Source organism: Bos grunniens, chromosome 12 (genome assembly GCF_055505025.1).
Source record: "Bos grunniens cultivar Pamir isolate PY7600 chromosome 12, Bosgru_T2T1.0, whole genome shotgun sequence".
NCBI lineage: Eukaryota > Metazoa > Chordata > Mammalia > Artiodactyla > Bovidae > Bos > Bos grunniens.
The window spans coordinates 76,043,861-76,188,039 of NC_141176.1; the positions used below are offsets into that span (position 1 = coordinate 76,043,861).

The 144,179-nt window shown below is 40.7% G+C and overlaps 1 long non-coding RNA gene and 1 pseudogene across 3 annotated transcripts; both read right to left on the minus strand.

Moving 5' to 3' along the window:
* Nucleotides 1-1,002: 1,002 nt before the first annotated feature.
* LOC147361927 (ATP-binding cassette sub-family C member 4-like) lies at nt 1,003-68,543 on the minus strand (annotated as a pseudogene).
* Nucleotides 68,544-87,781: 19,238 nt separating this feature from the next.
* LOC147361928 (uncharacterized) lies at nt 87,782-121,205 on the minus strand. Of its 3 annotated transcripts, XR_015137699.1 has the most exons (7): nt 111,433-111,590; nt 110,141-110,246; nt 107,368-107,477; nt 103,735-103,907; nt 103,199-103,304; nt 93,945-94,079; nt 87,782-87,985 (listed from the first exon to the last, which is right to left on the minus strand). It is a non-coding gene; the product is annotated as an uncharacterized LOC147361928 (long non-coding RNA). The 3 variants fall into 3 exon arrangements; XR_015137700.1 differs by lacking the exon at nt 93,945-94,079; XR_015137701.1 differs by lacking the exons at nt 107,368-107,477; nt 110,141-110,246; nt 111,433-111,590 and adding an exon at nt 121,044-121,205.
* Nucleotides 121,206-144,179: the final 22,974 nt, after the last annotated feature.

Consider the following 144,179-nt stretch of genomic DNA (forward strand, 5'->3'; position numbering starts at 1 on the left):
CTTAACTATTTTTAAGTGATTATATTATTAAGTATATTCACACTGTTGTATAACCAAACCTCAGAATATATTTTCCCGTGTAAAACTGAAATTATGTACCCATTAAATAGCCCATTCTCCTCCCTCTGTCCCTGGGGACCACCATTCTCCTTTCTGTCTTTGAATTTCACTACTCCAGGAACCCTATAAAAAATGGAATCATATGGTAATGGATCCGTTTGTTTCTGGTTTATTTCATTTATCACGATAACCTCAAGATTCATAGATGGTCAGTATTTTTCCTTTTTTAAAGCTATATATTATTTCACTGTAGGGTTATACCAAATTTGTTTTTCCATTCATTTGTCACTTTCATCATGGATACTTGGGTTGCTTCCAAATTTTGTATGCTATGAACATGAGTATACCACATACCCTATCTTAAAAGAATATATAAGATGCTGTGGAAGCAGAGAGGCGCCTGAAGGGGCAGATGCATTAGAGTTGACTATGAAAATGAGGAGACTTTCTCCAGCCAGATGATAGAAGGAAAGTGTCTCTGAAGTTGAGGAGGGGTCAGTATGTGCACACTGGAAGCAGGCAGGACATGGTACTTTGGGAGAATCAACACATGACCTGGGTATAGAAGTTGCATGTAAGTTAGGACTTGGTGCTGGACAGGTAGGTGGGGAAGAGCTTCCTACCACCTTGTGTGTTATGGTTTATTCTCTTCTTCAAGATGCTGCCATGATCCCAGCCAAGGGCCCCAACATGAGTGTAAAGGAACATTACCTGCAGACATGGACACTGATAGGACCAGATCACAAACCTCTCTGCCGTCTCCCAAGCACGTCTTCCTCTGCTCGCTTCAATTTGCTTTCATCCACTCTGAGTGCGTCTCTGGCCTCTGCCTCTACCTGGGGGCTCTGGCTCCTCACCCTTGACTGAGTCATGATTCTGGGCCCCTCTCTTTTCACTACAAGCTCATCCCATGGCCCCTGCTGATGTGGACTTAGGGCTGCACTATGGTTCTAGCAGCAGCTCATTTAGGCCAGTAGGGATCAGATCTGAGCTAAAGAAAGAAGCAGTCTGTGGGAGGGAGGGCAGGGAGATGGCAGCTTAGTAAGGTTGAGAGGAGGAAGCTGCAACCAGAGAGTACCATGGGAATAAGAGAAGATTTCAGAAATACAAAGAAGAAAAAGATGGAAAGGAGGAAAGGGGAGAGATATTGGAGAGTTGGTGACAGGGATCCAGGGCTCACTTCCTAGACTGTGTAGGAATAATCAGGTGACATATATAGTGTCCTGGGTCATGTTAAGCTCCAGCTCCAGGGCCCAGGGCCACCAACCACCATGAGTGAGCTTACCACACAGGTAAAGAAATGCTGGGATCCCCATTCCATGGTCAGTCTTCAAGAAGGATTCCTGTACAATGTCATTGATCTAATCTGCATCCAAGAGAATCCTCTGGAATCACTGACAAGGAACTCAATAGCAGATATGGCACTAAATCTTTAGCTAAATTTTAAAGAGGCAAATGGCTTAAACAAACCTTTTCTCTTGAGAATATGGATGGTTGCAGGTCCTTCAATACCAAAGGGCCATCTAAGCTGTACCTGAAGTTCACACTGGAAAAGTCAATCTCTCCTCTGTGGGGCCAGGCTGGTGGTGGTCGATATTCATACTCCCAGGGTGCTTCTTTCTCACATTCTGTATATTCAATCCCCCTTCCTACTGAAATCATCTGAAACACATAAGACATCATGGGAATTAGGAAAGAGGGTCTTGCTTATGGATGTTCAGAGACTGGAAATGAAAACTTCTGCTTTTGTATCTTTACATTGGCTTTTCTGTGATTCAGAAGATCTCAGGTCTTAGCATCACAAGGGACAGAGGTAGGAGTTTTACAAGGCCTTTGGTGATTTGTAGACTTCTAACACTGTCATTTACAGCTACTTCCTGCAACATTACCTTAAAACTAAAATAATTAGAGAAATGAATGCAAAGATTTTATTGATCCACGTTTCACACCTGAACAAAAAATAATAATAATAAGAGAATTTTGTTTTAGAAAAGAATATTTATGGACATCAATTAGTAATGTGTGGCTACAGAAGGGCCATCTGCTATACTGATGGTCATCAAACCACATTTTAATAATTAGCCACTCTCTGCTTTATTAGGAGAGAGAAGTGGAAAGTTTTCATTTTTATTTGTTTTTCTCCCTTTAGGAGAAGGTACAAATATTCAAAAGAGATTTAAATTTACGATCTTGTAAAGTGCTATAACTCCACACCTCTGATAGCATAGTCTGAGCAGGATCTTATGCTACCAGAAAGAAGAGACACTAGCAAATTCAGGTGTTCAACATGCACAAGAATAGATGGTCAAATGGGGAGTGGAGGAAGCTACTAATTAAATTAAAAGTCTTAAAATACTGAATTCTTTAGTTGAGCCAACAATGAGGATTTATTTGTTAAGAAACAAAGATAAACAAACCACTAAGAAATTAGCTTGTATTCTCCCCAGGGTTTCAGAACCTTTCTCTTGCAGAGATATTTATTATATTTGAAGACAGTTTGTGATGAATATAAAAACCTGCTGACATGGCATATATAAGACTGAAAAAAACACATATATATTTTATTTTACATTTATTTTAAACAGATGGAATAGGATGTAAAAAACTCTGTTAATCATGATATTTTGCCTAAAAATTGCTTTTTTGCCAGTTATTGGCAAGGAGATTTGAAAAGTCTAAGAACGATAAGATAAACATCACCATATTCTCAGCTTCAATGCTTTGCCTGACCCAACACTGGAACATCCCCGTGAGCGTGAGGGTGAGAGATAGCACCAGGCCAACCTTTCCAGGATTCAAGGCTAAACAAGGAAGAAGAGAAGGAATCAAGTCAGTATGGTTCTTAAACCCTTGTCCAGCTCCTTCTATAACTTTACAAAGAAGACTTCTTTATCATATTTAAATCATTCATATATAATGATAGTATTATTCATACTTTTACTATGTTGATTTAGCTCATAACACATTGGGAGAAAATGACTATGCATTCAGAAAGACTGTTACATGTGTTTATTAATCCCATCAGGATTGACATATACTTGGCCCCATTATATAGGTGAAGAATCATGTCATTATTCAGACTTTCATCATTATGGCTACAAGAACCATTAGGTAATTTAACTTTCTACATGTCCAATGCAGTTGCAGCTTAAACCACAAAAACAAGGCAATAGGTTTTAAGAGCAAGTGATTTTAAATCTAAAATACTACTTTCATTGTTCCATATTAAAGATTCAATGCTGTTAGAATGGAATCATAAGAGATGGTGAATTCATGCCACACACACCAACACCTGCTATCCACACAGCAGTGAGGACACTGTTCTTTGCTACAGAGATTCTTTCTCATCGCAGGGCACCAGGCACCTACACAAGAGATTTGAGTAGCCATAAAGCTAAAACCTAAACTTTAAGTTGAAGTTAAAGCTTTATGGTAAATTTGATCCTCTCCTCCCAACTATGGTATACTAACTAGAATGCTCAGAAGGTCAGCTTCCTACAGTTGTATAGACTGCTACCCATTCAACAAAAGATAAAAGGTCTCATATTAAGACACAAATGACTTCATACAGACCACACTGTGGAATCACATGCTGCAAACAGTTTAATACAATTCATTAGAACCAAACAGTATATGATATTAGATGAGGTGGCAATAACTTAATAACTGTAAACAAAGCTATAAACTGTAAGCATACCACAAACAGTTATTCACATCTATACTTACTTTCTACCAGAATCAGGGCCCCAAAGGCAACAACAGTGATGAAGATGGCACAGATGACATCTAGATACATAGCAAGCCATTGGGACATCGTCAAAAGCAGGAACCAAGCCTCTGGATTTGTGAACAATAATAAACATATTACATAAATAGAAAAACCATGTTAGCTGCTTGTAATGAGGGAGAACATTTTGCTCAGTTGAGCCACAAAAGATTTTTACATAAGGTAGAACAGCAAAGATACACACCCAAGGAACCCGAAGATTCTAGAAAGCTAGGTTTTGACACAAGACTATGTATAGGACACATAGGAATCAGTCCAGGGGCTTTATGGGGAGTATGCGCCAAAAAATTCAACCCACAGGTTATAAACAGAAACATGATGCTAATAAAGAAAACAGGAAATGGTCTCATCGGTGCATTTCCTGCAGTGCTGGGATTCAATGTGAAGACCATCCTCTCACCGGGTCGATTGTTTCCAGCACTCAGACAGCAAATAGCACAACTCTGCTGTTTCTCGCACTTTCTATATTTATTACAGAGCCCTGCACAGTGTTTATTTTCAGGTGTCAGTGTCTACATAACCATGAGCTAACCAGATTGGCATGTGGCTTTTGAAATGCCATTTTACCTCCAAAATTCAATAAAGATTAGAAAGATAGGCCAAACTTTATAGACTTAGAGGAAAATCTGAAATTTCTACCTAGAAAAAATATTTCAGAGATATAAATAATAATACATATCAAGTGGGCAGCAATCTGATGATCAGGAAATGATTTTCCTCAATCATGTCAGCCACACTGCATGCTCTGAAAAGAGAGCTGGCAAACTATAGTTTGGAGGCCAAGAACAGCCACTACTGGGTTCTGAACACAGCCACAGCTATTTGCTGGTGTATTATCTTTGCCTGTCTTTGTGGTGAGTAGTTGCAGCAGAGATGATAACGTACACAAAGCCTACAATATTTTCTATCTAGCTTTTTGCCAAAAAAAAATTTGCTGACTCCTCTACTAAAAGGGACAGAAAGCCTTAGGACACAGTGATGCAAGGACAATGCAAGGCTGTCAGGGGAGAAAAGCAGGGGTGTGAGAGGGGAAGAAGGGAACACAGAGGGGATGCTGAGGGAAAGGGGTAGGGGAGGCAGGTGTGTAGAAAGGGACAAGGGGGCACACAGAGAGAAGGGCTGGCCAGCAAGACCACCTGAGAGGGAGGTCAGGCCTCAGAAGGCAGCACATCCCATCTTTTAAAATCATTTCCAGAAATGTACAGACCTGAGTGCAAGTCCTGGCATGTGTCGAACACTTCCTGAAACCTCTGTTCAGCTTTGTACGCCCGGATGGTCCAGAGTCCCCAGAGAGAAGGCGCTAAGTGGGACAGTACCTGGCTCCATGCTGGGGAAAAAGAGATAGACACACAACAGTGAAAGTCACAGAGGATGGATAGGAGGAAACCACTGCCTCCTGGGCTCTGTGGTCATAAGTCCCACCAAAGGGCACACCTGGGGCTTCCTGATGGGCGGACTAGGGGAGGAGGGACAATACCCCTTCTAGGGAGGATCCTCCACATGACTCACAAACTGCTCACACCAAACTTCACTTTAACAACCTGGAAATGAAAAATAATCTTTGAAACTTTCTTTGACCAAATTCAGATCACAGCTAGAATTCTTTACTACTTCTTTCATCAAGGTCCTCCTCAAACATGCCTCCCTTCAAATTCTTCTGGCATCTCTCCAGGTAGAAATTGCTCACATTTTAAAGATATATTGAAGTACAGTTTATTCACAATATTATGTTAGTCTCAGGCATATAACATAGAGATTCAGTTATTTTTTTTTATTATATTCCACTACAGATTATTACGGAGAAGGCAATGGCACCCCACTCCAGTACTCTTGCCTGGAAAATCCTACGGACGGAGGAGCCTGGTAGGCTGCAGTCCATGGGGTCGCTAAGAGTCAGATATGACTGAGTGACTTCACTTTCACTTATCACTTTCATGCATTGGAGGAAATGGCAACCCACTCCAGTGTTCTTGCCTGGAGAATCCCAGGGACAGGGGAGCCTGGTGAGCTGCCATCTATGGGGTCGCACAGAGTCGGACATGACTGAAGCGACTTAGCAGCAGCAGCAACAGATTATTATAAGATACTGAAAAAAATTCCTTGTTCAGTTCAGTCACAGTCATGTCTGACTCTTTGCGACCCCATAAACCACAGCATGCCAGGCCTCCCTGTCCATCACCAACTCCTGGAGTCCACTCAAACCCATGTCCATCAAGTCCATGATGCCATCCAACCATCTCATCCTCTGTCGTCCCCTTCTCCTCCTGCCCTCAATCTTTCCCAGCATCAGGGTCTTTTCCAATGAGTCGGATCTTTGCATCAGGTGGCCAAAGTATTGGAGTTTCAACTTCAACCTTAGTCCTTCCAATGAACACCTAAAGGACTGATATCCTTTAGGATGGACTGCTCTGATCTCCTTGCAGTCCAAGGGACTCTCAAGAGTCTTTTCCAACACCACAGTTCAAAAGCATCAATTCTTCGGCGCTCAGCTTTCTCTATAGTCCAACTCTCACATCCATACATGACCACTGGAAAAACCATAGCCTTCACTAGAAGGACCTTTGTTGGCAAAGTAATGTCTCTGCTTTTTAATATGCTGTCTAGGTTGGTCATAACTTTCCTTCCAAGGAGTGTCTTTTAATTTCATGGCTTTGTTACTTACCTATTTTACATGCTAGTGTGTATTAATCCCATACTCCTAATATGTTCCTCCCTCTCAGTCCCCTTTGGTAACTGTAAGTTTGCTTTCTATGTCTCTGAGTCATATTATCTTTTAGATCACATGGATGCTGCTGCTGCTAAGTCACTTCAGTCGTGTCCAACTCTGTGCAACCCCATAGACAGCAGCCCACCAGGCTCCCCCGTCCCTGGGATTCTCCAGGCAAGAACACTGGAGTGGGTTGCCATTTCCTTCTCTAAAGCATGAAAGTGAAAAGTGAAAGTGAAGTCACTCAGTTGTGTCTGACTCTTAGCGACCCCAGGGACTGCAGCCCACCAGGCTCCTCTGTCCATTGGATTCTCCAGGCAAGAGTACTGGAGTGGAGTGCCATTGCCTTCTCCGAGATTACATGAATAAGTGATGTCATATCATATTTGTTTTTCTGTGACTTACTTTACTAAGAATAATATTCTCTAGGTCCAAACATGTTGCTGCAAATGGAAGTATTACATTCTTTTTCATGACTATTATTCACTCTTTTTGAGTCAGTAGCATTCCAAAATTTCATTCCTCATTAGAATCCTCATCAAGCTGAAGTTTGATGAGCTACCTATGTGCCATCTCCACTTTAGATGAGTAGCCTAAGATCTGGGATAGAGTCAGTACATACCCTACAATGGACCAGAGTCAAACACAGGATGGGGTGAAATGAGTAAGGGGAGCAGTCTGCAATCTCCCCCATCCTGGGACTTTCTCTGTGCCTGTGCCAGGAGCCTCTGTGTGGGTCATGGACCACCTAGTACTGCACTGCCCTTGTGCCCTCAGGACCCGGCAGACAAGAAGTCTTTGAACAGTCTTGACTTCTGCTCTGGGAACCTGATGCTTGTTTTTATATCTCCCTGCTGGATAGCGCTGTCCTGGTATTTGGAAATCACTGGGATATGTGACACATCATCCTTTTAGAATCTGACAGTGGCCTTAGTGTCCATTCTCTTTTGAGTGACTTCATGTGGGTTTGGGGTCTGGTGTCACATCACTGACCATTTGTTTCCTGCCATCTTCTCTAAGAGCACACTGACGACGAGCACCAGGGTCAGGCTCCTGCCCATCAGAGAACAGGTGGGCTGCAGGGCAGGGAGGACCCCTTACAGTTCTTATTCCCCACCATGAACAAGACTGTAACTTGCTGTTGTCAGGAACAGATAGTGAGCCTGTGACCTCTGTCTGGGATGAGTGATAACTTGTGCTTTATCAGCAGGAAATACTGACATCACTTTGTTAACTGTGATCTCCTAGAGAAGCATGAATGCTAAGTCGCTTGTCGTTTCCAACTTTTTGAGACCTTATGGACCACAGCCTTCCAGGCTCCTCTGTCCATGGGATTCTCCAGGCAAGAATACTGCATTGGGTAGCCATTTCCTCCTCCAGGGGATCTTGCTGACCCAGGGATTGAACCCATGTCTCTTATGCCTCCTGCATTGGCAGTTGGGTTCTTTACCACTACTGCCAGATGGGAAGCTCCTCCTAGAGAAGATGTGTTAGTAAAACCCAGGTGATAATATACATGTTCCAATGCTATTCTCTCAGATCATCCCACCCTCGCTTTCTCCCACAGAGTCCAAGAGCCTGTTCTTTACATCTGTGTCTCTTTTGCTGTCTCGCATATAGGGTCATCATTACCATCTTTCTAAATTCCATATATATGTGTTAGTATACTGTATTAGAGTTTTTCTTTCTGACTTACTTCACTCTGTATAATAGGCTCCAGTTTCATCTACCTCATTAGAACTGATTCAAATGCATTCTTTTTAATGGCTGAGTAATATTCCATTGTGTATATAAACCTGGGTATTTAAAGGAAGTTACAATCACTTATCTTGCAGGAGGCTACAGAGACTTTATAAAATGATGGGGAAAAGAATCAAGGGGGTAAACTCCAAACTGTTTTCAAATCCTAACTCCTTAGCTTGGCATCCAAATGCCTGACTAGGTGACAGTTTAGTCAGTACCAACATGTACACAGGCACATCAGGTGTGTGTGGGGGGCAGGGTTGGGGTAAAAACAGGCAAAGACACAAAACCTCCTCCTGTGCTTAGCGTGCCTGGTTCTATAAGGAAGGAAGGAACAAGTTTGCCTCCTGGGGCTTAAAGAGGGTGGGAAGTCCTCGGGAAGGACAGCCTGGGCTGGGGGCCAGCTGACCATCTGCTCAGCACTAGGGCTCTTTCCACCTGGGACATCTGACAAGGAACCTTAACTGTTAGAGACTTCACCTGTGATACTAACATAGGGAAAACACTTTCTCTGAACAGGGACATTTTCTAACATTTCCCCTTGTACTTAATTCAGGCACAGAGCCTAAAGTGATTCAGTGGTGCTTTTGATAATCCAGTTGTGTACCCGTGTTTTCATTTTAGCATCCACACTGTTCTCTCTTCATTTAGTTAAGTAACTATTTTATTTTCCTATAACTTTGCACTTATAAAAGCAACACGAAAACAGACTGAGCTCCTACTTCAAATTAGAAAGGACTTTTCTGCACCCCCAGTAGGTGTCCTAACTCACCCCCAGGACCCAGTCCTGGTTTGGAAGCAGGGTGCTCACAGGGATGATACAGGTGAATTCCAGGCCCATCACCCTGTCAGGAGGATGCCACAAGTCCAGCTCCAGAGAACACAGAAAACTCACTAGAACCAGACTCTCATTTCCACAGTAAATGTGGTGACATCAACACTGTTCATCACAGACAAGGCTTCTGAGGAGGAAGCAGACGTGGCTGTTCCCCCAGGCAGAGTCCTGGAGTGAACTCTTCAGGGTAGCCTCCCTCACCTGCTTCCCCATCAGGAGATCAAAGCTGCAGCTGATTCTCTCCAGCAGGGATGGAGGAGGGGTCAACTTTAGAAACCAGGTGTCATCTCAGCCTTGAAAACCAGGGAACCCAAACACCCCATCACCTACCTCACATCATGCCCAAGAGTTACAGCAAGCCGGTAGGAATGCAGACCTGTGGAAAGCTATCCTGCTTCTTTAAAACCCCACTTAGGACTGAGCAGGATGCCAGGATGAGTGAATTGGAGGGTATGCAAAGAAAATTAACTAGTACAGGGGGAGAGGGGATGTCAATACTCTGATCTTACCTTGCTCAATGTAACATCCTTTTTCCCACAAATACTGACCTCACTGTTCTGAAGCAGACTACATTATAGCCATGGCATCAGTTTGCAGTCACAGAGAGGTGTAACCCTACAGATCACATCACTGACAACTGTGTTTTCCACAACCTTCAGGACACTTGGAGACACACCCCACAAGGACTGCAGATCTTCCTAGGCATGGGGACACCAAGATGACAGCCCAGCTGGCAGGTTATCATTCAAGCTATGTGAGACCTGCTGAATTCAGTCACTCAGTCGTGTCCGACTTTTTGTGACCCCATAGACTGCAGCATGTCAGGCTCCTTGTTCATCACCAATTCTCGGAGCTTGTGCAAATTCATGTCCATTGAGTCAGTGATACCATCCAATCATCTCATCCTCTGTTGTCACCTTCTCCTCCTGTCTTCAGTCTTTCACAGCATCAGGGTCTTTTTCAATGAGTCATTTCTTCACATCAGGTAGCCAAAGTATTGAAGTTTTAGCTACAGCATCAGTCCTTCCACTGAATATTCAGGACTGAATTCCTTTAGGAATGACAGGTTGGATCTCCTTGCAGTCCAAGGGACTATCAGGAGTCTTCTCCAGCACCACAATTCAAAAGCATCAATTCTTCAGCACTAAGCTTTCTTTATAGTCCAACTCTCACATCCATATATGACTACTGGAAAAAAACCAAAGCTTTCACCAGACAGACATTTGTTGGCAAAATAATGTCTCTGCTTTTTAATATGCTATTTAGGTTGGTCATAACTTTTCTTCCCAGGAGCAAGAGTCTTCTAAATTCATGGATGCAGTGACCATCTGCAGAGCTTTTGGAGCCAAAGAAAATAAAGTCTGTCACTGTTTCCATTGTTTCCACATCTATTTGCCATGAAGTGATGGGACCAAATTCCATGATCTTAGTTTTCTGAATGTTGAGTTTTAAGTCAACTTTTCCACTCTCCTCTTTCACTTTCATCAAGAGGCTCCTTAGTACTTCTTCACTTTCTGCCATAAGGGTGGTGTCACCTGCCTATGTGAGGTTATTGATATTTCTCCTGGCAATTTTGATTCCAACTTGTGCTTCAGCTAGCCTGGCATTTCACATAATATTTTCTGCATATACATTAAATAAGCTGGGTGACAATATACAGCCTTGACATACTCCTTTCCTGATTTGGAACCAGCCTGTTGTCCCATGTCCAGCTCTAACTGTTGCTTCTTGACCTGCATGTAGATTTCTCAGGAGGCAGGTCAGGTGGACTGGTATTACCATCTCTTGAAGAATTTTCCACAGTTTGTTGTGATTCACAAGTCAAAGGCTTTGGTGTAGTCAGTAAAGCAGAAGTAGATGTTTTTCTGGAACTTTTTTGCTTTTTCAATGATCCAATGGATGTTGGCAATTTGATCTCTGGTTCCTATGCCTTTTCTAAAACCAGCTTAAACATCAGGAAGTTCACAGTTCATGTACTGTTGAAGCCTGGCTTGAAGAATTTTGAACATTACTTTGCTAGTGTGTGAGATGAGTACAATTTTCCCATGGTTTGAACATTCTTTGGCATTGCCTTTCTTTGGGATTGGAATGAAAACTGACCTTTTCCAGTCCTGTGGCCACTGCTGAGTTTTCCAAATTTTCTGGCATATTGAGTGCAGCAATTTCACAGCATCATCTTTTAGGATTTGAAATAGCTCAACTGGAATTCCATCACCTCCACTAGCTTTGTTCATAGTGACGCTTCCTAAGGCCCACTTGACTTCACATTCCAGGATGTCTGGCTCTGGGTCAGTGATCACACCATTATAATTATCTGGGTCATGAAGATCTTTTTTATACAGTTCTGTGTATTCTTGCTACCTCTTCTTAAAATCTTCTGCTTCTGTTAGGTCCATACCATTTTTGTCCTTTATTGAGCACATCTTTGCAGGAAACGTTCCCTTGGTATCTCTAATTTTCTTGAAGAAATCTCTAGTCTTTCCCATTCTTTTGCTTTCCTCTATTTATTTGCATTGGTCACTAAGGAAGGCTTTCTTATCTCTCTGTGCTATTCTTTGGAACTGTCCATTTAAATGGGTATATACTTCCTTTTCTCCTTTACCTTTCGCTTCTCTTCTTTCCTCAGTTATTTGTAAGGTTTCCTCAGACAACCATTTTGCCTTTTTGCATTTCTTTTTCCTTGGGATGGTCTTGATCACTGCCTACTGTACAATGTCACAAACCTCTGTTCATAGTTCTTCAGGCTCTCTATCTATGGGATCTAGTTCCTTGAATCTATTTGTCACTTCCACTGTATAATCGTAAAGGATTTGATTTAGGTCATACCTGAATGGTCTAGTGGCTTTCCCTAGTTCCTGTGTCTGACTGAATAGAGCTTCTCCATCTTTGGCTGCAAATAATATAATCAATCTGATTTTGATTTGACCATCTGGTGATGTCCATGTATAGAGTCTTCTCTTGGGCTGTTGGAAGAGGGTGTTTACTATGACCAGCGTGCTCTCTTGGCAAAACTCTGTTAGTCTTTGCCCTGCTTCATTCTGTACTCTGAGACCAAATTTGCCTATTACTCCAGGTATCTCTTGATCTCCTACTTTTGCATTCCAGACCCCTATAATGAAAAAGACAGCTTTTTTGGGTGTTAGTTCTAGAAGGTCTTGTAGGTCTTCATAGAACTGTTCAACTTCAACTTCTTAGGTATTACTGGTTGGGACACAGACTTGGATTACTTGATATTGAATGGTTTGCCTTAGAAACGAACAGAGATCTTTGTGTTGCTTTTGAGATTGCACCCAAGAACTGCTTTTTGGACTCCTTTTTTGACTAAGAGGGATACTCCATTTCTTCTAAGGGATTCTTGCCCATAGTAGTAGATATCATGGTCATCTGAGTTAAATTCGCCCATCCAGTCCATTTTAGTTCACTGATTCCTAAAATGTCGATGTTCACTCTTGCCATCTCCTGTTTGACCACTCCCAATTTACACTGATTCATGGACCTAAAATTTCAGGTTACTATGCAATATTGTGGAGAAGGCAAAGGCACCCCACTCCAGTACTCTTGCCTGGAAAATCCCATGGATGGAGGAGCCTGGTAGGCTGCAGTCCATGGGTTCGCTAAGAGTCGGACACGACTGAGCAACTTCCCTTTCACTTTTCACTTTCATGCATTGGAGAAGGAAATGACAACCCACTCCAGTGTTCTTGCCTGGAGAGTCCCAGGGACGGGGTAGCCTGGTGGGCTGCCGTCTATGGGGGTCACACAGGGTCGGACACGACTGAAGCGATTTAGCATACAATACTGTTCTTCACAGCATCATATTTTACTTCCATCCCCAGTCACATCCACAACTGGGTATTGTTTTTGCTTTGGCTCCATCTCTTCATTCTTTCTGGAGTTATTTCTTCATTCTTCTCCAGTAGCATATTGGGCACCCACCAACCTGGGGAGTTCATCGTTCAGTGTCCTATCTATCTGCGTTTTCATACTGTTCATGGGGTTCTCCAGGCAAGAATACTGAAGTGGTTTGCCATGCCCTTCTCCAGTGGACCACATTTTGTCAGAACTCTCCACCAGGACCCGTCCATCTTGGGTGGCCCTACATGGGATGGTTCATACATTTCATTGAGTTAGACAAGGCTATGGTCCAAAGCAACCTATTTCTCAGCTCCTGGTTTAGCAGTGGTGCTGCCTCTCTTTCCTGTGAGAATTGAAGTGCTTGATAATACATCCTTTCTGGCTCTTACTCCCTTTCTTTCTCACTTCCATACTCCATTACCTGTGTTTTCTGGGACCATCTCCCAAATAACCTGTTGCATTCAAATTCTTGTCCTAGAGTTAAGCTTCAGGGAACCCAAAATAAGAACAGAAAATATTCATGTAATGACATTAAATCATTATACCAATTTTGCAGAAGAATTCATGAAACAAGAAACATTGAAAGAAAATATGCCAAAATGTAACACAACTATTTTTCTCTTGTGTTATACAAGGCTGTCGTCTATGTGATCAGTTTGGTTAGCTTTCTGTGATTGTGGTTTTCATTCTGTCTGCCCTCTGATGGATAAGGATAAGAAGCTTATGGAAGCCTCCTTAAGTGAGAGACAGACTGTGGGGGAAATTGGGTCTTGTCCTTCTCAATAAATCTTTAATCCAATTTTTTGATGATGGGCAGGGCTGTGTCCCTTCCCTGCTGTTTGACCTGAGACCAACCTATGGTGCAGGTAATGAAGATAACAGTAACCTCCTTCAAAAGGTCCTGTGCATGCACTGCCATACTCAGTGCCCCCAACCCTGCAGCAGGCCACCGGTGACCCAGGCCTTCACAGGCAACTCCTGGACACTCACAGGCAAGTCTGGGTCAGTCTCCTGTGTGGTCACTGCTCCTTTCTCCTGGGTCCTGGTGCACACAAGGTTTTGTTTGTGCCCTCCCAGAGTCTGTTTCCCCAGTCCTGTGTAAATTCTGGTGGCTGTGTTGTGGGGTTAATGGTGACCTCCTCCAAGAGGGCTTATGCCACACACAGATCTGCTGCACCCAGAGCCCCTGCCCCTGCAGCAGGCCACTGCTGACCCATACCTCTGCAGGAGACACTCAAACACTCAAAGGCAGGTCTGGCTCAGCCTCTATGGGGTCTCCTGGTGCACACAATGTTTTGTTTGAGCCCCCTGAGCATCTCTGGTGGGTATGGGATTTGATTCTAAACATTATTTCATTTTAGTGAGACCTTCTAGTAGGCAGCTGCGACTGGCACACTAAGCACAGGCGGCTGCAACCGGAGCACTAAGCTCGGCCGAGAGGAGCGACCCCACGTCCGGGGTCAGGGGCAGCGGCTGAGAGGAGCTATCCTGCATCTGAGGTCAGGGGTGGCGGTTGGGAGGAGCTACCCCACGCCCCCACGTGCGAGGCCAGGGGCAGCGGCCGGAAGGACCAACCCCATGTCCAAGGAGCCATGGCTGAGCGGGCGCAGGAGGGCCTAGAGGAGCTATCCCACGTTGAAGGTCAGGAAGGGCAGCAGTGAGGAGATACCCCTCGTCCAAGATAAGGAGCAGCAGCTGCGCTTGCTGGAGCACCCGTGAAGAGATACCCCACGCCCAAGGTAAGAGAAACCCAACTAAAACAGTAGGTGTTGCAAGAGGACATCAGAGGGCAGACACACTGAAACCATACTCACAGAAAACTAGTCAATCTAATCACACTAGGACCACAGCCTTGTCTAACTCAATGAAACTAAGCCATGCTTGTGGGGCAACCCATGATGGGTGGGTCATGGTGGAGAGATCTGACAGAATGTGGTCCACTGGAGAAGGGAATGGCAAACTACTTCAGTATTCTTGCCCTGAGAACCCCACAAACAGTATGAAAAGGCAAAATGATAGGATACTGAAAGAAGAAATCCCAGGTCAGTAGGTGCCCAATATGCTACTGGAGATCAGTGGAGAACTAACTCCTGAAAGAATGAAGGGATGGAGCCAAAGCAAACACAATACCCAGTTGTGGATGTGACTGGTGATATAGGCAAGGTCCAATGCTGTAAAGAGCAATATTGCATAGGAACCTGGAATGTCAGGTCCATGAATCAAGGCAAATTGGAAGTGGTCAAACAAGAGATGACAAGAGTGAATGTCGACATTCTAGAAATCAGCAAACTGAAATGGATTGGAATGGGTGAATTTAACTCAGATGACCATTATATTTACTACTGTGGACAGGAATCCCTAAGAAGAAATGGAGTAGCCATCATGGTCAACAAAAGAGTCCGAAATGCAGTACTTGGATGCAATCTCAAAAACGACAGAATGATCTCTGTTCATTTCCAAGGCAAAATATTCAATATCACAGTAATCCAAGTCTATGCCCCAACCAGTAATGCTGAAGAAGCTGAAGTTGAACGGTTCTATGAAGACCTGCAAGACCTTTTAGAACTAACAGCCCCAAAAGATGTCATTTTCCTTATAGGGGACTGTAATGCAAAAGTAGTAAGTCAAGAAACACCTGGAGTAACAGGCAAATTTGGCTTTGGAATATGCAATGAAGCAGGGCAAAGACTAATAGAGTTTTGCCAAGACAATGCACTGGTCATAACACCCTCTTCCAACAACAGAAGAGAAGATTCTATACATGGACATCACCAGATGGTCAACACCGAAATCAGACTGATTATATTCTTTGCAGCCAAAGACGGAGAAGCTCTATACAGTCAGCAAAAACAAGACCAGGAGCTGACTGTGGCTCAGACCATGAACTCCTTATTGCCAAATTCAGACTGAAATTAAAGAAAGTAGGGAAAACCACTAACCATTTAGGTATGACCTAAATCAAATTCCTAATGATTATACAGTGGAAGTGAGAAATAGATTTAAGGGACTAGATCTTATGGATAAGAGTGCCTGAAGAACTATGGAATGAGGTTCATGGCATTGTACAGGAGACAGGGATTAAGACCATCCCCATGGAAAAGAAATGCACAAAAGCAAAATGGCTGGGGAGGCCTTACAAATAGCTGTGAAAGGAAGAGAAGTGAAAAGCAAGGGAAAAAAGGAAAGATATAAGCATCTGAAAGCAGAGTTCCAAAGAATAGCAAAAAGAGACAAAGCCTTCCTCAGCGATCAATGCAAAGAAATAGAGGAAAACAACAGAATGGGAAAGACTAGAGATCTCTTCAAGAAAATTAGAGATACCAAGGGAACATTTCATGCAAAGATGGGCTCGATAAAAGACAGAAATGGTAAGGACCTAACAGAAGCAGAAGATATTAAGAAGAGATGGCAAGAATACACAGAAGAACTATACAAAAAAGATCTTCATGCCCCAGATAATCACTATGGTGTGATCACTGACCTAGAGCCAGACATCCTGGAATGTGAAGTCAAGTGGGCCTTAGGAAGCATCACTACGAACAAAACTAGTGGAGGTGATGGAATTCCAGTGGAGCTATTTCAAATCCTGAAAGATGATGCTGTGAAAGTGCTGCTCTCAATATGCCAGTAAATCTGGAAAACTCAGCAGTGGCCACAGGACTGGAAAAGGTCAGTTTTCATCCCAATCCCAAAGAAAAGCAATGCCAAAGAATGCTCAAACTACCGCACAATTGCACTCATCTCAAATGCTAGTAAAGTAATGCTCAAAATTCTGCAAGTCAGGCTTCAGCAATACGTGAACCGTGAACTTCCAGATGTTCAAGCTGGTTTTAGAAAAGGCAGAGGAACCGGAGATCAAATTGTCAACATCCAATGGATCATGGAAAAAGCAAGAGAGTTCCAGAAAAACATCTATTTCTGCTTTTTTGACTATGCCAAAGCCTTTGACTGTGTGGATCACAATAAACTATGGAAAATTCTGAAAGCGATGGGAATACCAGACCACCTGACCTGCCTCTTGAGAAACCTATATGCAGGTCAGGAAGCAACATTTAGAACTGGACATGGAGCAACAGACTGGTTCCAAATAGGAAAAGGAGTACGTCAAGGCTGTATATTGTCACCCTGCTTATTTAACGTCTATGCAGAGTATATCATGAGAAATGCTGGACTGGAAGAAGCACAAGCTGGAATCAAGATTGCTGGGAGACATATCAATAACCTCAGATATGCAGATGACACCACCCTTATGGCAGAAAGTGAAGAGGAACTACAAAGTCTCTTGATGCAGGTGAATGAGGAGAGTGAAAAAGTTGGCTTAAAGCTCAACATTCAGAAAACAAAGATCATGGCATCTGATTCCATCACTTCATGGGAAATAGATGGGGAAACAGTGGAAACAGTGTCAGACTTTATTTTTGGGGGCTCCAAAATCACTGCAGATGGTGACTGCAGCCATGAAATTAAAAGACACTTACTCCTTGGAAGGAAAGTTATGACCAACCTAGATAGCATATACAAAAGCAGAGACATTACTTTGCCAACAAAGGTCCGTCTACTCAAGGCTATGGTTTTTCCAGTAGTCATGTATGGATGTGAGAGTTGGACTGTGAAGAAAGCTGAGCACTGAAGAATTGATGCTTTTGAACTGTGGTGTTGGAGAAGACTCTTGAGAGTCCCTTGGACTGCAAGGAGATCCAACCAGTCCATTCTGAAGGAGATCAGCCCTGGGGTTTCTTTGGAAGGACTGATGCTAAAGCTGAAACTCCAGTACTTTGGCCACCTCATGGGAAGAGCTGATTCATTGGAAAAGACTCTGATGCTGGGAGGGATTGGGGGCAGGAGGAGAAGGGGACTACAGAGGATGAGATAGCTGGATGGCATCACTGACTCGATGGACGTGAGTCTGCGTGAATTCTGGGTATTGGTGATGGACAGGGAGGCCTGGTATGCTGGGATTCTTGAGGTCGCAAAGAGTTGGACACGACTCAGAGACTGAACTCAGAACTCTAGTTGTGAATAAGTTCTTAATCCCTTCATGTTCAGTGTCCCAGTGCCTTTACTAGTGGCCATGAAGAACTCTAAAAGCATTCAAAAATCGTCCCAAGAACTCCAGAGACTGAGGCATTAAGAGCACTCTCTGCCTAGGATTAAGTACAATTTACTCACCACCTGGGTGTGAGAGTCAAATATGCCTTACTTCCAAGGTTGTGCTTAATCACAATACTAGTGTCTCAGAGAAAGAATAACCAGCATTAAGCATGCCCATGTGTGACGATGCATATTTTTCTCCAGAAAAATTATAATTATATTATTATTGCATTATTAATAGATTATTAATTTATTAATGTTATATATTATTATTATTATTATTTATGTTTAGAAAACTCTCAAATCTTACTCAGCTAATATCAATACTCTTAGCCATTACTGTACATCTGAGAATTCGGCATGAGGAACCCTTAAAACAGCAGACTTGAGGATCCATGGTCCTAATACACCTATATACATGCTACCCCTGCCCTAAAAATGCCCGTGGCAGACATTCTAGTTGATCACTGTACATTTCTGCCAGAATTTGGATATGGCCTCATCATTCAGGCAGTGCCAAAAGCAAAAAGCTGGCTAGCGAAAGGCAACCAAATGCCATCCTGGTTTTACGTACTTGTCCATGACTTACTCCTGTTATGCTCACTTTTGCAAAAATGTGCCTCCCCTCCCCGACCCCCACCACAAACCTCATTATAATCAGCTGTGAATATGTCATTAAGAAAAAAAATGTCAGCCTAAACTTCCAGGGGCATTTAGGCAGTAAGATCTGAAACTAAACCTCACAACATCAGTAGTCCTTCAGAGCACAAGGATGAAGCAGGTTTGTGCCTTATGGTCACAGAACTCAGGTATCCTTTTTGCTGGTGGCTCCAGCAGGGACCTTAAGATATACTATGTTACTATTTAGAAAAAAACAGCAATGTCATCATTTATGGCACAGACCCACCACTTAGAGAGAGAACATAAACAGATCTATCAACTGGCCACCATATGTGGTTATCTGGGGTGTGGAGGAATAGGCTTCTAGATTGAATTTATTGTTTAACTTGTTGCAATGACAGGGTGCAAAAAGTCCCAATATTCCATAGGGATGATACCAAAGTTTTCAGACTCCCTATAACCAATAGTGAGAAAATCCTGTACTGCTTCTTGAAAAAAGACACAGGAGGTACCCTTCCCTCCACTTCCATATGATGGGAAATGGCTCTTTCCCCAAGCAAAAATCTCTGTAAAGTGTTCCTTCTGGAACAACCCCTCTTTGAATGTACCAGAGACCTGCTTCACAACAAGACTATTGAATGAGTCCACATCATGGGTGGCCTCAAATCATAAAACATCTGAAGCCTTGCCTACAAAAAGACTGGATGGAGCTCATCACTTCTTCTTTTGCCTCCCCAGGTCATATCAGCACAAAGTCACACACATCTGGACTCTACTGCTCCCCATCCATCCAAACATCTCACACAACTGAACCTTCCAAAAGTTTAGCTGGTTCTCTTGATGACGGAATTTGTTTTTCTATAGCTTTTGTGAAACTGATGATCACTATCCTTTTCACAAATAATTAGAATAAATACCTCTTAAGTGTTTATTATAAAACAAAACATGCAAATGCCACAATGAAAAAAAAAAAAAAAAACTTGTTTGGATGATTTGAGATTTGTTTCCATTAGTAGATATAAAGAACTATGGGACTCAATATGCTTCTCTACTTGGCTTGGTTTCTAGAAGGTTCAGTTCAGTTCAGTTGCTCAGTCGTGTCCAACTCTTTACGACCCCATGAAACACAGCACACCAGGCCTCCCTGTCCATTACCAACTCCCGGAGTTCACCCAGACTCACGTCCATCAAGTCAGTGATGCCATCCAGCTATCTCATCCTCTGTCGTCCCCTTCTCCTCCTGCCCCCAATCCCTCCCAGCATCAGAGTCTTTTCCAATGAATCAGCTCTTCCCATGAGGTGGCCAAAGTACTGGAGTTTCAGCTTTAGCATCAGTCCTTCCAAAGAAACCCCAGGGCTGATCTCCTTCAGAATGGACTGGCTGGATCTCCTTGCAGTCCAAGGGACTCTCAAGAGTCTTCTCCAACACCACAGTTCAAAAGCATCAATTCTTCAGTGCTCAGCTTTCTTCACAGTCCAACTCTCACATCCATACATGACTACTGGAAAAACCATAGCCTTGAGTAGACGGACCTTTGTTGGCAAAGTAATGTCTCTGCTTTTGTATATGCTATCTAGGTTGGTCATAACTTTCCTTCCAAGGAGTAAGCGTCTTTTAATTTGATGGCTGCAGTCACCATCTGCAGTGATTTTGGAGCCCCAAAAAATAAAGTCTGACACTGTTTCCCCATCTATTTCCTGTGAAGTGATGGGACCAGTTGCCATGATCTTAGTTTTCTGAATGTTGAGCTTTAAGCCAACTTTTCTACTCTCCACTTTCACTTTCATCAAGAGGCTCTTTAGTTCCTCTTCACTTTCTGCCATAAGGGTGGTGTGATCTGTATACCTCAGGTTATTGATATTTCTCCTGGCAATCTTGATTCCAACTTGTGCTTCTTCCAGCCCAGTGCTTCTCGTGATGTACTCTGCATAGAAGTTAAATAAGCAGGGTGACAATATACAGCCTTGACGTACTTTTTTTCCTATTTGGAACCAGTCTGTTGTTAAGTCGGTATTAATTTACAATAATTATTCATGGTTGAGGTCTCTGATACAAACATCTTCCATCCTTACTTTTCCCTTTTTGGCTATAGTTCTTGTAACTTTTTAAGAAATATATAACAATTCTACTTTCCCTACTATTTTTGTTTTAATATTGATGAGATAAATTCAATTATTTCATAATTGGTAATTACCTACAGAATGATTAATCATAAAATGTGTTCTAGAGTATTCTATTTTTTTTGGCCACACCATGCAAGATCTTAGTTCCTAGACTAGGGACTGAAGCTGTGCCCCTTATAGTGGAAGCACAGACTCTTAATGACAGGACCATCAGGGAAGTCCCTGTTCCACATTATTCTTAAACTAGGAAGTCAAATGGAGTAATAAACCAAATGCATTCTGAACATATTCCCCTCCTGTGTTCTCCTAGGGGATGATTTTCACTATTATTTATATGAGTAATTTAAAAAAGGAGGGGCCACAGTGGGGTATCACTCCAAATACTGGTGATGATAATGTGCAAAGCTGAAAAAAACAGGACTTATCTTTTCAATACATTTAACAACTGCAACTTACTTGAACATTGGAAAGAATGTATTTTTCAAATATATCAGTTCTGACATATATTTCCTGATGTCTCCTTTCCTTTTCCTAATTGTTTCCTTTCCTTGTCATTTCTGGTAACTTCAAGAGAAGCAAAATTCTCTATTTTCCTCCTGCATTAGTTCCAACATGATGAAATAGTTTATTTTTAAGAAATTTGTAGGCTGGATACTCTGCTTTAGGAAGTATATCATGAACAAGACAGAAACAGTCCCTGTCCTCATGGTGCTCATATTCCCTGTCCTAAGATTCAAACTGGAGTTGACCCAGCAACAGGTCCATTTGCCTTAAGGGCCACACTGCCTCAGTGGCTACATATTCAATTACCTAATGTTAACTTAGTGAGAAATTCCAGAAGATATAATCTGTGGAATTTCAGTGGTGTGGTTAATTACAGCATAAACGGAAAGCCAGCCTGAATGACCATCCCAATCTAAGAGCCCCGGTACTCACTTGTGGATTCCAGGTGTTTCACATCTCTCGACATCTCTAAGAAATATCGCTGGAGAACAAAGTGAATAATGTCAAGGGGAATCACAGGTATAGCGATCCAAGGAATTGTAGCCACCATCACTCCCACCACACCATTCACAAGTAGAAATGTCTGAAATAACGAAAATACAGAGGCCTCCATGTCAAGGATACTTTCAAAGATAAATTTTAATGGTTTGTGTTGTTAGGATTAAACTCCTTTCCTTGAAATCCTTGTTGCAACAGCAAGGAATGCGCACTCATCCAAAGAAATAAAACTATAGGTGGCTCTCATGATGTTTATCGCATGAGCCAAACACTCTGATAAGAACTTTCTGGGTATCATCTCTTGTGATACACTCAGTACCCTATGAAGCAGGCATTAGTATCTTTAACAGATGAGAATATTTGAGGTTTAGAGAGTAGGAGCTGAATCGCAAACTATCAGGAGTAAGCAGCTGTTACTAGAGGGATGAATAAGCAGGCATCATAGGTGAGGAATCCAGAAGCCTCATCTATACATGCAGGGATAAAAAAGTGGTTAATTACAAATTCAGGGTCCAGAAACGTAGGGAAAAAATTAAAATGTTGATCTTTTGAAGTGGGAATTCCTTTTTCTTGGTTTTCTATCCATAGTTAACATTTACTGAGTGCTGACTGTGTTCAAGGCTGAACACTCAATATTTCACATGTATTGACTCACTTATCCTCACAAGAGTTCTACCTAGTAACAGTATTATCTCATTTTACAGATGGAGACACTGAGGCCCAGGGAGGGGAAAAACAACCTGATGGACACTGAAAAGTATCCATACATGGAGCCAGAAAGCCCATGTCATGAACCTTTATGACATATTTAAGCTTGCCCTCAACATACAGCCAACTTTCTATCATTATGTTAAGTATATACAATGTCAACAGCAGACACCATTTACCAGGCGTTTACTATATGCAAGGGATTGTGCTAAGAGTTCCATGAATATTCACTTAATTATCATGTCATCTGTGAGATGATTTTATCTTGGAGAATGGTCTTGTTCTAAAAAGACAACAGGGTGAATTCAAAACTAAATCATTTTTTTCTCTTATTTTAATATGAGGCAAACTAAATCATTTGTTGATGCTGATTTAAGCATTCATCTTTATCAGGAAAAGTATGATACCGTGGTAGGCAGCTTCAGGCAATAGGAATGTAATCAACACTTAGCATCTGCTTGTTATGAGAGCAAGGTGGCGTGGTGGGGACATGCATATTCACGTGGTCTGGGTCAAGGCCTCTGAAGATTATGATCTCAGATGGACACAAATCCATGGAGATCTGCACATGGTACTGAGTCCTAGGGAAACACAGGGAAGAATATCTGAACATTCTTAGACAATTCTAAGAAGACTTATGACTGAATTTTACAGGCTGGTTTAACAAATAGAAAGAGTGGCATGAATATTTTGCAGGTTGTAATCACAGTTGATGGAGATTTTGACCAAAAAGGATTTGGGATTAGGTTAAGATGCTTGTCCAAGTTAACACCAGTTGTTCTGTGTCCTCTCAGCACCACTATCACCTACATACCACACTTGCCACCCCAGAGCCTCCCCACCTTGTCATCCAGGGCAGCTGGCCCTGGCATGTCTCTGAGGGATGGATTAGGGGGGTAATGTCTGCATCACAGAGACTCAGGTTATCATTTCACAGCTCTTTCTGATCAGTTTTCTCAGAGGATCTTCACAAATGAGAAAAGCAAAAACTTCATTTTCATTTACAGATAATACATGAAGCTAGGAGGGTAAGTGGTTGTCCTAAGTTTTCCAGGGAAGGACTGCAGGTCATGGAGAAAGACAGGAGTGGTTTGTACTCAGGGAATCCTAGAGCCACAGCTGCAAGCAAGGGGAACCTGAGAGGAGGAGGAAATGTCTATAACTGTGAGCCCTTGTGAACCAAACTGCATTATCTGGATGGAGACCCATGTTCTTTTCCTGTTTCTCCCCATCTCTGCCATGGTATCAATATAAAACTCAGAGTGAAGAGGAAGGGATTATGAAGGAATAAATTCCAATCATAAGTGAAGAAAAATAGGGCTGTCTGACCTTTCTATTAGACCTACAGATGAATAATTTCTTACAGTCACTGCTTTAACTGTGTATCCCACCCTGCTGGATCCTTCATGCTCATGGGGAAGGGTCCTTCCAGCTCCTGCTATGTCTGGTCTTTAGGCACTTGGCTTGACATTGTTGGTTGTCAAAAAAACCAGCTAAAATATCAACCAGGGAAAAATCCAAATTACAGTTGTTTAGCAGATATGCATCATTTGGACAACATCCACCAGTTTTAATAATCTGGCTCTCCCCGGGTGAGGGCCTTTTATGACTAATCCAGCCTGGCAGGTAACCTAGAAAGCAGAGATAAGATCAAAATGAAGGGTTCCACAGGAGCCTGTGCCAATGGTTTTGCTTTAGGTACCCATTGAAGACCCATTACTAATGCTTTCACATGCTTCCTAGTTAGGTTAGGTCCTTCAGATTTCATGCTCCTATATTCTGAAGCAATTCAAAGAGGATGTCTCTAACAGGTTTATTTATACTTGTAGGTAATATTATAACCACCCTCATTGTGGATTGGATATTACACACACACACACACACACACAGTGTATGAGTTTACATTTATACATAAATAGATTTGTGAGTCTTTTTTTTTTTTTCCCTCAATTACAGTCCTTCCTTTTATTCGAGTTCCAAATTTTAAAAACTCCAAGTAAAGCAATCATTCAGTGGTTCAGATAAAAGAAAAACATCTTTACCTGAGTTACCCATCAGGCCTACTCTGACCTGCCCTAGCTCTTCCCAGAACACGTTTCTGGGAATCTAAACAAAACGGTTTGCATGTCAACTCCATTAAAAGTCATCTCTACTACAGGGGTCAACTAACTATGAGAACAGTTCTTCTCATACTTATTAAATGTACACAGTCCATTTAGACCTCTATAGAGGTCTACAAAATGCTCTCCAGAGTAGTTTCTTTGGGGCCCAATAAGGTAGAGATTTCCTGCAAGGATTTTTTCCCCCCAGACTTAGGGTTATTTATAGGGTCTTTCACTTATACAAGTTCCCTGGTGTACAAGAACTGATCATTGACAGAAGTTTTTCTCATTCTGAGAATTCATAAGGTCCTTCATCAGATTTTTTTTTTGGCGGGGGTGGGGGGTGGGGTGGCATGGGTTGCAAACCCAAGAAATCTCTCCACTTAATGCTTTTGCCACATTCAAGGCAAATACACAAATTTTCACCCGTATGGCTTCTCTGATAGGTAATAAAGTCGCAGTTATGTTAAGAGGCTTTTTTCACAACTGTTGGGGTTTCTTTCCAGTGGGGCTTTCTGACGTCCAATGAGGCGTACATACTGTCTGAAGCACTGTTTCACAGGGCATTAAAAAAATATCATCCTCTGAATTCTCTTGGAATGATGAGAGGTGAGCATTGCTAAACAGCTTTCTCACATTCACTGAACTTGTAAGTTTCCCACCTGTATAAATCCTCTTGTGGGTGATCAGACATGAGCTTGGACTGAGGTTTTCCAAAAACTCAGGGCATTTGTAAGGTTTCTCACTGGAGTGATTGATACGGTTCTGTAAAGACAGCTCTCTGGTCAAACCATTTCTCAAGTTCCTACAACTGCAGATTTTCTGGTCCCCAATAAAGTCTGAGCTTTGAGGAAAGTCTGAGATTTGCTTTGAGTTCTCCATCTTAAATGAGTTCTCTTACATTGTAAATACATCTTTTTTTTTTTTTTATGGTATAATAACTTCTTGTCTGGTCAAGACATCTGTGAGGCTTCTGATACATGGGGAGGGCTGAGCTCAAGACGTTTCTCAGCCACATTACAGGTATATGGTTTTTCACGGAAGTGGATTGTCTGATGTTGAAGAAGGGCTGAGCTCTGATGAGAGCTTTTATCACAGACACTGTATTTATAATGCAGCTCCTCTGTCTGAGTTCTCATTTTCTGTTGGGCAGCGAAGTCCATGCCTAGGAGAAAGCCACTGTCACATGCAGACCACTGATGTGGTTTCTCTTCCATGTGAATTCTTTGATGCACAATAAAGTCTGAACTACAGCTGAAGCTCTCTACAGCTCTTCTCACATTTGCTACATTTATAAGGTTTCTCATAACTGTGGATCCTCTGATGTGAAATAAGATCTGAGCTTTGGATAAAGGTTTTCTCACACATATCACATCTATAAGGTTTCTCCCCAGTGTGGGTTCTCTTGCACATAATAAGAGCTAAGTTTTCACAAAAGTTTTGCTCACGTTCAAGGCACTTGTATATCTGATCATCTGTTTGAGTAATCTCATGCACATGAATAAAAATCTTTTTACCCTTCTGAGGGCATACATGATATATTTTCCTTTTTTGAGTTCTCTGATTATATCTCTCTTCTGAAGTGTACATTTTCTATGGCTCTCTCCTAGGGAGTTTTCCACTGGTCTTCCTGACCCATGATTTTCTTCATAGTCATTTTCTCGATAAGAACTTGAAAGATACATCTGTCTTAGGCTTTTCAGTCATGAGCAGTTCCTCTTTACAAGTTTCCAGCATCACATGCACTCGTTCGTTATGTGATATTTACAACCCATAATAAGAAAGACTCAAGACTGTCTTCCTTTTTGCTCCAAAAGGTCTCCAGTCCGTAGTTATTAACAATACTCAATTCTTCCCTCTCCTGGGAGGCTGACGAGAGCCAGGAGCATCCTTCTTTGTACAGCTCGGTGAGGGTAGCTGGGGCCAGGCCATCCAGTGTGCGATTTAAAGGCCAACAAGGCCAGCTAGCTTCCTGAGCCCTTTCAGCCTGGCTGGGAAGCATAGATTTGTGAGTCTTTTATTGTCAGTTATCTCAAACCCCTTATAGAAGTCGGTAGAAGATGAAAATTGCATCTAAGGGGAAAAAAAATCAACATCTACAGAAGGAAACAAAAGATTCTAGTGTGCAATAAACACCCCTTCCTTAAAGCCAATCTCATTTCTTTCTCAGACCTTCCCAGGAATTTTAAAAAGTCCAACTCAAGATACACACACAATTCCCCCAACTGATTGGATTTCAGGCCCATCTGATGGTCCACATCACTATGGGCAATGTTTCTGTACTTCTGTCACACAGGCACAGAAAGAATAATGGGTATATAGAAAATACCATACTGACCGAAAGTGACCCAAGTTCTGATGCCCCTCAAAATAAGTAGAATAATTATTTTTATATATTTCCCCTTTGGAGCACACCATTTGGGAAATTCTATCCAAAGTCTATGAATCCACATGAACAAATAAAAAAATTCTTAGATGAAATCTTACACTTGTGTGAAAATGGTGATTTTTCACAATTCAGAAAAATTATTTAGTTTGTAGAGAATGACAACCTACATCTGAAGGGAAAATTCCACTAGCCCAGTATTGTGCTGAGACAGCATTTAGGGCTAACCTTCTTGAACAAACACAGAAAGTAAGACTCTACACCTCACTCTCAATCTTAGTAAAAACTGGGATATACCAACAACATAAAAGGATGGTGGTGGGAATTAAATGAGGTAATTCACATAAAGTGCTAACCAGTTCATACATAACAAATAAAAACTCTAACTCCATCATTATCACCCTTCAGTGTGTTCTGGATGCCAGCAGTCAGGGGAGGACGGATAAGGTATTCAAAGCCTTATGGGCCCAAAGAATCTTAAGAATCTCATGAAGTTGGACTCCAAGAGGCAACTCACTCTAACCACTAGAACAGCTTAGCGTTAATCCAAGGACACATCAGAGCAGGTGCTATTTTTCCTTTAGTTTAGTTTAGTGAAGGTCGCTCAGTCGTGTCTGACTCTTTGTGACCCCATGGACTATACAGTCCATAGAATTCTCTAGGCCAGAATACTGGAGTGGGTAGCCTTTCCCTTCTCCAGGGGATCTTCCCAACCCAGGGATCAAATCCAGGTCTCCCACATTGCAGGTGGGTTCTTTACTAGCTGAACCACAAGGCCTAGATGTGGTAATGATATCACATGTACCAAAGGTATTGTGGTTTTTCTCTGGTCACAGTGAAAATTGCTTCTGAGGTCTATTTTGTTTAAAGATATGATTTTAAAATAATATTACCAGTATACTTCATGACTACTACAACTTTTGTCCTCTCTGTATTATCTACTCAATTCTAGGCCTTCCAAAGATTGATAACCTTAGGGATATGGCAGCAAGTAACATTTTTGAGATGTTTCTTTTCTTATTCCATATCTTCTTTCTCTTTCCAGTTGTCCTTTTTATTGGTTCAGACTTACTGTTTTGAAACTCCTGGGCATTTATGGGCAACTAAGGGGGAGAGTGGTGGACTTCTGAATCAACAAAACCAAACCAGATTATTCAATATAGTCCAACAGAAGACCAATTTCACATTTTGTATTTTATGCACCATGAATTGGCATATTGATACCAATGGAAGTACAAAATCTAGATTTTGTAAACTTGTGAATCTCAGGAAATTCAACTGTGTCCACTTCAGGTTGGCATTCTTGGTGCAGGTAAGTAGCCTGGTTAGGACGTCAGGATGACTAAGGTAGACAACAGGTCACCACCACCTATGGGAGGAAGTCTCATGAGCACCTTTCATCCTCTGAAAGGATTCTGTGCTATGAGCAGCTGTTTATGACAAGCCACACTGGCATCTAAATGAATTGTACATGAAGTATATATATATTTTTTTAAAAAAGCAAAGCAAACAATGTTTGTGGAAATGCTAATGGTTTTATTTAAAAACATCCCCAACCAAAAACTTTGAAAAATAAGACCTTGCTTTATTGCTAGAGGCCATGACAAGTTTTCTCATTACACATAAGTTCCACAATTCTCTAAATCTAGCCAACAAGCAAAGAAGTGATGGTTACCAAACACACCCAAATACCAATAACAGATGACATTTCATAAGGCTTATCAGGAATCCCATGTCTCAAGTATTTCACAGGCTTCATTTAATCTCATTCTCACATCAATATAAGTAGGAGGGATTACCTTCTTCATTTACAAAGTGGGAAACTTTGCAATGATGCTCAGAGAGGTTTATTGACTTGCCCAAATTCAGATAATTCTTTCATTTTGACCTCAAGACTGTTCTTTTAATTTCTTCCTGACACTGTATCACATATAGAGGTAAAATTCACATTTAAAAAATTAATATCTAAATATACTCCTCTTTTATATATTTTCCCTTCTGTCTGCATTTTCTAATTTTGTTGGGTTTCTTGGGGTCGTATCTGGTCTCTCTCATGAGGGGACCAGTTCTAGATTCCCAGCTAGTTAGGTAATAACAGCCTGCTCAGTTCAGAGAGCAGACTGATTCTTAAAGTGCTCACTAATAGAAGACACTAAAGTGTCAGTTTAAGAACTGTACTTTAAAAAATAAAAATATTTCTTTATAAGAAAGATGAGTTCTAATCCCAAAAAGCAAAATGACTTGGGGCGGGGGCACAAAAAATCTAATTTAAAAAAATACATAAACTCCAAGGACACAAAATTAGGCTGAGTAGTTTAAATGATTAACATGTGTATTTGGATGATGGTAAAAATGTTAAAATTTCACCAGGAAGTTTCTCCATATAGAGTTAACACTGTATACTAATACTGCAGACTTTAACATAGTCCTTTCTCAAGCACAGTTTGAAATAAATACAAGGATCTGTTTGCCTCCTTGGCATTTAATTTCCAAACTGCTTACAGTTCTATAGGAATTCCTAGGTATCTACCTACATGTAACTTTAAACTTAATTCCAAGGGATTTTGTTCCTGATAGTCTGTTTGAAGTGTGTGCCAAAGAACGTTTTCTATAAACAGCAGTAAAATATATATTCTCCTTATTTTATGCAAATAAATATCCATACTTTGGCTCACTCCATTCGTACATGGGCTGCAAGGGGCTGGAGCAGCTGTGAATAGATATCCCATGTCCAAGGTCAGGAGTAGCAGCTGCACTTCACTGGACCAGCCATACGGAGATACCCACATCCAAGGTCAGAGAAACCCCAGTAGGCACTGGAGCAGCTGTGAGGAGATACCCCCACATTCAAGGGCAAAGGATGGTAGGAGGGGTGAATTCACGCTTAGAATTAAACCGCATTCCCGCCAGAGATGCTCAGAGGGCTGAAACAAACCTTGTGAGCACCAGGACCCAGGGACCTCACAGAGACTGAGAAAGAACTGTGTTTGAGTGTCTCCTGTGGAGGTACGGGTTGGCAGTCATCCCCTGGCAGGGACAGGGGTTCTGGGTGTTGCTGCTGCTAAGTCACTTCAGTCGTGTCCAACTCTGTATGACCCCATAGACGTCAGCCCATGAGGCTCCCCCGCCCCTGGGATTCTCCAGGCAAGAACACTGGAGTGGGTTGCCATTTCCTCTCCAATGCAGGAAAGTGAAAAGTGAGAGTGAAGTCGCTCAGTCGTGTCCCACTCTTAGCGACCCCATGGACTGCAGCCCACCAAGCTCCTTCGTCCATGGGATTTTCCAGGCGAGAGTACTGGAGTGGGTTGCCATTGCCTTGGTATGGCATAAATCCTCTTGTGGGAGGTCGCCATTAACCCCACTATAGAGCTGCCAGAACTTACACAGGACTGGGAAATAGACTCTTGGAGGGCACAACAGAACCTTGTGCACAAGGACCCAGGAGAAAGGAACAGTGACCCCACAGAACACTGTCCCAGACTTTCCTGTGGGTGTCTGAGAGTCTCCAGAGAAAAGTGTGGGTCGGTGGTGGCCTGCTGCAGGGTTCGGCGCATGGACTGTAGCAGTATATGCATGGGACCTTTTGAGGGAAGTCACTATTATCTTCATTACCTCCACCATAGTTTTGCCCCAGGGAAATAGCAGGGAGGGAAACAGCTCAACCCATTGACAGAAAATTGGATTACAGATTTATTGAGCATGGCCCCACCCATTAGAACAAGACCCAGTATCCCCTCAGACATACTATCCCATCAGGAAGCTTCCATAAGCCTCTTATCCTTCTCCATCAGAGGGCAGACAGACTGAAACCCACAATCACAGAAAACTAACCAATCTAATCACAAGGATGACAGCCTTATCTAACTTAATGAAACTATGAGCCATGTTCTGTAGGGCCACCCAAGACGGGCAGGTCATGGTGGAGAGTTCTGACAAAATATGTTCCACTGGAGAAGGGAATGGCAAATCACTTCAGTATTCTTGCCTGGAGAACCCCATGATCAGTATTAAAAGGCAAAAAGGACACTGAAAGTTGAACTCACCAGGTGGGAAGGTGCCCAATATGCTACTGGAGATCAGTGGAGAAATAACTCCAGAAAGAATGAAGAGACAGAGCTAAAGCAAAAATAACACCCAGTTGTGGATGTGACTGGTGATAGAAGCAAGCTGCAATGCTGTAAAGATGAATATTGCATAGGAACCTGGAATGTTAGGTCTATGAATCAAGACAAATGAAAAATGATCAAACAGGAGATGGCAAGAGTGAATGTAGACATTTTAGGATCAGTGAAGTAAAATGGACTAGAATGGGTGAATTTAACTCAGATGACAATTATATCTACTACTGTGGGCAAGAATCCCTTGGAAGAAATTGAGTAGCCATCATAGTCAACAAAAGAGTCTGAAACGCAGTACTTGGGTGCAATCTAAAAAATGACACAATGATCTCTGTTCATTTCCAAGGCAAACCACTCAATATCAAGTAATCCAACTATATGTCCCAATCAGTAATGCTGAAGAAGCTGAACTTGAATGGTTATATGAAGACCTACAAGACCTTCTAGAACTAACACCCAAAAAAGATGTCCTTTTCATTATAGGGGACTGGAATGCAAAAGTAGGAAGTCAAGAAACACCTGGAGTAACAGGCAAATTTGGCCTTGGAGGACAGAATGAAGCAGGGCAAAGGCTAATAGAGTTTTGCTAAGAGAACACACTGATCATAGCAAACACCCTCTTCCAACAACACAAGAGAAGACACCACACATAGACATCATCAGAGTGTCAACACCAAAATCAAACTGATTATATTCTTTGCATCCAAAGATGGAGAAGCTCTATACAGTCAGCAAAAACAAGACTGGGAGCTGACTGTGGCTCAGATCATGAACTCCTTATTGCCAAATTCAGGCTGAAATTAAAGGAAGCAGGGAAAACCACTAGACAATTCAGGTATGACATAAATCAATTCCCTTATGATTATACAGTGGAAGTGAGAAATAGATTTAAGGGACTAGATCTAATAGACAGAGTGCCTGATGAACTATGAACTATGAACAGTTCATGACATTGTACAGGAGACAGGGATCAGGACCATCCTGAAGAAAAAGAAATGCAAAATGGTAGTCTGAGGAGGCCTTACAAATAGCTGTGAAAAGACAAGAAGCCAAAAGCAAAGGAGAAAAGGAAAGATATACCCATTTGAATCTAGAGTTCCAAAGAATAGCAAGGAGAGATAAGAAAGCCTTCCTCGGTGGTCAGTGCAAAGAAATAGAGGAAAACAACAGAATGGGAAAGACTAGGGATCTCTTCAAGAAAATTAGAGATACTAAAGGAACATTTCATGCAAAGATGGGCTCAATAAAGGACAGAAATGGTATGGACCTAACAGAAGCAGAAGATATTAAGAAGAGGTGGCAAGAATACACAGAAGAACTGTACAAAAAAGATCTTCATGACCCAGATAATCACAATGGTGTGATCACTTACCTAGAGCCAGACATCCTGGAATGTGAAGTCACGTGGGCCTTAGGAAGCATCACTATGAACAAAGCTAGTGGAGCTGATGGGATTCGAGTTGAGCTGTTTCAAATCCTGAAAGATGATGCTGTGAAAGTGCTGCACTCAATATGCCAGCAAATCTGGAAAACTCAGCAGTGGCCACAGGACTGGAAAAGGTCAGTTTTCATTCCAATCCCAAAGAAAAGCAATGCCAAAGAATGCTCAAACTACCACACAATTGCACTCATCTCAAATGCTAATAAAGTAATGCTCAAAATTCTGCAAGCCAGGCTTCAGCAATATGTGAACCGTGAACTTCCAGATGTTCAAGCTGGTTTTAGAAAAGGCAGAGGAACCAAAGATTAAATTGCCAAAATCTGCTGGGTCATTGAAAAAGCAAGATAGTTTCAGGAAAACATCTATTACTGCTTTATTGACTATGCCAAAGCCTTTGACTGTATGGCTCACAATAAACTGTGGAAAATTCTTCAGTAATTGCGAATACCAGACCAGCTGACCTGCCTCCTGAGAAATCTGTATGCAGGTCAGGAAGCAACAGTTAGAACTGGACATGGAACAACAGACTGGTTCCAAACAGGAAAAGACTATATATTGTCACCCTGCTTATTTAACTTATATGCAGAGTACATCAGGAGAAACTCTGGGCTGGATGAAGCACAAGCTGGAATCAAGATGGCTGGGAGAAATATCAATAACCTCATATATGAAGATGACACCACCCTTATTGCAGAAAGTGAAGAAGAGCTAAAGAGCCTGTTGATGAAAGTGAATGAGGAGAGTGAAAAAGTTGGCTTAAAGCTCAACATTCATAAAACTAAGATCATGGCATCTGGTCCCATCACTTCATGACGAATAGATGGAGAAACAGTGGAAAGAGTGGCATACTATATTTTTGCGGGCCCTAAAATCATTTCAGATAGTGATTGCAGCCATGAAATAAAACAACACTTACTCCTTGGAAGAAAAGTTTTGACCAACCTAGACAGCATATTAAAAAGCAGAGAAATTACATTGCCAACAAATGTCCATCTAGTCAAGGCTATGGTTTTTCCAGTAGTCATGTATGGATGTGAGATTTGGACTACAAAGAAGCTGAGAACTGAAGAATTGATGCTTTTGAACTGTGGTGTTGGAGAAGACTTTTGATAGTCTCTTGGACTGCAAGGAGATCCAACCAGTCCATCCTAAAGGAGATCAGTCCTGGGTGTTCATTGGAAGGTCTATTGTTGAAGGTGAACCTCCAATACTTTGGCCTCCTGATGCAAAGAGCTGACTCATTTGAAAAGACCCTGATGGTGGGAAAGATTGAGGGTGGGAACAGAACGCGAGGACAGAGGATGAGATGGCTGGATGGCATCACTGCCTCAATGCACAAGAGTTTGGGTAAACTCTGAGAGTTGGTGATGGACAGTGAGGCCTGGAGTGCTGAGGTTCATGGGGTTGCAATGTGTTGGACATGACTGAGAGACTGAACTGAACTGAATTAAAAAACAGAATCAGGATCATTGAGACTACTAACACCTCAAAAGAATTTCTGAGATTTTCATTCTGCAATTTGACTCTTAAGAAGTCTGTTTCAAGTTGTGGTAAGTACAAATCATCCATTTCCTTGTGAGACAAGATTTCCTTGTGAGTTAAGAGGCAAGAGGATGACTAGTTTTAGTCAGTAGTTTATGGATGTGGGTGTAGGAGAGATTATAAAAGATAATAACTTGTCAGTGAAATTACTATCACATAGATTGTGCTGCTGGCTAAGCAAGATTCTTGTGGAGGCAATAAAACTCTGAACAGACTACTGAAATTCTGAAAGGATTAAGAAATACAATGTAATTCCTATCCAAAGATACCCATTACCCTTCAATTACAGGATGAACAGAAGCAAAAGAAAACATTGAAGGCTTTTAAAGGTAAGCTCTTAATCATAACAATCAGAGCCTTTAACTGTGTGGATCACAATAAACTGTGGAAAATTTTGAAAGAGATGGGAATATAAGACCACCTGACCTGCCTCTTGAGAAACCTATATGCAGGTCAGGAAGCAACAGTTGGAACTGGACATGGAACAACAGACTGGTTCCAAATAGGAAAAGGAATACATCAAGGCTGGATATTGTCACCCTGCTTATTTAACTTATATGCAGAGGACATCATGAGAAACGCTGGGCTGGAAGAAGCACAGGCTGGAATCAAGATTGCTGGGAGAAATATCATTAACCTCAGATATGCAGATGACACCACCCTTATGGCAGAAAGTGAAGAGGAACTAAAAAGCTTCTTGATGAAAGTGAAAAAGGAGAGTGAAAAAGTTGGGTTAAAGCTCAACACTCAGAAAACTAAGATCATGGCCTCTGGTTCCATCACTTCATGGGAAATAGATGGGGAAACAGTGGAAACAGTGGCAGACTTTATTTTTTTGGGCTCCAAAATCGCTACAGATGGTGACTGCAGCCATGAAATTAAAAGACGCTTACTCCTTGGAAGGAAAGTTATGACCAACCTAGATAGCATATTCAAAAGCAGAGATATTACTTTGCCAACAAAAGTCCATCTAGAGAAGGCTATGGCTTTTCCAGTGGTCATGTATGGATGTGAGAGTTGGACTGTGAAGAAAGCTGAGCACCAAAGAATTGATGCTTTTTAACTGTGGTGAAGACTCTTGAAGGTCCCCTGGACTGCAAGGAGATCCAACCAGTGCATTCTAAAGGAGATCGGTCCTGGGTGTTCATTAGAAGGACTGATGCTAAGGCTGAAACTCCAATACTTTGGCCAGCTCATGCAAAGTGTTTACTCATTGGAAAAGACTCTGATGCTGGGAGGGATTGGGGGCAGGAGGAGAAGGGAACAACAAAGGATGAGATGGCTGGATGGCATCACTGACTTGATGGACATGAGTTTGAGTGAACTCCAGGAGTTTGTGATGGACAGGGAGGCCTGGCGTGCTGCAATTCATGGGCTTGCAAAGAGTTGGACACGACTGAGTGACTGAACTGAACTGAACCTAGAGTCAGTATTTGGTCTGCATGTAAGCTTATATGGTATCCTTCATGTCTCAAGAAATTCAGAGATCAGCTCTGGTTCCAAGATCCTTGTTTTATCACCTCTGTTTACTTTGATCTCACCCACCTTGGTTAACTCTGTTAAGTCAGAACATTATAAAACATTGGGGTGTCTTATCTGTATGATGAGATCTATACAAACCTTAAGACTAAGATTTTCTAAGCTTGTCCTTTCTTTGGGATACATTAACCACACTCTTAACCACTCATTTGGCTGCCTTATAGCTTTTCACAACCACACCAACTCTGGGACCTGTATATTCTTCAGTCAGCTCACAACTGAGAGTCACAGCTAACTCCACTGAAGAGTTAAAGGTGGGGGTTAATTTATAGTCTGTTAACCAGCACAACAGAAAGCATTAGGGAAACATGGTGCACTTCCTCCTTCGTGTTCAGTATATCTCATTGATCAGTAGCTTCCTTTCTACCATTGGTCAGGATTCAAGTTTATTATAAAATTCAAGACTGGATGCATTTATTTGCTAATTTTACAAAGCATAGCTTAATAATAGCACAGATAACTCTACTAATATTCTGTGGTAATCTATACGAGAAAAGAGTCTAAAATAAGAATGAATATATGTATAATTGAATCACTTTGCTGTACACCTGAAACTAACACAACATTGTAAATCAACTGTACTCCAATAAAATTAAAATTTTTTGAATAAAAGTTTTTTTAAAAAAGCTAAAATTCAAAGGTATTCAGATTCATCTTATAATTTAAAAATCCAGCATATATAAGAATGGAAATAAGAAAAAAAGTAGACCTGAATGAAATTAAAAAAAAAAAAAAAAAAAAAACGACAACAACTTCTAAGTAGAAACCTCAATAGGCACAAAGCCTGGTTCTTTGAAATCACCATGAAATATTAAAGAAAAAAAAAAGAAGGGAAAATTTACCATACAACATACTAATGAGTTGAACATAATAATATAAAAAAAGATAATACTCCACAATCAGACTTGGCTAGGCAAGTCCAAAATCCTCAGGGCTGGCTTGTTACAAAGAACAGGCTGGAATTCTTGGGCAGGATGCTGTTATCCTCAGAAAGAATTTCTTATTTTCTTCAGGGAAGCCATAGCTCTTAGAGCATTTCAATTAATGGAACTGTGTCCATGGAACTATCCAGGATAATCACACTTAAAATTAACTGATTATGGACTTTAATCACATCTACAAAATACCTACAGAGCAACATACAGATCATTTATGAATAACTGGGGAATGTAGTTTGGTCAAGTTGACACATTAAAGTGACCACCACAAAATGGAAACTTTTCCCATGTCTTCTCATGAGTACTGCATAATTCTGATACCAAAAGCTGACAAAATATTTTAAGAAAAGCAAATTACAGACCAATATCCTTCATGAACAACAGATACCAAAATTCTTGACAAAATGTTAACAAGCTAATGATGTATAAAATGAGGTTACATTTTGATCAAGTAAAGATTATTCAAGGAATGCAAGTTTAACCTTCAAATACCAGTCACTATAATTCACATTAAAAGAGTTAAACAATTATATGATTATCTGAAGAGATGTAGAAAAAGTATTTGTCCAAATTCAACATCTTTTTTTCATTAAAAAAAAATAAGTACAATTCTTAGCAATGAAGAAATTAAAGGAAATGCTTTCAAACTGATAATAGGTATCTACCTTAAAAACTGTAGTTAATATCATTTGTAATGAAGAAATACTGATTTTGCCCTAAGCATACAAGAGTGTGTTATTTAATTACTTCTATTAAACATTGTACTAGAAGGTCTAGCCACAACAATAAGTCAAGAAAAGCAAATAAAACTCATAAATACTGGAAATGAAGAAACAAAACTGTCATTATTTACCACTGACATGATTGTATGTGTACAAAATTCTACAGAATTTAAAAAAAAAGTAATGAACTCCAGGCAATGCAAAATGAATTCATAAATAAATCAACTGTATTTCTACAGACTAGCAACAAGCAGTTGAATAATAGTATTAAAAAAAAAAAAATCTAATAGAACTTCCCTGGTGGTCCAAGTGGATAAGAATCTACCTGCCAAAGCAGGGCACATGGATTCAGTCCCTGGTTCTGGAAGAGTACACATAACAAGCAGCAACTAACTCCATGGCCACAACTACTGAGCCCGTGCTTTAGAACCAAAGTACTGCAACTACTGAACCTGCACACTACAGCTACTGAAGACCATGTGCCCTAGAGCCCATGCTCTGCAATAAGAAAAACTACCACAATGAGAAGCCCATGCACAGTAACTACAGAAAGCCCATGCATAGCAACAAAGACCCAGCACAGTCAAAAATAATTAATTAAAAAAACAATCCAATAACACAGTGAAAAAGCTAATATGTATGAATAAATTTAATCAGAGAAGTGTAAGATGTTGATATTAAAAATTACAAAGCATTTATGAAATTAAACAATACCTAGATAAGTGGAGAAAGATACCATATTCACAGTTGCAGACTCAAGACTGTTAAGACTTAGATTCCTTAAATCTGCCTGCAATGCAGGAGACCCCAGTTCAATTCCTGTGTTGGGAAGATCCACTGGAGAAGGGATCCACTTCAGTGGATACCCACTACCCACTCCAGTATCCTTGAGCTTCCCTTGTGGCTCAGTTGGTAAAGAATCCGCCTGCAATGTGGGAGACCTGGGTTTGATCCCTGGGTTGGGAAGATCTTCTGGAGAAGGGAAAGGCTACCCACTGTAGTATTCTGGCCTGGAATATAGTCCATGGGTTGCAAAGAGTCAGACATGACTGAGCAACTTTCACTTTCAGATTCCTCAAATAATCTACAGTTAAAAGGAAATATTAATAAAACTATCAATTTGCTTTTATGAAAAAAGAAATTGAAAGGTTTCTAAAATTTACACAGAAAAGAATCCAGGATGATTGAAATAATCTTGACAAAGGAGTACAAAGTTAGAGGATTTAGTCTATGTACTTCATCTTTTATGAAAATGCACAATAACCAAAACTGCGGAATTGATATAAGAATAAATAGATTAGTGGAACAAAATATACAGACACAGACTTCATTAAATAGATTCAAAGGATTTATAATCAAAATGCCAGTTCAATACAAAAAAGTTTTTTAACAAATGTGGCCAGGATAACTGGAAAAAATAAACCTCAACCACTAACTAGTCTTTCACACACAAAAGTTAGTGTAAGGTACATCAATCTCTAAAAAGGTAAAATAATAGGAAAGCTAGGGCTGAAAATCAGTGAGACTAGAATTTTCTCTCCTCATTCATAAAAATGTCTCCTACTGAAATCAGGTAGCATCTATCACTGTCCCTCCATCAGTTCAGTTCAGTTTAGTCGCTAGGTCATGTCCAACCTTTTGCCACCTCATGAATCGCAGCACGCCAGACCTCCCTGTCCATCACCAACTCCCGGAGTTTACTCAAACTCATGTCCATTGAGTCGGTGATGCCATCCAGCCATCTCATCCTCTGTCGTCCTCTTCTCCTCCTGCCCCCAATCCCTCCCAGCATCAGGGTCTTTTCCAATGAATCAGCTCTTCACATAAGGTGGCCAAAGTATTGGAGTTTCAGCTTTAGCATCAGTACTTCCAATGAACACCCAGGACTGATCTCCTTCAGAATGGACTGGTTGGATCTCCTTGCAGTCCAAGGGACTCTCAAGAGTCTTCTCCAACACCACAGTTCAAAAGCATCAATTCTTTGGCTCTCAGCTTTCTTCACAGTTCAACTCTCACATCCATACATGACCACTGGAAAAACCATGTCCCTCCATATGTCATGTGAAAATATGTGATGAATTCTGATTATGGCTGGTAACTAACCATGTGCTAAGCACACAGTGGATACCCAACCTTGAGCTAGCTTACCATAGCAAAGAAACAGAAATGTTCACAAAATCTTTTTTTTTTTTTTTTTTTCAAGATTTTTTTCTCTTCGGGCCTCGGCCCGGGCGGCGCCACCAAGACGCACCGCCGGTGGCTCCGAGCCCCGGAGAGAGTCAAAATGCGGAGTGAGTCCCTGGGTACAGCGGAAAGTACTGAGGTACCCGGGCCCAGAGGCCAGAACGACCCGAGGAGCGGACCACAAAATCTTTTCAAAGTAATTCATAATCACTGTCAAAATGTGACACTGTTTTTAGGGAAAGATTGTTTCTGGGGATAAATTAAGCAGCTAATCCCAGCAGGGCACATTTATAAAGCAAGTTTGCAGAAAAGAAAAAAAATCTTTTTTTTTTTTTTTTTTTCTTCTTCTTTTTTTGCAATTAAAGTTCTCTGAGTCTCAGGTTAATTCTCATTGGTAAGCTAAAGAAGCCTTTGTTCATAGGCTGTTTGCATTTCAAAGTTCATTGCTGCATTTCTGCGTGCAGCTTTTGATAAATTCCTTTCATTCCCAAAATTAACACTTGGAAAGAAAACGAAAGTTCCCCACAGCCTTAATAACCAAAAAACAAATAGAATTAAACAACAGAATAAAACACCCCATACAAGCAACAATACTGAATGAGGAGATGAGAATTGAGATGACCCAACAACATTTTTTGGAACCTCAAGTTCGCAGACAAAACAAAGGCTGAATAAAAGGTATGTCTGTGAGTATTTCTTTTCTTTTTTTTCCCCTTAAGAAACCTTAAGACAGAGCAATCAACGCATGAAAAGAAAACTGCAAACCAAAAACAAACAAGACATTTTCTGAGATAACTTTGATCCCATAGTCAAATTACTGGCTTAAAGCCTTTGTATCTTCAATAACTGCTCTTTATTGTCCTTATTGGGCTTCTCAGGTGGCTCAGTGGTAAAGAATCTACCTGACAATGCAGGAGATGTGGGTTTAATCCCTGGGTCAGGAAGATCCCCTAGAGAAGGAAATGGCTACCCAGTCCAATACTCTTGCCTGGGAAATCCTATGGACAGAGGAGCCTGGCAGGCTACAGTCTATGGGGTCACAAAATAGTCAGACAAGACTTAGAGATTAAACAACAGCATTATCCTAGTTAAAGTATTATTTTCACCTTATTTTTTACCAATCTTTTCTTTTTAAGTAACCACACCTGGCCTTATCCAAATAAAATGATGCAGTAAATATTAGTCCTCTGTGGTAATACAATGCATAATTTAGTTCATCTAGGCTATCTTTCCATGAGAGGTGATTATTTCTATATTATGAAATGCACTCATAGTAAAGGGATCCATGCCAGATACCTAAAAGGCAGAGGGAGAACCACTGACCAAGCAAGTCACTTCTTCAGACCAACCTTGATATGACTGTGTAGGCACTCCTGCACCAGTGTTACTCATGTTAACTCAGCCTCTCAATCACAGCCACACATTTCTTTTACAAACATGGCCTTTACTGAAGATGACAGAACACATCGCCAGACTGAAAGGCCCACCCTCAGTCCCTGTGAAAAATCCTTGAGAAACAGGCACTCTGCTCTTCCTGTGAGAACTCTGACAGGACTGGTATGTTACCTGGATGTAATCTTGAAATATCAGGGGCAGTGAGTCATCCATATGTCCTTGGAGAAACGATTTAAAAGTCTTCCTGCAAGAACAGGACACAAGAAATAAGTCAGATAGGAACTCTAAGAGAAACAATTCACTAACAAATAAAAACAATATTCTTAAAGGATATGTTGTTAGGGACTTTCCTGATGGTACAGTAGATAAAAATCTGCCTGCCAGTGCAGAGGACATGGGTTTGATCCTTAGGCTTGGAATATCCCATGCAGGAGGAAATGGCAACCCACTCCAGTATTCTTTCCTGTGAAATCCTATGAACTCAGGAGCATGGCAGGCTACAGTCCATGTGGTCACAAAAGAGTCAGACACAACTTAGCAACTAACCAAGTTTAATATATTACAGATTCACATGAAATAAGCTGACATCCATGGTAAAAAGAAAAACCAAATAGGGTGATATCTAAAGACAAATAAAAATTCTACCAAATGGCAGTGGGCAGAGGGTTGAAACTGAGTCCTGATTTTTAAAAGAATCGGGGAAATCTTGTGGCAGCATCAGCAAGGGCTGGTGAATTTCAGAATATTCCCTCTTTTTAGATTCATCTTACCTAAGACTCACTAGTGCTAAATTGGTAATAAACAGTTGCAAAATACTTAAGTTAATCATAATTGTTACATAAATTTTGCTTTAGTTATCAATATTAATTTTGCTAAGTGATCAGTCAGTTCAGTCACTTGGAAGTGTCCAACTCATTGTGACCCCATGGACTGTAGCACACAAGGCTTCCCTGTCCATCACCAACTCCTGGAGTTGACTCAAACTCATGTCAATCAAGTCGGTGTTGCCATCCAACTATTTCATCCTCTGTCGTTGCCTTCTCCTCTCACCTTCAATTTTTCCCACCATCAGGGTCTTTTCTAATGAGTCAGTTCTTCACATCAGGTGGCCAAAGTTTTGGAACTTCAGCTTCAGCATCAGTCTCTCCAATGAATATTCAGGATAGATTTTTTTAAGGATTCACTGGTTGGATCTCCTTGCAGCCCATGGGACTCTCAAGAGTCTTCTCCAACACTACAGTTCAAAATCATCAATTCTTCAGTGCTCAGCTTTCTATATAGTCCAACTCTCACATCCATACATGACTACTGGAAAAACCGTAGCTTTGACTAGATGGATCATTGCTGGCAAAGTAATGTCTCTGCTTTTTAATATGGTGTCTAGTTTGCTCATAGCTTTTCTTCCAAGAAGCAAGCATCTTTTAATTTCATGGAAGGGGTCACCATCTGTGGTGATTTTGGAGCCAAAAAAATAGTCTCTCACTGTTTTCCTTGTTTCCCCATCTATTTACCATGAAGTGATGGGACTGGATGCCATGATCTTAGTTTTCTGAATGTTGAGTTTTAAGCCAACATTTTCACTCTCATATATCACTTTCCTTTTTTTCCCTTAGAATAGCATATTTATTTATTTATTTAATATAAATTTATTTAATTGGAAGCTAATTACTTCACAATATTGTAGTGGTTTTGCCATTAATTGACATGAATCCACCACGGGTGTACATGTGTTCCCCTTCCTGAACCCCCGTCCCACCTCCCTCCCCATCCCATCCCTCTGGGTCATCCCAGTGCACCAACCCCGAGCACCCTGTCTCATGCATCGAACCTGGACTGACGATTCATTTCACATATGATAATACACATGTTTCAATGCTATTCTCCCAAATCATCCCACCCTCACCCTCTCCCACAGAGTCCAAAGACTGTTCTATACATCTGTGTCTCTTTTGCTGTCTCACATATAGGGTTATCATTACCATCTTTCTTTTTTATATATATATATATTTTTATTATTATTATTATTTTAAATTTTTGCCAAATATCAAAATGAATCCACCACCGGTATACATGTGTTCCCCATCCTGAACCCTCCTCCCTCCTCCCTCCCCATACCATCCCTCTGGGTCGTCCCAGTGCACCAGCCCCAAGCATCCAGTATCGTGCATTGAACCTGGACTGGCATCTTGTTTCATACATGATATTCCACATGTCTCAATGCCATTCTCCCAAATCTTCTCACCTTCTCCCTCTCCCACAGAGTCCATAAGACTGTTCTATACATCAGTGTCTCTTTTGCTGTCTCGTATACAGGGTTATCGTTACCATCTTTCTAAATTCCATATATATGTGTTAATATACTGTATTGGCGTTTTTCTTGCTGACTTACTTCACTCTGTCTAATAGGCTTCAGCTTCATCCACCTCATTAGAACTGATTCAAATGTATTCTTTTTAATGGCTGAGTAATATTCCATTGTGTATATGTACCACAACTTTCTTATCCATTCTTCTGCCAATGGACATCTAGGTTGCTTCCATGTCCTGGCTATTATAAACAGTGCTGCGATGAACATTGGGGTACACGTGTCTCTTTCAATTTTTGTTTCCTTGGTGTGTATTCCCAGTAGTGGGATTTCTGGGTCATAAGGCAGTTCTATTTCCAGTTTTTTAAGGAATCTCCACACTGTCCTCCATAGGGGCTATACTAGTTTGCATTCCCACCAACAGGGTAAGAGCGTTCCCTTTACTCCATGCCCTCTCCAGCATTTACTGCTTGTAGCCTTTTGGATAGTAGCCATTCTGACTGGCATGAAATGGTACCTCATTGTGGTTTTGATTTGTATTTCTCTGATAAAGAATGATGTCGAGCATCTTTTCATATGTTTGTGAGAGGGTAACAGGCAGGAAGGCCAGGGGTCTCCAAAGGGAGGAAATAGCCTGCAAGTGTCAGACATTTTTCTCTCTCTTAAGTGCCAGGAGGAAACAAAGTAGCAATATTTTTTCCTTCTCTATACAAATTTAAAAGGTTTCTCTTAAAATACTGTGTTGCCATAATGATACCTGGTTTCACCTGAAGTTAACTATTCTCAAACCTAGAGATAACCAATGCCTTTTTCTTATGGAAATGTTTGTCTTAAGCTATGCTAATGTACTATGCATTTACCCCAAACTCTGTCTTCAAGTCGGTTCTGCCTCTTGGCTCAGAACCTACTTAACAAACCAGTATGTTATACTCAGATATTGTTACCCTAATCTATGTAAATGAAACTATTTGTACGGTAGTCTGCCTTTCTTCAAGATTCAAGTTAATCATTTTATGGCCCAGGATAAACCATTTGGTGCCAAAATTATCCCAAAATGCAAATTATGGGTAAGGGGCCTGGTGCCATTCTGAATTTTAAGACATTTCTTTCTTTGATTAACAAACTGCTTGTGACTATATAACTTCCAGCTGAAAACTAGCAGGGGGGTACTCTTTCTGCCCCCTTCTGATGGCTATGTCAGAAGCTTTCTCTATCTCCTTTATACTTTAATAAAACTTTATTACAAAAAAGCTCTGAGTGATCAAGCCTCATCTCTGGCCCCAGATTGAATTCTCCTCCTCCGGGGGCATGGAATCCTGGTGTCTTTGCGTGATTTAACAACCTTTCATTTGTTAGCCATCTGCATGTCTTCTTTGGAGAAATGTCTGTTTAGTTCTTTGGCCCATTTTTTGATTGGGTCATTTATTTTTCTGGAATTTGAGCTTCAGGAGTTGCTTGCATATTTTTTGATATTAATTCTTTGTCCATTGCTTCATTTGCTCCCATTCTGAAGGCTGTCTTTTCACCTTGCTAATAGTTTCCTTTGTCGTAAAGAAGGTTTTAAGTTTAATTAGGTCTCATTTGTTTATTTTTGCCTCTATTTCCAGTATTCTGGGAGGTGGGTCATAGAGGATCCTGCTGTGATTTATGTCAGAGAGTGTTTTGCCTATGTTTTCCTCTAGAAGCTTTATAGTTTCTGGTCTTATGTTTAGATCTTTAATCCATTTTGAGTTTATTTTTGTGTATGGTGTTAGAAAGTGTTCTAGTTTCATTCTTTTACAAGTGGTTGACCAGTTTTTCCAGCACCACTTGTTAAAGAGATTGTCTTTTCTCCATTGTATATTCTTGCCTCCTTTGTCAAAGATAAGCTGTCCATCGGTGCATGGATTTATCTCTGGGCTTTCTATTTTATTCCACTGATCTATATTTCTGTCTTTGTGCCAGTACCATACTGTCTTGATGAGTGTGGCTTTGTAGTATAGTTTGAAGTCAGGCAAGTTGATTCCTCCAGTTCCATTCTTCTTTCTCAAGATCGCTTTAGCTATTTGAGGGTTTTTTTTTTTTTTGGTATTTCCATACAAATTGTGAACTTGTTTGTTCTAGTTCTGTGATAAATACCGTTGATAGCTTGATAGGGATTGCATTGAATCTATAGATTGCTTTGGATAGTATACTCTCCTCTTTAACTTTCATCAAGAGGCTCTTAAGTTGTTCTTTGCTTACTGCCATAAAGGTGGTGTCATCTGCATATCTGAGGTTATTGATTTTTCTCCCATCAATCTTGATTCCAGCTTGTGCTTCATCCAGTCCAGCATTTCTCTTGATGTACTCTGCATAGAAGGTAAATAAGCAGGGTGACAATATACATCCTTGACCAATCCTTTTCCAGTTTGGAACCAGTCTTTTGTTCCATGTCCAGTTTTAATTTTTGCCTTTTAACCTGCATATAGATTTCTTAGGAGGCAGGTCAGGTGGTCTGGTATTTTCATCTCTTTCAGAATTTTCCAGGTTGTTGTGATCCACACAGGCAAAGGCTTTGGTATAGTCAATACAGCAGAATTAGGTGTTTTTCTTGAACTGTTTTGCTTTTTTTATGATCCAACGGATGTTGGCAATTTGATCTCTGGTTCCATTGCCTTTTGGGAGAAGGCAATGGCACCCCACTCCAGTACTCTTGCCTGGAAAATCCCATGGATGGAGAAGCCTAGTAAGCTGCAGTCCATGGGGTCGCTAGGAGTTGGACACGACTGAGCAACTTCACTTTCACTTTTAACTTTCATGTATTGGAGAAGGAAATGGCAACCCACTCCAGTGTTCTTGCTTGGAGACTCCCAGGGACGGGGGAGCCTGGTGGGCTGTCGTCTATGCAGTTGCACAGAGTTGGACACAACTGAAGTGACTTAGCAGTCCACTGCCTTTTCTAAATCTAGCTTGAACATCTGGAAGTTCACAGTTCACATATTGTTGAAGCCTGGTTTGGATAATTTTACTAAGTGATACTTTTTAAATAAACATAATTATAACCTCTCCTTTATAATTCAGTAACAGAAAAAGATATTTTCTGAGATGACTTTGATCCTATAATCAAATTACTGGCTTAAAGACTTTTTATCTTCAATAACTGCTCTCTCTAGTCCTTGTTGGGCTTTCCAGGTCTCTCAGTGGTAAAGAATCTACATGCCAATACAGGAGATGTGGGTTTGATCCCTGGGTCAGGAAGATCCCCTGGAGAAGGAAATGGCAATCACTCCAGTATTCTTGCCTGCAAAATGCCATGGACAGAAAAGCCTGGTGGGCTACAGTCCATGGGGTTGCAAAGAATGGGGCAAGACTTAACTAAACCACCAACTACCATGACCTCACTGAAATTTTTTTCCCCCTCCATATGGTTCACAGCATCTCCCATTTTGGGAAATTGTGGATTCTGGCCATTTCCAAGTTGTGAGTTTACTACTGGGGTTGTAAGTCATTATTTTCAGAGACGTACAAGATGTGACAAACATAGACTTATGAATAAGCATCTAAGAAGATCAGAGGAATGTAGGCAGGAAAACAGAAATATTACTAAAAGACTAAGAATCACTTGTCATTTATTTTCTTTCCCTTATCATAATCCACAACAATAGTATATTCTAAAGGCTGTAGGATTAGAAGATGAGAACTAATTTGTAGTAAACATCCAGTGTGAACTAAAAATGCCACCTGTCATATCAGTAAACAAAGGATGCTGCAGCTATCAGGACTCTGCAGCCACTCTGCAAGGCTGGTACACACTGAGGAGGCTCAGGCTGAGAAAGCACAGGGTACTGGCCCCAGAGAGTGGAGCACATCAAAGGAACTGTAACAGGGAAGGGCCAATTTTTACTCCATGTTGGATCTACTTGTCTTTAACTTTTGCTTATCCATTGTTTTTTCAGGGAACCTTGCCCCTCTGCCTGAATGTTAAACTAAAGTGGCTTTTTTTCAGCTCAGTGGGAGACAATCTGACCCTCACCAGCTGTGAATGACTGAAGAAAAGAAAAAAATTAACACATCACCTCCTCTTGTGCAAGATAAATGGTCTTTTAACTTTACTTCCTCACCTCCTGTCCCTCTTTGTTCTATAAAACAGACTGGCATTCAGACCCCAATAAGATGGTTTTCTGAGACATTAGTCTGCCATCTTCTCAATCTGCCAACTTTCCAAACAATGTCATTATTTCCTGTTTTAACATCTCATCTGTAAGACTGTTTGGCCTTTCATGAGGTGAGCAGAATGAGCTTGAAATCAGTAACACAGCTATATGTCGTTTTCTCTTCATGACATAACATATCGGAAATAAAGTCCACCAAAAACAATCTATTACAAATTTTACTTTTGGAAATAAACACAGGGACATGTTCAATTTAATACACCATTAAAAGAGTAAATAATTGATTCCCCTAAACCTTTGGGCCTATCTTTTCAGTATTTATTTGGGCTTCTATTTTGTTGAAGGAATGAAGTTCTGATAATAGACAAAGGAGGGAGAGAAAAGACATACACTGTGTATGCCTGCTGTTTAAGGATTAGTGACTTGAAGATTTAAACTTGGTTCCAAATCCTTGAAGAATAAATAAATCAGCATCTAGAAAGGCCTCCAGGCCATCAAGAGCCTAGTTAACTGTGGTCACAAGCACTCAGAGGCTGTGATAACAAAAATTCAGTCCCACCTGATGCTCCCAAATGTAAGACTGTAGTTTTCACATTAACAGGCAAAGCAGAGCAACTTGAAAGCCATAAGAGCATGGACTCCTCCAATCACTTCCTCACTCTGGCTTCATAACAAGATGAGATCTGTGTAGGCCTCTGCAGTCTACCATCCTGTGCTCCTCACAGTGCCTGGACCAAACAACATGTGCTGAAAAAAATCTGCACAAGATGCTGCTCTGAATAATCATATTTAATCCTCACAACATTCTTATGAAATAAGAAGGGCACAACTATTCCCATTTCACAGGAGAGGAAGCTCCCAGACACTGTGTCATCATCCTCAGTAAGATTCATTGGTCACTGATCATGTGCTAAGTACTGTGAATGTATTAACCTGCTTAATGCCCACAACATCAAGATATTGGTAAGTGTGTGAATAGTATTCTCATTTTACAGGTAAGAAAATCAAGACAGAGAGAAATTAAATAACTAGCACATAAGTATTAACATAACTATAAGTAGCTATTACTATTAGTAACTATCTCTAGGACTAAATCCAGGAAGTTGGCTCCACAGTCTATACTTATAATCATGACAACATCCTGCCTTAAGATTTGCCTGCCCAGTAGTATCTACCTACTTTGGTCTTGATCACACAGCTAGTTGATGACCAGGCCAAGGCTACTCCTGTCCTCCCTCCAGTCACATCCCTGTCTCAACAGGTCCTGTCAATCATCACCTGCAAAAAACAAAGCCACCCTGGACCTCAGCACAAGTCTAACCAACTGAACAGAGTGGGAATGTACACTGATGAACTAACTTTTCATAGGAACCCAGGTCAGGAGGCTACCTTCCAAAAGCAAGACAGGTCGAAGGCCTCAGGGTGGAGGAAGCAAGCACTGGGAAACCTTCAGGGACACTCTTACTTAATACTGAAGACCCGCCTGCTACCTGCTACAAGATTCTTAAATGTAACCAAAAGTCCATTGTAAAAATAGAAAGCTGATTTTACTGAAGAGGATGTATACATTTCACTGACCTTGTATTTTAATTAATTTTCCATTACCATTTATTTAAAGCTCAAAATATGAGCACATGCCAGAGTCCATGGTACCAGAAATGGATGGCCAGTGAAAGAAACAAACACACAGTCTGTCTTCTGCAGAGATGTTCCCAGAAGAAGGTCCAACCTAGTTAGCTTAACACTATGTAATGCAGCCAATGTTTCAGCAAAACTAGTCAAAAACACTTCAACACATTTATATCATATGTTGGGTGTTTTATATGCCACCCAACAAATGGACTCTTAAATCTACCTGCAAAGTAAACATTCATTAATCCTTACAGACATGTACAAATTGGAATAAAAGTGTATATGCTCCTATATTCAGATTTTCTCTGGTAGGAAAAGTTATCAGTGAAGGCTTTTGTAGAAAATGAATAAACATGCACAGTGATTTTCTTCCAAGCATGTCTTCCATTTTCAAATATGAAAATGTACTCAGGTTCTAAATGTGTTAATAAGACATAGTCACTGAGAAACTTGGTGTCTGACTTACCTGTTGGATTTCTATTGAAGAACAATACTGGAGCTCTTAAAATGGTCTCCCACATTTTGTTGTGCAAAGTTTGTGAAGAATTAACAAGGATGTGAAGTATCAACAGAGACCTTGTGATGCCAAAAAGGACAATAGATACAATTAACCCTGAAATAAAGAAATATCACTCAGCACAAGATCTCTGTCTTATCCTCAATGACGCTAAAGGATGGTGGGCAATTTACAAAGATACTGTGTACTTATTCTATAAATAAAATTTATATAGAAGCTTACATATTTAGAATACAGAATAAATTTATATATATATATATATATATGTAAACATATATAAAGTAGATATGTAAGAGTTTAATGCTTTGACACAAATATATTTATAAAGAAGAATATAACAATCACTGTTTACCTCTCACTAAAAAGAAACAACATGGGGGGTGGGAATCATATGTAAACTACAGTTTCATTCTAGGCTTTCCTAATTCAATTACAAGTTCTAAACACTGCTGTGAATAGAGAGAGTCATGTTACTATTAGTCTGGCAAGCCAGATATTAAATTAATCACACAATTCAGGAGGAGATAACACTGATCTCAAAGTAAGAAAGAGAAGGAATCTAATCCCAGGCACTGAATTTCCCCTGCTTAGCTTCTCAAGTAAGTAGTGAAGCCCAAGAGATGAACAGTGTGGTAAAGGAGAGCTTTGCATACCTATGAGGGAATAATGCTTTTATTTGTGGCCCATGCTGCCAGAGGATTTCATCCAAGATCAATAAAAGCCAGAGTTTATTTAGAGAGAATTGGATCAACATGAACCACAGGTTGGAGATCCATTTCTAATCCCCTTGTCCATCCATATAATGATGTAAGATTTAGCAAAAGTGACCTATTAGAATAGACAATAGCCATGTATTTCCAGTGGCTGATTTTCTGAATGTGCAATCCTGGTTTTAACTACCAAAATCCAGTACAGAGCAAATTAAGAGTCTTCATTCAACCTCTTTTCTTCTAGCAGATCTTTAAAATAATTTATTCTAATTAGTTCACAGAGTAAATGTGACTCAGACACTTAATCTACTAAGACATTGCTGAATTACTCTGGAAGTCCTCAATGTTCACATGGACTCTGTAAGTACCTTAAACTCTGGTATAATAGAGCAGATGACTCAACTTTACCTGAATAAACTCCTAAGAACCAGTTCAGGAGGAGCATCACATCTACATCTTTTACTAATGCCCCAGAATACACGTCACGTTGTACATTCACCCTACGGAACAGGAAGAAAAAATATTGCACTATACATATATATAGAATTTACAAAAATATTTAAAAAAAATTACCTCAATTCAAGAAATGCATTAATGCTGGAAAATGGTTCTCAACTAACAAGACTCTGTGGGGGTCTCTGTTAAAAATTTGAATCATGACTTTTGGTTCTCAAAATTGTCTATGAAGACAGACTTAGAAAATAAACTTATGGTTGCTAAGTTCATTTTAGCTTCCCCTCTAAGAGAGTTTGGGATGGTCATGCACAAACTGCTCTATTTAAAACAGATAACCAACAAGGACTTATTGTATAAGTCCTCAGAACATGTATATGGAACTCTGCTCAGTGTTATGTGGCAGCCAGGTTATAGTTTTAGGGGAGAATGGATACACGTATATGTAGGGTTGAGTCCTTTTGCTGTTCATCTGAACATTGTTAATATCAAAACATTGTTAATCGACTATACCTTAATATAAAATTAAAAGTTCTAAAAAAAAGAAAACAGATTGTGTGTGAAAAAGCTGCTAAAAGGAGGGACATGGGGAGAAACAACTGAGGGATCATACTCCACGCACTAGAACTTTTGTTTTTTTGTTAGGGAAACTACATGAGGGTCAGAAGATGAGGTTAAACAAGCCCCACCCCCACCTGACTCTGTGGGAAATCAGACCAGGAATCACTCACCAGAATGCAAGCCACCAATCCTGCAGGACATAGGCAACCTGGAGCAGGAAACAACAGTCACTCACACACTGACATTGCTGAGCCCTCAAATCTTGCTCACTAGGATGGGGGCTGGAAAGGCTCCAGAACAAGGAGATGGTCCTTCCGGCCCAGGTCTGTGCCAAGCCCCACATTCCAGGTGACTACAGGTCAGGGGAGGGCATGCTAAATTTTAAAATCTTTAAAACATATCCTTTTTTCCCTAGAAGACTTTATTCCCCACATAAAAAGTTTTTCAATGCAAATCCAAGTGAACCTCAAAATGCAATAATAACAGTACAAATATCAGGATTTTTCAAAGCAAAAAGCTTGACATATACTGTGATGGTCAGTTTTCTGTGTCACCTTGGCTTGGCCAGTCTCCAGTGATTCAACCAAACACTCATCCAGATATTGCTGTGAAGGTATGTTGTGGACGATATTCATGTCCATCATCAGAACTGAAGTAGAGAAGATCACCCTCAACACTGTTGTGGCCTCATCCATTCAGACTAAGAACTTAAGAGCAAAAACTGAGTCTTCCTGGAGTAGGAAGAAATTCTGCCTCAAGACTTTAGGGTCAGCTCCTGCCTGAAGTTCCAGCTTGCAGGCCTGCTGGCCTTTCTGATTTCACATTTATGCGGCTAGATCCCAGAACATCATGAGTCAATTCTTTGAGATAAATTTCTTAATACATATTTAAAAATAAGTATAAAATACAGCATAAATAGTATATAAACATCAATCTGAGTGTGCAAACCAAAATAAAAGCCCTTCCATACCTGAGCTGCGATGTTTACTAGAATAAGGAAGATGATGACAGACCAGTGAGCACTGTCTGTGAAGTAATTCTTGTAGGTTTTAAAACCAACTTTTCCTTCCAAATGATCCTCTAGAGGTAATGTAACCTGTATATTCTCAGTCTGGAAGGGAAAAATGGCATTAAGAGATGAAATTTTGTAAGAGATGAAATTTTAAACAATGAACCCCAAATTTAAAGAGTTCAACAAAGCCCTCCTCTGCACAGCTGTGGGGAAACAGACACATCTCATACACTGGTAAGAATGCAAGATGGTCTATCTCCCGTGGAGAAAGTGTGGGAATATCTGGCCAAATCACTTAGGCATTTACCCCTGGACTCAGACATCCCACTTCTAGGAATCTATTAGAAATAAGGAAATATCATTTGCATGAGGTCATTCACTGTTGGGTGACTTTGCTTAAAGTAGATCATGATTCTCAGCACTTGTAAAACAAAATTAATTAACAGGTAAATGCAGACGCTTGCTCTAAAATGATACACAAAATGATATGGAGCTGATGTATCCTGCTAGATGACTTGTGTCACTCAGTAATAAAAATATAAAACATACTTGGGGCTCAAAATATTGGCCAAACACAGTACACTGAGTTAACAGAGAGAGCTGGAGTAATATTAGTTTAGATAGCAAGTAACAAGCATATGATCAGAATCTATTTGGCTCCTAAATTTCATAGAGTGATTCCTGAGTGTGGAATGTGAGGGACTAATCTGAACATTTATCAGAATCATATAGGCTTCTGGACTTGGATATCAAGGAATATCTGTGTATGTTTTTAAGAAAGATCTAGTACATTTCTGCATATCTGACTGAAGGACTTAAAATAGAGTCACTGGAGTCTAGGATATCCTTGGGTCTATGCTGGCCACTGGGATTCAAGATCAATTAAGTTGTGGTTCCCAATTCAGCACCACCAAACCAGCTCTTCAACAAATGCTAAAGGATCTTTTCTGGATAGGAAACACAGAAAAGGTTTATAAATCCTTGAACCCAAAACAACAAAGTAAATGGCAATGGGATCATACTTATCAATAATCACCTTAAATGTAAATGAGTTGAATGCCCCAACCAAAAGACAAAGACTGGCTGAATGGATACAAAAACAAGACCCCTATATATGCTGTCTACAAGAGACCCACCTCAAACCAAGGGACACATACAGACTGAAACTGAAGGGCTGGAAAAAGATATTTTATTCAAATGGAGACCAAAAGAAAGCAAGAATAGCAATACTCATATCAGATAAAATAGACTTTGAAATAAAGGCCATGAAAAGAGACAAAGGACACTACATAATGACCAAAGGATCAATCCAAGAAGAAGGTATAACAATTATAAATATATATGCACCCAACATAGAAGCACTGCAATATGTAAAATAAATGCTAACATGTATGAAAGGGGAAATTAACAGTAACACAATGATAGTACTACTACTAAGTCACTGCAGTCGTGTCCGACTCTGTGCGACCCCATAGACAGCAGCCCACCAGGCTCCCCCATCCCTGGGATTCTCCAGGTAAGAACACTGGGGTAGGTTGTCATTTCCTTCTCCAATGCATGAAAGTGAAAAGGGAAAGTGAAGTCGCTCAGTCGTGCCCGACTCTTAGTCACCCCATGGACTGCAGCCTACCAGGCTCCTCCATCCATAGGATTTTCCAGGCAAGAGTACTGGAGTGGGGTGCCATTGCCTTCTCCACAATAATAACACAATAATAGTGGGAGACTTTAATACCCCACTCACACCTATGGATATATCAACTAAACAGAAAATTAGCAAGGAAACACAAACTTTAAATGATACAATGGACCAGTTAGACTTAATTGATATATATAGGACATTTCACCCCAAAATAATGAATTTCACCTTTTTCTCAAGTGCACACAGAACCTTCTCCAGGATAGACCACATCTTGGGCCATAAATCTAGCCTTGGTAAATTCAAAAAAACTTGAAATCATTTCAAGCATCTTTTCTGATCACAATGTGGTAAGATTAGATGTCAACTACAGGGAAAAAAAAAACTATTAAAAATATAAACATATGGAGGCTAAACAACATGCTCAGAATAACCAACAAATCAAAAGAAGAAATCAAATCACAGAAGAAATCAAAAAAGAAACCAAAATTTGCATAGAAACAAATGAAAATGAAAACACAACAACCAAAACCTATGGGATTCAGTAAAAAGAGTGCTAAGGGGAAGGTTCACAGCAATACAAGAGTACCTCAATAAACAAGAGAAAAATCAAATAAATAACCTAACTCTGCACCTAAAGCTACTAGAAAAAGAAGAAATGAAGAACTCCAGGGTTAGAAGGAAAGAAATGATAAAAATTAGGGCAGAAATAAATGAAAAAGAAAGGAGATCATAGCAAAAATCAACAAAGCTAAAAGCTGGTTCTTTGAGAAGATAAATAAAATAGACAAACCATTAGCCAGACTCGTCAAAAAACAAAGGGAGAAGAATCAAATCAACAAAATTAGAAATGAAAATGGAGAAATCGCAACACACAACACAGAAATACAAAGGATCCTAAGAGACTACTATCAGCAACTATATGCAAATAAAATGGACAACTTGGAAGAAATCAATAAATTCTTAGAAGTATAACTTTCCAAAACTGAACCAGGAAGAAATAGAAAATCTTAAGAGACCCATCACAAGCATGGAAATTGAAATTCTAATCAGAAATCTTCCAACAAACAAAAGCCCAAGACCAGATGGCTTCATAGGTGAATTCTACCAAATATTCAGAGAAGAGCTAACACCTATCCTACTCAAACTCTTTCAGAAAATTGCAGAGGAAGGTAAACTTCCAAACTCATTCTATGAAGCCACCATCACCCTAATACCAAAACCAGAAAAAAGATGCCACAAAGCAAAATGAAAAAACTACAGGCCAAAGTCACTGATGAACATAGATGCAAAACTCCTTAAGAAAATTCTAGCAAGCAGAATCCAATAACATGCTAAAAACATCATACATCATGACCAAGTGGGCTTTATCCCAGGATATAAGGATTCTTCAATATTTGCTAATCAGTCAATGTGATACACCACTTTAACAAATTGAAAAATAAAACCCATATGATTATCTCAATAGATGGAGAGAAAACCTTTGACAAAATTAAACATCCATTTATGATAAAAACCCTCCAGAAAGCAGGCATAGAAGGAACATGCCTAAACATAATAAAAGCCATATATGATAAGCCCACAGCAAACATTATCTTCAAAAGTGAAAAATTGAAAGCATTTCCCCTAAAGTCAGGAGCAAGACAAGGGTGCCCACTCTCACCACAACTATTCAACATAGTTTTAGTAGTTCTAGACACAGCAATCAGAGATGAAATAGAAATAAAAGGAATCCAGATTGGAAAAGAAGAAGTAAAACTCTCACTGTTTTCAGATGACATGACCCTCTATATAGAAAACCTAAAGACACCACCAGAAAATTACTAGAGCTAATCAATGAATATAGTAAAGTTGAAGGATATAAAATCAACTCATAGAAATCCCTTGCATTCTTATACACTAACAATGAGAGAACATAAAGAGAAATTAAGGAAACAATTCCATTCACCATTGCAATGAAAAGAATAAAATACTGAAAGATAAATCTACTTAAGGAAACAAAAGACCTATATATAGAAAACTATAAAACACTGGTGAAAGAAATCAGATCAGTCGCTCAGTTGTGTCTGACTCTTTGCGTCCCCAAGAATCACAGCACGCCAGGCCTCCCTGTCCATCACCAACTCCCAGAGTTCACTCAGACTCATGTCTATTGAGTCAGTGATGCCATTCAACCATCTCATCCTCTGTCGTCCCTTCCTCCTCTTGCCCCCAATCCCTCCCAGAATCAGGGTCTTTTCCAATGAGTCAACTCTTCACATGAGGTGGCCAAAGGACTGGACTTTCAGCTTTAGCATCATTCCTTCCAAAGAAATCCCAGGGCTGATCTCCTTCAGAATGGACTGGTTGGATCTCCTTGCAGTCCAAGGGACTCTCAAGAATCTTCTCCAACACCACAGTTCAAAAGCATTAATTCTTCGGCACTCAACCCTCTTCACAGTCCAACTCTCACATCCATACATGACCACAGGAAAAACCGTAGCCTTGACTAGACAAACCTTTGTTGGCAAAGTAATGTCTCTGCTTTTGAATATGCTATCTAGGTTGGTCATAACTTTCCTTCCAAGGAGTAAGCGTCTTTTAATTTCATGGCTTCAGTCATTATCTGCAGTGATTTTGGAGCCCAGAAAAGTAAAGTCTAACACTGTTTCCACTGTTTCCCCATCTATTTCCCATGAAGTGATGGGACCGGATGTCATGATCTTCATTTTCTGAATGTTGAGCTTTAAGCCAACTTTTTCACTCTCCTCTTTCACTTTCATCAAGAGGCTTTTGAGTTCCTCTTCACTTTCTGCCATAAGGGTGGTGTCATCTGCATATCTGAGGTTAATGATATTTCTCCCAGCAATCTTGATTCCAGCCTGTGCTTCTTCCAGCCCAGCGTTTCTCATGATGTCCTCTGCATATAAGTTAAATAAGCAGGGTGACAATATACAGCCTTGATGTACTCCCATCAAAGAAGACAGAAATAGATGGAGCAATATACCATGTTCATAGATCAGAAGAATCAATACAGTGAAAATGAGTATACTACCCACAGCAATCTATGCTGCTGCTGAGTTGCTTCAGTCATGTCCGACTCTGTGCAACCCCATAGACGGCATCCCACCAGGCTCCGTCGTCACTGGGATTCTCCAGGCAAGAACACTGGAGTGGGTTGCCATTTCCTTCTCCAATGCATGAAAGCGAAAAGTGAAAGTGAAGTTGCTCAGTTGTTCCTGACTCAGCAATCCCATGGACTACAGCCCACCAGGCTCCTGCATCCATGGGATTTTTCCAGGCAAAAGTACTGGAGTGGGGTGCCATTATTCAATGCAATCCCTATCAACCTACCAATGGTATTTATCACAGAACGAGAACAAATAATTTCACAATTTGTATGGAAATACAAAAAACCTCAAATAGCCAAAGCAATCTTGAGAAAGAAGAATGGAACTGGAGGAATCAACCTGCCTGATTTCAAACTATACTACAAAGCTACACTCATCAAGACAGTATGGTGCTGGCACAAAGACAGAAATATAGGTCAATGGAACAAAATAGAAAGCCCAGAGTAAATCCATGCACCCATGGACACCTTATCTTTGACAAAGGAGGCAAGAATATACAATAGAGGAAAGACAATCTCTTTAACAAGTGGTGCTGGGAAAACTGGTCAACCACTTGTAAAAGGATGAAACTAGAACGCTTTCTAGCACCATACACAAAAATAAACTCAAAATGGATTAAAGATCTAAATGTAAGACCAGAAACTATAAAACTCCTAGAGGAAAACATAGGCAAAACACTCTCTGACACAAATCACAGCAGGATCCTCTATGACCCACCTCCCAGAGTAATAGAAATAAAAGCAAAAATAAACAAATGGGACATAATTAAACTTAAAAGCTTTTGCACAATGAAGGAAATTATAACCAAGTTGAAAAGACAGCCTTCAGAATGGGAGAATATAATAGCAAATGAAGCAACTGACAAAGAATTAACCTCAAAAATATACAAGCAGCTTATGCAGCTCAATTCCAGAAAAATAAATGACCCAATCAAAAAATGGGCCAAAGAACTAAACAGACATTTCTCCAAAGAAGACATACAGATGGCTAACAAACACATGAAAAGATGCTCAACATAACTCATTATCAGAGAAATGCAAATCCAAACCACAATGAGGTACCATCTCATGGTGGTCAGAATGGCTGCTATCAAAAAGTCTACAAACAATAAATGCTGGAGACGGGGTTGAGAAAAGGGAACACTTTTACACTGTTGGTGAGAATGCAAACTAGTACAGCCACTATGGAGAACAGTGTGGAGATTCCTTAAAAAAATGGAAATAGAACTGCCACATGACTCAGCAATCCCACTGCTGGGCATATACACTGAGGAAATCAGAATTGAAAGAGACATGTGTACCCCAGTGTTCATTGCAGCACTGTTTGCAACAGCCAGGACATGGAAGCAACCTAGACATCCATCACAAGATGAATGGATAAGAAAGCTGTATACATATACACAATGGAATATTACGCATCTATTAAAAATAATGCATTTGAATCAGTTCTAATGAGGTGGATGAAACTGGAGCCTATTATACAGAGTGAAATAAGTAAGAAAGAAAAACACCAATACAGTATATTAACATATATATGGAGTTTAGAAAGATGGTGATGATGATGTTCAAGCTGGTTTAAAAAAGGCAGAGGAACCAGAGATCAAATTCCCACATCTGCTGGATCAATGAGAAAGCAAGAGAGCTCCAGAATAACATCTATTTCTGCTTTATTGACTATGCCAAAGCCTTTGACTGTGTAGATCATAAGAAACTGTGGAAAATCCTGAAAGAGATGGGAATACCAGACCACCTGACCTGCCTCTTGAGAAACCTATATGCAAGTCAGGAAGCAACAGTTAGAACTGGACATGGAACAACAGACTGGTTCCAAATAGGAAAAGGAGTATGTCAAGGCTGTATATTGTCACCCTGCTTATTTAACTTATATGCAGACTACATCATGAGAAACGCTGGGCAGGGAGAAGCATAAGCTGGAATCAAGATTGCCGGGAGAAATACCAATAACCTCAGCTATGCAGATGACACCACCCTTATGGCGGAAAGTGAAGAGGAACTAAAAAGCCTCTTGGTGAAAGTGAAAGAGGAGAGTGAAAAATTTGGCTTAAAGCTCAACATTCACAAAATGAATATCATGGCATTTGGTCCCATCACTTCATGGGAAATAGACAGGGAAACAGTGTAAACAGTGACAGACTTTATTTTTGGGGGTTCCAAAATCACTGCAGATGGTGATTTCAGCCATGAAATTAAAAGACGCTTACTCCTTGGAAGGAAAGTTATGACCAACCTAGATAGCATATTCAAAAGCAGAGACATTACTTTGCCAACAAAGGTCTGTCTAGTCAAGGCTATGGTTTTTCCAGTAGTCATGTATGGATGTGAGATTTGGACTGAAGAAAGCTGAGTGCCGAAGAATTAATGCTTTTGAACTGTGGTGTTGGAGAAGACTCTTGAGAGTCCCTTGGACTGCTAGGAGATCCAACCAGTCCTTTCTAAAGGAGATCAGTCCTGTGTGTTCTTTAGAAGGAATGATGCTAAAGCTGAAACTCCAGTACTTTGGCCACCTCATGCTAAGTGTTGACTCATTGGAAAAGACTTTGATGCTCAGAGGGGTTGGGGGCAGGAGGAGAAGGGGACGACAGAGGATGGGATGGCTGGATGACATCACCGACTCGGATGTGAATTTGAGTGAACGCTGGGAGTTGGTGATGGACAGGGAGGCCTGGCATGCTGCAATTCATGGGGTCGCAAAGAGTCGGACATGACTGAGTGACTGAATTGAACTGAACTGAAAGATGACACTGTATGCGAGACAGCAAGAGAGACACAGATGTAAAGAAGAATACTTTTGGACTCTGTGGGAGAAGACGAGGGTTAGATGATTTGAGAGAATAGCATTGAAACATGTATATTACCGTATGTGAAATAGATGGCCAGTCTAGGTTCAATGCATATGACAGGGTGCTCAGGCCTGGTACACTGGAATGACCCTGAGTGATGGGATTTGGAGGGAGCTGGGAGGGGGTACAGGATGGTGAACACATGTACACCCATGGCTGATTCATGTCAATGTATGGCAGAAACCACCACAATATTGTAAAGTAATTAGCCTCCAATTAAAATAAATAAATTATTTTTTTTTTTAAAAGTTGTGGTTCTCAGCCTTGCCTGGTAAGAAAGAAGGATGGGAACTAACTCCAAAGTCTACCATGTATCAGGTCCTTTGCACACGCTCCCTCTGATCTATCACAAACCTTCCCACAATGAGGCAAAATAATATTATCAGTCACCTGCAGTGACTTTTCCAACATATGGGGAAAGTAGCTTATTTAATGTAGTCATAGCAGCACTCAGTCTAAGGGGGTCTTCACATTAAGCCTCTGGATCCATAAGGGAAGCTGGGGATCGCCAGAGCAAGTAGGACATAACTATGGTAAACTGATGAGTTCTCATATTAGTGTGAGCCACGTACACCCAGGAAGTCATAGCAGTGCACCCACTCCTGGTCTCCATAAGATTCTCCATCCTACACCAAAGTAGAATTCCAAGCAGGCTTTCTCTCTTCCTGCTCTTCTAACTCTACCAATTCCATGGAATAAGACTTTGGGAATCTTAGGGTCTACTTTAGGACAAATGAAGATACAAGCAGAGCTGACTGAAGGTCCATAAGGCCACCAAGAGCAGACAGATCAGAGCGTATTACAGGATGAGAAACTCACATCTTGGTCCTCTGGAGCTGCATATTTCAATGAGGGTCTGGGACAGACTGCTGAGACTGAACCAAAGAGTTGGAGATCAGAGTGGGAGCTTCTAGAACTGGAGATGGTTCATATTGATCATTCCCCTTCTCAAAAAGGGAAAAAATATCTACCTCAGAACTCAGGAACTCAGAGTAAGTCCCCCTTTTCACCATTTTTCCCTGAAATTAAAAAAAAAAAATTTTAGAGGAATTAATTTACATTTGATAATATTAAACCGACCTAAATACTAATCAAAAAAAGTTATCTCGTCTTAAATTATGATTTAAAAAAAATGATCCCTGGGTCTAGAAAACTTGTGGAAAAATCTAATTCAGTCAACTCAACGCAGAACTGAGCATTGTGTTCTCTGCCAAACCCTATGTTAATGCTGGGGGGTGTAAAAGAAATGTGTGCTCACATGTCAAAAATGGAGGCTCCTTGACATAAATACCCTGGGCATTTAGGGAAACAAGAAGCAGAGAAGTTGGTGGGAAGATCAGCACATTTTTTTAAAACAATATAGGAATTGAGAGAAGCTTCATGTGACAAGCAGAATTTAAAAAAAAAATAGTCAATTGGGGAGAATATTCTGGGAAAGAAAATTAAACTTGACCCAGAGGTGGGCACAAGCACATGTGCATAGGTAAGGGTCATTCAGCAAAACTTTGCTGACTGCTGTCATAGTATCAACTGCCCCATTTGGATAAGACATGTGGAAACCAGCTCTGGACAGAGAACCCATGAGATGCATCTTTATGATCTGTACAACTACCTCCACACACTCTGGGAGTTCCCAACTGAAAATTCATTATACCACCTGTTAAAGTAATTAAACAAGGAGGTCATGAGGCTCTATCTAAAGCCTTGCCAGTCTGTGCCACAAAGCAAAATCTAAGCCAGAATCAACACACTTAGATCCAAGAAAAAACTTGGGAACAACCAACCAGGCTTCCCCAAATCAGGTAACTGCTTAAGCTACAGCCAATCTAATCATGTTCTTTGAACACATGTAACACATCCTTGGAGAAGAAAATGGCAACCCACTCCAGTGTTCTTGCCTGGAGAATCCCAGGGATGGGGGAGCCTCATGGGCTGCCATCTATGGGGTCGCAGAGAGTCAGACACTACTGAAGCGACTTAGCAGCAGCAGCAACAGCAACACATCCTTGTATGGTTTCCCTCCTTTACAAAGTCATATAAAATAATGTGCAGATGTTTTCATTATTTTCTGATCCCATGAAACAAGACTCAGCTGGTTCACTCAATGGGAAATATTAGGAAAAAAATCCCAGGATTCAAAACTCATCAAATGAGAGTAGCTGTGGTTGAGGCAGGTCAGGTGGAAGAAGGTGGCCCAGGTCTAGGACCCCTCTCACCTTATGCCCCGAGGTGAGCCACTGGGAAAAACCCAGTGAATCCTTTGGGTACCATCTGATACTGTAGAACTAGAAAATTATGCAGGATATAGTGTGTCTTGTTCCACTTGGGAGACAAAATTCATATACATCTTTAATGAAATAACCACTCACCACTTCATATGTGTAATATGCACAATGAAATGACTGGTAGTACAAAGACAGGAATTTCACTCAGCAGCCAAGCTCTGACAATCCCGAGGGGATGAGGGGGCAGCCATCCCCCTTTTGCTGTGAGAGATGGACTAGACAAATAGTAAGGATGGACCCTAATCATGCAGGGGTGCTAACAGTGGACAAAGATTTATTTTGTTAGTACTAGGCTTGAGGGTAGTATCCCCAAAGGAAGCAATAAGGGGACCCTAAAATATCTAGGGACTGGCTAAATATGTTATTCTTTGCTCACTGGGGTTTACACTCTAGAATCACCCACCCCCTCTGAACATGAAATCAACTGCTTTCAACCTTGAAAACCTTAGCTCCACCTAGCGGAATGGAGAGGAGTCGACACACGGAACTGCTTCCAGAGAGAGGTACTGCATTTTAGAGGTACTGCATCTTTTTAGAGCGAAATTTCATTTCATAAGTCAGGGATCTGACCAAGGGCCTGTGGAACAGTCAGGGGTTAACAGAGGTGCTGAGAACCAGAGGCAAACTAGCCAAGGAGTGAAGCATTAAACCAGCTCTAAGTCTGAACAGTTATCACTAATCTCCACCCCACCCCCAATCATGCTAGGAGCTGTGGATTGGATGGTTCCCCCTCCTCAAAAAGATAAGTTCAAACGTGACACCTGTGAACATGACCTTATTTGAAAACAGGGTCTTTGAAGATGTAATCAAGTTAAGATGAGGTCACATGGAGCAGGGTGACTCTGCATCCAATACAACTGATGTCCCTATGAGAAGGGACTCAGACACAGGGACAATGGCCATGTGACATTAGAGACCACAGCACTGCAGCTGGAAGTCAAGGAACGCAAGGAAGCCCGGTGAAAACCAGAGGCTGGAAGGAAGGATTCTACCCTGGAGTCTTCAGGGAGAGCACAGCCTTATCAGCACCTGGATTTGGGACTCATAGCCTCTAGAATAGGGAGATGATAAACTCTGTTGTTTTAAGTCACCCAGTTTGTGGTACTTTGCTATGGCAGCTCTAGAAACTGATACTCTAGCATGAGCCCACCCTTCTGTCTTCTCAGCTTTATAAGACTTGTAACCGCTTCTGCTTCTGCCCCTTTAGTGACCATCGGAGGAATCTTTCAAATCCCACATCACTCCTCTGCCCTGGACCATCCAAGGCTTCCATCCCACTTTCGGTTCCCCTGCCCAGTGTTTGGAGACCAGCTCCCTCCCATCCCCCAGCTCACTGTCCTCAGACATGCTGGTCTTCCTGCCATTTCTCCAATCTGCCAGGTCAGCTCCTTCCTTAGGACCCCCTTCTCTAGACCCCCTCCCCCAGGCGACAGTGTGGCCCCCACCTTCATGTCACTTAGGCCCCGTGAGGCACCAGCTCCTCAGGGAAGGAGCCAGGATGCCACCCTCTTTGTCAGATCCATCCCCATAAGAACAGGAGCCCCATAAAATCAGGGCCTTGTCCTCCTGCTGTACAGACTCCCATACATATCGGGCACATAAAGACCTGGCACAGAGACCAGCAACTGGGGACACTTACAGAGTGGTCATCTCTGACCTGGGTGCTCGGCTGCCCAGCCTCGCTTCTGGTGTTAATGGAAGATGCTCTTTAGGCAAACTGCAGAGAACAATCGCATGGGTACAAACAGGTCTTAGTATCTCTAATTTCCAAGTAGTACACTTTTGACTTATGTTGTGGAAGAGGAAAATAAAAAGTTCTAAATAAAATGGTGCCATTATCCCTCACAAATTTCATTAGAACAGTGATGATTCAATAACCCTGTTATTAGAGTATAATAGGGACATTTCTACAGGTCTTTGGATTCATCCCCTAAGGCGTGAACACCAGCTCTGAGAAGAAGGGGGTGAAAAACGGAGGGAGAAGAGGATGTTTACCATGAATCCAAGGAGAGTGACCTGCGGGGAAGTCTGTCCTTAAACACATCTGAGTCCTAGCAATTCCCCAGACTTCTAGAAACTACTTACATCTTTCACTATCAGAATCTGACTTGTATCTTCTAGGTACTGCAACTGATGAGTCACTAAGATTGTGATTTTCTCCTTCAAAACCTGGCGAATACACCTACAAATGTGAAAGGTACAGGATACAAAAACACATTAATGGGGGTGCTTCAAACTGGAAACTTATATTTTGAAAACAGTGTGACAAAGACCACACAGCAGTCAAAAATCTTTAGTTTAAATACCAAATCAATAATAAAAATTAAATAAACATAAATCAATTAATCTGACTAGGTTCTTAAATTTATCAATAGCAAGCTTGAACCTAAATCTGCTTAAAACTTCTAAAACAGAATCCAGTGAAGGAGGCACCAAAAGCTGTTTTTTTTTTTTTCCCCCTAAAACTCAGCTTAACAATTATTTACATGTTTCATAAAGAAAAACAACTGAGCAATACTGAGATTCCAAAATTTGACTGAACTAAAAGACTATCTTATTGCTATGTGGGAATTTAATATAAAAATGTGTACATTCTTAGATAGTTTTTAGGTGATTATTTATAATTAATGATGTAAATATTAGCAACAAAAAATTAATAGATATTTGGTAATCTTTGTCAGAGTGTGTTTTCTAGATACTTCTTCCCAAATAATATTAAACAGTAAATTAATGCCAGCATGGCCTCCATCAGTCTGTACAACATTTTCAGTCCCATCCAGGAAGCAAGTCTTCTTTCAATAGGACTGAACAACTTTCAAAAATAAAGATAAAAGAACGGAATTCAAATGGCCCAAATCACAGTGGAAATCACCCCACGGCTCAAGTTCAGTTCAGTTCAGTTGCTCAGTCGTGTCCGACTCTTTGCGACCCCATGAATCGCAGCACACCAGGCTTCCCTGTCCATCACCAACTCCTGGAGTTCACTCAGACTCACGTCCATCGAGTCAGTGATGCCATCCAGCCATCTCATCCTCTGTTGTCCCCTTCTCCTCCTGCCCCCAATCTCTCCCAGCATCAGAGTCTTTTCCAATGAGTCAATTCTTCGCATGAGGTGGCCAAAGTACTGGAGTTTCAGCTTTAGCATCATTCCTTCCAAAGAAATCCCAGGGCTGATCTCCTTCAGAATGGACTGGTTGGATCTCCTTGCAGTCCAAGGGACTCCATTTCTCCATACAGATGGCTAACAAACACATGAAAAGATGCTCAACATCACTCATTATCAGAGAAATGCAAATCAAAACCACAATGAGGTACCATTTCAAGCTAGTCAGAATGGCTGTTATCCAAAAGTCTATAAACAATAAATGCTGGAGAGGGTGTGGAGCAAAGGGAACCCTCTTACACTGTTGGTGCGAATGCAAACTACTACAGCCACTATGGACACAGTGTGGAGATTCCTTAAAAAACTGGAAATAGAACTGTCATATGACCCAGCAATCCCATTGCTGGGCATACACACGGAGGAAACCAGAATTGAAAGAGACACGTGTACCCCAGTGTTCATCACAGCACAGTTTGTAATAGCCAGGACATGGACACAACCTAGATGTCCATCAGCAAATGAATGGATAAGAAAGCTGTGGTACATATACACAATGGAGTATTACTCAGCCATTAAAAAGAATACATTTGAATCAGTTCTAATGAGGTGGATGAAACTAGAGCCTATTATACACAGTGAAGCAGGCCAGAAAGAAAAACACAAATACAGTATCAGTTCAGTTCAGGTGTTCAGTCGTATCCGACTCTTTGCGACCCCATAAATCACAGTACGCCAGGCCTCCCTGTCCATTACCAATGCCTGGAGCTCACCCAAACTCATGTCCATTGAGTCTGTGATGCCATCCAGCCATCTCATCCTCTGTCATCCCCTTCTCCTCCTGCCCCCAATCCCTCCCAGCATCAGAGTCTTTTCCAATGAGTCAACTCTTCGCATGAGGTGGCCAAAGTACTGGAGCTTCAGCTTTAGCATCATTCCTTCCAAAGAAATCCCAGGGCTGATCTCCTTCAGAATGGACTGGTTGGATCTCCTTGCAGTCCAAGGGACTCTCAAGAGTCTTCTCCAACACCACATCAAAAGCATCAATTCTTTGGCACTCAGCCTTCTTCACAGTCCAACTCTCATATCCATACATGACCACTGAAAAAATCATAGCCTTGACTAGACAGACCTTTGTTGGCAAAGTAATGTCTCTGCTTTTGAATATGCTATCTAGGTTGGTCATAACTTTTCTTCCAAGGAGTAAGCGTCTTTTAATTTCATGGCTGCAGTCACCATCTGCAGTGATTTTGGAGCCCCCAAAAATAAAGTTTGACACTGTTTCCACTGTTTCCCCACCTATTTCCCATGAAGTGATGGGACCAGATGCCATGATCTTCGTTTTCTGAATATTGAGGGTTAAGCCAACTTTTTCACTCTCCTCTTTCACTTTCATCAAGAGGCTTTTTAGTTCCTCTTCACTTTCTGCCATAAGGGTGGTGTCATCTGCATATCTGAGGTTATTGAGATTTCTCCCGGCCATCTTGATTCCAGCTTGTGCTTCTTCCAGCCCAGCGTTTCTCATGATATACTCTGCGTAGAAGTTAAATAAGCAGGATCACAATATACAGCCTTGATGTACTCCTTTTCCTATTTGGAACCAGTCTGTTGTTCCATGTCCAGTTCTCACTGTTGCTTCCTGACTTGCATATAGGTTTCTCAAGAAGCACGTCAGGTGGTCTGGTATTTCCATCTCTTTCAGAATTTTCCATCGTTTATTGTGATCCACACAGTCAAAGGCTTTGGCATAGTCAATAAAGCAGAAATAGATGTTTTTATGGAACTCTCTTGCTTTTTCAATGATCCAGCAGATATATACTAATTCATATATATAGAATTTAGAAAGATGGTAATGGTAACCCTGTATGCGAGACAGCAAAAGAGACACAGATGTATATAGAACAGTCTTTTCAACTCTGTGGGAGAGGGCATGCGTGGGATGATTTGGGAGAATGGCATTGAAACATGTATACTATCATATATGAAAAGAATCACCAGTCCAGATTTGATGAATGATACAGGATGCTTGGGGCTGGTGCCCTGGGATGACCCAGAGGGATGGGTAGGGGAGGGAAGTGGGAGGGGGGTTCATGATGGGGAACACATGTACAACCGTGGCAGATTCATGTCAAAATATGGCAAAACCAATACAATATTGTAAAGTAATTAGCCTCCAATTAAAATGAATAAATTTATATTAAAAAAGAAAAAATATATATCCTTTTCTAAAATTCACAATTACCAATAGCCATAATGTACTACTTCTCTTACACTCTAAGCTCTACCTGTGTTCTGAAAACACTAAAACCCCAGTGAGGTCATTTGTATAAAGACAATAAGCTAGGTACTTGTATCATTTACAAATTTAGAAAGCAGATGAAATAGAAGAAAAGCAAAAACCCAAAAAGAAAATGAAAACTCAGTTTTTCTCTACAAGGTGGGGCTTGTCTCTCAACAGCACTTCCTGCCTTGACTCATTTCAACTTTCCCAGGACAACGAGTGGGGGACACAGGGAAATCACTAAGCTACCTCAGATTTTACACATAGGATGGCAATCATGGTCAACATCTAACTTCACAAAGTTTGGACCCCTTTAAAAAGTTAACACTGAAGGAACAATGCCAATAGGAGGAGTGGCTTAAAGCAGAAGCCAGCCTCCACCTTCCATCAGAATTACCTGGAGCTTGTTTAACCCCATCCCCAGAGTTTCTAACTTTACAGAATTGGTCTAGAAGGAGCATGGGGAGATGTGCAGTTCTAACAAGCTCCCAGGTGAGGCAGATGCAACGGGTCTGAGAGCCATACTCTGAGAACAGCCACCCTAAAGCTTGATTATAGAGACATTTCACATGCATCATCTCCAACAGCAAAATTGTTAAGAACTTCCCTTGAGAAACTCCATCTATAAGACCAAAGGTGTGTTTGGAATCACCTTCTCCCTGCATTTAAGAACAAGAATGCAAATAGAAGCAGCTCAGAACAGCAGTTACATCCACAACACAGGCTCGGAGGCCAGACTATCCCATATGGGATCAAACTCTCCCTACTAGCTGTGTTGGTAGGCAACCTACTCAACCTCTTAGGATGTGGGGCAGAATGGATACATGTTTATATATGACTGAGTCTCCTTTCTGTGTACCTGAAACTATCACAACATTGCAAATCAGCTATATTTCAATTATAAAATAAAAAGTTTTTTAAAAATTACTTAACCACTCTGCTTTAGTGACTTCACATGTTAAATAACAGGTAATAGTACCTCCCACTCCAGCAGAAAAAGTGGAAATTGGTACCTACCCAAATCAATAAGAAGTCCTCACATTCCCATTTCCACGCACATACATTTTGAAAATCCACAACAGAACATGCCTTGCCCAGGGGAGTTCCTTGCCCTATCTGAAGTTAAGGAGAGGTGTCCCTACTTTGTTAATGTTTATGGTGCTTGTTGTTTAGTCAGTAATCATATCTGACTCTTCTGCAACTCCATGGACCATAACCTGTCAGGCTCCTCTGTCCATGGGATTTCTCAGGAAAGAATACTGGTGTGGGTTGCTGTTTCCTCCTCCAGGGGATCTTCTCCACCCAGGGATCAAACCCACATCTCCTGGTATCTGCTGTGGCAGGTGGATTCTTACCACCGGGCCAACAGGGAAGCCTATACCCATATTTTTTCTTCTTGACCCTCTTTCCTTAAGGGCCACCAAATGGCCAAGAGATGTAGCCACACACATTGAATACACCACCATCAGAACAAGCAGAGAAGCTTCTGTTTCCTGGGGCCCTCAAGGCCCTCCCATATTAAAAAAAAAAAAAAAAGAAAGAAAAGAAATATCAGAATTTGTGAAAAGATGAATGGTTTGGGGTCCAGAAATGAAAGACATAATAATCACCCAAGTGTGATTAAACCCAAGGCCCTCCCATATTAAAAACAAAAAAAAAAAGAAAGGAAATATCAGAATTTGTGAAAAGATGAATGGTTTGGGGTCCAGAAATGAAAGATATAATAGTCACCCAAGTGTGATTAAACCCAAAGGTTCCAGCCAACCTAGTTAGTGGTCCCAACTACCAGATGGAAAACTTTAGTTAAGAGCTTCATCTCTCTGAGCCGCTTTTCATCCGTGTTTCCTCCCAGCTCAGGGATCCTTCTGTGGTTTCAGGAACAAATGATTCCTGGTCAGGACCACCTGCATCAAAGGTGGTCCTGCACTGCTATTACCACCTGCACTGCTTCTGCAAAGCTTAGAGTTGCAGATAAGACCCCACAGGCTTCAGGGACCCCATCCCCAGGGTGACTCTCAAAGGTGGAAGCAGAGACATTCACAGTAAGGAAAGGGGCTGGTCAAATACATCTTCCAGTCGTCTCAATGTATCCCAAGTAAAAGCAAAATGGATTCAAAAATCATGTTCCTGTTCATTTTTATCTACCCTTTGGTAGAGTTTGCAGCCCAGTTGGGGAACGAGGGCGCCTGGGGTCCCGAGCCCCGTGCTGTGCGGTTCCCCCACCGCCTCCATCAGCTGCACCTGCAGCCTCGCCTCACACCTGCGTGTGGCCCCGGCTGCCCCCACCCCACGCCCTCAGCCCGCGTCGGGCCAGGCCGGCAAGATGCAGCCGGTGTCCCCGGAGGAGAAGCCCAACTCGCTGCAGGACGCGAACTTCTGCTCCCGGCTGTTCTCCAGGTGAGCCCCGCCTAGGCTGTGACACCCCAACGCCTCAGGGCCAGTGCCTGACGCTGCGCCTTGCAGGGGCTGAGGGTCGAGGTTCAGGGAGAGGGAGCGCTTTCCGATGGCTTCTTGTAGCGGGTGGGGTCTCTCCACGCCGGCCACGGGGGTCCCTGTCTGCGCCCTCTGAGGTGAAGCGGCGAGAAGGGGTAGCAGGACCCAGGAGAGAGACCTGGTGGCGGGGCTCAGGGTCTCCCTGCCTTGCAGCTCGTCTTGTCACCACCCTCCTATGGCCCGGGAGCAGGAGGGGTGGCAGAAGGAGGAGGCAGGGAGGAGGAGGCTACCCAGCGCGGGGGTCACTGCCAGCGGGAGAAGGACCAGAAGAGGGAAGGGCAGGCTGCAGCAGAAACGCCCCTCAGCTGTGGTGAAGACCCGGAGAAAGCTGGCAGAAGGAGATAGCAGCCTGCCCTCTGGGCACGTTGCCCTCATCAGGACCAAAAAAGCGCTGTGGAAAGGTCTCCAACTGGAATGGGACAGGACCCTGGGGGGGCCTTCCTGGGATAGACCCCCACCCCACTGCGAGATACCCTGAGCTAGTGGCCTGTACTGGTCAGTGGAGGTGAGCATAGATGACCGGCACAAAGCTGCCAGGCTACTGAGATGACAGCCCCAGGCTCCCTAGTGTCTGTTCTACTGCGAGGCTGGCCCTGAGGAATCCTGTTTTGAAAAGAGGAGGGAAAAGGAAAGACCACAGCACATTCTTCTCCTGGCATGAAGGACAGTTACTCAGCAGTGACCTGATGCACAGAGAAAAGGACATAAGCAAGAAGTCAATGTTTACTCTGTTTATCCCTCAAATAAATAAATTTTAAATGAGGTAATAAGCAGGTATCAGTACAAGAGGGAAATAAATGACTTCAAACTTTTTTCCCATATATGAAGCCCATATGAATATATGTAAAGAAAATAAATGTATTCAAAATTATTATTTCTGGAATGAATAAACAAAGTATGTTATAAACATACAATGGAGTATCATTCAGCCTTAAAAAGGAAGGAAATTCTGACACGTGACTGCAGCCATGGATGAACCTTGAAGACTGTGATGTTGTGACTTATTACAATACTTATTTAGTCTTCATGCTGTTGCTGGCACAGAACTCCTGAAACCCTTAGGTGCTCTAAGAGTGAAAAAGTATCTTTTGATAATTGTAACAAGCCCCTTTCAACTACACCTGAGTTTTAGTGAATGCATCTGTTTGTTAGAAAAACCAAACAGCTGATTAAAGAGTTGGCGCTTTCAGCCCCACCCCACCCCCTCTCTTCAGGGAGGAGAGGGACTGAAAACAGTTCAATTACCAATGACCAATGCTTTAAATACTCTTGCCTAAGTTGATTCTATGCTTCTATGAAGTCTCAATAAAAAACCAGTAGGATGGGGATCATAAAGCTTCCCAGCTGATGAACATATGCAGGTGCTGGGAGGGTGACTCTCCTGGAGAGGCCTGGAAGCCCTTCCCCTCCCCCTACCTTGCTCTGCATCCCTTCCATCTGGCTGTTTCTGAGTAGAATCCTCTTATAATAAACTAGTGATCTAGTTGAGTAAACTGTTTTCCTGAGTTGCAAGCCACTCTAGAAAATTACCAAACCCAAGGAGGGGGTCATGGGAACCCTGATTTATGATCAATCCATAAGAAGAACAGGTAACCACCTGGACTCATTACTGACTCTGAAGTTGACAAGGGGCAGTCTTGTGGGACTGAGTCCTTAACCTGTGAAGAGGTCTAACACTAACTCCAGGCAGATAGTGTCAGAATTGATTTAAATTGCAGGACACAGTTGTGTCTGGAGAGTTGGAGAATTGGTTAGTATACACATGGTGTCCAGAAGTACTAAGTCGCCAAAAGACAAATACTGTGATTCCAGTTATATGAGGTGGCTACACAAGTCAAATTCATAGATACACAAAGTAGAATGGTGTTTGCTGGGGGACAGGGCAGCGTGGCAAGTGTTTAATGAACACAGAGTTTCAGGTGGAAGATGAAAAAGCTCTGGAGATGGACTGTGGTAATGGTTGCACAGCAATGTGAATCTAATCAACACCCACAATAGTACATTTAAAAATGGTTAAAACAGTTCACTTGTGTTATGTATATTTTACCACATAAGGGAGGAGAAATTCATTTTTGTTTTACCCTTCTAGGCTCTCTGGCTGGGACCTGGGAAATTCAATTGATGTAAGACAGATGAACAAGAGAAAAACAGTTTATTAACCTGTGTGGCATGCACGTGAATGCAAGAAGTCTTTCATTATACAGACAGTTGTTGCTGTACTCAGATGTGTCTGTAAAAGTGCTTCATTTTTAAGAAGATTCATGGCAAGGACTTTTAACAAATACAGATTTCTGATAAGTTTCAAATCAAGAGCTAAACTTTGTAAGAAATTATAGTTCTAACAGAAAACCTAATGCCTTCATAAAACCATTAACCAAAAAAAAAAACTAGTTGCTGACTGAACTGGAGAATATGCTTATAAATTTCATTGTTTTTGTCTAAAATATTACTTTTTTAAGTAAGTGTTTTCCTAATATAAGACAAAGGATGAGATGGCTGGATGGCATCACCGACTTGATGAACATGAGTTTGGGTAAACTCCGGGAGTTGGTGATGGAAAGGGAGGCCTGGCATGCTGCGATTCATGGGGTTGCAAAGAGTCAGACACGACTGAGTGACTGAACTGAACTGAATATAAGAAAATCTGCTCTCTCAAGCTAATTATGACTTACAACAATTGGACAATTACATCGTTGTAAGTAGAATTAAAACACTTGTCTTTTCTTTCTACCTGATCTCTCCAAAAACTGGAAACTCTTAGGTTCCCAAAAGCTGTATCAGCTAAATAAGGAAGGCCACCTCCTAACAGGGACAACTCTTCCACCTCCAGTTGAGTCACCCATGTTCTCTGAACTCAGTTTCTCATCTTAAAATGGGTATTAAAAGTAATATCTGGGACTTCTCTGGTAATCCAGTGGTTAAGAATCTGCCTTGCAATGCAGGGGAGTCAGTTTCAATCCCTGGTCAGGGAACTCAGAGCCCATATGCCAGCAGAGCAACTAAGCCTGAGCGCCACAACTATTGAACCTGCCCGCTCCATATAAGAGAGTCCATGCACCACAATGAAAGATCTTGCAAGACACAACATAGGTCCTGAGTTCCACAAGAAAGCCAAAATTAAAAAACAAAGAGTAATATCTATTTCATGGAGTTATTGTTTATGTGAAAGTGCTTGTAATTTCTGATGCAGAAGGGATGTTCAATAAGTGGAGGTTATTATAGCAAGATATTTTATCAGAATATTAAATTAACTGTCCTTGCTATGGTATGAATGTTTGTGCTAAAGGAATGAAAATGGAATTCTTGAAGACCACTGGTGCTGGCATAAAGAGCACAGTCTGCAAGAAAACTTAACCAACTGAATTTTCCTCCAGAGAAGAGAGATTGAAACCCAAGTCATAGGAGAGCAAAGGCCTGAGGACCAGAGGCAGAGAGTTAGTGACCCCTGTCCCCAGTGGTCACCATCCTCAACATCTCAGGCAAGAACAAAGTCAGGGGGATACAGGATATGATAGAATCCCCCCAAGTACAGCTGGTGCCTTACCTCCTGCCAGAAGCCAGGTGAATTGGCTGCTTTGCCGAGGAGACTCCCATAGCATCATCTTGTGTTATAAGTGAAATAGAAAAACCTGATTTCCCACTTGGGGTCTGGGAAATTCAGAAAGGGGGAGGAAGTACGCTTACAGAGTCTGTGAGCCAGGATGAGAGAATGCCATGGAGGAAGATGAAGCATGTGCTATCCAGCAGGGGAGCAGATGAGAACCCAGTTACATCCTTCCTTAAAAATCACACAGCAGAGTTGAATACAGGGAAGTGGGAGGAGGGTTCAGGATGGGGAACATGTGTATACCTGTGGCAGATTCATGTTGATGTATGGCAGAACCAATACAATATTGTAAAGTAATTAGCCTCCAATTAAAATAAATAAATTTAAATTAAAAAATAAATAAAAATAAAGGAAAAAAAACCAACACTTTGAGACTATCAAAAAATAAATAAATAAGAACAGAAAACATTTTAAAAAACATATGCCCAGAAAAGTGGAAACCAGAGTTTACTAAAGTTTAAGAAACAACACTAGGAAGATAAATAAGAACTCTTGCTACAACTAAATCAGCTCAGTTCAGTCGCTCAGTCATGTCCAACTCTTTGCGATCCCATGAAACGCAGCATGCCAGGCCTCCCTGTCCATCACCAACTCTCAGAGTGCAGCCAAACCCATGTCCATTGTGTTGGTGATATCATCCAAACATCTCATCCTCTGTCCTCCCCTTCTCCTGCCCCCAATCCCTCCCAACATCAGAGTATTTTCCAATGAGTCAGCTCTTCGCATCAGGTGGTCAAAGTACTGGAGTTTAAGCTTCAATATCAGTCCTTCAAATGAACACCCAGGACTGATCTCCCTTAGGATTGACTGGTTGGATCTCCTTGCAGTCCAATGGACTCTCAAGAGTCTTCTCCAACACCACAGTTCAAAAGCATCAATTCTTCTGCACTCAGCTTTCTTCACAGTCCAACTCTCACATCCATACATGACCACTGGAAAAACAATAACCTTGACTAGACAGACCTTTGTTGACGAAGTAGTGTCTCTGCTTTTTAATATGCTGTCTAGGTTGGTCATAATTTCCTTCCAAGGAGTAAGCATCTTTTAATTTCATGGCTGCAATCACCATCTGCAGTGATTTTGGAGACCAGAAAACTAAAGGCAGCCACTGTTTCCACTGTTTCCCCATCTATTTGCCATGAAGTGATGAGACCATATGCCATGATCTTAGTTTTCTGTATGTTGAGAAAATTAGAGATACCAAGATTACATTTCATGCAAAGATGAGCTCAATAAAGGACAGAAATGGTAGGGACCTAACAGAAGCAGAAGATATTAAGAAGAGGTGGCAAGAATACCCAGAAGAACTGTACAAAAAAGATCTTCACGACCCAGATAATCACAATGGTGTGATCACTCACCTAGAGCTAGACATCCTGGAATGTGAAGTCAAGTGGGCCTTAGGAAGCATCACTGCAAACAAAGCTAGTGGAGGTGATGGAATTCCAGTTGAGCTATTACAAATCCTAAAAGATGATGTTGTGAAAGTGCTGCCCTCAATATGCCAGAAAATTTGGAAAACTCAGCAGTGGCCACAGGACTGGAAAAGGTCAGTTTTCATTCCGATCCCAAAGAAAGGCAATGCCAAAGAATGCTCAACTACCACACAATTGCACTCGTCTCACACATTAGTGTACTAATGCTCAAAATTCTCCAAGCCAGGCTTCAGCAGTATGTGAACCGTGAACTTCCAGATGTTCAAGCTGGTTTTATAAAAGGCAGAGGAACCAGAGATCAAATTGCCAACATCTGCTGGATCATGGAAAAAGCAAGAGAGTTACAGAAAAACATCTATTTCTGCTTTATTGACTATGCCAAAGCCTTTGACTGTGTGGATCACAATAAACTGTGGAAAATTCTGAAAGAGATGGGAATACCAGACCACCTGACCTGCCTCTTGAGAAACCTATATGCAGGTCAGGAAGCAACAGTTAGAACTGGACATGGAACAACAGACTGGTTCCAAATAGGAAAAGGAGTATGTCAAGGCTGTATATTGTCACCCTGCTTATTTAACTTCTATGCAGAGTACATCATGAGAAACGCTGGGCTGGAGGAAGCACAAGCTGGAATCAAGATCGTCAGGAGAAATATCAATAACCTCAGATATGCTGATGACAGCACCTTATGGCAGAAAGTGAAAAAGAATTAAAGAGCCTCTTGATGAAAGTGAAAGAGGAGAGTGAAAAAGCTGACTTAAAGCTCAACATTCATAAAACAACTAGATCTGCTTTATAATCAGGTTAGATCTATAGTCCCTATTCATCCTCCATGTTATAAGTGATACAGGAGAAGGAAATATCTCATCCTGGGAGACGTGGGAGTACCAGGGACCATTGTTCAAGTGAGGGTCTTTGGCTTCCTGTGGGAGAGAGTTGAAGTAGAGTGAAAATGGACTTATTCAGGAAGACACACACTCCATAATCAGAATGTTGACCCTCTCAGAAAGCAAGAGGACCCAGGTTTTTAGTTGTCATGGACTGGGTAATTTCATACAATAATCAGTGGGACAAATGTTCTTGCTATTCCAGTGAAGGGACAGGGATTTTCAAGAACTGAAGCACTGCACATTTTTGAAATGGAGCAGGACGCTATGGTCCTTGCTGCGCCCCCCTCCCCCCACCCCCGCCATGTCCTCTGTCTGCCTTTTGTTTGTGGAAAATCTTTAGCCAAAGAATAAGTTTAATCTCAAAAGTGAGAACATACAGAAGCAAAAGAAAACAGTTAAAAGAGACCAAATGATGATAATGTAGTCATTAAGCTCGACATTCATAAAACAACTAGATCTGCTTTATAATCAGGTTAGATCTATAGTCAAGGATCTTTTAATTCCTTCTCAAGGACTATAGATAATATTCTGAGCCATATCCTGTGAGCTGTCTTATAGGTACTGAAAACCCCTCCAGGTAAAAGAAATACATGAGGACCGGACTATAGCCCTGACATAAGCTACCACAGTTCTGAGAATGGACCTTGAGAAATGGGAACAAACCAACCCTGAAACTGAAGAATAACTATGCTTAAAACAATCAAGATGACGTTAGTCAGACCACCAATTACCAGTTTCAAGATAACTGTCGGTGCTGACTCTGCTGTTTCTGCACATAACCCTCTCCCTCTGTCTATAAAAGCTCTTGTCTATTTGTTCTCAAGGAAGTGGGCAGTAGGCCTTTGGACAGGTGGTGCCCACCCTCCCCCCCACCACATACTGGCATCCAAAATAAAGTAAATGTTCCTTTCTACCAACGTGGCCTCTTTATTGGCTTTTAAATGGTGAGAAGTCTGACCCCCACTTGGGTATCACTTTTTGTCTTTCTATGGTCAGCTTTGGAATTATCACAGCACCTGTCACAGTGAGAGGGGATTGAATTTTAGTTTTATAAGGAAGGTGTAATGAGTTAGAGGTCAGAGGCCAGACCGTACTCAACACCATCTTGATTTTAGCTGGTTCAAGCCAGTTTTTGTGGGGTCCTATTTTTCTCAATATCTGTGCCCCTTTCTTTCCTGTCTCACAAGCATAGAAACACTATTTCCATAGTGACGAGGCCGTCTTAGTCTGTCATCTGGGAGTCCAGACCTGGTTCTCTGTGTATCTTTATGCCTATGTCCTTCCCTTGCCCATTTAAGCAATACCAGGTTGTCTTCCTCAAATGAAGGGCACCACAGACTCCCACTTATTTCAGGAGCAACATCAAGCCCCAGCCAAGAGCGATTTACCTTATGGGTAAAAAAAAAACAAACAAACAAAACTGATTATATCAATACCTTCCCTTTTGGATCTTCAGGCATAGAGGAGAAATCGATCTCTTTCTCTTCATCAAGATTATCTCCACGGGTAACAAAGGAAACAGTCATTAATGGTAAGGTGGGGCCCTTAATATTCCAGGAGGCTGAGGTGAAATGAAACCATCACCAGCAAAGCCCATAAACAATTCCCTGGGAGTAAAATTGGAATCTGGATAATGAAATAAAATGTTACCTTTTTTCTCTCCCTTTGTGCTGAGCCGAGTTTTACTTGCTCACAGGGTGCCTCATGCACCCAGCCCTTCAGACGAGACTCCCTGGTTCAAAATGGCTTCCCCAACACCTCAGCTCTGAGGGCCATGTGAAGTGTCTGTGCCCAACTCTGTGATTCAAGATGGTGGCCCAGGGGCCGTGTGCAAAGATGCTGCTGCTGCTAAGTCACTTCAGTCGTGTCCGACTCTGTGTGATCTCATAGATGGCAGCCCACCAGGTTCCCCCATACCTGGGATTCTCCAGGCAAGAATACTGGAGTGGGTGGCCATTTCCTTCTCCAATGCATGAAAGTGAAAAGTGAAAGTGAAGTTGCTCAGCAGTGTCCGACTCCTAGCAACCCCATGGACTTCAGCCTATCAGGCTCCTCCATCCATGGGATTTTCCAGGCAAGAGTACTGGAGTGGGTGGCCATTGCCTTCTCCAGCAGAGCTGCTGAGCCCAGCACTGTAAACAGGTGCCACAGGGAGCACAGCTGAACCTGTCCTGTGTGAACCCACCCATCCCCCAGCTGACAGGAATCACACACAGCAGTCCCAGGGGTGCTTTTAGAAGAAAGCCTGTCCTCTACAGCACATTTTATGGACACAAGCCATACTTGACAGAGGGGCTTCCCACGTGGCTCAGTGGTAGAGAACCTGCCTGCCAGTGCAGGAGACTCGCATGGGTCCCTGGGTCAGGCAGATCCCCTGGAGCTGAAACTGGCAACCCACTCCACTATTCTTGTCCGGGAAATCCCATTGACAGAGGAGTCTGGTGGGCTGCAGTCCATAGGGCTGCAAAGAGTCAGACGTGACTGAGTGACTGAGTACACACACACCTGGCAGAAGGAACCCCCTGGCCTTTGGGGTCTGACTCGCGAGGGTCGGTAACAAAATAGGAAGAAGTCAAACCATCTTTGGATTCCCTGGTGTCTCAGATGGTAAAGAATCCGCCTGCAAATACCCAGGTTCCATCCCTGGGTTGGAAGTTTCCCTGGAGAAGGGAATGGCCTCCCACTCCAGTATTCTTCCCTGGAGAAAATTCCATGAAATTCTGGTGGACTGTATAATTCGTGAAGTCACAAAGAGTCAGACACAACTGAGCGATGTACACTTGTTCACACTCTAGCGATGAAAGCAGCTGCCATTTGGGAAGAAATGAGATCTTTTGCTTCCAACAGTGGTTCTCACTTGGCCGAAGGGTGGAATCACCTGTGGCGTTTTAAAAAGTGTTGACGCCTGCCTCCCCTCCCCTGAGATTCTGATTTAACTGAGATGAGACTTCAGCACTGGGCTTTTACAGAACTCCCCTGTATCCAAATTTACAAACCACTGGCCTTTGCCATACTGACGATATAAAGAAGTATACCTGGACAAGGAAACAGGGTAAACAGATAGAGTGATTCTGCAGAAGCAGGAGTATGCGTTTCTGTGTCTAGTGTGTAGATGAGGTTGGGATCTGTGACCCTCTCGCCCCCTGTGAAGCCTTTCTGGCTTCTCATTCCACAGCCTTTCCACACGGCTCATCTGGACACCTGGATTCTGCTGCCCTCTGGTGGTGATCTTTTAGTATGGCACAGTTGTCCCTGGAGGTTTCACACAAGCCCCACCTTAGTTCAGCACAACCCTCAGCACCTCACCCACCTCACCTACACCCTGTACACAAAAACGCACACTCCTGCTCCTGCAGAATCACTCTATCTATTTACTCTGTTTCCTAATCCAGGCACAGTTCTTTATATCCTCAGTATGTGCTTAGTGCAGCACAATCCTATGAGATTGCTGGGAGGGAAACCCTGGCAACTGTACACGCTGAGCAGCTCGGCAGTAACTTCAGGAGTTGCTCCCGCGCAGGGAAGCTCAGGTGGCCAAGCACAGGTCTGGCACATGCCTGTGACTGGAGCCTTCTTGTGCCTGGGGTCTGGGGGATGTGTGTGCTCAGTCACGACGACTCTTTGGGACCCCATGGACAGAGGATGGGATTTCCAAGGCAGTAATACTGGAGTGGGCTGCCATTTCCTCCTCCAGGGGATCTTCCCCTATCTGCAACTCTTAGGTCCCCTGCATTGGCAGGCAGATGCTTTACCACTAGCGCCCCCTGGGGGTTTGAGGAAATTGGTCTTATCCTCCAGTGACAGGTGCTTCCCTGGCTCAGTGGTAAAGAATCCGCCTGCCAATGCAGGAGACACAGCAATGCTGATCTGGATCCCTGGGTCGGGAAGGCTCCCTGGAGGAGGAAATGGCAACCCGCTCCAGTATTCTTGCTTGGAGAATCCCATGGACAGAGAAGCCTCGTGGGCTACGGTCACAAGGTCGCAAAGAGTCGTGCATGACTTAGCACAGCCAGTGACAAGTGCCTATGATACCGAGCATCCGAAAGTTCAGAGATATAAGGTAACGAGCATCCCAATAAACAGCATCCGCCCCTTATTTTGCTCTGTGTGACAGGGTGTGTCTTTACTTAACTATCACGTTTAATTTTAATGCTAGCTCGTAAGGTATTAGGATCCCCATCTTACACACAAGAAAACAAACTCACAGAGCTTAAGGACCTTGAGCAACATCATTCGACTCCTAACTGACAGATGCAGCCTCTGTCCCAGCACCTCCCATGTCCCGGCAGGACCAGGAGGTCTCCCTGCCCAAAGACCGGCTCAGCAGCTTCAGCCTGACCCCCCAGGTGGGTCCGTGTGGTCCCTCCAGGCCCCTGCAGCCCCTTTGCTCCTATTGCCCCTGACTTAGGTCCTTCCTTCTGCAGGGCAGCCCCCTAGAGCCCCACAGTTAGCAGGAGGACACCCTTGCCCCGTTCTGGTAGCTTCTCCCTGCAGCCAGCTCCCTGGGGTGGGGTCAGGCCAGGTTGTGAGGAGAATTTTGAGAGAAACAGGAAGGTGTGACCTCATGGTGGGCACCTTCCTCTGATCTGGGACCTCCCTCTCTTCTCCTGATGCTTCTCGCCCCTCGGGTCAGCTCCTCTCCACACCCCCTATCCCATTACAAGTGCTCCTGTAGCTCTGCTGTGGATCAGAGTCACCAGGGGAGGGGTTAGGATGCACATTCCTAGGCTCCTGCCCAGAAGATTCTGACCCAGAGGGTCACACAAGTGGGGCCTGGGAATTTGCATTTTTATGAAACAGCCTAGTGGATTGGGATGCAGGGGGGTCTCTGAACACACTTTGAGAAGCATTTAACAGAACTGCCACTCATGTGTGAGCCCCGAGTAGAGAATGAAGCCCATCCTGTATGTTTAAATATTTAAAAGTCATAAATCAAGCTAACACACTGTCAGATACATCTTTGTAACCACCTGGCAGGCTGGGATTCCTGGACGCTGGAGTTTGGAGCCAGAAGGCAGGACAGCAGGGGGAGGGGCTGACCCAGCCCCCAGCCCTCCCCCTGCTCTTCCCACCTCTGGCTCTGACCCTCTTTGGGCCCTGAGGAATCTTCTGCTTAAGAAAAGGCACATATACCCAGCCTTCAAGTCCAAGCTCAGGCCATGGTTTTTGTGCACATAAACAGCTGAATCTTGACCACCTCTCAGGCTGGGAGATGGGCCCCAGGAGGGAGGCCTGCACTGGCACTGGGAGCAGGGATGCTAGGGTCCAGGTGCTCAGAACATGGCCTGGAGGGGGTGGGGCTCCAGATGGCCACACCCCTTGGTCCTCTCTGGCAGCCTGCACCTGGGCAGGTGGGGGGAGGGTGCAACCACAAGATGACCCAAGCAGGGCCTCTAAACCAGCTCTTCTCAAACTGTACTGTTAGCAGGACTCACCTGGGATCCAGAGATTCTGAGTCAGTGTGTCTGAGATACAGACAAGATTCCATGTCCAGCCTCCCAGAGCAAACTGACGCTGCTGGTCCACAGGCCTCGCTTAAAACAGCAGAGCTCTGGGGCAGGGTGGGCAGAGTTTTCCCATAAAGGACCAGGAAGTGTATTTCCAGGTTTTTGGGGCCTTATGCTCTCTGCTCAGAAAAACATCTACTTCTGCTTCATTGACTACACTAAAGCCTTTGTGTAGATCACAACAAACTGGAAAACTTAAGGAGATGGGAGTACCAGACCAGCTTAACCTGTCTCCTGAGGAACCTGTATATGCAGGTCAAGAAGCAACAGTTAGAAATGGACATGGAACAACTGTCTGGGTCAAAATTGGGAAAGGAGTATAATGAGGCTGTATATTGTCACCTTGCTGATTTAATTTATATGCAAAAGAATGTATGTATATGTATAAGTGAATCACTGCTGTACAGCAGAAATTAACACAACATTGTAAGTCAACTAGACTTAAATGAATTTTTAAAGAAACAAGAAAAAAAAAGCTAAGGGTATCATTAGGTTGATTATTAGTAATATTTACTCTGGTTACTTGCTTAGTCTGGTGTTTGCCAGATTTTTCCACTTTAAAAATATAATTCTTCCCTAAAGAATTAATCTGAGAAGATATTTTGAGTCCATGAAAATTCTGTGTTTCCCCTAACCCCCAAACATTCACTGTATATTCAGCCAATGATGAAATCTGCCTGAATTATTTATGACAATTATGGCTGCCATATGGGACTTTTCTGTCAATCTGTTTAGATTTGTGAGTTGGCATTCTACTGCAAAAAAGAGCTTTCCCTTCCTCCTATCTATTTTCTGTCTTATCGGAATCAATATAAACTCATGGATTAAAAAAAAAATTTTATTGCTGTGAAATGTAGGATTTAAAAATCCTTAATCCTCTGTTTATCATTTTTCATGACATTTCTACTGTTATATAAACTACACCTAAGAGACTCATTCTTAGTCTAGTCTGTAAAATGTAATTTTAAAAATGCTTTTCACATAATGTTCTCCAGAATTAAATATGATTAGATTTTAGATCAAACACAGGTTTGGGATACCCAAAGGCACCTATTGGGATGGATACTTGTGAGCATGGTTGCTGAGTGAAAGAGTGAATTTAGTCAGAACCATCCAATGTAAACTTCATGTAAAACATTCTTAGTGTGTCTTAACCTTAGTTCTTCTTAACACACACACACACACAATCCCAGTTTGACTCCTAAGGCAAGTCGGATGGGCCTGAATTACAGACGGAGGTCTCATGGTGCTGGTCATGTTATTCCTTCTTGTAATGTTATCTTTTAGGTCTAAATTCAAATAAATATATGTTTATCCCAGTTTGCAACACACACTGCTGTTTTAGTTTTGGGGGAAAAAATATTCCTTAGAACATTAGGTTTGAAAAACAAAAGCTCAATTAATCCCTATTCTTTCTGTTTTTAAAGGAAAATTAAGAGCTCACACATAAAATCTTGTGTTTAAAAAACTCTGAAGAGTTTTAAAGTAGCCTGTTGTGTTTCCAGGTACCTTCTTCAACTTTAGGACCACAATGCTGATTCAAGAATAGCATCAGTATAAATACATGTACAGTATTGGCTTTAGAATTGGAGGGGGGGAACCTCTAAACTTAAAGAGAAATTTAATTATTTCCAACTTTTTAATGCTATTAAAAATATTGATAATTTACAGTAGGACCCTTTGAAAGCCCATATGGTATCATTTTAAGCATAGTGAAGAGGAACTAAAAAGCCTCTTGATGAAAGTGAAAGTGGAGAGTGAAAAGTTGGCTTAAAGCTCAACATTCAGAAAACAAAGATCATGGCATCTGGTCCCATCACTTCATGGGAAATAGATGGGGAAACAGTGGAAACAGTGTCAGACTTTATTTTTGGGGGGGTCCAAAATCACTGCAGATGGTGACTGCAGCCGTGAAATTAAAAGACACTTACTCCTTGGAAGGAAAGTTATGACCAACCTAGATAGCATATTCAAAAGCAGAGACATTACTTTGCCAACAAAGGTTCGTCTAGTCAAGGCTATGGTTTTTCCTGTGGTCATGTATGGATGAGAGTGTTGGACTGTGAAGAAGGCTGAGCACCAAAGAATTGATGCTTTTGAACTGTGGTGTTGGAGAAGACTCTTGAGAGTCCCTTGGACTGCAAGGAGATCCAATCAGTCCATTCTGAAGGAGATCAGCCCTGGGATTTCTTTGGAAGGAATGATGCTAAAGCTGAAAGTCCAGTACTTTGGCCACCTGATGCGAAGAGTTGACTCATTGGAAAAGACTCTGATGCTGGGAGGGATTGAGGGCAAGAGGAGAAGGGGACAATAGAGGATGAGGTGGCTGGATGGCATCACTGACTCGATGGACGTGAGTCTGAGTGAACTCCGGGAGTTGGTGATGGACAGGGAGGCCTGGTGTGCTGTGAATCATGGGGTCACAAAGAGTCAGACACGACTGAGCGACTGAAATGAACTGAACTGAAGATGGTAACAATTAATAAAGAGGGTAGTGCTGGAGAGGGTAGTACTGGTTGAAAGCTAATCACACATCCAGAATGTTCAAAAGCAGTGTTTCTCACCTGTCTGAGATTAAATATCAGTTTTATTTAATTTTATATTTTCAGTCCATTGCTACCTAATCAGTGATCCACGGTACACGGCTAGTGTGCAGCTCAGCCCTGTGTCCCTCCCTCTGCAAGTGCAACAGTCACACTGGTCTCTGGGATGTTCAGGATCCCACCATCCTAAGTGTGGATGTCACAGCCATAGCTGATGGCTCTGAGTTTCTAGCTTTCTTAAATTTCCTGTGCGTACTTCTAACCTGGTTACAAACAGTCCACAGACTGGCACTAGTGCACAGACCACATTGGGAGTGTCACTGTCATAGTTAATCTTTGCAACAACCCTCTGAGAATCATACTATCCCCACTTCAACTTTCAGACAAAGACGCTGAAGCACAGTGGGCTTCCCAACCTTAAAAGCCCATGATTAGCAGGCAGCTGAACTCGTATCTAAACCCAGTTAGTGTCCAGAGGAGCCAGGATTTGCCCCTGGAAGGCTGACTCCAGAGCTTGTGCTCCTCCCCATGTGCTGGTGTCATTTTAACTACATGTGAAGGAGGGACAATCTGGTTTAGCCCATCAGATGAGGACCTCCTCAAATACACCTTCTACAGTCCACAAACCTCCTTCATCCACACCCATTTTGCTCTTTTCCCTTGGTGATTAAGGTCAGTGATTCCACCCTGTGTCTTTGGATGCTCCTGGTCCATCCATCATCCCAACCAAAGTAATGGTTCAAGAGCAGGAATTACATTCATTTTCCAGACGAAGTAGCTGAGATGCAGAGGTTAACATACTCTCCCAAGCATGAAACTAAGTCTACATGGCTGTAGGGTGTCCAGAGCCCATTTTATCAAGGATGGTACCAATTTATTTCCCTGGAATCTTGGCTGGTTATCAGTTTCCCATCACTCTCAAGTGTCCCACTCTGGACAGTACATTCTTTGAACACCCACACTGCTAGTGAAAGCAGAGAAAGACCTGACAGGCAGGTCAGTGTGACTGATTCCAAAACCAGGGCCTTCTTGTTATCCCAGGCTACCTCTCAGAGTTTCAAAATTATAAATTTGAAAAGGAAGGTTTGTTCTCAGTGACATTTGTTCATTCAACAAACATTTACCGAGCACTCCCTACATGATGCACACTGTGCTGGAAGATGTAATTAAAAAGTGAATAGGGCACAATTCCAAGACTTTTTCTCACTCGATTTAATGAGAAAACAGATCACTCACAGTCAGGGCAGGCTACATCATATAGAAGCAGTGCACAATGGAAAGAACAGGTCCCTTGTTTACAAATGAAGTATCTCAGGATGGAGACAACAGGACACTAACCAAGCATGGTTCAGTTTAACACGAGAGGCACTCAGGGTCCTACAGAAATATGAGTTACCTAGGATGATGACTTCCTAGAAGAGGTGACAACTGGGCTGACCCTGGAGAATGAGGGTGTCTCCCCTACATAGTCCTCTATTTCTTAGACCAGAGGGTATTGAGGAGAATCACTAAATCACCATTTTGACTTACACATAAGTCATCAAGAGTTTCCCCCACAGTACACCCTCATCACCTACCTCTGGAGCTGTGACACGTGCTGTGGGGGGAACATGGAGACATGCTGTCCTGACCTCCCTTCAAGGACTCGCTGTCCAGCTGCTGGAAGTGCTGCCAGTGGGCAAGTTTAAACCACCAGCCTCTCCAGAAGCAGCCTATGTGCACTGCCCATCCAGGTGGAGGTATGACAGCCTGACCAGTGGATGTGTCAGGACAACCCTGAAGAGCCATCATCACTCCAGACCCCCATGTGGTCAGCTAAAGTCATCTGGCCAGTGTTCCTCTGCCCTGTCCCATTTCGTCCCTCCTGATTCCACAGTGTTGACCCCAAGGGCACCCCTGATACACATCCCAACACTAAACTCCATCCAAGTCTGCATCCGAGAGAACCAGCCTGCAACATATATCAGAAAACATTACAGTACTCAGGGAGGATATTTATTTGAAAATTACTGGTTACATACATATTTATAACAGGATAAAACCCCCAAATAAAATACAAAATGGTAGAAACAAGGACTTTTTATGTGAATGTGGTTACCTTTGGTTTAAAATCCACAATCTAATGTTGTCTGACCAAAATGAAATTAAGTTATATATTAATAACAAAAGAAAGCTATTATGTTTAACCATATTAAAGTACCATTTTATAGCTTATAAAAAGACTGAATGTTAGCAGTTCCACATGATTCAATCTAATAGAAAAAATCCATTAGCATTTGAAATTTAGAAAACATTATACTTATGAATAACCCATGGGTAAAAGATACAGTTAATGAATTAAATTAGAAATTCCCTGGTGGCTCAGACTGTAAAGCATCTGCCTACAATGCGGGAGACCAGAATTCAATTCCTGAGTCAGGAAGATCTCCTGCAGAAGGAAATGGCAACCCACTCCAGTATTCTTGCCTGGAAAATCCCATGGACAGAGGAGCCTGGTAGGCTACAGTCCATGGGGTTGCAGAGTCGGACATAACTGAACGACTTTGACTCTTGATTGGTAGTAAGTATCAAAACTTGTAGGTTGCAGCTAAAGTGGATCTCAGAAAGAAAATGTCAGTTTTATATACTTATATTAAAAATAATGATATTATTAATCTGTTTACAATTTAAGAAGTTAGAGAAAAAATCTCAAAGTAAAGGAAAAGTTGAAGGAAAGAAAGAATGATATGATGAACTAGGAAAAAAAAAATAGCCTCAATCAAGCAAAAAGTTAATTCTTTGAAAATAGGAAAAAAAATATGCAAGGTTATTGATAAAAAAGAGAAGGCTCAAAGAAAATTAAAAAGTCAAAAGAACACAGAGATGCTGCAGAGATTAAGCATATAAGATACTGTGAATAAATGTATGCCAATCAAGCTCAAAACTCACAGGAAACAGATCCACTTATAGAAAAATGAAATGTACCAGAATGACTCTGCAGAAATAACAAACTTTACCAAAAGTTACCTAGACAATGTTGGTTGCACAACCTTGTAAGTGTGATTAATGCTACTGAATTGTATGATTAAAAATGATTATATGGCAAATTTTATGTTATATATATTTTACCACATTTTTTTTTAATTGTAAAAAGTATTAAATCTTGTATCTAGAAGACAGTCTAGCACACGTTTGGCCTTCATTAGCAAATCCCAAGAAACGTTCCTACTTTGAGACAGCATATTTTCTCTTCTCTTTTAGAGGGCTTCCCCAATGGCTCAGTGGTAAAGAATCTGCCTGCAATGCAGGAGACACAGGAGATGAACATAGAATATTGTCCTATATTTTAATCATATGTTTTTTTGGATGGTGCCACCTCTCTTTCCTATAAGGCCACTTAAATTACATGTACTGTATGTTTTCCTATTAGTTTTCTCTTTAGTATTTTAATCAGAGGTCTTTGAGTGGAAAAATTGATTGTAGTTCTGTTAAGGAAGTAGTGACACGAAACAGCAACTTCACACTATCTTCAAATAAACCCAATCCCTGACATAATTGGAAAGTAATGTAATTCTTGAAATAGTAAAAGAAAATTTGTGACAACTTTGTCTCAAATCTTAGAAAATGAGTTTGGCTCTGGAGTCTCTCAAGACACAAAATCTTTTTGTGGTGCTTTTATTGGTGGCCTGCACTCTGATTTGGATAAGAAGGAAAATATTATATAAATAAAGATAATAAATCTTTTTGCAAGAGCTTGAAATCACTAAGTGAAGTTGGAGAAAATATTATAGAAAAAAATGAACATCTTGTAGTATGCAAATATTTGTAGCTGGTGTAAAACACAGTACAATGTAATTTATGCAGTACAAAAACCTGTTGGAAAAATGCCTTTGGAATAGACATGAACTCATGGTAGAATCACAAAGTTGACTCAAAAATTGTTAAGGCTGAGGGCTGTCTACTGGATATTCGTAACATTCATAATCACACAGTCACTGTGAGTGATATCTGGCTATTTCCTCCAAAGTGCACCTGAGGGGGGAAAAAGACAAAAACAACCTGTTTAAGAGTTTTAAAGTCCTTCTCCTAAGGCAACACATTTCCAGGTCCACTTCTTCACGTGAAGCAAATCACATCACTACTGGAGGCACAATTAAAAAAAAAAAAAAGAAAAACAGAGAAAGTGTAACACTGTGTAGCCATTAAAAGGAATGAGACAACTATATGAATTGATATAATCTGAAATTTAATATTAACTGAAAAAAGGAAAGAACAGCTATCATCTGTGCTTGAAAACAGGAAGACCACATGTTCACAAGTTCTTCCTGATGCACAGAACAGTCAACAGAACAGTCAACAGTGGTGCTAGGGACCTGGAACCCCAGCTGGAGGAGCTGTGTGATGACAGGAGTGGAGGGTGATTTACTTTCTGTTCATAAATTCTTAAAAAGTATTTTTAAAAGATTTCAAATTTTGTAGCAGATGTGTATAATTTGTTTTAAAACTTACTATTAAAAATACCTTTTAATTACTTACAGCAGAAGTCCCCAAGCTTTTTGGCTCCAGGGACCCAGTTTCATTGCAGAGTAGATGTCCAAAGACAGGACAGGGGAAGGAGGAGAGTGGGGGAAGTTTCAGGTGTAACGTGAGTGATGAGGAGCAGCAGATGAAGCTTTGTTCACCAGCCCACCACTCACCTCCTGTTGTGCTGCCCAGTTCCTAACAGCCCATGGAATAGTACAAGTCTGTGGTCCAGCGGTTGAGGATCCCTGATTTAGAGTCTCTGAAGCTACTTAGAAGAACTATGGATATATTTGTTTTACTGTTGGGAGGCAATGCTTCTGACTTCAGCCTTTACAGAGCCTAGAGACTTTCCCTCTTTTTTTAAATTTCAATTTTTATTTAAATTGAAGGATAATTGCTTTATAAAATAGTGTTGGTTTCTGCCAAACACCAACATGAATCAGCCTTAGGTATACATATGTTCCCTCCCTCTTGCACCTCCCACCTACCTCCCTTCTCATCCCACCTCTCTAGATTGTTACAGAGCCCATGTTTGGGTTCCCTGAGTCATACAGCAAATTCCCATTGGCTATCTATTTTACATAGGGTACTGTAAGTTTCCATGTTACTCTCTCCATACATCCCACCCTCTCCTTCCTCCCCACATCCCACCAGGTCCATAAGTCTGTTCTCTATGTCTATGTCTACACTGCTGCCCTGCAAATAATTCCATCAGTACCATCTTTCTAGATTCCATATAAATGGCAACCCACTCCAGTACTCTTGCCTGGCAAATCCCATGGACGGAGGAGCCTGGTAGGCTGCAGTCCATGGGGTCGCTACGAGTTGGACATGATTGAGCGACTTCACTTTCACTTTTCACTTTCATGCATTGGAAAAGGAAATGGCAACCCACTCCAGTGTTCTTGCCTGGAGAATCCCAGGGACGGGGAAGCCTGGTGGGCTGCCGTCTATGGGGTCGCACAGTTGGACACGACTGAAGCGACTTAGCATTAGCATTAGCATATGATACTTGTTTTTCTCTTTCTGACATACTTCACTCTGTATAACAGGTTCTAGGTTCACCCACCTCATTAGAACTGACTCAGATGCATTCCTTTTTATGGCTGAGTGATATTCCATTGTGTATATGTACCATGGCTTCTTTATCCATTCATCTGTCGATGGACATCTAGGTTGCTTCCATGTTCTAGCTATTGTAAATAGTGCTGCTACAATATTGGAGTACATGTGTGTTTTTCAGTTTTGGTTTCCTCAGGGTATATGGCTAGTAGTGGGATTGCTAGGTCATATGGTTGTTTTGTTCCTAGTTTTTAAATGAATCTCCATACTGTCTTCTATAGTGGCTGTATCAATTTACATTCCCACCAATAGTGCAAGAGGATTCCCTTTCCTCCACACCCTCTCCAGCATTTAGTGTTTGTAGACTTTTTTAAGATGGCCATTCTGCCTGGTGTGAGGTAGTATCTCACTGTAGTTTTGATTTGCCTTTCTCTAATAATGAGCAATGTTAAGCATCTTTTCATGTGCTTGTTAGCCATCTGTATGTATTCTTTGGATAATGTATGCTTATGTCTTTTTCTCATTTTTTGATTAGATTGTTTGTTTTTCTGGAACTGACTTGCATGAAGTGTTAGCCTCTCAGTCATCTCCGATTCTTTGCAGCCTGATGGGCTCTAGCTTACCAGGCTCCTCTGTCTATGGGATTCTCCAGGCAAGAATACTGAAGTGGGTTGACATTTCCTACTCCAGGACATCTTCCTGACCTGGGATCAAACCTGAGTCTTGCACATTACAGGGTTCTCCTGAATTGCAGGCAGATTCTTTATTGTCTGAGTCACTAGGGAAGCCTTGCATGAGCAGCTTGTATATTTTGGAAATTAATCCTTTGTCCCTTGTTTCATTTGCTATTACTTTCTCCCATTCTGAGGGTTGGAAAAAATTATCCCACTCTTGTACTGTAAAACACTGTACATTATCAAAGCACTTAAGCATCTGCTCTCTCATCTGATCCCTGTAATAAGTATGAAAAAGCTGACAGGGCTATAATCCCTGTTCTACACCTAGGTGAGGACCTGAGGCTCAGAGACCTTGGGGATCACAAGGCTACATGGATGCTAAGTGCTTCCTCCACCTATTCAAACTGATCCAGGCTCCTAGAGCTAGGATATTAGGATTTTATAACTTGTGGCTGTATTAACTGACTTCATGAATAGACAAAATGAAACCTTTGTTACAAACCAGGAGCAAAGAAACTTCAAAAAAACTCAACCAGGTCTGCTTTATCACAGAGCAGAATGAATGACAGGCATTTATTCTTTGAGTTGAATTGTGTACCCTCCAATTTTATATGTTGAAGTACTAAACCTGCCAGTACCTCAGAATGTGACTGCATTTGGAGACGGTCTTTAAAGAGGCAAAAAAGTTAAAATGAAGTCATACAGATGGGTCCTAGTCTAAGAGACTGGCGTTCTTACAAGATGAATTCAGGACACAGGTACACACAGAGGGAAGGCCACATGAGGATACAGAGAGAGGACGGTATCTCCAAGCCAAGGAGAGAGACCTCAGAGAAAACCAACCCTACTGACACCTTGACCTTAGACTTCCAGCATCCAGGGCTGTGAGAAAATAAATTTCTCTTGTGGTGGTATTTTGCATGGCAGTCCTAGCAAACTAATGCCCCTTCAGCTTTGTGTATATGAAAGGTAATTCCTCTGCTATTTCATGGATCATTTTAAAAAGGTCAATCTGACAGTGATTCAGCTCACCTGAACTATGTGTTTTAAAAAATATAAGTTGGAAGCATCTCTTCTAAGCTGTTGAGTTTTCTTTTCAGATGAATGAATTCTGTTCTATTAGAGTGAAAAGCCTGTTGACTTGTGCTAATGCTCCTCGTGTTATAGCTCTGAACAATGCATGGGTATCTGATGCTTGCACATCCAAAAAACTGATCATCTGACAGCTTACCTAAGAGGAGGCAGAGTATGCAGAAATAATGTCAGGAAGATATCCAACTGGGATGGGGATCAAGAAATGTATTTCTTTTTGGAGAAGTGACCTGACCCAGTGGCAGGACTGCAACTCAAAGGTGAGGTTCTGCCACTCTGTGAACTTGGATGATGGGCTCGCCTTGGTTATTACATGAAAGAAGTGTTCTCAGACCTGACACAGAACACAGTACCTAGGGTGGCCCTCAGCCTTCCCCAGCAATTGCCCCTCTGTGCTCCCTGGACCAGCTCTGTGACATTAGGTGAGCTCTGGACTCAGTCTCCTTATCCATGATGTGGATAAACATGAACCATCATGAGATTAAGTGAAATCATACATGTGAGAGCAATGTAAAATAAATTACAAAGAACTACACAAATGTAACTTACTCTGAGTATTAGAGTAGGTTCAGGATTACTAGACCAGGAAGCACAATGTTTCTAATTCTATGACCCATGTCTGTTTTCATATATATGTTACACTTGATTTAAAACATTTAATGAAAGAAAAGATGTCTAATTCTGTATCTGCTGCAAACTAACTTAACACCAATTATATACATAGGGCCACCTTCCTTCTAAGGAGCCTTAGTTTCATCACATGTAAAATGAGGTTGTTGAAACCTATCATCTTATGTTATCTGGACCTATCTGAAGTTCTGTGATCTTCTTCTCATTACTCAATGTCTTGATAATACATAATGATAACATGGTGTTTAAATGAAGACTTTGACACAGGTGGGCAAACTTCTCTCTGATACCTAAGGTGGAAAGACCAAAAGGGTTTAGGACATTCCTGGCTGTTTTGTGATTTTGTCACACAGAAAATCACAAATGCTTATCAAATCTTCAATGACTGGCAGACACTAAAGTGAATGAAAGTGCTCTGTGAATTTCAGGCATTAAAAAAATATAGGGTGATGTATGGCTCAGATGGTAAGGAACCTGTCCACAACGTGGGAGACCAGAGTTGGATCCCTGGGTTGGGAAGAGCCCCTGGAGAAGGGAAAGGCTACCGACTCCAGTATTCTTGCCTGGAAAATTCCATGGACAGAGGAGTCTGGTGGGCTAAGTCCATGGTGTTGCAGAGTCAAACATGACTTGACGACTAGCACACACACACTCTATAGTTGCATACAATATAAGTACTTGGGAAATGTTCAGAACACAGACTTCCTTGTCCTTAAACCTAAGGACAAACTCTAACTCTGCCACCTCTTCAGCCAGCTCTGCAACCCAGGAAGTCTCCAACACTATGAGCAGTGGAAGGTACTGCTCTGCATTTCATCATTTCTAAGGAGGGCTGAGATGAGACAGTGATGAACTAAGGCCACATTTTAGATAAATATTTCATATAGAAGTACTTAAGATACTGGGACATGTTTTCTTTAAGGCATTTAAAATATCACACTAGTAATCTTATTCTACTTACAAGTGAAAATCTGGGAAATGCACAAAAGTACGAAGAAGAGAAAACACACCCATAATTTAATACTCAGAGATAAATTTTCTATGGGGAAGCCTCACCACAGGCAGCTGGAAGCCTCATCCCACCCAAAACTCTGCATGTCAAGGGTCAAGAACACCAGAACTTCCTTTTCTTCATCTTCCATCAACCCTATTCCTACTCCCACCTTCTTCCAGAAAGACTTACAGATGGCTGTATGACAATGGCTAAGTCTCCTGAACTAGACCTCAGCTACCATCTCACCTTTGTTTGGAAGATGTCACGTGACCTGAGTGTTACCCATCTAGCACCTTCTTCACACCATGCACAGAGCTTAGTGCTTCACACACCTCATCTCTAATAAAGTGCTTTGTAAACCTTCAAGCACCATTCAGACTACAGTGTAAAGGTAGGATGAATTCTTGATTTGTCCTGATGACAATTTCATTTTCTAGAAGGCAGAGGAAGCCTGGGGGTGGTGAGCAGCAAATACACCTAAGTCTAAACAACAAAGAATTAGGGAGAAACTGACAGTATCAGGTAGGGGTTTTCTTCACAGATTAGAAAACAGAAAAGACCTATACCTTTCCCTGGAAGATCTTCCTAGAATCAAAATATTCCAAAAATTATCCCCTGAACTCTCGAATTTCCTGGATATTCCTTGACAGAACTTGTATCACAAATATGCTGAGCACCAATCAGAATGAAAGGGTCTGCAAAATGAGAGTGTTCTGTGCTCTATGAGAATCTGAAGCCAGAGTCCAGAAGTGTGGAAGTCCAATCTGAAATCTCTGTCTCAAGCACAGGTATGTGCAAACAGAAGGGTGCACACATACTAACCCACCCCCACCACTGCGGCAGATTCTCAGCAGACCTGCTCTTAACCCGCCTTGTGTTAAGACCCACTCATTAAGCTTAGTCTCTGGAGGCTTATAAGGGCAAAGAGTGCTGGTTATAGACCCCTGGGGAGATCTTGTGAAGAGTGAACCTGGAGACGAACTTCAATGATAACTCCCTGTAGCAGGCTCACCTATTTTGCCCTTTCAGTGAGAACAGCTACTTTCTCCTCACCCAGTTGTTGCGCCATTTTGTAAAATAGACTGTTTCTATTCTGCAGCAAATAATTTGGAAGACCAGTTTCTTTCTGTCTCCCTGAATCCAAAACCTGTAAACAGCAGAAAGAAACCCAGTAGCACACAATATTTTGCAGTAACATTATAACTGAGACAATATTTCAAAAAGTGGCAGGGCAGGGAGAAAAGAAAGAATCTGTTTGGGTGGTAGGGCTGGCTGCTCTTTTAATAGTTTGATAATAGGAAAAGGAGTGCATCAAGGCTGTATATTGTCACCCTGCTTATTTAACTTCTATGCAGAGTACATCATGAGAAACGCTGGTCTGGAAGAAACACAAGCTGGAATCAAGATTGCCAGGAGAAATATCAATAACCTCAGATATGCAGATGACACCACCCTTATGGCAGAAAGTGAAGAGGAACTCAAAAGCCTCTTGATGAAAGTGAAAGTGGAGAGTGAAAAAGTTGGCTTAAAGCTCAACATTCAGAAAACGAAGATCATGGCATCTGGTCCCACCACTTCATGGGAAATAGATGGGGAAACAGTGGAAACACTGTCAGATTTTATTTTTCTGGGCTCCAAAATCACTGCAGATAATGACTGCAGCCATGAAATTAAAAGACACTTACTCCTTGGAAGGAAAATTATGACCAACCTAGATAGCATATTCAAAAGCAGAGACATTACTTTGCCAACAAAGGTCTGTCTAGTCAAGGCTATGGTTTTTCCTGTGGTCATGTATGGATGTGAGAGTTGGACTGTGAAGAAGGCTGAGCACCAAATAATTGATGCCTTTGAACTGTGGTGTTGGAGAAGACTCTTGAGAGTCCCTTGGACTGCAAGGAGATCCAACCAGTCTATTCTGAAGGAGATCAGCCCTGGGATCTCTTTGGAAGGAATGATGCTAAAGCTGAAAGTCCAGTCCTTTGGCACATCATGCGAAGAGTTGACTCATTGGAAAAGACTCTGACACTGGGAGGGATTGGGGGCAGGAGGAGAAGGGGACTACAGAAGATGAGATGGCTGGATGACATCACTGACTCGATGGACTTGAGTCTGAGTGAACTCTGGGAGTTGGTGATGGACAGGGAGGCCTGGCGTGCTGCAATTCATGGGGTTGCAAAGAGTCAGACATGACTGAGCGACTGAACTGAACTGAAATTTGTTTCACTAGGCAGACAAAGGCCTAACCTGACATTTTGATATCATAATATTATAGGAAAGGAAGAAAATATAAGTTTTATGCTATGACTACTAGTAGTCTATGGCATCTTATTTTCTGTTTGGGGCATCTTGGGCATTTGGGGTTGTTATCATTAGTTAGCACTTTTAGCTCTCAGACTCTGAGCTTTGAGGTAATTTATACAGATATGCACAGCTGGTAAATATCTTGATTCAAGAAAATCAAACTCCATTAATCTAAAAAGTAGGTTGATGTCATATAAACAAGAGGGCAATGTCCTGACAACTAATTAATTGTCAAGTTGATTTTAGAATCTGAGCAATATTTGGGGAAAAAGGCAAATGCTTCAGGATTTTTTTAGGGTCCTGGATTATGTCAGCAGCTAAGAGGAGCAGAATCCCTTCTCTGAGAGTTTGAGATGCTTCTTGAAGTTGGGTGTGGTTGTAGTTTATTCTTCTGAGAGTGAAAGGCTGGCAAAAGGAGCTGGTACATAAGCAGCTTTTGCAAACTGCTCTGCACATAAGAAATCTCTAGAAGTCCAGTTTTCTCTTTGGATAAGACTAAAGAAGCAATTAAGAAATTGAACTCCAAATTCCAGTGATCATGGCCTACAGAGCACATGGGGCCAGCCCAACCTGAGCTGCCTAGGATTTGAATCTGTTTCCACAAATTATCTTTCTTTCCTTGTTTCTCTTTCTTTCTTCAGCTGCTTTCCTTTTATCTGTTTTATGGCTCATTAATAAGTCTGCTAAATGCAAACTGAAAGGGAGAGGAAGGGGTCCTTCATTCTACCTTTCTACTTAGTAGTGACTTTGGTTAATAGTTCTGGATGGGGAAAAAGTGTCTGAAACAATTGGCCCAAATGATATAATTATAAAAACTATTTTGAAGTTCAATGGTATTTAATTCTTCATTTAGGTAATATTTGGAGTAAATGTATATTTAGATAATATGCAGGATGGGCTTCACTGGTGGCTCAGTTGTAAAAGAATCTGCCTACCAAAGCAGGAGTCTTGTGTTCCATCTCTGGTCCAGAAAGATGACACATGCCACAGAGCAAGTAAGTGCATGTGCCATAATTACAGAGCCTGTGGTCTAGAGCCTAGGAGCTTCAACTACTGAGCCCACACATCTAGAGCCCATGTTCCGCAAAAAGAGAGCCCATGCAATGAGAAGTCTGTACACCACAATGAAGAGTAGTCCTACTCACTGCAACTAGAGAAAAGTCAGTGTAGCAAGGAAGACCCAGCACAAACTAAAATTAATTAATTAATTAAAAAAATTTTAAAGAACAGAATATGCTGGAACTCTAAACAGGACACAGGTTGTTTTTCAACATATAGGTACTACAGTTAATTTTATTCTTTGAATTTAATTGGAAACATTTATTAAGTCTCATAAATGCATTTTCCTGTTAATCTCTTGTTTACTACTGTGAATCACTGTTAAGGGCAGCTTTCTTAAAAGAGTCCAAGAATAATCAAATCTGTTTCATCCACATAATGGGCTTCCAAGGTAACTCAGTGGATAAAGAATCTGCCTGCAATGTAGGAGACACAAGAGACACAGGTTCGATCCCTGGGTTGGGAAGATACCCTGGAGATCAGATCAGATCAGTCGCTCAGTCATGTCTGACTCTTTGAGACCCCATGAATTGCAGCACACCAGGCCTCCCTATCCATCACCAACTCCCAGAGTTCACTCAGACTCAAGTCCATTGAGTCAGTGATGCCATCCAGCCATCTCATCCTCTGTCATCCCCTTCTCCTCCTGCCCCCAATCCCTCCCAGCATCAGAGTCTTTTCCAATGAGTCAACTCTTCGCATGAGGTAGCCAAAGGACTGGACTTTCAGCTTTAGCATCATTCCTTCCAAAGAAATCCCAGGGCTGATCTCCTTCAGAATGGACTGGTTGGATCTCCTTGCAGTCCAAGGGACTCTCAAGAGTCTTCTCCAACACCACAGTTCAAAAGCATCAACTCTTCCGTGCTCAGCCTTCTTCACAGTCCAACTCTCACATCCATACATGACCACAGGAAAAACCATAGCCTTGACTAGATGAACCTATGTTGGCAAAGTAATGTCTCTGCTTTTGAATATGCTATCTAGGTTGGTCATAACTTTCCTTCCAAGGAAGGGCATGGCAATCCATTCCAGTATTCTTGCCTGGAAAATCATATGGAAAGGGGAGCCTGGTGGACCAAAGTCCATGGGATCCTAAAGAGTCAGACATGACTGAGTGACTTTCACTTTCATATCTGCATAATAATTTAAATGTTTGGCGAAAGTTGCTCGGTCGTGTTTGACTCTTTACCACCTCATGGGACTGTAGTCCGCCAGGCTCCTCTGTCCATGGAATTTTCCATGTAAGAATATTGAAGTGGGTAGACATCTCCTTCTCCAGGGGATCTTCCTGACCCAGGGATCAAACTCAGGTCTCCTGCATTGCAAGCAGAATCTTTACTCTCTGAGCCATCAGGGAGGCCCTGTAACTTGGCATGCCGGTTTAGATGTCTCAAACATGCAGTTTTACTTAAGCATAGACATAACTGCTACTCCTGATGTAACACCAGACCACCTGACCTTCCTCTTGAGAAACCTATATGCAGGTCAGGAAGCAACAGTTAGAACTGGACATGGAACAACAGACTGATTCCAAATAGGAAAAGGAGTACGTCAAGGCTGTATATTGTCACCCTGCTTATTTAACTTCTATGCAGAGTACATCATGAGAAATTCTGGGCTGGAAGAAGCACAAGCTGTAATCAAGATTACTGGGAGAAATATTAATAACCTCAGATATGCAGATGACACACCCTTATGCAGAAAGTGAAGAAAAACTAAAAAGCCTCTTGATGAAAGTGAAAGAGGAGCGTGAAAAAGTTGGCTTAAAGCTCAACATTCAGAAAACTAAGATCATGACATATGGACCCATCACTTCATGTGAAATAGATGGGGAAACAGTGGAAACAATGTCTGACTTTATTTTTTTGGGCTCCAAAATCACTGCAGATGGTGACTGCAGCCATGAAATTAAAATACACTTACTCCTTGGAAGAAAAGTTATGACCAACCTACATAGCATATTCAAAAGCAGAGATATTACTTTGCCAACAAAGGTCCATCTAGTCAAGGCTATGGTTTTTCCAGTGGCCATGTATGGATGTGAGAGTTGGACTGTGAAGAAAGCTGAGTGCCGAAGAATTGATGCTGTTGAACTGTGGTGTTGGAGAAGACTCTTGAGAGTCCCTTGGACTGCAAGGCAATGCAACCAGTTAATCCTAAAGAAGATCAGTCCTGGGTTTTCATTGGAAGGACTGATGCTGAAGCTGAAACTCCAATATTTTGGCCACCTCATGCAAAGAGTTGACTCATTGGAAAAGACCCTGATGCTGGGAGGGATTGGGGGCAGGAGGACAAGTGGACGATAGAGGATGAGGTGGCTGGATGGCATCACCAACTCAATGGACATGAGTTTGGGTAAACTCCAGGAGTTGGTGATGGACAGGGAGGCCTGGCATGCTGCGATTCATGGGGTTGCAAAAAGTTGGACACGACTGAACTTAACTGAACTGAACCTGATGTTGAAGAAGAAAAACTACAGTTTTAAAACAGTGGTCTCAACACATCTACGGTCAATTAATCTATGAAATAATACATAAGAATTGGAGAAAAGACAGTTTCTATTGTAAATAGTACTGGGAAAGCTGAACACCTGAAAATGTATGAAATTAGAACACTCCCTCACATCAAACACAAAAATAAACTCAAAATGGCTTAAAGATGTAATATAAGACTGGGAACTATAAAACTAAATGAAAACACAGGCAAAAGACTCCTTGACATAAATTGCAGCAATATTTTCTTAGATAAGTCTCCCAAAGCAAAAGAAATAAAAGTAAAAACAAATGGAACCTAATCAAACTTAAAAGCCAAGGCTCATGTAGGGCCTACAAGAGCTGAGATGGGACACAGATCGAAAAAAGGCCAGAAAAAGAATTTTACCAACTTAATCTTTACATTTGGTGGTTTGATCAAAGATTCTAGATATTTCAGAACAAATAAACATAAAGCAAATCCAAATTTTCATTGTGTACAGAAAAATAGGTATAATTTTGGGTTTTTAACATCGCTTATAAGAAAAATCTCCCACCATCTCCTGTCATGTTCCCACTCTTCTCGTAACCCAAGTTAAGCTATAAACTAAACCACATATTTAAGTTGGTATGATAACAATCCCTGAATCCCAGGATCTCTCTAGGAATCCTAACCCTGAATACTTATAAAGCTTTAGTAGGTAAAATAAAAACACATTATGTTGGATGAGTCAGTCAGCTATATAAGCTCAATGAAGATGTATTTATCAAGACTGTTTATGTGAAGATATTCTCCATAGCTGTCCTAGAAATGAAAATGAAATGGACCCACTGCAAGACAATTTGATCCATTTTCACTGGCAGGATGTCATCAGTGATAAAGAGGAATGCAGGGAGAGGTAGGTGAGTGCACTGAGAGGTGGAGGTGCCCAGGAGAGGATGGAGGAAGAGCCTGATAAGAAAGATGCTAGAAATGATGACAACAATAGAGAGATCCCACTGCACAACAAGTAGAGTGGAGAGTGGAAGGTCTGAGTGTCAGATCTGTCTCTGGCTCCAGGTGATGACACGGGACAGCTGTCCAATCTTGGAAGGTAGGTCCTCATCAGTAAAACGGGTGCCTGTGATTTCTCAGTGACTCGCCAATGTGGCAAGTATTAACTCAAAAACCTGTCTTAGGTCTTGAAATAATAAATCATTCTTCTCACTGGGGAAGGATAAATGCTGGGTCAGGGAGACCTCCACAGCTGCTTTCCCAAAGCCACTGCCTTTGCACACAAGTGCACCCCACAAAGTATTTCTTCTCCCCAGCTGTACTTTCAACCTCAGTGTTTGTTACATTTCCTCTGAAAACTTGAATGGAATCTCTTGGAGTGTTTATGAAAGAGATTTTCTCTTTTCAAATGTTCTAATTGCAGCCATGTAGGCTTATGGAAGAAAAGTTCCATGAAGGTGAAAAATAGAATTTAAGTAAAACTCTAGTAGGTATGAGCTGTTTTATGCTTTTCAGGTGGGGATGTTCCAACCATTTCTGGTTTTCACTTCTGTGGGAAAAATTCTAAGAAGTTTGAGATGATGAAGAAATAAAGAATATAAAACCATAAAATGGGCTATAAACAGAAGAGGTGGGATCTGAGTTTCTCAGCTCTGATTTTGGTTCCACATCATTCATTTCCAGATAATTCTCTGAGGACAGTGAAACTGTGGATCACAGACAACCACACTGTTAGAGCAACTGCAGATTGTCACGTGCTTCCTTTGTTCACACTAACAGGAGAATCCAGGTGATATGAAGACGGCAGTATGCAGGGACTGGAGGGAAGAGCTGTGCTATTGGCTGCAGAGAAAGAAGGTCACAAGCACCCAGCTAATCTTAAAAACTACAGAAAGAACCCTCTAACATGGAGACAGTGGTGAGTTGTAGGATAAAAAGCATTTCTAATTTGTCTGTCTTACTCCACTGTTTTGTGGCAACAGGGAATGTAAGGGAGATTATATTAGCTGTCGTTATGATTCCCTCATGTTTAATAAACTATATTGAGAGAACTTCTTTGTGAAATAGAATTCTAAGCCTGATACATGAATGGTGCTTAATGAACCAAATCAGGCTAAATCCCTTTGGAGAGACAACAGTTAAACAAAGCTATTAATTAAGTCACAGTTGTTTCCCAACAAGCCCTTTCACTGATTTACATACAGTGAACAAAACCACATCCATCTAGTCATTTCAAGGTTTTTGATAAAAGTGACAATTAGGAAAATATATAGATGTTTAAATTTGAGATTAATTATACTCTATCCCTATGATGAAATTTTAGGCAGCTATTAAGAACTGAGCTTTGGAAAATTAATAAATGACATGGAGAATTTTAAGAATAAATAAAATTCTGGTGATGAAATATTCTGTTTTGCAGAAAAAAGCAAACTATTAAACTGGCTCTAATGTTATACAAATAATATTATAGCATTATACAACTGCTACTTTCTGGTAGTAGGTATTTTGTAATCTTCCCTTTATGAAATTTTATTTTCCTATTTCTACCTTGCACATTTATTGCTTTTTTATAAAAAAAATTATGGATTAGATTCAATTAAAAATAGAATTAAAAAAATACACCTATCTATTTTTGTGCAGACGTATTTACCAGTGCAACAAAATGTAATTATTATACTTTAAGCACTTGCAATGATAGGACTTTATGGTGACAACCCTGTCAGTTATGCCCTTTGTCAGCATCTGTCACTTCCCCAGCTACTCCTTGAGGCCAGTCACCACCCTCTGGAACATAGGCTTTGAAACAGATTGACTCGTCTTTATGTCCACATTAAAGCTTTCAGAATAGACAGTCACTTATTTTCCAGAAAGGAACGAGGTACAGTCAACCCTCAGTGTGGGTACAGTTCCAGAACACTGGAGTGAAGCGAACATGGCAGTAAAGTAAGTTATATGAAAGTTCTCATTTTCCAGAGCATACAAAAGTTATGTTTACATGACAGTAGCCTACCAAGTATGCAATAGCATTATGTCTGAGAAAACAATGTACAGATCTTAACCTAAAAACAATGCATTGCCAAAAAAATACTAACCAACAGAGGAGTTGGTTAGTATTTTGAATGAGTTGCTATGACTTCAGCAAGTCATAGCAGTAACACTGATGTAACAGATCACCAGAGAAAATATAATGATTGTGAAAAAGTTTGACATATAGCGAGAATTACCAAAAGATGACACAGAGAAATGGAATGAGGAAATACTGTTTGAAAAATGGCAGCCATAGACTTGCTTGATGCAGGGTTATGATAAGCTCTCAATTCATAAAAATGCAGTATCTTGGAAGTGCAATAAAACAAGGTATGTCTATTTCTAAAGCAAGAAATACAAATAAGGTTCAAATTGGGAAAGGAGTACATCAAGGCTGTATATTGTCACTCTGCTTATTTAATGTATATGCAGAGTACATCATGCAGAATGTTGAACTGGATGAAGCACAAGCTGGAATCAAGATTGCAGAGAGAAATATCAATAACCTCAGATATGGAGATGATACCACCCTTGTGGCAGAAATCAAAGAGAAACTAGAGTGTCCTGATGAAGGTGAAAGAGGAGAGTGAAAAAAAGCTGGTTTAAAACTCAACATTCAAAAGATGAAGATCATGGCATCCACTCCCATCACTTCATGCAAATAGATGGGAAAACAATGGAAACAGTGACAGACTTTATTTTCTTGGGCTCCAAAATCACTATGGACACTGCCTACAGCCATGAAACTAAAAAGACTGTTGCTCCTTAGAATAAAAGCTATGACAAACCTAGACAGTGAATTAAAAAGCTGAGACATAACATTGCCAACAAAGGTCCATTTAGTCAAAGCTATGGTTTTTCTTGTAGTCATGTATGGATGTGAGAGTTGGACCATAGAGAAGGCTAAGCGCCAAAGAATTGATGCTTTCAAACTGTGGTGCTGGAGAAGACTCTTGAGAATTCCTTGGACTGAAAGGATATCAAACCAGTCAATCCTAAAGGAAATCAACCCTGAGTGTTCATTGGAAGGACTGATGCTAAAGCTTCAATATTTTGACCACCTGATGCGAAGAGCCAACTCATTGGAAATAACTCTGATGCTGGGAAAGATTGAAGGCAGGAGGAGAAGGGGTGACAGAGGTTGAGATGGTTGGATGGCATCATGGACTCAAACAGACATGAGTTTAAACAAACTGGGATATAGTGAAGGACAGGGAGGCCTGGTATGCTGAACTCCATGGGGTCGCAGAGTCAGACATGCCTGAGCGACTGAACAACAACAATTTTTAGGAGTTAGAGGAGAAACTAAGAGAAAATTAAATTAATGGAGGTTCCTATCAAGTTTTACAAGGAAGAATAATTTGAGAAAATGAACATAAATGAAAACAACTAAAATGGTGAGGGTCTTACCAATATCAATTGACAGTCAATGACGTTGCTCAACCTGTGTGCGATGGTTAGCACAGTGCACTGGACAAATTTCTCACGAATTTTTTTTTGTATTACCTCATCAGTTCTAGAATCAAAGATATTGATTTAGTTCAGTAAATACAGGGAAAACAGACAAGATTTAAAAACATCATGATACTTTTATAATGTTTTTAAAAATCAATACCTTAACATATAATCTTGTTCCTAAAAAACTAAGTATAAAAGGTATATTTAGAAATTTACTGTTTTTCATAAAATGATGGAAAATAGTCTTCCCTCAAAATTGTTTGTAACTATAAGGAGCTGGACTTAGGAATCTCGCTCTCAGGATGCCTCATATCATCATTAACCCCATATAACATGTCTTGGTTTTTCCTTTGTTTCCTGGAATTAATATTATCAAGAAATACCTATGGGGACAAGAGAACACTTAGAACATTTCTAAGCATCACAAAATGTTTTCCATTTACCACATTTAGAAGTCAAATTCAAGGTTTCCTGGGTCAGCTCCATACCTTGGATCCATGTTTGATGTGGCTTTGTCAATAATCAATATCTGATTTTTCTTGAGAATAGCCCTGGCAAGGCACACCAGTTGTCTCTGTCAAACACTCAAGTTCAACCCAGATTCTGCTAATTCAGTATTCATTTTACCAGGAAGATTTTCAATGGCATTTTTAAGTTGCACCTGTGGATAAAAACAGAAAGAATGACATTTTCCTAAGCAAACTGTTATTGAAATAGACAAAGCTCTTAAACAATAGAAATTTGACATCCTCAGGACTTCTTATGTATCTTACATGTACAGCCAGGTGATGGGGAGAGCTCTTTCTAAAGAGTGTTCACTGAGAAAGATGGTGGAGTCAAGTCAGGACAGAAAGATCTCAATGTCCCCCATCCCTGCCATAGGATAGCCTCCAGAAACCCCACTGAGGGATTAGTTAAGGGAGTCTCTCAAAAAATGAAGCTCTTTCTCCCAATGTGGTTTAAACAGAAAAGTTAAAACAATCTTTATGGTTGAGTCAAGTTTCCCAACGTTCATTTTGTATAGGAGTTGGTACACTAAAGACAAACTTAAAAAATTTTTACAGGAAGTCTTTTTCTCTGAAGATATAATCTTACCAGCACATTTGGTGAAGTTTAAAATACACAAATTCAAAGAATGGCAAACTGCACCTTATACATCAGTAATCCTGGAACCTGCTCTGGTGATGGTTCTTTCCCAAGTTTAATTCTATAAATAGTGGGCCAGTCAATTGCATTTTCCTCAGTGTCATAAATGTCTTGCAGTGAAAGAAAACTCATGAAAAATAAGACACAACATCTTATTTCCCCCATAATATGGATATAGGTGATGTTTATAGTAATCTATCTTCATAAAATTATACTCATAAGATTACAGAAAACAAAATTTTAACTGCTAAAGATAATTTGAAAGTACATTTGGTAGTAGGGGTCAGTTCAATAAATATTTGTTTTGGAAAACTATCATAGAGCAAGAACCAAACAGGCTATACTTGATGCTGAACAACAAAGAAGAAATATACTTCAAATTAAGAGACCAATAGATTGATGAGTAATAGCTGATAAGTTATCTAACACATTATAATGTCATATAAAATATGTCACATATAACATATATGTCATATAACACACCAAGGGTGAGTGAGCAGTTTTCATTTTTTCATTTTTCAGGTATCCTAAATGCTGAAGCACATCTATAAATGTGAATCTAGATTGTGCTCCTGATGTAGTCCAATCCCATGAAAGGGGAATTCTGAGTTAGAATTAAATATGGTATTGTTATGTAGCATTAACATGAAAAGTACACAAAATCTAAAGGGTGAGATTTGGATTGTGGTGCAAGTGGTTGGACTGCTTAAGACTGACAGACTGACATTCTGACACACACTTGCCTCTGACTTGGATGACATCTCATCACTAATTTCATTTTATACTTTTCTTCGAGTTTGTCCATATCTGCTTCATAAAGAAAAAGGGTTGTGAGGGGAAATGTTTTTCAGAAAATTAGGTTTTTTGAGACTCTGTCTTCATTTCTAAGTCAGGGGTGGTTATGAGAATATACGAATATAAAGGCCTTCTATAGTGTAATGATAAATCAAGTTATACTTAAGTATTAAAATGGGAAAAAAGGACAATAGAAGCAGACAGTAATAACTAGAAATTACAACTGCTGCTGCTGTTGCTGCTGCTAAGTCGCTTCGGTCGTGTCTGACTCTGTGCGACCCTATAGACGGCAGCCCACCAGGCTCCCCCGTCCCTGGGATTCTCCAGGCAAGAACACTCGCCATTTCCTTCTCCAATGCATGAAAGTGAAAAGTGAAAGTGAAGTCGCTCAGTCATGCCTGACTCTTAGCGACCCCATGGACTGCAGCCTACCAGGCTCCTCCGTCCATGGGATTTGCCAGGCAAGAGTACTGGAGTGGGGTGCCATTGCCTTCTCCGAGAAATTACAACTAGAGAATCTGAAAACATACTAGATAATAGTATAATATTACTATGAAATTTATTGATTGCGATAACTGTGTTAGGACATATAAGAGAATGTCCTTGTTCTTACAAGGTGCACATTTATGCATGTAAAGGTGAAATCCAACTTTTAATAAACATTTCTCCAACTTACAAACAATTCAACAAAACGTAAATTATAGAAGAGATGGAGAAAATATGGGAAGACACTAAGAGCTGATGAATCAGGTGAAGGTGTGTATGTGTTCATTGTACTGTTTCTTCCATGTTCTTGTGATGTGAAATTTAAAAACAAAAAATTGGAGGCTTAGGACTCCCTGGTGGTCCAGTGGTTAAGAATCCACCTGCCAATGCAGAGGACATGGGTTTTACCCCTAGCCCAGAAAGATCCCACATGGCAAGGAGCAAATAAAACCATGTGCCACAATTACTGAGCTCATACTCTAGAGCCCACAGGCTGCAACTATGGAGCCTGCAGCCCACAGTACTGAAGCCTGTGCGCTCCAGAGCCCAAGGGCCAGAACAAAAGAAGTCATGTCAGTGAGAAGCTGTGTACAGCAATGAAGAGTAGCCCCTGTGCCGCAACTAGAGAAAGCCTGCAAGCAGCAAAGAAGAACCAGGAGAGCCAAAAAATAAATAAATAAATAAGGATGGTTGAAGCCAGACAGCTTGGGCATAAGTCCTGCCTGGCTCTGCCAACTGGGCCAGTTACTAAACTTACTCCACCTTAGCTTCCTAAGCTCTAAGACTATAATATCATAATTATAAAGATGGGTACCTCCTAGCATTGATAGAGTATAAAGTGAATCAGTACATGTAGAATTGACAACAGATCAATAGATATTGCCTATTATTAATAATGCTGTCAGCTAGTGCCTCTTCATGTTCTGCTCCATTTTCCTCCTTTGCATGTATCATCGCTGAGACCTTGTTACATATTAATTGACTTGATTTCCATCTTCTCCAAGAGAATTTAAGCTCCAAAAGGGTAGAGACTTTTTGTCTTTTGATGACTGTGATAGCCCCAGAATCTGCAACACTGCCTAACAAGCTCTCAGGAGATATTTGTTGGCTGTATGAACAAAGACATGAGTGAATTTCATCGTGCAGCATATCTGTACCATAATTAGAAAATAAATCCACATAGATAAATAATTTACATATAACACTACTTTCTCATTAAGTGTAGATAAGTATATTCTTATAACAATTAACTAGCTCCAAGATACCATATTATACTTTCAACAATGGGAAGCACTGAAAACGTTATGATTTAAGGAAAATGGAGCAAATAACACTATTCAGAACTACACATCTCAGTACAGAATCCTTCAGACTGCTTTTGAGTTTGGGAGAATAATAGCACATAGCAAAGTTGAAAAATAACACACTGAAATTGAAGGCACCCTATTTCTATCCCCATAAAGATTTTCACTGTAACCTACTACATGTACTGAATCTACCAACCAGGCACCAACACCCCTTACAAGAGATCAACATAGATGTCAGACGGTTTCTATATTTTGTGGAACCTTCTTACTTTTCAAAAAGAAAGGCTGGTGTGGGCTATAAAGAGACAGTCAAATGCAATCAGAGGGGGAAGAGCTTTTACTAGAGCAGGACTGGCAGTAAAGGAAGTAAAGGGAGAGCCCATTCACCTTAATGCAAGGCCTGGAAATGGACATGTGACCTGTCTGCACTGCAAGGATTAACCACATGGTTCCTGATACACAGGCTGCCGACTTCCAGGTTTCTGTATCTTGGTTTCCTGTGTGATGAGACATACTTTCTGTCAGAACAGAGATATTATCAACATTAAACACTTGACTGCATGATTTCTTCCCCAGTTTTGACAGGACAGACCACGTGCTTAATTTCATATCCCAGAATCTAAGCTGTTTTGTTTTTATTTTTTTAACAGAAGCAACACATTGATGATTCATTTTGAGAATTTTATCTACTGTGTTCTTTTAACATTTGAGTGATAAAGTGCTTCATCTTCAGGTACATTCATGTTATGTTTGTGGTTCTGCCTCTGCTCTTTAGCACCCCAATCAACACTAATTTCTGATGAACTTTTGTTAATTTATAGTAATATGGCTAGTTTTCAGCATATGAAAAACATACTTTCAGCATATTTTGAAAAATAACCAAGATGAGATAGGCAGCATCTTTAGGACTGTCTCCCTTCTGAATGTCCATCTCTCCCAAGGAAGGAGGAGGAAACAGAATTAGAGGAATTTTAAGACAAAACATAGCAGTTCCCTCCTTCTCACTCTCAGGCCAGCTCTGTGAGTTTGGGTTCACATGTCTAGTTTGGCATCATTTACAAACTAATAACTAGGGTTTTGAGTTCACTTAAAAATTGACCTTATTAATTTAGTGATACCTCTTAGAGCAACAGGATTCCCAGGTGGTGCAGTGGTTATGAATCCTCCTGCCAATGCAGGAGATGCAAGAGATGTGGCTTCGATTCCTGGTTTGGGAAGATCCCCTGGAGTAGGAAACAGCAACCCACTCCAGTATTTCTTGCCTGGAAAACTCCATGGACAGATGACTCTGGCAGGCTATAGTTCCACAGGGTTTGCAAAGTGTCAGACATAACTGAGCATGCACATGCACACACTTAAGAGTGATAAATCACCCCATTATTCTATTTCTTCAGGAATTTTTCTTTATCACATTTGTATGTTTTTCAATGAAAGATTTGGTAGGTTTTCTTTAGAACAGTCATAAAGAAGCAGTTCCTAAAGAAATAAAATAATGGGATGATTTCTCTAAGTGATATTACCAAAGTCAACAGGGTCAATTCCACAAGCAATACATGGAAACCACACACTTCACTTTTGAAATAAACTCAAATCTATTTCTTTTTATAGAAAGTTCCAAATGTAGTTTAAATAAAGGAAGATCCTAGTGTTATCTACCTCTTCTACCACTTCATCAGTTTTAGAACATAGATTAATATTGCCTCTCTGTCTATGGAACAAGGTGTTCTAAAATTCTGGAGTAATTTTTCTACCTGAGAATCTGAAAAAAGATATCAGCTGGGAAACAAACTGAAAAATAATTTACCAGTACTTCCAGTTTTTTTTTTTTTCTAAGATGTCATAATTTCACCATTAAATCTGTCCTGTGAATTCAAAATCAGTGGATCATCCTATCTTTTATTACATTTGATGGTTAACGGCTCTCCCTTCTTCTATTCTAGAATTTCACTAAAGACTCACAAATGAAATCAGAGATGAACTTCTTTTTGTGCATGAGAAGGTAAAGTAATTGACCCAATTTAGGAAAACAATATCCCCATGTTGCTGGGAAGCCAGGTGGGTTTGTAAAGACTTAGTGCTGACATCCTTCAGAAACCAGAATTACTGGCTAGAAATTGTCAGGCCTCCCAATCTGCCTGCTCACAGTCAAGGCTCATCTACATATTATAGATTTCAGAGTTTTCTGAAAGGGTAACACTAAATGACGAACACATCAATTTAAAACAGCACGAACAATCACTCAGATTTGTGTAACAACAACAACAACAACAACATTAAAGAACCATATCACACTTCTCTGAAATGAAGAGAGCAATAAAAATTTTTTAGTAGTTATTTATGTGCAAGAGTATTTTTCCTATGTTTCCTCTAAGAGTATTATTGTGTCTGTTCTCACATTTAGGTCTTTAATCCATTCTGAGTTTATTTTTTATATGGTATTAGGGAGTGTTCTAATTTCATTCTTTTACATGTAGCTGTCCAATTTTCCCACACTACTTATTGAAGCAATGTCTTTTCTCCATTCTGTATTCTTGCCTCCTTTGTCATAGATTAGATGACCACAGGTCTGTGAGTTCATCTCTGGGCTTTCTATACTTTTCCATTGATCTATGTTTCTGTTTTTTGTGCCAGTACAATACCATCTTGATCACTGTAGCTCTTCGGTGAGTTTGTCAAAAAGTTCATTTGGGTTTTTCTATAACATCTTATGTAATGAACTTTTTGGCCAACTTAATAATGTAGTCTGAAATCAAGGAAGCTAATTTCCCCAGTTTCATTTTTTCTTTCTTAAGATTGCTTCAGCTTTTAGGCATCTTTTGTGTTTCCATTCAAATTGTAAAATGTTTAGCCCTAATTCTATGAAAAATATCATTGGTAATTTGAGAGGGATTGTATTGAAACTGTAGATTCTTTGGGTAGTATAGTCATTTTCACAATATTGATTCTTCAAATCCAAGAACACAATATATCCTTCAATCTGTTTGTATTGTCTTTGGTTTTTTTTGTCAGTATCTTACAGTTTTCTGAGTACTGGTCTTTGCCTCTTTAGGCAGGTTTATTCTTAGGTATCTTATTCTTTTTGTTGCAATGTTAATGAGATTGTTTCCTAATTTCTCTTTCTGATCTTTTCTTGTCAGTGTATAAGAATGCATGTGCTTACTTTTTAGAAGCAAAAGACTGAGCAAGGTCTTATGAGAAATTCGAAGACTGTCTATGGTTTAGAAGTCTAGAGTTTCTGCCATCAGTAGAATCGATTTGGAAAACAACTGCAAATACACAAAATAATTTGCATTAAATATTCAAACCAACAGGAAGTTAATAGTCAAAAATGTTTCATGCAAGGGTGAAGGAATTCAAAGAAGTGGGGCAAGGGGAAACATGACACAAATGACAGAAAATTCTCCAAAAATGAACCTCTCCATACAAGAGCTCAGCAAATTCTCCAGGGTTCTGTTACCTGCATTCATGCTGTGGCATTAAAAGGACATAATCACCAATAAATGATAATTTCTCACATTCCAGGGCTTCCCTGGTGGCTCAGGCAGTAAGGAATCTGCCTGCAATGTGGGAGACTCAGGTTGGATTCCCTGGGTTGGGAAGATCCCCTGGAGAAGGGAATGGCAATCCTCTCCAGTATTCTTGCCTGGGGAATTCCATGGACAGAGGAGCCTGGCAGGCTACAGTCTATGGCATTGCAAAGAGTCAGACATGACTGCACGAATCTATGCCTTCTTCTCACATTCCAGCTATACAATATACTTTAATAAACACTTTACTATGAAACTTCCTCATTTTATTGGTCTGATCTCATTCACATCTTTCAGTTAATAATGAAAAACTACTATTATCTCCACTTAGTAGATGTTCCCTAAGACCAGAAGAACAAAATGAACACTAGAGGGTGATTAGGGTAATGACATCACTAGATCACTAGTTGGAGAAGGCAATGGCACCCCATTCCAGTACTCTTGCCTGGAAAATCCCATGGACAGAGGAGCCTGGTGGGCTGCAGTCCATGGGGTCGCTAAGAGTCGGACACGACTGACTGACTTCACTTTCACTTCTCACTTTCATGGGCTGGAGAAGGAAATGGCAACCCACTCGAGTGTTCTTGCCTGGAGAATCCCAGGGACGGGGGAGCCTGGTGATCTGCCGGTCTATGGGGTCGCACAGAGTCGGACACAACTGAAGCGACTTAGCAGCAGCAGCAGCAGCAGATCACTAGTAGAATTTGATCCCACAGTTTTAACGTCTAATTTAGTGCTCTGCTAAGGACAAAATAATGTGTCTAGTCGTTCAGGGTTTTAACGATAAAGCTAAAATTGAAACATGGCATTATATTGTTGGTTTTCATCATCATCAATTAACAAACATTTTAAGTGCACACGTGTCATCAATGTTCTTCTAGGAGGTAAACAAAGTCAGTTAAACTGTTAAGGTCCTCCTAATTACCTGCAGTGCTCTAAGTGTACACACATGGATACTGATGCTAACAATTAATTACATTTAATATTAATAAGTTATCTCTTCTAAGGCATTCCACAGTTCTTCATCTGTATGTTCATTTAAAGGATCCAGATTGTTCCTCATTGTTCCAGTGAATAAAACAGGTTCCTAAATACACCAAAATGGGGAATGTTATTACCTTAACCTCTTTTCATTGTATCCCAATGCTTACAGAACAGAATTAAAATATAAAATATCAAAATTAACTGTAATTATTAATAATAAATTTGAAAATATATGTTTAGAAAACATTATCTATAAAATAATTTTCCATGTGCAAAGTGTGCTACAAAATATCCACCAGACTACTCAACATTAATGAAAGAAGAAAGTGTGGAAGAAGCTTTTTATCTAACAAAAAAAACTGAAGAAGAGAAAGGAGGATTTGAGATATATATATATATATATTTTTTTTTTAATGCCTTCCTGGGAATATTGGCTTAAGCACACACACAAACTGAGGACAAAATTACTTGAGAAACTTTACATCAAGATCTACATAAACTAGCTGTCAATCCTAGTGTGACTGGGAAATATCAGTAGCATGATTAGTTGAAGTTTGTGACTCAAAGAAAAACCATTATTTACACACTGGCACTGAAGAATAAACTAGGCTCTTTTCTCTACTGGTCAAACAGTCTTCTAGGATATTGAATCTCTCCACTTGTGTGAAAGGAACATCACCACACGTGCAAAGAGAAGTCAGCTCCTGGGGTCTACAGCACCTCTGTCGATGGAGAGATCTCCTCGGATTCTGCATCAACCTGATCCCCACGTTCTCTTACCTGTGTGTCAGGAAGACCTGCCTTATGGAACCTCATTACTAACTACAAGGTCAGGATGACCTGAAACCAATTATGACTTGGGTCATAATAAAATTATTTAAATAACTTTTCCTGTTCTACTTTTGGAGGAACCACAAGTAAATTACCCTCGAAATATACGCTTCCTTCCAAGTTTCAAGAGAGAATGTTGTACAAAAGCTCATGTAGACCATTTACATTTTCTTCTGGAAGGCTCAGTAAGCCAGGCTATAAGAATATGGGCCGCAGAGAAGAGCCCAATTGGCTCCTTTCAGTGAAGGGGGCAGGACAAGGGGAGGCACATGTGTGGGAACAAGAGGACACCTGACTCTTCCACAAGTGCCCGGAACTGCTCGGAATCACCAGCCTCAAAATTCTGCCTGGTCTTGGGGCTAAACTTTCCTCCTCACTCCACAAAAGCCTGAGAAGAAAGATGAAGAAGATAGACATTATTGTCCCTAGTCATGAAGAAGAATGGCACTCAGACAGCCTCCCGTATATTCTTTCAATATTTTCTCTAAGTCTGGTGAGAGAGAAATGAATGCAGAAGACTCAGAGCGTGCCATCAAAAAATGCATGTCCCTAAACAAAATCCAAAATTAAAAAGATATTATAAAAGGAGCTTTATTTGCATGTTGATTAAATGGTCAGTATGCCTCCAAGCAGTGAAATCACTGATCATACATTTGGAAATGATTACTAAACTGAAAAATCCAAAGACCCAAATTTAAGGTCTCCTTTAAAACTCTTGAATTTAGGATCAAAGACTAAACAACCATCTGTGCAATGGTAAGAGTTCCTTGTTAGAGGAATAACCATCATTCTACTTCAGATTTTCAAAAAACATTTTTTACTCTTTGTAATTATCAACCCTCAGATTTCAACATGCAGGCAATTTCCCATTCTTCAGCTGTTTCCATGAGGTTAAAACAGATGATGTGGCCATGCAAGGGGAGGCTGCGCCCCAATATTCCTCTTTTCTCCATTTTCACTTCATTTTCCAGATCCTTTCAGCTACTCCCTGAATATAATCTCAGTCGGTGTTCTCTCTGGGAAACATACTTAACTACTTCAGATCCTTAGCACAAAGGATGAACATACATCCTACCTGTTCTATTCCAGGAAACAACTTAGGAAGACCTTTCATTTTTGCTCATTCCTGAATTTTGAACACAAATTGAGGACTACCTTCTTTAAAACACATTATTCATCTTCGAAAGATCCCCCAGGACTGATGGTCTATGTCCCCACTCCCCTGTCTCTGGTTCCTACCCAGGTCTTTGCTGCTATCTCATCTCCTGCAATTTTCATCTGTTCATGTGGGGTCAGCAGGATGGTGGGATGAGCCTGGGAGAGAGACAGAGGACCCCAGAAGCTCGCTTTGCCCAGGATCACAGGGAGCAGGCAGCCAGAGAAGATGATGTGAGTTCATTATCTGAGTGGCTCACCTGAGTGGGGCAACTCAAAGAAACAGCACTGGGCTCCCTTCTGCAGAGTCTGGTCTCAGCTTCCCAGGTTCCCTAAATCAGGGTGTTCAGACACAAGCATCACTCCTTCCCACTCATTTAAGGGGAAGAGAGATTTAAGTTTTCTGCACTTAGACAAATTAACTTCAAGTAACCAAATCAATAGCCTTTCTTCACCTCTAAGCCAGTAAGACATTGTAAAGACAAAGGGGTCTTGGTTGGAGAGGGTAAGATTTTGAGTATGTTCTCTTGACACTTATTAGCCCATTACACATAAATGAATAAACCCATTTCAAAACCCTGTTGAAAATAAAGCTAAGGGCCTTGCTTGCCAAAAAACAAACAAACAAACAAAAAAAAAAAAACTGATGCTGTCCAAATAACGGACAGGGCAGTAGGAGGAGTATCTCCTGGCTTTGCTTCATACTTATTCACTTTGTTATGGTTTGGGGAATCCTTTCGAGTGTGATGGTAGGAAAAATTCAGGAAACTATCTGATGAGAACATCATTCAGTTCAACTAACATTTATTGAAAAAAATAAATTTGGAGTCAGACAATTCTCAGTTCTGATTTTACTGCTCATTAGTTATTAGACTCAGGATAAATTATTAACCTTCTCAAGACTTACTGGAAACTGGGGTTATCCGTACAGGACTGCTCTGAGAATCTGGAGTAACAGTGAAGGTCCTGGTGTGATGCTAACATGGAACAGGAGCCCAGCCCAACAGGGGGACACTGAGGGGTGGTGCTTGTCAAACTGCAGGTGCAACCAATGGATGATGAAATCAACTTTGTGCCTCGTGACCATCATTTTGTCATTTATATGAACTAGAACTGGTATCACAGAAAATATCAGAACACAGAGCAAGAGTAGTGTTATTTGTCAAATTTTTGTTCCTCTGTGTGTGTGTGTGTATTTATGCACACATAGGTACATGAATCATGATACAAATCAGTTGTACATGGACCACACTCAACAGCCACATGAAGTCACAAGCAGAGTAATTTGCTGCACAAGGTCTAGAGCTGGGAATCGTTTTAAATTTGAGTCCTGTTGGTATATTTGGAAAACAATACCTTGCTGGTTGCAACATTTGCAAATATTTTCTTCCATTCCATTGGCTTTCTTTTCAGTTTTATTTATGGTTTCCTTTGGGCTGCAAATTCTTTTCAGTTTAACTAGGTCCCCTTTATTTTTGCTTTTATTTCCAAGACTTTAGGGGACAGATCCAAGAACATATTGCTGTGATTTATGTCAAAGAGTATTCTATGTTTTCCTCTAGGATCTTGTTTTACAGATCTTTAGGTCTTTCATTTATTTTGGCTTTATTTTTGTCTATGGTATTAGAGAAAGTTCTAATTTAATTCTTTTACACATCAGATCAGATCAGATCAGATCAACCACTCAGTCGTGTCTGACTCTTTGCGACCCCATGAATTGCAGCACGCCAGGCCTCCCTGTCCATCACCAACTCCTGGAGTTCACTGAGACTTACGTCCATCGAGTCAGTGATGCCATCCAGCCATCTCATCCTCTGTCGTTCCCTTCTCCTCCTGTCCCCAATCCCTCCCAGCATCAGGGTCTTCTCCAATGAATCAACTCTTCGCATGAGGTGGCCAAAGTACTGAGTTTCAGCTTTAGTATCATTCCTTCCAAAGAAATCCCAGGGCTGATCTCCTTTAGAATGGACTGGTTGGATCTCCTTGCAGTCCAAGGAACTCTCAAGAGTCTTCTCCAACACCACAGTTCAAAAGCATCATAGTTGTCTGGATTTCCCAGAACTATTTATTGAAGAGACTGTCTTTTATCCATTACATATTCTTACCTCTTTGGTCTTTGATAAATTGCCCATAAATGCATGGGTTTATATCTGGGTTTTATATCCTGTTTCATTAATCTACGTGTCTGGTTTCTGTGACAGTAACATACTTTTTCATTACTGTGTCCCCGTAGTATAGTCTGAAATCAGGGACTGTGATTCCTCTAGCTGTGTTCTTCTTTCTCAAGATGGTTTTAGCTATTTGAGGTATTTTCTGTTTCTGTATAAATTAAAAAAATTATTTTTTGTTCTAGTCCTGTGAAAAATGCCATTGGTAATTTGATAGGGATTACACTGAATCTGTAAATTTCCTTGGATACTATGGCCATTTTTAACAATATTGATTCTTTCAATCTAAGAACACAATATATCTTTCCATCTGTTTGTGTTGTCTTCAATTTCTTTCATCAGCATCTCATAGTTTTTGGACTACAGGTCTTTTGCCTTTTTCGGTAGGTTTATTCCTAGTTATTCCTAGCATTAATTTTTCATGATGGCGAATGAGATTGCTTCCCTAATTTCTCTGATACTTTGATTTTAGTCTATATAAAGGCAAGAGACTTCTGTATATACATCAGCTCATACAGCTCAATATCAAAGACACAAACAATCCAATCAAAAAATGGGCCAAAGACCTAACTAGACATTTCTCCAAAGAAAAATACAGATGGCCAAAAGGCATATGAAAAGATATTCAACAGCACTAATTATTAGAGAAATGCAGATCAAAACTACAATGAGGTATGACTTCACACTGGTCATAATGGCCATCATTAAAAAGTCTACAAATAGTAAATGCTGGAGATGGTGTAAAGAAAAGGGTACCTTCCTACACTGTTGGTGGGAATGTAAACTGGTGCAGCTATTATGGAAAACAATGAGGAGGTTCCTTAAAAAGCAGAAAAAGTTCCCATGTGATCCAACAACTCTAATCCTCAGCATATATCTGGAAAAGATAAAAAACCTTATTGAAAAAGATACACATACCCAAATGTTCACAGCAGAAGTACTTAACAACAGCCAAGATATGCCCATGGATAGATGAATAGATAAAGAAACTGTGGGATATACATACACATGCACACACACAATGGAATTATTATCAGCCATAAAAAAAGAATGAAATAATGCCACTCACAGCAACAAGGATTGGGACCCAGAGGTTGTCAGACTAAGTGAAATAAGTCAGAGAAAGATAAACATCATATGAGATCATTATACATGGAATCTTAAAAAAATTATAAAAATGAACTTATTTACAACCCAGAAATAGACTCACAGACATAGAAAACAAATAATGGTTACCAAAGAGAAAAGAGATAGGGAGGGATAAATTAGAAATCTGGTAGTAAAAGATACACACTGCTGCTGCTGCTGCTAAGTCGCTTCAGTCGTGTCCAACTCTGTGCGACCCCATAGACGGCAGCCCACTAGGCTCCTCTGTCCCTGGTATTCTCCAGCCAAGAATACTGGAGTGGGTTGCCATTTCCTTCTCCAATGCATGAAAGTGAAAAGTGAAAGTGAATTTGCTCAGTCATGTCCAACTGTTAGCGACTCCATGGACTACCACCTACCAGACTCCTCCATCCATGGGATTTTCCAGGCAAGAGTATTGGAGTGGGGTGCCATTGCCATCTCCAAAAGATACACACTACTATATACTAAATAGATAAAAAGAATCTACTTATAGAACAGGAAATTCTATGCACTATGTTGCAATAACCTATGATAAAAGAATCCGAAAAAATACATATATATATATATATATACACACACACAGATATTATGTATATATACATATATATTTATATAAAATTTTATATATAAAAATACATATAACTGAACCTCTTTGCTATACAATTGAAACACTGTGAATCAACTGTGCTTCAATTTAAAAAAATAAACACACACACACAAATTGAATCCTGACTCTGTCCCTTACTTGATAAGTGGGATAAGCTCCCCGTGCTTTAGTTTTTAAATCCATTAGGTAAGGATAATAAAAGAATTGTGAGGATTAAGCAGAAAATGATATGATAAGTGGCTAGACATGTTAGTTATTCCAGAAACGTTAGGAATTATCAGTAACTCATGTAATTTGCCAGGAATTGTAACAAGCACTAGAGAAACAGACATGAGAAATATAGGCTCTGTCCTCAAGGAAAGGAAAGAGTGTGGGGTAGGCTGAGAAGGCCAGGGGTCTTGGTGTATAAGTAATAAAATATCAGTGTGTACAAGATGGAGGCCAGGATAGAAGCTGGTGGGAGGGGAGCCAGAATTCAAACTACAAAAAAATGCTAGTCTGTCTTCTTGCTTTTGGTGGAAAATGGTAGATACATTTGTTACACTTTTCCCCCAAATTCCTATTGTGTCTTTTGTTTTTAGTTTTCTTTCTTTGCTTTACTATTTATATTTATAAAAACAACTTAGTTTATATTGTAATAATAAATATAATAACCAAGGACTGTGAACACATAAGCAGAAATTAAAAAGTAAATTCACTCCAGAAGGTGTTACTCTTGGTACGTAAGCAGAAATAATACCCAAAGGCTTGTGCCCTGATCCTTAAGAATAATAATAGTTCTTTTTGACTGAGCTTTCCTAAGAACCAGATATGGGCACAAACATTTTCTCACTCAGTTACATCTTCAGAGCAAATCTGTGACAATGATTACCAGACCCAGTTCAAGGACAAGGACACTGAAATTTGGAAGCCGAGTGAGGTCCTCAAGGCCCCACAGTCATATGAGGCAGAAAGGACATAAAACTATGGGTCATACTGACACTCGGTCTATACTCTTAAACATTCCACCCCTGTCTACCACCTGAATGGTATCCTGGGACATTTTATACGTTGCAAGTTCTCCCCAGATTCTCTCTCTTTGATCAACCAACATTGCACCTTGGAGACAAAGGTATATAAAGTGGAATCTACATGGATACAAAGCTTAGTACTATTTTGTAAGCACGCTCTCTGGAATGTGTACCTAGAGCATACTCAAAGGAAGGGTGGAAACCAACAGGACAGAACCAAAACATGTTGATGCAAAGGTTTGCTTGGTCTTTGCTCAGATGTGCATCCAAACATTATTGGCAGAGCCAAGAATAATCTAATGTTATTTATTTATAGTTATTTTATGCACACAAGCATACAACTTTTTCCTATTGAGAAGCATTAAAAATAATGTAGGGCATGTTTCTAAAGCCTTTCATCCAAGGACTTTATAGACATGCCCTTTATTTCTGTTAACTAATCTCATGTGGCCATTTCAGAGATGAGTACCATCAAAACGTAAAACTTAGGGATCTAAACTAATTTATTTTCTAGTGTAACCACAAGTCATAAATCTAATAGCCAGAGGAAATTTTTAAATATGGGTCTGAATGTGCTGAAAATTTATTTGCATTTTTCCTGAATGGGGCACCTTCAAATAAAAATTGTTTTAATTGTAGTAAAATACATATAAGATTTACTAGCTTAACCACCTTTAAATGCACAGTTCAGTGATATTAAATACATTCACACTGTTGTACAACCATCACCACCTTACAGATCTCCTTTCATCTTGCAGAACTGAAACTCTGTACCTATTAAACAACAACTCTCCCCTCTTAGCATCTCCTGGCACCCACCATTCTACATCCTGTATCCATGAATTTACTACTCTAGGAACCTCCTATTAGTAGAATCATACAGTATTTGTCCTTTGTGACTGGTTTATTCCACTTAGTTTAATTTCCTCAAGGTTCATCTGTGTTGTAGCATGTGTCAGAATTTTCTTCTCTTTTAAGGTTGAATAATATTCCACTGTATGTATATGCGTCACACTTTATTGATTCATCTGTCAATGGACTCTTGGGTGCCTCCACCTTTCTGCTGTTGAGAATAATGCTGTTATAACATGCATGTAAATGTCTCTCTTCAAGACCTTTCTTCCATTTCTTTTGGGTTTATAATCTAAAGTAGAATTGCTAGGTAATTCTATCTTTAACTTTTCTGAGCAAACACCAAGTTGATTTCCATAGTGGCTGCACTATTCTACATTCCTATAAACAATGAATAAAGTTTCTACTTTCTCTGCATCTTTGCCAGCACTTGTCATTCTCTTTCTCTCTCTCTTTTCCTTGATAGCAGACATCTTAAGTGTTGTGAGGTGGCTCTTCACTATAGTCTGAAAAGAACATCTTGGTTTCAAAAGTACTTAGAGTAGTTCCAGGTATTTTAGAGGCCATGGGTACATAGCAACAGCTGTACCCAAGCCCACGTTCGCCTTCCCTTTGGGTGCCATGTTCTATATGCTTCCTAATAAACAGGCATTTCAGGGCATATTTACACCCACATTCACCCACATTCCAGGAAGCACAATTGCCTGGCTCATTTTTTCTCATCTCCTCTCTGTTTTTCATCTCAAGAGGCTATTTTTTCTGAGCTTCCTTGGATAGGCAGATGATTATCAAGTATATTTAAAAAAAATTCAAAAAAAATTTTTTTAAATCAGTAAGTCTGTCAAAGCAGAGGGCAGGATAGAAGATGAAGACACAGGATCTAGGTTGCCTTTGGCTATATACCTGGAGGATAGTAATTTCTCAGTAAACATTCACAGAATTGTGTTGAGTGAATTAACCACAAGGAATGACAGGAGTGTCTACTGTGCATATAATCCAGTCTCCAAAACACTCCCTGAAAATTATACTTCTTTAAGACGCAGAAGAAAAGAAAACACAATCAGAGTTCAGGATAAGATGGCCAGTTCAGTGGTCCACCATCACAGCAGTCACATCTGGGTCTAAGGGAAGCACTTCACACTTAGTGACCTATTTTGTCCTCACAACAGCACAAGGGGTTGATACTGTTAGTTATCTTGTAAGACAGAGAAAACTGAGGTACATAGAGACAGATTTCTGAGTCCCCTGCTCCACCTCACTATTCTGTACTGCCTCTCTGGTGAAAATTATTCACTAAAGAATGGATTGTCAAAGTCTCCCCAAAGCATCTATATACACTATAATTCTCAAAGCTCTACAGTTTCACAGAAAGTCCTTCAAGGAGATAATCACCTTTGAAAAGATGTCCTCATTTCCCACAGCAAAATTCCATCTGTAAGACACTTAAAAGTCATGTTTCCCCATAGAATCTGTCTAGCACTAAACAAACCATTTATCCTTTTGTTCTCAGAATTATGTGGTTATCTGTGGATAAAATTGTGGCAACTGAGGAAGACTGAGTCCAGAAATCTATCTCAGTAAGTTAATAAATCACATGTACACAAAACTAATGAATGAACAAAGAAACAAAACATGGTATCTGATAAAAATGTCTGTTGAAAATACCTGATGCTAAAAATGTGCTCTATTGGGAAAAAAAGGATCAACCCTTTCATGCAATTTGAAAAAAAAATCAAATTAAAAGCAATTAAATTGAGATACTTTATAAAAAGAGCATGTAAGAATGCTCTGATATGCATACCTGAGGTGCAACTGACATTATCTTCCTTAAATCATGAAGTCCAATGCTGGTTGTGCTGATCCCATCAATCTTAATGTCACCTTCAGGTCTGACAATCTAAAAAGAGCTACGATGAGGGAACTTTATCCAGCTCCTGTTCTTCCCACAACGCCACGCTGTAAAGAGACCCAGGGCAATTAAGAATTAACAAGATGCAACAGGGAGGAGGGAGGAGGGTTCAGGATGGGGAACACATGTATACCTGTGGCGGATTCATTTTGATATTTGGCAAAACTAATACAATTATGTAAAGTTTAAAAATAAAATAAAATTAAAAAAAAAAGAAGGGGAAGTGACTATAGCTGAGGGGTAATTAAAAGAGACTTAACCTTTGTCTGCAATGTTTTGATGTGATTAAATAGTTATGAAGCACTTGTAAGTACTATGTAAGAAATGTATTTAAATATTCATGTGTCATTAAAAATTGAGTTATAAAAAAAAAAAAGATGCAACAAACCTAGGAGAAACCCTGATTGTTGAAGATTAATTTTCAAAGATCTATTATATATAAAGAGTATCTTATAGTTCTTCAACTATAGTTTCTGCCATTTTGGGCCAGATAATTCATTATTGCAGGCTCAGGAGACTGTCATGTATATTGTATGATGTTTAACAGCAGCCATGAACTCTAGCCACTAGATACCGGATGCAACCCCCAAATTGTGGCAACCAAAAATGGCAGATATTGACAAATGTCCCTAGTGAAGGCCACCATCAACTCAAGCATATATAATAAAAACTAGAGTGATTTTTATACCTTCTTAAAATGTTTTATTTAGATTTCCCTGAAGGAATGCTTAATATGCTGAAAATTGTTTTCTGTGATTATCACATAGTATCCATTATGTGGTATCTTAAAGGGAGAGACATGTATGTATGTGGTGTGCATATACATATGTATATATGTGTGTAACTAACATTTGTAAATAAAACAAGATGACTTAAAAAAAATTGCTGGCAGTGAAAAACCAGTAGTCTCCTAAGTGGTGCATAAGAAGTCAGCTTTTATTATTTTTTTTATTTTTTATTTTTATTTTATTATTATTATTATTATTTTTACTTTACAATATTGTATTGGTTTTGCTATACATCAACATGCATCTGCCACAGGTTTTAAATTAGCTTTATTTCTGCTGCATAGGTAATTTGACCTTGAGAATCACATGGATAGTTTTACAGAGATGTCAACAAGTCACAAGTGTTATACACAAACAAGTACTCACTTTCTCAGGGATCTGTTATTTAAGAGGAATTATTCTTTGGTAGTGGAGAAGGCAATGGCACCCCACTCCAGTACTCTTGCCTGGAAAATCCCATGGACGGAGGAGCCTGGTGGGCTACAGTCCATAGGGTCGCGAAGGGTCGGACACGACTGAGCGACTTCACTTTCCCTTTTCACTTTCATGCATTGGAGAAGGAAATGGCAACCCACTCCAGTGTTCTTGCCTGGAGAATCCCAGGGACAGGGGAGCCTGGTGGGCTGCCGTCTATGGGGTAGCACAGAGTCGGACACGACTAAAGCGACTTAGCAGCAGCATTCTTTGGTAGAAACATGAAATAACTTCCTGAAATTAAAATTATATTATATTCTATAATTATATTCTATTATATTCTTAATTATATTATTCTTAATAATATATATATATTATATTCTATAATCTTGAAACATCTTAAAATATAAAATGCAGAATCTTAAAAGACAGAGGCCAGTAGACAAAATGTACATAATGAGACCAAGACAACACAAACAAAATTTGCTATTTACATGGGACCTTTCATTGGAGACTATAAAAGGCATTTTATTAACAGATTAATACCTACAATTGAACCTTGGAAAACTACATGTCAAGTGTCAGTCTATTTATTAAAACCAAAGCAGAAAGAAATTAAGTGACTAACAATAAGATTAAAGAATCTATACAATGCAGATTAAATACTGGTAGGGAATAAAATTACATTCACATATGTATATATGCAGAAACTGGCCTTTTTTACCAATGAGTCTGAAAGTGAAAGAAAGGATTAGTTACTCAGTCTTGTCTGACTCTTTGTGATCCCATGGAATGTAGCCCACCAGGCTTTTCTGTCCATATAATTCTCAAGGCAAGAATAGTACAGTGGGTTGCCATTTCCTACTCCAGGGGATCTTCCTGACCCCATGGATGGAGTCTAGGTTTCCTGCGTTGCAGGTAGATTCTTTACCATCTGAGCCAACAGGGATGCCCAACTACAAATTCCCTGAAGGAAGCTTCCCAAGAGATGATTTCATCTCTATTTAGAATCTAGAATTGATGAGGGTGTAAGACATACTTTTGATTATTTGTAAATCATTAAAATTTTAAAACTCATAGTTTTAAAGAGAACAACTAAATCTTTCTATGCAGTGTAATCAGAGTCCTTAGATTTTTTTCATTTTTCTGATTTGAATACCTCTAAAGTTTCAAATCTTAGTCTGTCAAATCAATCATGGCATTTCAAAAAATAATTTATAGAGATTAAACATAAGAAAAGTGGTTTAGCTAATTTTATTATCTTACAAAGATAATACAATGTCTGTAAGATATTTGGTTGTTATTTAGTCGCTCAGTCATGTTTGACTCTTTGCGACCCCGTGGACTGCAGCACACCAGGCTTCCCTGTCCTTCACCATCTCCCAGAGCATGCTCAAACTCACGTCTATCGAGTCAGTGAAGCCATCTAACCATCTCATCCTCTGCTGACCCCTTCTCCTCCTGCCTTCAATCTTTCACAGTGTGTCAGGGTCTTTCCTAGTGAATTAGGTCTTCCCATCATTTACCCAAAGTATTGGAGCTTCAGCTTCAGCATAAGTTTTTACGATGAATATTCAGGGTTGATTTCCTATAGTATTGAGTGGTTTGATCTCCTTGCTGTCCATGGGACTCACAAGAGTCTTCCCCAGCACCACAGTTCTATTTTTTTTTTTTTTAATATTTTCTTTTTTTTTTCTTTTTTTTAAAATTTTATTTTATTTTTAAACTTTACATAATTGTATTAGTTTTGCCAAATATCAAAATGAATCCGCCACAGGTATACATGTGTTCCCCATCCTGAACCCTCCTCCCTCCTCCCTCCCCATACCATCCCTCTGGGTCGTCCCAGTGCACTAGCCCCAGGCATCCAGTATCGTACATTGAACCTGCACCACAGTTCTAAAGCATCAATTCTTTGGCACTCAGCCTTCTTTATGGTCCAACTCTCATGTCCATACATGACTACTGTTAAAACCATAGCTTTGCTTATATGGACTTTTGTTGGCAAAGTAATGTCTCTGCTTTTTAATATGCTGTCTAGCTTTGCCATAGTTTTCTTCTAAAGAGCAAGTGTCTTTAATTTCATGGCTGCAGTCTGGAGCCCAGTGATTCTGGAGCCCAAGAAAATAAAGTCTGTCACTGTTTCCATTGTTTTCCCATCTATTTGCCATGAAGTAATTGGACAGGATGCTATGATCTTCATTTATTGAATGTTGAATTTTAAGCCAGTTTTTTCACTTTCCTCTTTCACTTTCATCAAAAGGCTCTTTAATTCCTCTTTGCTTTCTGCCATTAGCGTGGTGTCATCTGCATATCTGATGTTATTGATATATCTCCCAGCAATCTTGATTCCAGCTTGAGCTTCATCCAACCCAGCATTTCGCATGATGTACATTGTGTATAAGTTGAATAAGCAGGGTGACAATATACAACCATGATGTACTCCTTTCCTGATTTGGAACAGTCTGTTGTTCTATGTTCCGTTCTAACTGTTGCTTCTTGATCTGCATACAGGTTTCTCAGGACATTTTGTACCTTATTTTAAGCCCTAATCGTTATAATACAGATGGGCCATTCTCTGCACACAGGCCGGTCATAGTGTGTACTTATGGGATTCGTGTGTTTTATGTACAGGCAGGCCTCAAAGATATTTTGGATTTGGTTCCAGACAACCTCAATGATGTGAATATCACAAAACAAAGCAAGTTATATGAATTTTTTGTTTCTCTTTCCATCCAAATAGATGTATGTTTATTCTATATTATAGTCTACTAAATGTACAATAGCATTATATAGTAAAAAAAGATGTGCACACCTTAACTTTCAATACTTTATTTCTAAAAGAATGTGAACCATCATCTGAGCCTTTAACATTAAAAAACACTGATCCCAGATTTCAGAGTAACAAATATAATGATAATGAAATGGCTTGAAATGTTGCAAAAATTACCAAAATGTGACACAGAGACATGAAGTTAGTAAATGCTGGAGGAAAAATGGTGCCAATGTACTTGTTTGACATAGTGTTGCCATAAATGTACAATTTGTAAAAAAAAAAAAAAAATGAATTATCTGTGAAGTGCAGTAAAAACAGGTATGCTGTATCTCTGGGTGTTCTCATATGTAAATCAATCCACATCAGGACACAAGTGAGTACTCTATCTGTGAGGATATATGGATGTTTTCATACTATCAGCTCTACTGCAACTGATCCATCTTTGCAAACGGGAACATTTGTAGACTTTGAGTAAATGGACTGAGATATATAGGGGCACCAAGGGCTGTTTATGACCACAGGACTATGAACTTCAACCTCCAGTGAGGAGAATAAAAAAAAAAAAATGGGGGACTTCCCTGGCAGTACAGTAGTTAAGATTCTGTGCTTCCACTACAGGGGGTGTGGGTTCAATACCTGGTCAGAGAACTAATATTCCACATGCTGCACGCCCACAGGCACCCCAAAAGAAAAAGGCAACTCAAAGAAAACCTGGCTCTGGCTATTCCTATGGATCAGTCATCAAAATTATAGTCTGAATGACTTTTCTGGGTAACCAACGGAAGAGCCTGTTAGGTTGCAGTCCATGGGGTCGCTAAGAGTAGGACACAACTGAGTGACTTCACTTTCACTTTTCACTTTCATGCATTGGAGAAGGAAATGGCAACCCACTCTAGTGTTCTTGCCTGGAGAATCCCAGGGACGGGGGAGCCTGGTGGGCTGCCATCTATGGGGTCGCACAGAGTCGGACACGACTGAAGCAATTTAGCAGCGGCAGCAGCAGCAAAGGGTTTTACCAATTGCCCTTAGAGAGTGTCACCAGTATCAGTAAGCTTACAGCATTCAATCTAAAGACACCTGGAGAGCTTCCCTGGTCTCTGAGTGGTAAAGAATCTGCCTGCCAGTACAGGAGACATGGGTTCAATCCCTTGTCCAGGAGAATCCTACATGCCACAAAGCAACTAAGCTCATGTGCCCCAACTATTGAGCCTGTGTATAGAACCTAGGAACCAAAATTACTGAGCCACATGCCAAAACTACTGAAGCCCTCACACCCTATAGACTGTGCTCTGTAACAAGAGAAGACACCACAATGAGAAGCCCAGGCACCACAACTAGAATAGCCCCCAACTAGAGAAAAGCCTGAACAGCAACAAAGACCTAGCACTGCCATAAATAAATAAATAAATAAAATTATAAAGTCTCTTGGAGAAAATCTTATTTTATTTGCTTTGAAATGGCCCCTTTCTGTTTTCCAACAGAAATCAAAAGGTTGGTCTCTGATGATGATACCAACTTGTTAGAAACTTGCACCTGGATTTCTCTGCACACATCAAACTCAACATATTCAACACTCAATGCCCCACACAAAACAATCCCTTCCTCCATCTTCCCCACTTTACTCTCACTACTTCTTTCCCAGGCTCAGGGGCTGAACTGTCCACCTTACTTCCCATAGGGCCAATCCCTGAAGACTCTACTCTTGCAATGTTTCCTGTCTTAGTTCCTCATTTTAAGATTTACATACATCAGTGTCTCTTTCGCTGTCTCGAACACAGGGTTACTGTTATCATATTTCTAAATTCCATATATATGCGTTAGTATACTGTATTGGTGTTTTTCCTTCTGGCTTACTTCACTCTGTATAATAGGCTCCAGTTTCATCCACCTCATTAGAACTGATTCAAATGAATTCTTTTTAATGGCTGAGTAATACTCCATTGTGTATATGTACCACAGCTTTCTTATCCATTCATCTGCTGATGGACATCTAGGTTGCTTCCATGTCCTGGCTATTATAAACAGTGCTGCAATGAACATTGGGGTACACGTGTCTCTTTCCCTTCTGGTTTCCTCAGTGTGTATGCCCAGCAGTGGGATTGCTGGATCATAAGGCAGTTCTATTTCCAGTTTTTTAAGGAATCTCCACACTGTTCTCCATAGTGGCTGTACTAGTTTGCATTCCCACCAACAGTGTAAGAGGGTTCCCTTTTCTCCACACCCTCTCCAACATTTATTATTTGTAGACTTTTGGATCGCAGCCATTCTGACTGGTGTGAAATGGTACCTCATAGTGGTCTTGATTTGCATTTCTCTGATAATGAGTGATGTTGAGCATCTTTTCATGTGTTTGTTAGCCATCTGTATGTCTCCTTCGGAGAAATGTCTATTTAGTTCTTTGGCCCATTTTTTGATTGGATCATTTATTTTTCTGGAGTTGAGCTGTAGGAGTTGCTTGTATATTTTTGAGATTAGTTGTTTGTCAGTTGCTTCATTTGCTATTATTTTCTCCCATTCTGAAGGCTGTCTTTTCAGGGGAGGGAGGAGGGAAGAGGGTTCAGGATGGGGAGCACATGTATACCTGTGATGGATTCATTTTGATATTTGGCAAAACTAATACAATTATGTAAAGTTTAAAAATAAAATAAAATTTAAAAAAAATTGAAAAAAAAAAGAAAGCAGAAAATCTCAAGCTTAATAATTTAATACAATTTTAAATACACACAATTCCTTTTATAATAGAATAAAAAATACAAGGAAAGAAAATATATGAATAAAAATAATAATCTGCAATATAGCTCCTTATAATGCCATAAAGTGTGATGAATCTTTTTATCATCAAAATTTTATATATCCTTAACTGCTTTATAGCTAGTAAGAGATCACCATTATGAAGTTATAAAACTTGTCACTTTTTAATGCAGACAGTTCATTTTTATAGAATCATCCATCAGATTTCTAGTTCTTCATAAAACTTATTCCTTGCCTTATGAATATTTCAAAAAAAAAAAAAAGATTTACAGTCAACACTGGAGTGCCAGGTTGCATTACCTTTTTTTAAATTTTTTTTTTAAATTTTATTTTATTTGTAAACTTTACAATATTGTATTAGTTTTACCAAATATCAAAATGAATCCGCCACAGGTATACCTGTGTTCCCCATCCTGAACCCTCCTCCCTCCTCCCTCCCCGTACCCTCCCTCTGGGTCGTTCCAGTGCACCAACCCCAAGCATCCAGTATTGTGCATCGAACCTGGACTGGCGACTCGTTTCATACATGATATTATACATATTTCAATGCCATTCTCCCAAATCTCCCCACCCTCTCCCTCTCCCACAGAGTTCATAAGACTGATCTATACATCAGTGTCTCTTTTGCTGTCTCGTACACAGGGTTATTGTTACCATCTTTCTAAATTCCATATGTATGCGTTAGTATACTGTATTGGTGTTTTTCTTTCTGGCTTACTTCACTCTGCATTACCTTTTAAAAAACAAGTTAAAACAAACTTTTCTTTATGATTTATTAAAAAAAACTATGTTTTATGATTATGATCCTTAATCATAATCAGTGCAAATGAATCTCAAAAATAAATAAATACTAGCTGTAATCAGCACTCTGAAAAAATAATTTTCAAGATGATGTTTTTACTTTCTAAACTTCTGTATGTTTTCTTAAAGACACAAGTTTATATATGTAAACAAAATGGGGTTAATATGAAAGACTGTTTTGTGTTTTCATTTCATATTTCATAAGAATGTTTATTTTAATGGCCACAAAATATTACAGTATATGTGATCATTTAACAAACCCCCTACTGCTAGATATTTAGGCAGTTTCCAATAATTTGCTATTATAAATAACTGTTAAATAACCTTGAAGCTGAATGTATTTTTTGCAAACACTCTCAATCATTTCTTTCAGATAAATTCTCAGATGTGGAACTGCTGAGAATCAAGTATGAACACTTTCAGAGGAAGCTGTCAGGCTGCTAACCTACCCTCCAGAAATATGATGCCATTTCTACTCCCACTCATTTCCCTGCACATTCACAAACCCTAGGGTTATATCTTTGTTTTAATTGACATTAGTTTGAGTCCAAAAAGTGCAATCACTTTCCTGGGACATTTTGCTGGAGACACAACAGCTCCAGGCTCCTTTCCTCCCACATCTGCCCACTCTGGTCCTCGTGCTCTCACTTCTCAGATTAAACTCCCAAAGGTTGGCTCTGAGTCCATCACTCCACCCTAGGACATCTGTTCTACAAAACTGTTCCCACTGACCTCTCCATCCTTCATGTCCGCAAGTCACCTTCCTTGGGGTCACTTGAGAGTTGTCAGGGTTGAACATGAACATGTCTGCTGCACACCTGGTAGCTGATTTTCCTGAATGCTCTGCAGGTGCCTAGTTCTTCATTCACTGGATCAGGGCATCATGCTTTTGCTTATGTTGACACCACCTCCTAAAGAACTTTCACATGCATTTCTGCTGAATGCATCTCCACCTGCTGAAACTCTAACCACACATCATTAAGTCTGTCTCACATGCCTAAATCCTTGGAAATGTTCTCTCTGTCCCTCATGTGGGCTTGGCCCAACCCTAATAGATGTTATGTCATTTTTGCAAAAACTTCTATAAAAATTGTGACCACTTTCAATCTTATAAGACTAATATAGCCATTTTCTTGTTTCTTCAGATGAACTGTCCATGTTGACAGCAGAATCTGTATGGGATTTGATTGTCTTATTTGTATTACCTGTGGTGTCCTGAGACAAAGCAGCTTCCATTGGGAGTTGAGATTTTTAACTCAGGCCAGACAAATTTATGGAGAATCTATTACTGTATTATTTAGGTATATGATAAGCTGGACAAAGATAGACATAGCAGATGGATCCTACAGCCATAAATACAACTTCCAATGGCCAACACCTCTTTTCTCATGGAATATAAAACCTTTGCAGTAAAAGTGGTTATGGTCATTTTACACCCAATGAAACAATGATCATCTTTATCCAAGGAAATTACTGTGATCCCCATGCTGGGTGCTTTACATGTCTTATCTTGTTTAAGTTGTACAAAAACCCTACAGGTACATCCTATGGCTTCCATTTTGCAAAAGAAAAGATTCAGGCTTAGCTAGATGAATTAGTCTGACTGAAATGTCAGAGCCCATAAGTCACGGGATGGGACTCAAATCCACATCTTCAGGCTCTTCTCCATGTGCTGATGGCCTCCTTATCACCTGGATGGCGTGGCACCTTATCTTGTTCCTCTGTGTAGCCAGAACAAAGAAAGTGGGGAGGAGTGTAGCTGCAGTTAAAGGCACAGGCCTAACATAGAGATCCTACATCCAGAGAGTTAAAGCATGATGTGGACACAGGCATGTACCTGGTGAGTGGGAGCAAGAGTGTGCCTGAGGTCAGGTGGGCCAGCTGTCAGCAGGAAGAACCAGCACCCACAGCTGGGCTGAGAGAGAAACCTGCAGCTGAGTGGGGCACATGGTGCCTGGGGAACAGGCTAAACAGACCTCATGCCCTGCTTGGGGCAGCAAGATTCATATTTCATCCCGTCAAGTGGTGAAAGAGCCACACGTACACACAGCAATCTGAGACTGCCTCACTCAGCTTTCTCTGACTCCAGTTCCAGGCAGGGCTGAGCCTGCGGGAAATTCCTCCGTCTCTGGAGGTGACTGGTATGAGGAAAACAGGACACAGGATGAAAACTGCTTTTGATGAAGACAGACTCCACTGAAAAGATGCAAAGAAATGCAGTGGAATCACACAGAATTAGATTATACTGCAAAGGCCAGATTTATAGAATATAAAAGTAAGTAAATCTGTACAGTAAGTGGCACAGAACTTTCTAGAGCCTCATGCTGAGTCACAGTAAGGATTTACGTGATTCATGAGCTCAGTTTCAAACTGTCAAAGGATACTTTTTGGAAATCACAGGTCATCAGTCATCAAAAACTGCCCATGGGAGAGAAAGGACTTTACTAGGAGGTCCTATTTAAACGCAAAGCTAAGAAAGTGATCTGAATGGGGCTGAGACTCTGCATTTCTAAGAAGCTCTAGGAGATGCAGGTGCGGCTGGTCCTGTCACCACAGTCTGAGCCACAAAGATTTGGGAAGTCTGCAGGGGAAAGGGGACAAGCTCAGAGTGAAGGGAGGAGTTTATAAGAAAACATTATATAAAAAGATAAAAAAATATAGAAAACTAATATTTTTGCACATTATACCAAGGTCTAGCAAGCATCTGTAAAAATGTATCATCCAAGTAATAACTGTGAGCAAAAACAAACAAAATTAATCTACCTCAAGAGCTGGAAAATGCTTTAATATTGCCCAGGAGGACTCTTAAAAATGATCAAATCAACCACACAATCATCTAAATGAAAAATGCAGCCCATGGTCAGAAAACCAGAAAGCATAAGATGCTATTTACCTCATTTTTTTTTTTTTTTTTTTACATTTTTGATTGAGCTGGGTCATGATTGCTGTGTGCAGGCTGTCTCTAGTTGTGATGAGTTTGGGTTACTCCTTGTTTCAGTGCATGGGCTTCTCACGGAGGTGGCTGCTTTTGTTGCTGAACACAAGTTTTAGTAGTTGTGGTATGCAGGCACAGTGGTTGTGCCACATGGACTTACTTGCTCTGTGGCATGTGGAGTCTTTTCAGACTAGGGATTGAACCAGTGTCCCCTGCACTGGCAGGTGAATTCTTCTTCACTGCAAAACCAGGGAAGTCCTGGCTCTTTATTTTCACTTGGTATTTCTTGGTATGAAAATTCACTTGGTAATTCACTTGGTATGAATTAAAATTCTGCATAGTACCTACCACACTTTCCTATTGACTGTAACTTCCAGGAATCATGACAGCAGATGAAATGAGGGAAAGAGAATAAAGCCCCCTTCTGCTGGGCTGGCTCACTCATATGTCCCCTCCACCACCCACAATAGCCTCTCTCAATCAAATCCAACACCAAAGGGGTGCCCTGGAGTAACAGGGGCAGAGACAAGTGAGCAGGAGAAGAAACCTGTGATGTACACAGGTGGAGTGAAATGGATGCATGAAGGGTTTCATCTCCCAACACAAAAATGAAGCTAATGGTGATACTGTGTCAAGTTTCTACAGTCATTAATTCAGTCTCAAAATTTAATTTGCCCTCAATCATTTTAGAATCTCAATAATCCTATGATTTGCAGGCTTTAAGAAAGAAGAATAAGAATCTGCTATGTTCCTAAGTTATACTACAGAGTTTCTTAGATAATTCATATTCTATGCCTTTGGGGAAAATTTAAGACAAATGCGAGTTAACAGAATTACAATGGAAAATCTGACATTGTCTGACAGTAAACAAACATTGCCTTCAGTGCTCTAGGGGACAGGATTATAACAAGAGCTGTGGTTAATGTTTTCCTGACATAGCAGTTCATCTTCTTCCTGACCTACAATGGAACTGGAAATAATGAGGACCAGCTTTTGCCCTGTGACTATGTGAAGCATTCTCTGGGTAGCATTTGGGGATTAAGTTGAATATCTATTTTTTTTCATTTTTATGTTACAAGGATATCATTCACTAAATTACAGTCACAGTCCACTAGATGGTCTGTGGTGGTGAGAGTTTTAAAGAGCAGTTCTTTCGGTTGCTCAGAGTTGTCTTGTGTATGTGGGTGTGTTGGTTACTGGCTGCTCACACCTGTGTGCTACTCACTCTCGCAACCAGCAGTCTCTAAACACTCTCTCTGTGCCCTGCAGAATGCCACTTTCTGGAGAACAAGGATGAAAACAAGATGCTCTCTGATTTTAAAAACCTCAAGCTACTTACTGTGAAATACAGACTCCAAATTATAAAGCACGTTATAGTTGCTATCTTTTATTTTCATTATAGTAAAATTCACATAACATAAAATTTAACTACATAACCATTTTTAAGTAGATAGTTTGGTGTTCAGTATATTCACATTGTTGTGCAGCCAAGCTCGAGAAATTTTTTGCCGGCTAAAACTGAAGTGCTATACCCATTAAACAAACAACTCCCCATTTCCCATCCCCCAGTCACTGGAGACCACCATCCTACTTCCTGTCTTCTTGAATTTGACTACTCTAGGAATCTCACATAAGTGAAATTAGAGTATTCAATCCATTTGTGTCTGGCTTACATCATTTGGCAAGATGTCATGGAGGTTTATCCGTAGATCAGAATTTCCTTCCTTTTTAAAACTCAATAATATTTCATTGTAAGGATTTAGTTCCTTCCAACTTTCTATCTTAAAAGAAAATATAAGACACTAAGGAAGAATTGAGGGTCTCAGAGATGTGTTAAATTAACTCAAAAAATGAGATGTTCACCAGCCAGATGATGGAGGGAACAGGTCTCTGAGGTGGAGGGGCAGTGTGCAACTGAAAACTGGAGGGCATGGTGCTTTGGGAGAACCTACACAGGACCTGATTGCAGGGATGTGTGTAAGTCAGGAGACATAATGGCTTCAGTGGGAGATGGGGAAGAGCTTCCTACCACCTTGTCTGTTCTGGTTTAGTCTCTTCTTCAAGACTCTGTCCTGGGCCCAGCTGAAAGCCTCAAGCTGAACATGAAAGGAACATCACCAGCAGACATGGACACTGGCAGGTCCAAGTCACAGCCTCTCTGCCATCTCCCATTTGGATCTTCCCTGCTCTCTTCAATTTGCTTTTGACTTTGAGCAAGTCTCCAGGCCCTGCCTCCATCTGAGGCTCTGGTTCCTCACCCCTAACTGGGTCATGATTCAGGCTCGTCTCTAATGGCTACAAGCTCACCTGACGGCCCCCACTGGAGTGGATTTAGGGCTGTGGTCTGGTTCCAGAAACAGCTCAACCCAGGCCAGTAAGGATCAGATTTGTGCTAAAGAAAGAAGCAGTCTGTGGGTGGGAGGGCAGGGGGATGGCAGCTCAGTGTGGGTGAGTAGAGGACAAGTCCACAGCAAAAACCCAGAGACAGAGGAGCAGGCTGCAACCAGAGCACTATGGGAGGAAAAGAAGATTTCAGAAACACAAAGAAGAAAAAATGGGAGACTTTGCTGGTGGTCCAGTGGCTAAGAACCTGTGCTCCCAGTGCAGGGGCCTGGGTTTGATTCCTGACCAGGGAACTATTAATAGATCCCATATGCTGCAACTAAGAGTTCGCATGCCACAATGAAGATCAAAGACCCTGCGTTCCACAAGTAAGACCAGCACAGCCAAGTAAATAAATAAAAATATATTTAAAAAATAAAAGATGGAAAGGAATGACATATTGCAGAGTTAGGAACAGGGAGCCAGGGCAGACTAGCCAGACTTCGTATGAATAATTAGGTGTCACATATAGTGTCCTGGTTTAGGTTAAGATTGAGCCCTGGAGCCCAGGGCCCTCCAACCACCATGAAGGAGCTGGGGACACAGGGAAAAAATGCTGGCATTCCCATTCCATGGTCAGTTTCCAAGAAAGATTCAGGGACAGTGTCACTGATCTTATCTGCATCTATTAGGAACAAAGAGTCCCCCTGTACACAGACAAGGAAGCCAAGAGCAGAAGTGGTGCTAAACCTTTTGCTGGATTTTAAAGAGGTAAATGGCTTAAACTAACCTTTTCTCTTGGGTCAGTGGATATTCCCAGCTTCTTCAGTACCAGAGGCCCATCCAAACTGTACCTGAAGTTCATATTATTTAAGTTAATCTTTCCTTTGTGGGGCCAGGATGGTGGTGGACGATACTTATATTCCCAGGGTGCTTCTTTCTCAAGGTTTGTATATTCAATTCCTCTTTCTACTGAAATCATCTGAAACACATATGACATCAGATGAGTTAGTGTCAGAGAGTCTTATTTATGGATGATCAGAGACTGTAAATAAAACTTTCTGCTTTTCTATGGTTCAGAAAATCCCAGGTCTCAGCATCCACAAAGGACAGAAGTAGGAGTCTGATGAGGCCTTGGATGATTTGCAAACTTGTTCATCATCTTCAACACTTTTATTTACAACTATTCCCTTCCACTTTATATTAAATGGTAAAATTTTATAGATCCACCTTTCACATCTGAAGAAAAAACAAGAGAATATTTTCAAAGAATAGAATACTTATGGACACTAATCAGTATGTGTGGCTATAGAAGGGCCATGTGTTACAAAAGAACAGAATTGGACAGTCATAACGCCTCATTTTAATAATCAGTCACTGCCTACTCTGCTAGAAAGCTAACATGGAAAGACTTCGTTTTTCTCCCTTTAGGAGAAGACACAATATTCAAAAGTGTATAATTTACATACTAACTGCTGCTGCTGCTGCTAAGTCACTTCAGTCATGCCCAACTCTGTGTGACTAAGGCTTCCTAAACAACCATGACTCCACACCTTTGAGAGCACATTCTGAGCAGGAGCCTATCCTACCAGGAAGAAGGGCTGCCAGCAAATTCAGGTGTTCAATACATACAAGAATAAATGCTAAAATGCGGGGAGGGGTGGAGGAACACATTAATTAAATAAACCTCAAAATACTGGATTCTTTTCTTCGACCAGAAATGAGAAATTACCCATTAAGAAACGAAGGTAAACAAGCTTCTAAGTTAATAAACAATTAGCCTATATTCTCTCCAGAATTTCAGAACCTTTATCCTATGAGACATTTATTGTGTCTGAAGCCAGTCTGTGATGAATATAAAACTTTCTGACATAGTATACATAAGTCTGGGAAAAGATATATATATTTTATTTTACATTAACTATAGGCAGATGGGGGAGAATGCAAAAAAAAAAAAATCTTTGTTACCTATGATGTAAAATTTACAGTATTATTATTTTACATAAGAATTGCTTCTATACCATATAACATCAAGGAGACCTGTAAAGGCTAAGAACAGAAAGATAAACATCACCATGTTCTCAACTTCGGCACTTTGCCTGACGCACCACTGGAACATCCCCATGAGTGTGAGAGTGAGAGACAGGACCAGGCCAACCTGCCCGAGATCCAAAGCTAAATGAGGAAGAAGAGGAATAAAGTCAGTCTCCTTCTCAACCCCTCACACAGGTCCTTCTGTCACTTTACAAAGAAGACTCCTTTATTTTTATGATTTTTATTGGAGTATAGTTGATTTACAAAGATGTGTTAGTTTCTGGTGTACAGTAAATTGAATTAGCCATACATATACATATCATCCGGAGAAGGCAATGGCACCCAACTCCAGTACTCTTGCCTGGAAAATCCCATGGATGGAGGAGTCTGGTAGGCTGCAGTCCATGGGGTCGCTATGAGTTGGACACGACTGGGTGACTTCACTTTCACTTTTCACTTTCATGCATTGGAGAAGGAAATGGCAACCCACTCCAGTGTTCTTGCCTGGAGAATCCCAGGGACGGGGGAGCCTGGTGGGCTGCCGTCTAAGAGGTTGCACAGAGTTGGACATAACTGAAGTGACTTAGCAGCAGCAGCAGCAGCATACATATCATCCACCCTTTTTAAAGTTATTTTCCAATATATGTCATTACAGAGTATTAATTAGACTTCCCTGTGCTATACCATAGGTCCTTTTTAGTTACCTATTTTATATACAGTAGTGAGGGGACGTCTTTATATTTAAATCATTTGCATATAATCATAGTATTACTCATATTACTTCTGTTGATTGAAACCATAATACAGTAAAAAAAAAAAGAAAGAAAAACAAAAGAAACCCACTTTGAGAGACTTTCCTCGTGGTCCAATAGCTAAGACTCCTCACTCCCAATGCACAGGGCCTGGGTTTGATCCCTAGTCAGGGAACTGGATTCCACATTCCACAACTAAGACTTCACATGCTGTAACTAAAGTCCTGCCTGTCTCAACTGAGACTGAAGATCCCCCATGCCCCAACTAAGACCTAGTGCAGCCAAACGAATAAATATTTTCTTAAAATTTTATGAATTTAGAAAGAATTAACAAAGTTGTTCCTGTTGCATCACTGTCATGTCTGACTCTTTGTGACACCATGGATTGCAGCACACCAGGCTTCCCTGTCCTTCATTATCTTCCAGAGTTGTTCAAACTCATGTCCATCGAATCAGTGATGCTATCTAACCATCTCATCCTCTGCTGCCCTCTTTGCCTTCTGCCTTCAATCTTTCCCAGCAGCAGGGTCTTTTCCAATGAGTCAGCATTTTGCATCAGGTGCCCAAAGTATCAGAGCTCCAGCTTCAGCATCAGTCCTTCCAATGAATATTCAGGGTTGATTTCCTTTAGGATTGACTGGTTTCATCTCCTTACAGTCCAAAGGACTCTGAAGAGTCTCCACTAACATCACAATTCAAAAGTATCAGTTCTTCAGCCCTCAGCCCTCTTAAGGGCTTCCCTTGTGGTTCAGCTGGTAAAGAATCTGCCTGCGGGAGACCTGGGTTTGATCCTTGGGTTGGGAAGATCCCGTGGAGAAGAGAACAGCAGCCCACTCCAGTATTCTGATGTGGAGAATTCCATGGACTATATAGTCCATGGGGTCAAAAAGAGTCGAACATGACTAAGTGACTTTCACTTCACAGACTTCTTAATGGCCTAACTCTTACATCTGCACATGACTACTGGAAAAACCATAGCTTTGACTATATGGACTTCTGTTGACAATATGATGTATCTGCTTTTTAATATTCTGTCTAGGTTTGTCATAGCTTTCCTTCCCAGAAGCAAACATCTTTTAATTTCATAGCTGCAGTCACTGTTCAAGTGATTTTGGAGCCCCAAAAAATAAAATCTGTCACTGCTTCCACTTTTTCCCATATATATGCCATGAAGTAATGGAACAGGATGCCATGATCATTGTATTTTGAATGCTGAGTTTTAAGCCAGCTTTTTCACTCTCCTCTTTCATCCTCATCAAGAGATTCTTTAGTTCCTCTTCACTTTCTGCCATTAGAGTGATATCATCTGCATATCTGAGGTTGTTGATATTTCTCCTGGCAATCTTGATTCCAGTTTGTGAGTCATCCAGCCTGGCATTTTGCATGATGTACTCTGCATATAAATTAAATAAACAGTGACAGTTTATAGCCTTTTCATACTCCTTTCCCAATTTTGAACCAGTCTATTGTTCCACCTCCAGTTCGGTTTCTTCTTGACCTACATACAGCTTTCTCAGGAGACAGGTAAGGTGGTCTGGTATTCCTGTCTCTTACAAAATTTTCCACAGATTGTTGTGATCCACACAGTCAAAGCCTTTCACATAGTCAATGAAGCAGATGCTTTTTTGGAATTCCCTTTCTTTCTCTACGATCCTATGAATGTTGGCAATTTTATCTCCATTTCCTCTGCCTTTTCTAAACCCAGCTTATACATTTGGAAGTTCCCAGTTCACATACTATTGAACTGGGAACTACTATTGAAGTTTTGCTTGAAGGATTTTGAGCACAACCTCACTAGCATGCAAAATGAATGCAATTGTATGGTAGTTTGAGCATTCCTTGGCATTGCCCTTCTTTGGGATTGGAATGAAAACTGACCTTTTCCAGTCCTGTGGCCACTGCTGAGTTTTCCAAATTTGCTGGCGTATTGAGTGCAGTACTTCAGCAGTATCTCCTTTTAGGATTTTAAATAGGTCAGCTGGAATTCTATTATGTTCACTAGCTTTGTTCATAGTAATGCTTTAAGTCCTACTTGACTTCACAATCCAGGATGTCTGGCTCTGGGTGAGTGATTACACCATCATGATTATCCAGGTCATTAAGATCTTTTTCATACAGTTTTTCTGTGTATTCTTGCCACCTCTTCTTAATCTCTCTGTTTCTCTTAGGTCCTTATCATTTCTGTCCTTTATCGTATTAATCCCACCTGGATTGAGATACACTTGACAGTATTATATAGGTGAGGATCATGTCATTATTCAGATGTTTACCCCTATGCTTCAATTATCATTATGTAATTTCACTTTCTACATCCAAAGTAGCTTCAGTTGAAACCATAAAAACAAGGCAATGGGTTCTAAGAGCTAGTGCTTTTAAGTCTAAACTATGACTCTCACTGTTCCATTATTAAAAGTTATGATTAAGTGTTATTACTATGGAGTAGTTAGAGACAGTGAATTCATGCCACATTTCAACAGCTGCTCATCTGGTATCCACACAGCAGTGAGGATACTGCTTTTGCAACAGAGAATCTTTCTCACCCCAGTACACCAGACCCCTACAACCAAGAGATCCAAGTAGCCCTAAAGCTAAAACCTAAAACCTAATTTGTACAAAAAGCTTAATAGTAAACTTGATTCTCTCCTCCCAACTACAGGACACTACCTGGAATGTTCAGAAGTCAGCTTACTACAGTTGTATAGACTTCAAACAATTTAAGAAAAATAAAAAGATAAAAGATTTCAACAAAGACTTACTGTAAATAAACAAACAAACAAACTACTCAAAGCAATCTACAGATTCAATGCAATTCCTATTAAATTACCAATGGCATTTTTCACAGAATTAGAACAAAAAATTTTTACATTTTGTATAGAAACACAAAATACCATGAATAGCCAATGCCATTTTGAGAAAAACAAAGAAATATGAAGCTGAGAGAATAAGGCTCCCTGTCTTTGTACTATACTACAAAGCTACAGTAATTGAAAGAGTATGCTACTGTTACCAAAACCAGAAATATAGATCAATAGAACAGGATGGAAAGTCCTGAAATAAACCCAGGCACCTTCAATCACCTATGGCAAAGGAAGCAAGAATATTTTGATCAAATTCAAATCACAGCTAGATTTAGATAAAGAAATTCTTTATTCGTTCTTTCATCTAGGTCCTCTCAAACACGCCTCCCTCCAAATTCTTTTGGCATATCTCCAGGTGGAAATTGTTCACAAGTTTTTAAAAACATGTTGATTTACAATAATGTGTTAATTTCAGGTGCATAGTACAGCCATTCAGTTATTTTTTCCTGACTACATTCCATTACAGGTTATTACAAGACACTGAATAAAACTACCTGTGCTTTACAGTATATCCTTGTTGTTATCTATCTGGCAATATTAATAGTAGTGTGTCTATTAATCCCACACTTCTAATTTGTTCTGCCCTCCCTCCATTTCCTCTTTGGTAACTGTAAGTTTGTTTCCTATGTTTCTGAGTCCATTTCCATTGTTAATACAGATTCATTTGTATTATTTTTTAGATTCCATGTATCAGATCCGATCAGATCAGATCAGTTGCTCAGTCGTGTCCGACCCTTTGCGACCCCATGAATCGCAGCATGCCAGGCCTCCCTGTCTATCACCAACTCCCGGATTTCACTCAGACTCCCGTCCATTGAGTCAGTGATGCCATCCAGCCATCTCATCCTCTGTTGTCCCCTTCTCCTCTTGCCCCCAATGCCTCCCAGCATCAGAGTCTTTTCCAATGAGTCAACTCTTCGCATGAGGTGGCCAAAGTACTGGAGTTTCAGCTTTAGCATCATTCCTTCCAAAGAAATCCCAGGGCTGCTCTCCTTCAGAATGGACTGGTTGTATCTCCTTGCAGTCCAAGGGACTCTCAAGAGTACACCACAGTTCAAAAGCATCAATTCTTCCATGTATAAGTGATATCATATTTGTCCTTCTCTGACTTACTTTACTAAGAATAATATTCTCTAGATCCATCCATGTTGCTACAAATGGCAATATTTCATTCTTTTCCATGGATAAGTAATTATTGTTCACTCATTTTTGAATCAGTAGCATTCTAAAATTTAATTCTCATTAGAGTCCTCACCACCCTGAATTTTGATGAACTACCTGTATTTTGTCTCCACCTTAGATGAGTAGCCTAAGGGCTGGGATAGTGTCAGTACATCCCCCACCATGGAGCAGAGCCAGACACAAGACAGGGTGAGATGAGTAAGGGAGGGGAGAGTCTGCTGTCTCCCCCATTCTGGGCCTCCCCTGCACCTGCGCCAGGAGCCTCTGTGCGGGTCATGGAGCACCCAGCCCTGACCGCCCTTGTGCCTTCAGGACCTGCACAGCCAAGGAGTCCTTGAACAGTCTTGACTTCTGCTCTGGGAACGTGATGAATGTTTTCATAACTGCCCTTCTGGATCTCTGAACTGTGACATGATCTAACATGTCCCCTTTGTACATTGTTCATGCAAAGAGCTGAAAGTGATTCATGGTGCTTTTGATCATCTAGTTGTATACCTGTGTTTTCATTTCAGCATCCATAGTGCTCTCTCTCTTCACTCTATTGACTAACTTTTTAGCTTCCTATTACTTTGTGCTTATAAGAGCAACATAAACTCAGATTGAGCTCCTGCTCCAAATAATAAAGACTAGGGACTCTGTTTAGGCCTTTTCTGAACCCAAAGGTGCCCCAAACTACTCTCAGAACTCAGTTTGGAAAGAGGGTGCTCACAGGGATGATGCAGGTGAATTCCAGGGCCCATCACTCTGTCAGGAGGATGCTGAGAGTCCAGCTCCAGAGAGCACAGAAAACTCACTAGAACCAGGCTCTTGTTTCCTGAGCAAATGTTGTGATACCAACACTATTCACCACAGACAGGTTTCTGAGATGGAAGTAGACATAGATGTGGCTGTTCACCCAGGGAGAGTCCTGGAATAAACTCTTCACCTTGGTCTCCCTCACCTGCTTCCCTCATCAGGAGTCAGGAGATCAAAGCTGCAGGTGATTCTTTCCAGCAGGGAGGGAGAGTGGGGTTGAATTTAGAAACCAGGTGTCATTTCAGCCTTGAACACCAGGGAACCTAAATACCTCATCACTTACCTCACCTCATGCCCAAGAGTTACAGGCTGAGGGTATCTGAACCCGTGAAAAGTCATCCTATTTCTCTCAAATCCCAGTTGTGGGTGAGCAGGATGCCAGTATGAGTGAACTCTGATGCTCTTTTGCCCAAAGTAACATCTTTTTTCCCACAAGCACTGAGCTCACTGTCCTGAAGCAGACTATGTCACAGCCACAGCGTCATCCCACAGTCACAGACACACGTAACCCTAGAGTTCACATGACTGATGCCTGTGTTTCCCACAACCCTGAGGACACTTGGGGACACACCCCACCAGGACTGCAGATCTATGCTGGCAAGGGGACCTTGGGCTGACAGCCCTGCTGCAGGTTATATTTCAAGCTATGTGAGACCTGCTAATTGTGAGTAAGTTCTTGATTCCCTCATGTTCAAGGTTCCAGTGCCTTTGGTCATGGCCAGCAAGTACTTTACAAGCATCGATTCAAGAAATCCTCCTGAGAACTCCAGAGACTGAGGGATTAAGGGCACTCAATGCCCAAGATTAACTATATTAACCCACCTAAGTGATAGACCTGGGTCTGAGACCCAACTTTCTGATTCCCAAGGTTGTGCTTTTAATAACAACAGCAGTGTCTCAGAGGGAGAATAACCAGGGTTAAGGATGCCCATGTGTGACGATGTGCATTTTTCTCCAGACTTTGTTATTTATGTGCAGAAAAACCTCAATTCATACTCCGGTACCATCCAACATCCTTCATCATTACTGCACATCTTATTAAGCACCTGAGGTTGAACAAAGTTCCTGGAAATCTTGTATGAGAACTCCTTAAATCAGCAGACTTGAGTATCCATGGTCCTAATACATCTGACACACATAATAACCCACCCATAGCAATGCTCATAGCAGACACTGCAGGTTGATCCCAGTACTTTTTCATACAGAACTTGAATATGGCTTCATCATTCACACAGTGCCAAATGCCTTCTGGTCATAGCAGTCAGGTATCCTTCTTTTTTGCTGGTGGCTCCAGCAGGGACCTTAAGATATACTCTCACTCACTCAGTCACTCAATCGTGTCTGACTCTTTGTGACCCTGTGGACTGTAGCCTGTCAGGCTTCTCATGGGATTATCCAGGCAGGAATACTGGAGTAGGTTGCCATTTCCTCTTCCAGGAAATCTTCCGAACCCAGGGACTGAACCCATTTCTCCTGCGTCTCCTGCACTGGCAGGCAGATTCTTTTATCACTGAGCCACCTGGGAAGCTCTGGGAAAACAGCAGTGTTATTATGTACGGCACAGATCCACCACCTTGAGTGAGTACATAAACAGTTCTAATGAACAGGTCACCACATGTGGTTATCTGAGGTGTGGGGGAGGGGGTATCTGAATTGAATTTAGTGTGTAACTTGTTGCAGCCTACTAGGGTACAAGAAAATCCAAATATTCCACAGAGATGATGCTAAAGTTCTCAGACTCTCCACCTCAAATACTGAGAAAATCCTATATTGTTTCTTGAAAAAAGCCTCAGGAGGGGCCCTTCTACCCACTTCCATATGGATGGGAAATGGCCCTTCCTCAGGCAAAAATATCTGTCAAGTGTTCCTTCTGGAAGAACCTCTCACTAAATGTACCAGAGAGCTGCTTTTCAGCAAGATTCTTGAATTACCCCATTTCATGGGCAGCCTCAAACCATAAGATGCCTGAAGCCTTGTCTTCACAGAAGACTGGATGGAGCTCATCACTTCCTCTTCTGCCTTCCCAGGTCCTACCATCAACCAAGTCACATCAGCACATCACACACACCTGGTATCTACTGCTCTCCATCCATCCAGACACCTCACAAAATTAGACTAATGAGATAAATTCAATTATTTCATCATCTGTGATTACTTGTACAATAGAATATTAGTCATAAAATGTGATCCCCATTATTCTATTTTTTTGGCTGCACCTTGCAGGATCTTAGTTCCCTGACCAAGGATTGAAGCTGTGCTCCCACAACAGAAGCATAGAGGCTTAACCCCAGACAACAGGGAAGTCTCTGTTTCCAATATTCTAAAACTAGGAAGTTGAATGGAGTAATAGACTAAATGCATACTGAACAGATCCCCCTCCAGTGTCCTCCTAAGGGATTCTTTCCAGCATCACTTATATGAATAGGCTTGTGAAAGGGGGATCACAAACAGTGTGGTATCACCCCAAATACTAGTAATTATAAAGAGCAAACCTGAAAATAACAGGGCTCATCTTTCAGTAGGGCTTCCCTGGTGGAACAGACAGTAAAGAAACCATCTGCAATGCAGGAGAACTGGCTTCAATCCCCAGGTCGGGAAGATCCTCTGGAGAAGGGAATGG